At 45.6% G+C, this 116650-nt stretch overlaps 5 protein-coding genes across 7 annotated transcripts; 2 read left to right on the top strand and 3 right to left on the bottom strand.

Annotated features, from left to right (window-relative positions):
• Positions 1-2951: 2951 nt before the first annotated feature.
• On the bottom strand, positions 2952-26316 carry HSF4 (heat shock transcription factor 4). Its single transcript, XM_032998886.2, has 13 exons — positions 26194-26316; positions 22018-22126; positions 20710-20837; positions 19084-19208; positions 16686-16761; positions 15143-15207; positions 12171-12270; positions 11265-11389; positions 9180-9404; positions 7511-7616; positions 6021-6086; positions 4497-4584; positions 2952-3282 (listed from the first exon to the last, which is right to left on the bottom strand). The coding sequence occupies exons 1-13, from the start codon at positions 26314-26316 to the stop codon at positions 3086-3088; spliced, it is 1533 nt and encodes a 510-aa protein (XP_032854777.2). The 3' UTR covers positions 2952-3085.
• Positions 26317-26907: 591 nt separating this feature from the next.
• FBXL8 (F-box and leucine rich repeat protein 8) lies at positions 26908-31640 on the bottom strand. The gene is made up of 3 exons (XM_042797828.1): positions 31552-31640; positions 29484-29714; positions 26908-28958 (listed from the first exon to the last, which is right to left on the bottom strand). The coding sequence occupies exons 2-3, from the start codon at positions 29645-29647 to the stop codon at positions 27983-27985; spliced, it is 1140 nt and encodes a 379-aa protein (XP_042653762.1). The 5' UTR covers positions 29648-29714; positions 31552-31640; the 3' UTR covers positions 26908-27982.
• A 2087-nt stretch (positions 31641-33727) lies between these two features.
• Positions 33728-46454, top strand: TRADD (TNFRSF1A associated via death domain). The gene is made up of 5 exons (XM_042797770.1): positions 33728-33752; positions 36092-36243; positions 38831-39108; positions 40796-40988; positions 42237-46454. Exons 2-5 carry the CDS (start codon positions 36102-36104, stop codon positions 42542-42544), a joined length of 921 nt encoding a protein of 306 aa, XP_042653704.1. The 5' UTR covers positions 33728-33752; positions 36092-36101; the 3' UTR covers positions 42545-46454.
• A 3636-nt stretch (positions 46455-50090) lies between these two features.
• Positions 50091-62472, top strand: B3GNT9 (UDP-GlcNAc:betaGal beta-1,3-N-acetylglucosaminyltransferase 9). The gene is made up of 4 exons (XM_032999005.2): positions 50091-50171; positions 50340-50807; positions 58137-58179; positions 59049-62472. The coding sequence occupies exon 4, from the start codon at positions 59113-59115 to the stop codon at positions 60358-60360; it is 1248 nt and encodes a 415-aa protein (XP_032854896.1). The 5' UTR covers positions 50091-50171; positions 50340-50807; positions 58137-58179; positions 59049-59112; the 3' UTR covers positions 60361-62472.
• A 5680-nt stretch (positions 62473-68152) lies between these two features.
• Positions 68153-104604, bottom strand: PHAF1 (phagosome assembly factor 1). Of its 3 annotated transcripts, none has more exons than XR_006165748.1 (17): positions 104116-104358; positions 98419-98501; positions 94453-94536; positions 89656-89699; positions 89205-89284; positions 84845-84939; positions 82024-82121; positions 80208-80320; positions 78037-78170; positions 77261-77344; positions 76473-76555; positions 75655-75698; positions 73671-73714; positions 72244-72302; positions 70661-70733; positions 69733-70198; positions 68153-68392 (listed from the first exon to the last, which is right to left on the bottom strand). XR_006165748.1 is itself a non-coding variant. In XM_042797710.1 (17 exons), exons 2-17 carry the CDS (start codon positions 104177-104179, stop codon positions 70109-70111), a joined length of 1272 nt encoding a protein of 423 aa, XP_042653644.1. In that variant the 5' UTR covers positions 104180-104241; positions 104536-104604; the 3' UTR covers positions 68153-70108. The 3 variants fall into 3 exon arrangements, 2 of the variants coding, with proteins under 2 accessions (XP_042653644.1, XP_042653643.1); XM_042797710.1 differs by adding an exon at positions 104536-104604 and having other exon boundaries at positions 68153-70198; positions 104116-104241; XM_042797709.1 differs by having other exon boundaries at positions 68153-70198.
• Between the last annotated feature and the right edge of the window lie 12046 nt (positions 104605-116650).

The raw sequence follows: 116650 nt of genomic DNA, 5'->3' as shown, positions 1-116650 counted from the left end.
CTGGTACTCCCTTACTACACTAAGAACAAATGAGCAGGAAGGACTGCATTGTCACATCACACTTAAAGAAAATGTTTATAAACAAATGAATTTATAAAATAATTCCAAGAGTGACATTCGCCCTCTATTATCACTGAAAGCAAGACAAAAAAAAAGGATAAAAAAATGCAAGTAATTTCAAGAACTATAGATTCCTTTACTCTGATCCTGATTTTACCAGATATACCTACCCTGACCAGCATTTTAGTTTGAAGAATGCCACGGCTTTCTGAGGTGTGCCTACCATGCCATATTTTGCGTGCCAGATCTCTCCAGCTCCTGTTTTTTGCACACAGATGATCACAACCCATCAGTGGGCCCTGTGCTACCTCACAGATGAATCTCCTGAATTCCTGGAAGCTGTTAGCACTTGTCGATGAGGACTTGGGAATGAGGAAAGGAGTAAGGGGTAGGCGAAAGTACTGACAGAAATGCCAGAGCAGGACGAAATGAGAAAAAGGAAACATGTTTAATTAGTGTTTTCTGTAAAACTTTACAAATGTACAGCATAGTGCAAAAACGCAGTCTCAGCACATCACCTTCAAGTAAAATTAACAATGTAAAAAGCCAAGGAACACAAGCTTGCTTCTTCACAGGAGAGGCTCTGGAGTACTGTTCCTGGAGGTTCCTCTCTCACCATCAAGCTCCAATCTCATGTTTATAGTCGAGCAAAAAGCCTAAAGAAAAACCCAAGAACCACCCCAAGTGGCTGCTCGCAGCGAGTGCGATCTGCCGCTTGGCACCGCAACAAACGCTGCAGCCCGAGATGGTGTCGGGCAGCCTTGCTGGCTGAGCTGCACCTTTGTCTGCTCGCAAGTAGCCCTCCCAAGATGGTTCATTTCTCAACCCCAACTAGGCAAGCCAGTAAGACACTGCAGCGTCTGTCTAACGACAAGCATGTGACAGGCTTCATAAAAATATGGGAAAACTACTCAGGAGCTCGAAGTTAAGCACGTGCTTAAATACCTTATTGGATCAATACATTCAGTGTTAACATTAAGGCAATCTAGCGTGTGAAAGATTCAAGAGAAGGATGTAAATCTTGAATGGGGATAACATGCACTGTCAGGTGATATGAGACACCAGGCAGTTTCCAATTACCAATGAGAAAAGAAGTAAACAGTGCAACTCAACGACTCTCCATCACTGGAAATGACAAAATACAGTGGTTTAAATGGGCTGATCTAGGTGAGCTTTCCAAGCACAAAGCTGTCAAAAAGGAAAACCTTGTCCATGATACACTCAAGTACATTATCTAAATACCAGGCCAATGGGGGCTGCCAGAATTTTCCCTTAGTCCTGAACACAAAAAAAAAAAAAAGTGGCTGGAATTAATTCAGAAGCTTTCACAACCTTGCTTCTGCAAAGACTGCACCACCAAGGTGGTGACAGAGCTCCCAGCACACAGTAATCAGCTGGGGGGGAAATGTGCTCAAAAGTTAATGTTTCCGAACTAACACATCTGTTCACATACTGCTGAATAGATGGAGGAAAGGGCTGTGACAGGAAGGTCCATTTAGAACATGCTCATCTTATTAAGGAGAATTTGAGCCTGCAATCATCTGACTGATTGACAACACTTTGGAGTGGATGCTGCTTGACCAAGATGCACAGAAATGTGGCTTAGAACCAAGAATCGTTATGGCAACAAAAGTGGGCCGAGCATTTCTTCAAATGATACTGGCATGGCTTCTACCTCCCTGTCTAGGCCCTCAGGAGGCCTGAGTTAGTTGAATTTCCTGGGTCTGTTTTACTGCATTTGGTTAGGTTTCCTAAGGAAAAGCAACTCAGTTAGAGGATAGTGAGATAAATAGTATGTTCTCATTAGAACTACAGCATAAAAAACAAAGCTCTGCTTTGTTGAGAAACTCAGTTGTCAGAAACCACATGGAAGAGGAAGATTAATTCAACCTTTGGGGGCTGGTCTCAGATGCACAAAGGACAGAAGAAAAGTTAGTGGGACATGGTGGACTAACCCTTCTATCTCTCTCCTACACTGAGCAGCTGAGAGTCCTTCTAAAAAGGGGATCCAATCAATTAAACTGGTTCTTCAGATTTTATACGTCAATAAACCAACAGGCACAGCTTCAGGGGAAATAGAACAGGTCAAGGCCAAAGAAAAAAATCGTTGGACTGGACATGGAATACTTAGCCAGCACCAAAACCCAGAGTGTGCTCCCTCAGTCCTCTTTGCACATGGAAAATTACAAGTGCAGAAGAGTCTATCCCTTTTTTTTTGGTTTTGTTTTGGTGTTTTTTTTTTTTTTTTTTTTTTTAAAGTATGGTGTGCCCTGTCTTTATGTTAGAGAAAATAAATTTGGGGAAAAAAAAAAAAAAACCAAACAGCAAACCCTCTCAACTAAGCATGGGATGGTTTGGGGTCTGTGATGGTCTGCAGCTCCTTTAGCAGACAGAGACACATTCTTGGAGTGGTCACTCAGAAAATGATCTTCTGCACACCCCAAGACATCTTCATTTTCCTACTCACCCTAGGAGAATAAGGGAGAGGCAGAAGTACATCCCATCAAAACCAGAAAATGGATAAAATAATATTTTTAGAGCATTGGACTGGCATATAGAACTATTTTCCTATTTAAAAAACAGCATCCAGAAGGATCAGGCACCTTAGCTAATCTGTGCTGCCCCAATAAAACCCAACAGTTTGCTGTTGCAGACACTAGTCAGGATCACTTTATTTAATGAAGACCCTGATGTACTTTCAAGCTACTCTCCACTTTAAATTTTATTAGAAGATTTGAAATTTCTAAAAGCATTTTCAAGAAAAATAATCCTGCCAAGTTCTCACTCCCTATAGGAGCAAGCACCAGAAGCAGTATTTTGTTTTAAAATTGTTACCCTGGGCAAACACTGAAATCCAGGTGCAAGGAGGGTAATGCAACAGCTACTGATCACTTCCATCTACTCAAAAAGAAGGGGCACAAAAAGAAACTTTCTTGTGCGTTTCTGAGTCACTTTTGTTTCTTTACATTCAAACCTGCGGACGCTTGGATGGGTGGGAGGGAGATGTCGTTTCTTGGAAGCTAAATCACTGGTTGTTGTCGGTTGAAGAGCTCAGGTTTAATGGGATATCCCCTTGGACACCCACAGAGGACAGGTAGGAAGCCATATTTTCAGGTGGAACATAAAGTGATGAACTTTCAGGCAAGCTGATGAGGTCGTTTCCAAAGATGGACTGACGATCAATGAGGAACTGTTGGGTGCTTTCTAGAATGACATCTTTCCCTAGGAATGCAGACAGACAACAGAAAACTCAGTTTCTGGAAGGCACGTTACCAGACTTCACGTACGTAGAACTGAAAAGTGGCAAATCCCCACTGCAACAGGAGGTGAGGGGCCTCAATCCGGGCAAAAACCGCTTGGAAACACTTGAGTCAAACTTGGACTCACTCAAAAGCCCACTGAAATCGATTGGAACCCCTGCAGGTTGCCGCGCTAGCTTCTGCCTGAATGCTGAGAAGCCTCACAAGAAGTGAAAGAGATGACCAAAGGGTTGGAGGCACTGAGAAGTTGATAAGAGCAGCTTCTCTTCTCCTTCACTCAAGAACTGTCTGTTTTTCTTCATCTTTGCAGGAGGAGACATCTATCATTTGCCCCATTATTCTCGCAACATGCCACTGCGTGGACCAGAAAGGCTTTACATAAACAGGGGGTGTTCCTCTTGTGCAGTTCAGCTCCCACCCGCTTAAGAATGCTCTCCAGCCTAGCTGGGCTTTTGATGCTTTTGATGCTCATGCAAGATGCTGAGCTTAAGTTGGGGATGGAAAGTCCCTGAAGGACACACAATACATCAAAAGTCTGGGGTGGGGTCAGGTGGCTACAGCACCACACTAAGGCTCACAAAAGCTTCTCTTTCAGGTCTATCCCAGATGAATACACGTGAAAATAACAGTGTATCACTATTCCAAGACCAGGAAAACACTTCTAGATTCATATCTAAAGTCAATGACAAACTTTATCAGTCAGTGAGTGGGAGAAAATCAGCTGGACAGTTCCTGTGAGGTCTGGTAAAAGGTCTGGAGAAACTGAGACATAACCTTTGCCTCTGGCTGCTAGCAGCCACCTGGTCACCTCCTCTGCAGCAGGAGCTGGAGGAAACACAGGACCCATACAGCTCATACCACCCCTACTCACTTAGATCACCACATTGCTCTTAGGTGGCGATGAACTGGGAGAGAGAACAGTGGAGACACTGACAGATGTGATGTGGACTCAAGCAGAAACAGAGGTAGATCAATGACATTTAAAACTCAGTTTATCCTCCATACTCTTCCCACTGCTCAGTAACTAGTTTAGCACTTGTTGCAAAACATTGCTGACTGACAATCAGGAAAGTAAGGCAAACAGTCAGTGCTGGACTTTGCACCCAGCTGCTGACATGTTTAACACCTTGATTACATCTCCACTCCCGAGTCTGCAAGAGCTGCTAATGCTCCTACCTGGGCAGGCGTTGTTAAATGGTGGGTTGAACACTTTTGAGGACAGCTCAGTTGCATTCTTCTCCAGATCCACTGTGAGTCGCTGCATCTTGATGCAAAAATATAAACTACAATGTACAATTATACAAAGACAGGGGAGCTTGTTAGAACTAGGCCATTTCTGAAAATCAGTGCTTCATCAATGCTGCACAACATCCACCAGTAATGCAAGCTATCTTCCTGCCCTGTCTCTCCTCCCAGCCCCACCTGCTCTTTGCTAAAATAGCCAAAAGCATGTGCTCAAGGGCAGATATGCCTGAAGGAGAAGGCTAAGGGAGACATAATCCCATTAGCACTGGCTGATATGGTGTGAAGCTCATGTCACACGGGGAGGCCAGGCTAGCGTCACTGTGGTATGTCCCTGCCATACAAAGCAATCCCATAGTCCTCTGCAGCCAGCAACAAATATGAAAAGAATTTCCTTTCCATTTGCCTGTGACTGCCTTTAAAGTAAAACTAGCTTTTGCTTGCAGTGCTTCGAGTTGCAGAGTTGCTACAGGTATTACTTCCAGGCTTCTCTATGCTCATGACTTTCTATAGGATGAGCAAGCCTAAGGGTAGGCTGCATCAGATGCTGGGAAATTCAGTGGACTGAACTATTGAACATCGCCGCCTCCCTCTTCACAATCCTTTTTAAAAGAGACTGTCCCTTGCTTCCAAAACTTGCTAATATTAACTATCTCTTCAGAGACTCTCCTTCCTAACACTCAGGAAGTGGAATTATCTAGTATATTAAAAATCATTAAATCAAAACCTAAAAAGTATCGTGATGTCATAAGGAAGGCTTAGAAACCTTCCACACTTCATTAGAATAGATTATACTTTCCTTGCACTTTTGTAGAGATGGCAGAACCATCCAAGTCTTTATGTGACCTGGCTGGCAGTGAGGGCTCTAAATATTCACCCTCCATCAAGCAAGAAAAAGAACGAAGCCATGAAATACCTATTTCCTTCACTGTTTATTAAATCATGATATGGACTTCAGAAACGTCTGTGTCAATGTCAGTTCCAAACAAATAGTGCCAAACAATTTTTCCCTGGTTCTTCTGTATGGGTATGCATGAACCTCTATCCTAATTGCACATGGGTTCACGGCTCCTGAAATGTACAGGGATGGCTGAACTTTATAAAGGCATATTTTGTCAAAAGCTCTGGCATAAAGGCACTTTTTGAATCTATGGTATTAGTAGGACATGACATTCACTCTAAGAGAAAATTTAGAGTGGCCAGTTTCAATTAAAGACTCCAGGACACCAACACGTGTCTAAACAAGCTCTGGCAGCCTGGGAAAGACAGAGTATATCAAGAGTATTAGATAACTGTCAGCCTACCCCTAGGAGATGCAACTTGCTGTGCTTTACCACACTCTCCCCTCTGGCTATAAAATAAGTAAGCGTTCGTCAGTTATGCACAAGCTCTGCTTCATAATTACATTACTATTAATATGATTATCATCATCATACCTCAGAAATACACATCTCTTACCGGGGACAGACTGGCTTCCATTTCAGTCAAATTCCACTCACTCATAGATAAATTGGGATTAAAGACCTGTTGGGAGAAAAATACAATTAGGGCTCTGAAAGGTGCAATGCTTCGAGATACCCGTAGCCTCAGCTGCCCGCCTCGGCTGTCTGCTGGAGGCTGTAGCCCTGCTGGCAGAGATGCCAGAATGCACCTTCTGCCTGTGCCCCGGCTGCTCTGACCTATTAACCGAAGCTACAGGCACAGGCTCATGTGTGGTGATTTGTAGCACGGCCGGAACAGCGCGGGCTGGGCCGTGGAGGGGCAGCGCAGACACCCGGTGCCGCAGTCGTGTGGAGCCGGGACAGCCGTCTGTGGCACTGCACACGCAAGTCAAAGCCCTTTTTTGCTGCTCTTGGGTCCTAGGACACTTCCAGGTTCATATGGCTTTTTAAAAGCATTCCAAAACACAGTGGCAGAGGGCAGACTACCGCGGCACCAGTGCCTCAGTGGCAATCTCTTGAGAAGTCTGAGCAATGTGGGAAAGGAGCTGTTGATCTGGGGTACGGTTTTATGATTCATTCTCACTCGTGTGACGTTCAGTTGCACAGAGAGAGAAAAGTGTGTCAGTAACAGGAAAACACCTCCTAATGAGAAATAAGAGAAACCAATGGGGTTAGTGTTAGAGCAGGCCACTAGAAAAGCTTTCTGTAAAGTCAAAATCAATTGCAGACACTTGGGAAATGGCTTTAACAGAATAAGATTGATTTTTAAAATTATTTTTCATTCTTGTTTATCATGCAAGCTTATCACGTGCCTGTATCTGAAGCACCTCCTCAAGGGAGCATATCTTTGACATACAGATTCTTTTCTTATGTACAGAGTTATTTGATTATTGGCAAAAACCTTTCATACACTAACTATATGTACGAGGAGAGAGGGAGTGAAAGAGAGAAGTAAACAAAGCTTCATATTTCTGCATATATACTTCAGGAAAAAGCCACCCTCATTTTCTATAGAAAAGTGACCTGAGAACTGCAGACAGATAAATACCTCAGCAGAAATCTCAACATTGGCTACACTTCCCAGAATGTGAGGAAAAGGGGAAGGTAGTAGAGCTAAACACAATCTAGGAGAATCTAAGATGCAGAATATGCAGAAAAGAAACTAACCCACCCAAAGCAATTATCAAATTAGCTAGAGAGTCATGTTGAACCTATTTTACATAAACATATTAGGTCTATGATGATGTCTTTACCTAATGCACTGTGTTTGGTGCACCTAGAAGTTCAAATATGTATATTTTCAGAAGAAATGCAAAAAAAATCATCGCTTAAAGTCTGAAATTCTGCCAGTTCTTATAAGCAGGTCAAACCAGAGCTGTGACCCTACTGGCAGCATGCGACAGATGATGTGCCACACAAGAACAAGCAGCATGGTCTCTCTGACCCACAGCCCAGAGGTGCTGTGGGGAACTTCACAACCACCCGGGCTGGGAGCCTGACACTCACATCCAAGAGGCTGGCGGGCTCCAGGCCGTACTGCTGGCTCCTCAGCAGCAGCTGCAGCCCTTCCAAGCTCCAGTCGGCGCCCTCCAATGGGTCTGAAATATCTGCTCTGAGAAAAGACAAGGGGAAATATTGCCACGAATGAGACTTGCATAGATACATGTAGAAAGCAGGAGGACTGAGCAGCCTCCCAACATGAGGTTTATGCTTAAATCTCATTTTGAAAAATCAGGGTCCCTTTGTCAACCTGGGTTTACGCCATCTAGTTTGGTTTAATCCCAGAAGTACAACCCAGCAGAGCACACAGGGGACTGGGCTGATGGTAAAACAAGTGAGACCACTCCTCTCCTGGGTGATGCATGTGGCTTGAGGATGGATATTCTGTGCACATCTCCTCAAGACTGGGAAAATTAAAGCTTTCCTTAGAAGAAATCCTTCTAGATAGGCACTTGGAATCCAGAACAGGCTGCATTTCCATCCTCCTGGGTCCAAGATAGCTGAATTACTGTTAACTAATGGCTTTTAATGGAGTGACTTTTACCTGCAGACATTCAGCTAAAGGAGTAATTGTGTGGCCTTGACCGTCACATGCAGGATACTTGCATGTCCTGGTTTCAAAATAATGAAACCTTCATCCCTTTGTGTCAGACTTCTGCATTCAATGAGCACAGACTCCCAATTCTCCATCCCTGTGAGTGACCTCACTTGCTATTTCATCATCTTAAGGCATGACTTTATATCCTTTTATAAAGCCTTGCTTTGGACTGCCTAGCATTTTACTGAGCCCCTCCAGGCCAAGGAGAAAGGCACAGCAGTGCAGCTAAGTTTTGTGGGTTTTCGCTCTCAGTCAGAGATGGGGAAGCTGAGATCTATTTCAGCGTCAGCTCCCCAGTACCTCCCCAGAAGCATGCGGCCCACGTGATGGTGCCAAAGTGACTGGCTGCCACCTGAAGACAGATCTAGCACCAACTCAGGAAAGTCACCTTGGAAAAGTGACAGGAGGAGATGCAAAGGGACAACAGCCTAAAGAGAAAAGTCTATTTGACTTCACAGAACAGGAGGGGAAAAGAAAGGGGATAAATTATTTCCTTCTCAAGCCCAAGACTGCACCTGATAAATGCTTTGATGCCTTATCAGATATGTGCCCTACTTAGTGCAGAGGTTACGACGATGATTGATTGCCACCTTTCATCACTGTCTGTGTATTGGCACACAAGTGACACCTTATTTGCTGCACAGAAACAAATATTTCCTTATGACTTTATGTAACTGAAGACTCAGCAAAACAAATGACAGAGGGCACGCAAGCTACTGGAGGTGTAGTGTGGTCCAAGCCTCCAGGCATGGATTCTGGCCCAGGCTCCAGCTTTCGCTTGGACCTCAGGCAAACCCCTCTCACTGCAGAAAGCCTCTTCCTGCTCCCACGGCTCTGATGCACGTGTTCTGACAGCTCTTCCTCTGTTGGGTCCTTCAAGCAAGTCATCCACAGGCCCCCTACCTCTGTGAACTGTGCCCTGGGCTTCAAGGGTCCTCTAAGCAGGTGCCACAGGTACAGGATGGAGCTCACCAGGCTGCATTAGGTGACTTAAAGTCAGCCTCCCTTTCCGCCCCGCTAATGGGAAGAGAGGGCCATGAAACACACAGGGCCACAGCTCTGCCTTGCTCCCCTCACCTGTCCAGCAATGCCCTTCTGCCTCTTCTCTCAGATGGTTGTGAGGTGCCTGGTGGAGCTGCACCACAACTCCCTTTGCCTTCCAAAACAGACTGAACCATGGCGACTGGGAGCACAGGGGGCTCAGAGCAAGCCCGGCAGCCGGGCAGGGGGACATCAGGCTCAGTGGTGGCTTTCACTCCAGGGCTGACTGGCTCTTCCTTGATCAGCATGAGGCACTTCTCTCTGTAGCAGAGACAAGACTTAGCACCACACACACACACATCTGCTCCACAAAGGCTTCATGCTACTGGGAAGGGCAACAGCATGAGGCCTTGCTTCCACTTCCCATCAAAGTGCCCCACAGGGTCTTTCCATTCCCCTAGGTAGGCAAAAGAAACCAACAACCTTGTTTTCTTTTCAGCAAGCTTCAGAAACACGCTCAGCTGGAATATCTTCAGTCACTTCATCAGTCATACCTATAACGAATTTGCCTCATTCGATTGTGTTGCAAATATGGAAAATATACTTCCATGTGTTGAACCTTCCTCAGCTGAGTGTTAGGCTCAAGACAGGTTGAAGGGTCACTAGGCTAGGGAGATTCCCCTGAAAAAGTCTCCACCCTAGAGATAGGAATGGGATCAGTAAGACCTTCCCATCCAGGAGTCAGGACTGGACCAGCAAGCACTCTAGAGATCCCAGTGACATGGGTCAGGATCTTTTGGCCCTGCAGGATTTGGCACTGAAACTACCAAGATCTGACAGTCCCAGTCAGATGTTTTACTTGTTTGAAAGCAGAGGTTTGCCTTTTTCCAGTGGAAGAGGCACTCCACGTTATTCCTAGACATATGACATTGAAGCTTTGAATAGTAGCATTTTGTATCTAAAAATCTACTCTCTACTAATAGGAGATTTTACAGCTCTCTGTGAACATGCACAACTGGAGCCAAAGTGACAAAGGTATGTAGATCAAGAGGCACAGGGCATGGAAAGCCGTACTGAAAAAATATTATAACACTTACAGACTAGCTTTGCTGCAAGACAGCACACGAGCATGTCACATACGGGATGGTATGTGACACTACAAAGCCTCCCTCAGTATTCCTTTCAGATCCTATTCTCATCTCGTGAATCCTAAACTCCCACCAGAAGCTCATGTTGATTTAGGAAGTGCCCAACTCCTGAACACATTAGGGCTGTGGCTGGCCCAGATTCTTGAGTCATGCAGACATAGCATGGCTGAGAGGCCACCAGATGGCACTCAGTAATTAGTAGAAATAAGCAACTTGAAGGTTATATTAAGATTTTTCTCCTTTAGAAATGGCTTCTAGGCTGTGGGGTTTTTTTTTAACCTGGAGCTCTTTACATGCTTCTAGCTAATTTTATGGCTATGGTGTCAATTATGAGGCAGATTTACAGGCAATTTCTAGAGTCTAAGTGCCTTGCCTCTATGCCTGAGAAACTGTTTCCATGATTCATCTGTCTACTTACTTTCCACTGACATAGTTGTAGCTATTCTGCTACTAGCCCTAAATACACTGCATGTCTGTGGCAGGAAGAGATAAGCATTAAAATACATCTGCATTCAGTTCTTAAGTTACTGAGACCTTTTCACAGAAAAGTTGTCGAACATCGGAAGTTGTTGTGATGCAACCTTTCTGTTCTCATTAGCAGAAAGATGCACAGTTTGATTCTGTTTCTTCTTTGTCGAAGCCAAAAGGAAACTTCCTCTCTCTCTCTCTCTCTCTCTCTCTCAACAAACCCAACAAGCGTTAGTATCTCATTGTTTGATAAAGTCTGAGACAGCCCCTGTCTTGAGAATAATATATAAAGAAACATGGAATACTTCTCAAAGAGGTAAGTGGAAATTCTCAGCATGAAACTCGTGGCTTTGTTTTGAACATGATGCTGGTATTATTCCTCCCTAATTCCGAAAATCTGACCCACATAGCAAACTGGAAAAAAAATATTCCAGCCCACCACCTTCTCTATAGAGATTTGCCAATCAGACAGAAACTTTGGTAGAATTACAGCCAGGAAAAACTCTTTTGAAGTTATGCATGTCCATATCCAACTCTCCCTGTTCTTAATCACAAACATATTTACCTGTCATTTTCAGGAGGAGATTGTATATTTATTATGTTGGGTGGCGATGTTTCAGTAACATCAGATATAATGGGTCCCCCAGCAATTGCAGGACTGCTTAAGCAAGAGGCAGGTTCTGTCGATGGCTAAAAGAAAACCAAAAATCATACAGATTTATCCTTCTGAGGCCCAGAACAAGTCCGAGGCCCTATCTGAGACAGGGTTTATTCACTGTGCCCTTGACTCCTCCTTGTATGGAAATCAGAAAAGCTTTTACCTACTATGCAACATTATAATTTCCTCTGGTCTTTCCTCCAACCACACAGAGGTGCAGGTATAAAATAAGCACTGTGACTGAAGTGTCAGCTACTGAGAGGTTTTACCATGTCTGACATTTTGCCTAGACTGCTCAGCTTCCTCTGGAGGGAAAGATGCAGCACAGCCCAACAGGGGAGTATGGGTCTCTCATGCCAGCTCAAGTATTTTAACTGCATGACGTAAGCGTCATGTGTCTGGTGTCTGCTTTGGTGGGTTAGGGTGGTGGGGATCCCTCAGCGACTGCAAAAATCTGGCTCTGGTCAGGAAGATCATAGCACCCACTTCTAGAATACACTTCTTCCTCTCTGCCCTTGAGGTGAGCTGGGCTGGGGTAACACCACGAAGAGTTTGGTGTGTGGGGTCTGCCTTTCCCTCCCACAACCCATGGCCTCCCACAGGAACACGGCAGCACAAGCGCATGCAAGCATGCACCCCTCCCTGAAGCAGGGCAGCTGAAGAAATAATAAATGTCACTCAGCTTTGCAAACCTCTTCTCCACTGCCAAACTCTTGCCAAACTACTTACTCTTCAACCCGTATTATTGCGTCAAACATTTTTCCACCCTGGCCAAAGAAATCCCACAAAGCTCAGAGGGTGGCATAAACCTACCGACTGTATGAAATAGGGGTCATGGAGGGGCTCTGTAGACAAATGCCGGCTGAACTTGGACACTTGAGGAGCTGAGATCCCGTTGTCAAGCATCAGAGGTCTGTGAAAAGAAACACGTTTGTTTTCCCAGCACGTAGTGACTGATTCCTGGTCACTCATACAAGGAATGTCCCTCAGACAAGGGTTGTTTTCCCCTGGATACTTGGGTTTTCCTCAGCTGTAAGGTACTTTCTTGTCCAGCGTTATGGATAAGGAAGGCAAAAAACAGTTTTGGAGGAGGTCAGCATTAAAAAATTGCATTAGCCATATAGAGAAGGGATGATCTAGGTTTTCTAGATTTCATTTGAAAGATGTAAGTAAAATAACAAATTCAATTTCTATTTTGAATTGAACAAATTCAATTCATACTTTCTTCCAGTTCCTAGTGGTTTCAAGCTCTAGGCTGGATCCTCAGCTTGTTCAACTGGAGGTAGCTATGCTGAAATTATTGGTGCAATACTGGGAATCTGGCCTTGTTACCAGCTCCATTGTACTCAGGGCCTCTTTGGCAAAACCTCATCTCCGTTCACAGCACTGCATAAAAGGAGCCTATGCCACCCTCTAACTAAGTAATAAAACAGAAGGAGACACAAAGGAGAGCAGAGCCTAAATTAATTGCATACAGGCTTTTAAAAAATGACTGACAGGCTTTTACAGATCATAGAATGGTTTGGGCTGGAAGGGACATTAAACATCATCCAGACCCACCCCCCTGCCCCGGGCAGGGCCCCCTTCCCCCAGCCCAGGGTGCTCCCAGCCCCGTCCAACCTGGCCTTGAACCCTTCCAGGGAGGGGGCAGCCACAGCTGCTCTGGGCACCCTGGGCCAGCGTCTCACCACCCGCACAATAAAGAATTATCTAAATCTGCCCTCTTCCAATTTAGAACTGACAAGCGGGTCTGCGTGCTGGGTCCTGTAGCAGGAGTGCTTTGTGTTTAGCACATGATTGAAACCAAGAGAAAATTAGGAGCCTCAAAATGGCACTGCCTTTCCATCATGAAACTTGCTGGGTGGCAGTCCTTGGTTTTGTGATACAGTCCCAGAGAAGCTGGGAACTGGTATGTTTTGCTGAACATCACTGTTGTTACTGCTATGATGATCCTATAAAACTGCCCAGCAAACCCCTCTTTTCCTACTGTCCCCCAGTCAGGAAAAGCATCTTCACTGTTCATTTAAAAGACACTGATTTGACCCAGAAAAGCCAACAGTTTTTTCCACAGTAATGTCTAACAGGCTTGACAGAAGATAATTCCTAGCTCCCTTGATCCTACAGCCACTATATTATTATATGTATTAGATAGATATATAGGGTGTATATATATGTCATATATATATATAGTATTATATGTATTATATATATGTACATCCAACATTTCTTGTCAAAGTAACTTTGGTGTCTAACCCATCTAACAGCCTCCCAGGTCAGACATGCCCGTGGGACCTACAGATGTGCCCATCCTGTCCAAACCCACCCAGAGACCCCAGTCAGCATCTGGTCTGCGCCACCAGCTGCTCCAGGCTGTACGTTATGCTTTCCTGCAGTCATTTAAAGGAGAGGCAGGAAAACAAAACCGTGAAAGGTAAAACATTGGAGGTGCAAATACAGACACAAGAGCTGAGGTTCCTTGAAGACAGACCTTTGTGTTTCCAAGGAAGCAGAAACTCAAATTAACGTGCACAACACTGTGCGAACTGCAGCTGAGTTGTATCAGTGTGGTCCCTCTTCATAAGGAGGTCAATACAGTTGCTCTGCAGATAAGTTCTGTGCTCTTCTGCCCCTTTCAGCACAGTTTCTCATTAATTATTTGTTTTTTTTCAAAAAGCAGTGGTCTAAGACAACATTTCTTGGGCTGCAAAGCTTTTACAGGGAGGGCACGACCCCGACTGGAAATTAGAGATCAGATCTGGCATCTCATTTCTCTGCTTCCCCACTCCACTAGAGGAAAATTTCCCTATTCATGAACCTCAGCATCTCAGAGCAGCTGATATCCTCCCCTTGAGACCTCTTCTTTGTTACCATTCTTCTTGCAGTGTTTCTCCTTTCCAAGAGGCTCAGTAGAGGGGGTAAGCAAAGGTAAGTGTACCCAGATTGCTCGTACAGATTATGGGCTCCTTCATTTAATCCCGTGTTTCCTTTACAATCCTCACAACAAGGACACTGACTTAAAGAAGATCGACTCCCTTGAGCAGCCATTCTTGGGAAGTCTGTCTCCTTTCTCTGAGGCATGAAGAAGTTTCTGAGTTGCCAAAGGCCACAAGGTAATAAAGGTGGGAACTGGAAGCATGTCCCTGTCCTCAGCCTGAGCAATAAAGGCAAATTCCTCTTAGCAGCCCCTTTCCCCTCTTTAGATCACAAGCACCACAGAGCAAGAGATGCATGGCTGCTCTCCTGGTAGGCACTAAGCTTCTTAATTCAAGCTCCTCTATTCACTTGCCTTGAAGAGCTTATTTATGACTCTAAAGAAACCCCTTAGCTGAAATCTTTCTCCACCTTCCTCTCTGCAAGGCCTGCGGGTCACGTGCCACCAAAGCTGTGTTGGATACACACTTCATTCAGTGACTGTGGGTCAAACTGAAGGTGTCTGTGGGCTGGCTGGGCCCAGCCCTGCTCCCACGGATGACAAGTGGCAAAACTGGAACCTGTAAGACCAGCAGTGGGGTCCTGCCCTTTACCCTGCCACTAGCTAGTGTTCCCATCTCCCATCACGCTCTGTGTTCCCCAAATAAAGGTCATGAGCTGACACGGTGCTTCTCTAAAGACCACTGAATGGGGCATGTCAGCAGGTCTGACTCGGCAGTTCAGCCCATTCATTTCCCATCACCATGGTGCCCTGGTCCGGTGACCGCCTGCCTGGGCGAGCTGAGCTTGTGCTTTTAGTGAGGGGGCAGCATTATGCACCCGTGAGCGTGTGCGCACCACACAAGGGTACTTACAGCTTCCTCTTTATCCCAGTGCTGCTAGGGCTTGATTGGAGCTGGCCAAACAGAAACTGAATCAGCTGTCAGGAGAGATCAAAATCCGGTGTTAATCAGCAGAGTGATTCAGCACTCCCTGCTCTCACAGCCATTCTTATCTCACACATTTCTCCCTCCCGACACCACCCCAAAGCTGGGAGCAGCCATGAAATACGGGAGCCAAACTGCATGAGACATTGGAGCCCGAAACGGGACTAAGCTTTCCAAGAACTCAAATGACCTGCCTGGCTTTCAGGCAACACAGCCAGGTGCCTGCTTTGTGCAAAGACTGCTAGATGCATGTGCTCAGTGCTTTCTCTCTCCACTTCTGTGCATGCAGAACTCCAGCTAGCCCTCTCATACTTGGGAATCTCCCTGCAAAGTACACATGCAAACGTTCCTGGGCCCGGAGTTAGACTTGGCCTCCATAAAAGTCTTTTAGAGACCTTTATCAGAGGCTTGATAAAAGTCTGACAAAGACTTTGCAAGTGAAAGAGGCAATGCCCTAGGGGAGACCCTGGATGGAGGTCTGAGCTCTTTCAATTGAGTTTTTCAGCCCTGTGAAATTCAGTGTTGATATAACAGGCCACTAAAAAGGATGCAGAATGCCTTTGGAGAGGAATCACTTAGCAACATATTCCCAGGTCAGCTTGAACCCAATGCTCTGCTTTGACCTCCAAACAAAGAGAGCATTATTATTATTATTATTATTATTATTATTATTATTATATATCACAGCTGTCTCTTATTGCTCAGTATAACAAAATAGAGTTGCACAAATGCCTCTTTAATGAGTGGTGTGGCTGGTCCAGACTCAGAGCTGGAGGAAGATTTGATAGCCTCGTGCATTTCTATCCGGTCCTATGACTCTGTGATGCCACGTGATGGTCAGAACGTGGCTCTCAGGGGAACTGGGAAATGTGACGTGCTCAGTCACATCAGCACCATCTGGGAATCACTGCAGAGGCCTTTTCTAGCACTGGTCATGCCAGATTTCAAGGGAGATGGCTCCGCAGTGCTCCTTCAGTCTAAAAAGTTGTACAATTCCTCATCTATACCAATAACACCAGAAAAAGTAACAGTTGCCAGAGGTCCCCACTGGGGGAACGGCTAGCCAGTTCTGCTGCCTGCAGCTTTAGTGCTGGCAGGAGGGGGAGGCTCCTCTCTGGTACAGAGGAAAGATTTGGGAAGCCCAAAGGCATCGGTACAGCGACAACACAGCCAATACAGAGCAATTAGTGAGAGTTGTGCTCTCTTGCTCAGGACAACAGAAAAGTGGTTTCTAACATCACAGCAAGGACTGACAGGGAAATTAAAATCTTTTGCTCAAGGGCATAATCTATGCTTTGTTAATGACCACTTTCCATGGGACACGTAAGAGCATCACACAACTTTAAAGAGAGGGAAAATAAATACACTATGATATCAGAGTGTGGAGAAGATTATAGGACAAAGTGAAAAAAAAAAAAATCAGGGGAGGACATGCATCATGCAGTACAAGTGGAGTTTATACGACCACTACCTTGTTGATCACTTTCTGTTGCTGTGAGTGGTTCTGCCGTAGAGAAACAACTTCCCGCCAAAGAACTTCATTTTGCCTGAAAGTGAAACAGAGACTTTCCATGAACACAGAAGCATCCCAACAGCCCACTGTGCTGCCATGACACACAGTAGATCCAACTGTGCAAAGTGTGTCTCATTTTGGGGCTCTTGAAGTGCTTTGCTCTTTTCAGGTGTCCCAAACAGGGCCACACAATTGCTTCCCTTGTTTTTCCTTGACCCCAAAAGAACTACAGACCAAAGCACGGAGGAAACCCAAAGAAACAGAACCTAACATTTAGGGAGGAATGGGGGGTGGGGAGGTGTAACAAGGGGACATGCATATTTAGTTTTCATGGAACATTTGGGCCAAACTCAGAATTTCAGCAAGGCATGATTTGTGACTGGATTATTTGGATCACCCAGACTGTTCTTCCTGTGGGAGCCAAGGAAGCCCAACCTCTCCACAACTGCCCCCTCAGTGCCCCCAAAGACCAAGAGATCCTATGGATAGAGATTCTATGTATTCTGCCTTCTGACACCTTGTACGCGTGGTGGTACAAACGCATGTTTGGGAGTGACTGGAGCAGCGAAAAGGATGCTTCTGCATCTGAGAGCCATGAGCTAGGAGGATTGTAATGATTTTATTAGTGGGAGTCACTGCTTTCACCCAGCAGAGACCTGTGTCTAGCTTGCAATTGCATAAAGCATATTTATTTTCTGTCTGCAAATGCAGCACACGGGAGTTTACAGGCTTCCTTGAACAGTCAGCCCCAGGAAGTGGAATGGGGAGATGCAGAGTTTATTTACTGTGTCGCCTCCAAATCTGGATGCCAGTCAGGTCCATGCTGCAAAAGGTTTTGCCAGTGAACTTATCTCGAGAGTATATGGATGGATCAAAACTGACAGGCCAGAAAAACCCATCGTACAAGTGAACTTTATAAACCTTTTTGCCTTTTTCTAGTGTGGATTGATCCTAGAACTAGGAAGATAAGGTCCAGAGCTCGAAAGAGCACCACAGGAGCTTGTACGGCAACAATCTCTGCAGTGAACTTTCTGTGCTGGTACTGACAGGCTTTTCAGCAAAGCATCTTTCCTTAGTCTGACAGCTTCTACTGGAGTTATGGCCTAATGGTCCTTCAGTGGTGTAAATTTCTGAACAGGGTTTCAGCCTGGGATTTCTGGTCTGTCCTAGGTTATAAAAAATGTATTGCTTTCATCAGTTGAATGCAACTTTGCCTTTTGCCAGATGGAAGAAGGGACCAAGCAAATCAAAGGAGAGAATAAACTAAAAGCAAGGCCAAATCATCAACTCTGGAATTTATTAAAAAATAAATAAGGTACTAGCCTAGAAACACTTCCATAGCTACTGTTCCTGGATTTCAGTGTGTGGTTTAATGCATGTGCTAACTGTGGGAGTCAGTAAAAATTGAGGTAGGATAAAGATATTTATCCATTGCACATAAGGTACTGGGGGGCTGGAATGAAGTTTCACAGCACATAGTGTTCTCTCAAGGCCCAGGATGTCAGTGTCATCTGGTGATGTACGAATATCAGTTTTCATTACAAAAAAAGGGTTTGGGCTCTTTTTAATTATTCAAGTGCTTTTTAAACAAAGTTCTCTGTAAGGATTCAAATTCAGGAGGCCAATAAAAACCTCTCCAAGTACATGATTTATAAAGCCATATCTATTTACTAAATTCCCAGTGACCACATCTGACTCAAAATCCCTGAGTCTCAGACATCTGGAGGTCAGGCAGACACAGACAAGCAGCATTGCATTTGCTTGTTTTTCTCTTATACAACAATTTTGGCCAGGTCAGAAGACACAGTCTTCAGAGAGCCAGGTCCATGGACTAAACACATCTTGTGTTCTTATATATTTCAGCCCAGCCATATATTTTGGAGGTGGAAGATGACAGAGTGGTTCTTTTTTAAATTATTTTTTCAATAGCTGGAGTGGACACCACCACATTTCTGCCAAGGACTCTTCTACGTGTGAGAAAGAGTTCCGTCTTTACCATCATTTCTATCTGGAGGAAATACAGTTATCTGAGCTAAGTCCCCAGGTTATACACATATTCCTACACAGCCTCCTCTGTGCTTTCCTCATCTGTAAAGGGAAAACATAGATGAAAAGAATATGTCTACCTTTCACAAAAGACAGAGCATTAACTCCTATTTTGTAGATCATCAGGTCTGCATAGAAATCTTACATGTTATTTGCTCAACAGATCTACTCCCTGTGATTAGTCCCTGGGTCAGTACATGCTCCCTGGGAAGGACGTAGGTAAGGCTCCTCCTTTGAGACATTCCCCAAGATCAACAACTCTATAGAAGCAAATTCCCGTAAGAAGCAGCCTGAGTAGGATTCAACTCACTGCTTCATGTCCTGCACTTGACACTCCATGTTCTCCTGCTGACTTCTCAGTATCTGTACCTCGTATAGCAACCTGCTGAGGTCCTCCTGGCGCATCTTGGTCTCCTCACTTTTCACTACTGACACCTGAGGAGGAAAAATCAAAGGTGGATTTTACCAACGCAAGAATGGCCATGGCCAGACAGAGTCATTGCTGTGGGTCGGGTACAGGACTTCCACCAGCCAGTCTGAAATACTGAAATGTGCTGAAATACCAGGACAGGCAACATGTACAAGAGTCTGAACTATACTTAGGGTATTATTGTAAGGGCCAAAGGGACAAAATAGAGCAAAGAGCAGGACAAATCCTTTTGTACAGAGGGTCTGTTGTCAGCAGAACATTCCCCACCAGAATGGGGACTTATTTCAAAGCAGCTTGGGTAGGAAAAAAAGGAAAAAAAAGGAAGAAAGGAAGAAAGGAAGGAAAAAAAGGAAAAAAGGAAGAAAGGAAGAAAGAAGGAAAGAAAGAAGGAAAGAAACAAAGAAAAAAAAAAAGGTATTTTGAGGGTTAGGGAAGAATTGAACTTGGTTGTTTAATTAAATCTTTCTACTTTAACTACAGAGAAACCAAATCCAGTTTTGTGTTTTACAGGGATTAGCCTGAGGTAATGTTTCAAATTGACATATTACACTTGAATTTTCAGAAGACTTTTGCTGAAGTCCCTTTTCTGAATTTGCTACACTAATACAGTAAGAGAAGAGCCTTTCTGGGGCATCAATAACAGGTTAAAAGACAGCAAACAGAGGGCAGGAGTAAGTTATTTCTTCTATCATAACAGGAGATGGCTGGTGGGAGACCTTGCAGGAGTTATTTTGTACTTATCCAGAAAAGCAGGTAACAACCCAAAAGCTGAGTGGTGGGAAGCAAGCCTGGCCGTGCAGCACTACACGAAGGTCTCGTGAAACTGAGCGATGGAGCAAGAAAACACAGACAAAACTCTGATGAAAGCCAAGCCCTGCACCCTGAGGACCCCTGCCCCAGCCATACAAATATATGGAGAGGACAGAAAACAGACCACAGGGTGATCTTGGAGTTATGCTGAGCGGTCTATAGCATGGGGGCCTGTGGGCTGAAAGCAAACAAGCATTGGGGGAGTTATCAAGAGAGGAATGCAGCTGTGGTGGAAACCCTCACAATGACCACGGAGTGCTGTTCTGGTCAATACAACCCAAAAAAGGGACGTGGGAGGGTTAGAAGGACCCAGGGCAGTGAGTCATGACAGCAGGTACAGGGAGCTCCTGCGCAGGGAGAAACGAGGCATTTCCCACTCGAGGCGCATGAGGGACGGAAAACAAGTATTCACTCCTTCTCTCCAAGCAAAAGGCCCAGAGGAAACAAATTAAATAAAGAGACAACAGGCTTAAAACAATCCAAGGGATCTACGTCTCCACACATAACATTAGTTAAGTTGTGGGGCATATGGCTGAGGGAGGCTTTGAAAAAGCACCACGCAGCCTCTCCACCGCAGTGGTGTGGAACCTTCTGGAACAGGCGCCTGCCGCGCCTCCGCCTTCCCGCCTCGAAGGGGCTCTCCGGGGGGGCCCGCCGAGGCCCGGCTGTGTGTCCCCCCGCCCGGCACCCCCTCACCTTCCTCCTGATGTGCTCCAGGAGGTGCTCGTGGCCCTGCAGGAAGCAGAGGTGCTGGAACTCGGTGTCGTCCCGCTCGGGCTTGACGAGCCCCCCCTGCTCGATGTTCACCACCTTCCTGAAGCCGTCTGCGTGGAGAGGGTGCAGGTGAAGGGCTGGCAGGCCCAGGCCCTCCTCCTTTCCTCCCACCCCGCCATTTCTGAGGACATTTCTTTTCACTCCCCGCCACTTTTTGAGCTGTTCTGGTGCTCAAGGCACAGCCGTGCCGCCTCCCCACAGCTGGGTATGCTTTTGGGCCCTATCTACAAAAAATCCAGTGCAAGGGAGGGGGAACCCCGTGTACCCCGCTGGACATCCTGCAGCTCTGAGGACACGCTGCCGCTGGCCGACACCATGAAAGCCTCGCCGGCAATCCCTTGGGCATGTCAGTCTGTCTGCCAGGAGTGGAGATGCCTGTCCTTACAAAATCTCTAGTTTGATTTGCAAGCCAAAAGGGATTCTGGGGATGGTGGTTTTTCAAAGCTGTAGACAAGCATCAGGTGCCACTTTTGGAAAACAAGGTCACATGCACCTTTAGAAATCTACTTTGGGCACTTCTCTGAAGTCCTAGAAAGGTTTCTAAACATATCTAAAGACCGGCCTAAAAATTACAGTAGGGCCACTGTATAGTTAAACAGCAAAATTAAAACTCTACTGAGGAACTTTGTGAGCTAGTCACTGAACACCTTCCAAAAACTATCAGAAAAGAACCATATTTAACACAGTCATGGTCTAGATGTGGCTGAAAATGACACCTAAACCTCCATTAAGGGGTGAAAATGTCTGATCAGCAAGGCAGGGAGAAGTACTGTCCATAATTAGTTCAGCAATAGTTCAGCTGGGAAAATGGATAAGCTCTGGACATGCTACCTTCAAAAGAAGCAGTTTCTGTGGAAGGTGTCACAGTATCAGTCTGCTGGAAAAAGCCCCATATATAATAAAATGGAAAAGAAATAATAATAGGTCATCAAATTGATGTAAGAGAAGCAGAAAAACTGGTAGCTGAAATTTCTTAGCTCACATCTTATGATTTAATTCAACAGAAATTCCGTGCTGGAATCTAAGGTCAATACAAGGAAATCATCCCCACAGCATCTCAGAGGCAGGTCCTCTTTGGCAAAATCAGTAGTGCCACAATAAAGTGTATACTTGAGAGCTCAACTTTTCTAGCCATGGTTGCTTTCATGCCTCCTGTCCCACCCCCACTTTCTGTCACTCCCCCACTGTCTGTAGGTCCCACAAAGCCTGGGCTCCGGAGGTTGAACTTACACATGTTCAGCTGCCGGACGAAGCTGGCCATGTTGTTGTGTTTGAAATACTTAGGCAGCACCTCTTTGGCAAAGCGTCCTTGGTCGAACACATGGAAACTGGTGCCATTCTGCAGAGGAAACAAGGACAAAGGCAAAGTCAGAGAGGCATCCCTGACCATGAGAGGTGCCCAGGGGGAGATGATCTCCTCAAGTCCTACAGTGAGAGAAGTCATGCTCTCTGAATTGTGACCTTGAAGCTGAGAAGAGTGGCAACAGCCTTCAATGACAGATGTGCTCCTTTCAGTTCTGGTACAGTCAGTCCTCTATGACCAGTTTTGATCTTTTTCTACTAACCTTTGCTACCACTTAATTCAGAGCCTTGGAGGTGAGAGAGAAGCTACAGACTTTTACACACAATAGCTGATAGCTTTGTGATCATCCACCCTTGCGTGGATCTCACAGAAAGACTCTGGTGTCTGAAGAAGGTCCCGGAAAGTGGGAACTGCCATTATAACCCCTTGACCTTCTTGTATAGGTCTAACTCTGACCCATCTGCGCCAGAGCACAGAAGTCCTGGAGGGAGCACTGCCTGGAGACATGCTACAAGAAACACAGCAAGGCAAGAAAGTAAATCATCCCTGGAGACACTACACTGATCCAGAAGCTCTACGCACTTCTCCTGACTAGTTTTGATATTACACAGCCACAAAGGCAACCGCAAAATGTTAACAGTCATGCTTTACCGTCCAAACTAGCAACATGCATGTTAACCAGATAAAATATCCGTTCCTGAGGTTGCATTGCCAGGATCCGTGACTGCAAAACAAGGCAAACTGCCTGGGATTGCTGGCAGAGACTGACACACTGCAGCCATGTGCTTCCCCTGCCTGGCCTTCTACCTGCTGGCAGTTAAGCTGTTGCAGAGAGAGCTTGTAAGACACATTGCACTGCAGCTGCCTTGAAACTTTTTGCAAACAGCAATCCACATGATCTTTTTAAGGGACAGAAAAAAATAGCAATTAATTTTCATCTGTAGCTAACACTTAGAAACAACATTTTCTAAATCTCTGACCTCAACAGATCAGTGTCTCCAGGATATGGTGGATGGCAGACCATCTCAAATCTTATCTCTGCTCCAGATGGCAGGGGCAGTACTGAGAATTTGGAGGAATGAAGAATCACAATTTCACATGGGAGTTTGGGGCACACATGGCATTTTTGTAAACTTGAAGAGAATGGTATCGTCCAGAGGCTTACATTGGCTTTGCTTGTGGAGAGAGAAAGAGCTGCAAAGACCTACCTGGGGAACCACCCAACTGTGCAGCCTAAGCTCTCCACAGCTTTATGGGAGGACAGGCAAGATGCAGAGACCTATGCCAGTGCAAAGACATCAGCAGATATTAGGGACTTAGCAACCCAGCTGCAGATGAGTTTGGAGAGACAGGTAGCTAAAGACACCAGCGCCTGTACGATTTTGGCAGGGATGGGTCTGAGACCAGCACGGCCACAGTCATCCTCTTGCTGTGTTCAGCGTTATTACCAGCAGTCCAGTGGTGTGTCAGCTTGGGGGGTAATCGCACAGCGGAGTGGGTTCTGACAGAGGAGGACAGCGTTTCGTAAGGGTGAGCACCCAGGCCCTGCATGCAGGAGGAGTGTACCAGCAGCGTGTGGGTCCCACCATGCACCCATCACAGGGTCCACAGCTGTATGGGTGCTCTCAGGGCTGCCTGGATGTTTCTAAAACAGGGAGCATAATCAGGACCACGAGAAAGTTCAGCAACTGAAGAGGTGCCACTGTGTGCCTGTAGCCTTCCCACAGCCACTGCAGAACGGCCAGCTGGCAAACCCTGCTGCCTTACTCATTGCCACTACGTTTCCAACACCAAATGGTGCCAATTCCCTCTGTGCCCTGGCTCGTCTGTCAACACCCCTGCACGCCCACAAACAAAAGACTCTGGGTCAGCTTACTTCTTGCTCCATGTTCACTGCTGCAAATACTTGAATGTGACTGTTTGCCTTGACAGTGTCCTTTGACCATCACCAGGGTCTTTCCTATCATTCTTTACCCCATGCAACAGAAGCAAAGGCTGGCCAAGTGGTTAAGAGATTCACTAGTAATCTGTAGGCTGAGATTATCCCCAGGGGCTGAGTTTGCAAACATGGCAGCAGGGACCAGAGTTTCCCAACACTGCAAAGGCTGTTCTGGGGAGAGAGCTGGTTTCTCCTACCTCCCTTGTGCTTCTGCCCACTCACTATCTCTGGGATACACCAGTGTGTCCCAGGCTGGGCAGGATGATGTAAAATAAGAAATGGGAGGGGTTTGTGAACCTGAACACCTTCTTATGGCCTCCCTTGAGAGGTCGTTCCTTTGAATTCAGGGCTGCAATGTTCTCAGAAGCTGGTGAACCCAGAAGGGTTCCTACAGACACAAGAGACTTTGGAGTTACTGTGTGCTCATGGATGAAACATGCATGTGCCAGCTTGTTCCCACACAGCAGCTCTGCCTCACTCTACATCATGGGAGCACAAGCTGGGAGACACCTTCTCTGCCCAAGGCAAAATTCAACCTGCAGCATATCAGTTTTAGCAGATGCTTATCTTAACTGGTTTTGACAGATCCATGATGACAGACACCCTGTGCCCTGCCCAGGCAAGCTACTCCAGAAGTTTGCTACGAGTTCCTCCTAACTGCATTTTCCATTTCAGAAATTCATTTAATTACTTCTTGACCAATCTACCATGGACACATACAGCAGACTTTTCCTTTCCATCTTACAACAGCCTTCAGTGTGTATAGAAACCATTACCATGTTTCCTGTCATCCTCTTCTCCTTCATGTTAACAAACAGTTCACAGGTCCTTATAGGTCCTATTTTCTAAGAGTTCTGATTACATCCAGAAATCTTAGGCATGCACACAATTTCTCAGCTTCAACAACACTGATGGATAGAAGAGGAAGAACATGGGAAACATGGGAACATGCAACATGAGAAACTTAAACATCTAAAGGCCTTAAGAAAACCTCTCAAGAATGTAGCTGTAGCCTATGTTAGGTTGCAAGAAAGCAGAGCATTCAGGTGGTGGTGGTGGGCAGTCAAAAATAACAGTAAGTGTAACAGAGAGGGGACTATTAATATATGTTAGAGAATCCTTCCTAGCTTGAAAGTCCTTATTTAAAATGGGCGATACCAAAACTTGGTGGTTCTCAAAGGTATGGCCACGTAATACCACCATCAGAAAGCAACCATTGCCTTGGCTAACAATGCAGCTCAAATCCTATCTCAAGTTTTGAATAAAAACTCTACTGGACACAAACACATGACAGAAAGGCTGCTTCAGACCTTTTTCCCTTTAAATCTGCTCTTGTTATAGATTCCTGATTTTGGAGAGCAAAGTTTATGCACACAGCTTATCTGATAACTCCCTGTTGAAGACAAATCACATTGTTTGCAGCAAGTCTTAGTTAGGTCAAAAGCACAATGTAGTATCAAAATGCTATATGGGGGGACAAATAAACCTTTTTCATTCTCTGATTTCACTTGGTATATTAATGCCTCAGTGATAAATAAGAAGCTGAAGCAAAACAATCTATCCCTATGCGGCTGTACGGACAATACACACATACATCATGATGATCATCACAGACTTGTTGAAAAAATCAAGTAAAGCTCTTCCAAAATGTGAGTGATTTAGGGTGCCAGACCTAGATTTGTTTAAACTACAGGTTTTAGTGTGAGGTCTGAATGCTGTTTATCTGCTGCCTTCTCCCAAGGCATTTGTGAAAGGCTGATAAGAAAGACATCTGAAATAATACAAACAGCAGTGGAATGTTTTAAGGGCTTTGCACCTTTTCTAGAAAATTTTAGGGAACCGCAGATCGAAGCAAGGTGAAAAACCTCTCTCTTAAAGAGTCTAGATTTTTACAAGATTCAGTGTGAGACACCCTTTAAGATGCTTCAAGTGTAAATATTATTAAAACACTCCCCCAAAAAAGTTGTCCCTTTGAAACAGAAAAGCCACAATATTACAGATAAATATTCCCTAACGAGCTATCATTCCTTTCACTCTCCCAGTTAGCTGGCCAACACCTGTAAAGCAATGGGAAGTTGCTGTGCAATGCAGTACTTAGGCCTTGCACCTGGGTTTTTCCAGGTGTTGCAGGCACTCAGCGACACCCGATATTCGCTGTACTTACAGTACTCCAGCAGATGAGATGGTTCGTTTCAGGATCTTCCACCAGCGTCCAGAGTTTGGTTAGGAAAGCTGGCACATTGCTGGAGTATCCATCCATCACCAGAGAGCTGGGTGAATCCTGCATAGTTTTTCAGTGCCCCAGCTACACTAACCCCATTGCTCTCAGCGTGCCTGCCTCCCTGCACGCGCCTGCACCCGACAGAGAATGAACCACTGAATTTTATCCCAGGCCAGTGGAAAGTAGGCTCCCAGGGAGTCACATCAGCAGTGCTGCTCGCACTCTTAAAAACTCAGCACAATACGATGGCATCACCAGCCCCAGAGAACAATACACAGAATGAAAATGCACTGCAGCCGATCTCACAGAGCCATGAATAAATACGCAGTGTCATGCAAAGGGAACACGTGCTGAGCACCTTATGCTGGGAGGTTAGCAAGTCACTGCCGTGAGCCCACCTGCCGAGAGCCTGTGGCACAGCAGTGCCACGTTTGTGGAGGCACCTGAATTGTTATTTTGGAATTTTCTTGTCCTAAGTGTTGGCTGGCACAGGTGAACAACGGCTGGCCAGATCTCAGGGCAGCACATCTTTGGCAAGGTTTTCAAAAGTCAAAATTGTAAGCTGGTTTGGCTACAGAGCCCATGTTATTTGTCAAGAGAAATGATTTGGCTCTTGGAAGAGAAGAGAGGGTGATAAAAACAGCTATACACTGAATCTAGATTACAATATGCTTTATTATTAACATTTAGATATCTCCGAATAGGTGTTCAAAGCGTAGCTTTATGTCAGGATCGTTTCAACTCAGAAACTGCTCTTCAAATAAGGTTCACCAAAACCTTTGGTACAGCAGACCAACACACACATATCGTAATTCAGATGCAAGATAACTTGCATCTGAATGCAGATACCAGATGCAAAAACTGTCAACACTCTTGATTCTCCCAAGGAACACTAACAATGTAATAAAGCAAAGGTCTTTGCAAAAGGCATTCAAATTACATCCTGGAAATCTGCATTCCTGAGCAAAAGAAAGACAAGATGGACAAGAGAATTCGCAGGCCATATGTCTTTTATTACTGCCTTGTGAATGATTTTCCTTAAGTGCTTTTTCTCCTGCTTGTATTTCCTAACATAATTCAGCTCCTGTTATATCACTCCAAGCTGGAAATTACCTGTCAACTGGATAATGGGTGAGCTCACCCTCAATGAAATGCCAAAAGAGGAATTATCAAGGTTAGAGTAGATTTTCCATCAGATGACCACTGTTTGTTGCCATAGCTCACTGAATCTGCATGGTACCCCACTGGGCAGAAAATGGCTGCACTGAAGCTACCACTTCCTTAGCTATTTTAGTTGTTGCTGGGCACCTGACACAATGTGGTTGACTTTGAGATTCTTTTAAAATGTAAAATCAAAATCAAATTGCGCTGAAGTCCTCAGGAAAAACCTGCGAAGGGTAAACTTGACATTCCTGCTAAATAATGAAGCAGAGGAGAAAGAGACCCACCCTACATACCCACGTAAGGAAGAAAAAAAAAAAAAAAAAAAAAAAGGAAAAGGGACAGGGTGGTGCAATTCTATTTCTCTGTATACCCTTTCTCTATCACATTTGAGTGCAAATGCTTGGTCTGCAGAACAGGTGTGCATCGTATGTAACAGCCAGTGCTGGTGAAACAGAGTATTCTCAGTGAGTGCAGAAGGCATTTTGCAGCATTTTCCTTATAGCCCTAAATCTTCTTTCCCCGTCCTCTTGCAGATCCCTACGATTCCCTGGAAATCTGTAGGAGCTAGTCACTGAACTGTTACTGGTTTCCAGGGGTGCCGTTCCTTGGTGACCTTCAGAGTGTATTGTTTCAGAGCAGGGCAGTGCGTGAGGAACGCTTCTACCACCTCCTGGCTGACCACACAGTAGCAGTGGATCTCCAACAGGTTTCTGCACTGCTTAGCCAGATCTACTAGCGAGGAATTTAAGTCCTCTGAGGACGTGGTCTGCAGCATCAGCTTCTTTAAAGTACTGCTGTAGCTCTGGGTGACAAACCTAATCTGATTTACCATGTAATTATAGGTGTTAAGTTGCAGTGTTCTCATTGGTATATTCAGCTTTAGGATCCGTGGTATTTTGCAGGCAGGGACGGTATGATCAAACTCTAGGTCTACACAGAGTTGAGGATGCTTTTGACTTACAGCAGCCCAGAGCTCTTCTGAGATCACGGGTATATATTTGTCCAGACGCTCACAGAAAATGTCTAAATGGGTGAAAGCTGCTCTTTCGGGCGTGAGCAGTTCCTGAAATACAACGTCAGACAAACTGGCATAGTAAACCCCCAAGGCTGAGAGTTTGGGACATTCTTGGAGAACTCTTCTAATGGTGCTTGGTGCCACGTTGCATACCAGGGTGCGGTTGTTGATAAATAAACTGTGCAAGTTTGGGTTGGTGGTAGCTAAGAGTTCAACAAGCTCATCATCGAGAGTGAAGGGCATTTTTCGAAAATCAATATGCTGAAGATCAATCCGGTTTTTAGTGCCACATATATTCCGTATGCCCTGTAGGATGTCCTGGCCAGAGTAGAAATAGGGGTTCTCCCCGTGGCACACAATGCACAGCTGCTGCAGTTTGTGGTTCTGTTTTGCCAACACATCCAAGATGCGTGTCACATTCTTCCGATTGACCTCCTTGGACTGGTCAAACACAATCTTCAGGTGTTTGATTTGGCCAAGGAACTGAAGCAGGCTCTGCAGCATGCCTTCCTCATCCTCTGAATCACAGCTGGAAGGGTAAAACAAACTTTTAGTCACTGTGAGCACTGAGCTGAGCATGCACAGGGCAATTACTCTCCTTTACTACTGTTTCTGCAAACAGCAACAGATTCCCCAGACGTTTCTTCTCACTTGATGCCTGGACAGTCACAGTAAGGCCAAACACTGAAGGAGTCAGGAGATGAGAAGAGTCAGTTCCCAGAAAGTCCCATCAGAGAAGTGTCACGATGAAGCTGACTAGTTAGTAACTGTGTTGTGACATTTTCAAATGGCAACTTAGAGCAAGGTACTAAGACTGTAATACTTCCTGTAAAACCCAAATCATCATCATCAATTAAAAAACCCCAGCACATAACACAATTTCCTCTATTATATAAAAAGGTGCTAGTCATGTAAGATACTATCATCACACACAGAAATCACAATTAATGTCAGTAATGTCACAGTAGAGTGGTGTGTTTGACAGACACTGAAAACAAAATGATCTAGTTATGCCTGCTGAGATAATCGGACATTAGAAACCCACCCCTCTTACCTGATCTCTGTGAAATGCCAAACAGAGTTAGAAGAAACAGCTGTAGCCCACTGCCTGCATACCTGGAAGACCATGTATCTATCTCGAAGAGAAAGATAATAGAAAATTTGGATGAGGATTTCTTCTGGGATGTAGTTCCACAGTTCTGGAACTGGTGCAGGCATTTTGCTGTTTCAGTCAGGTTTAAAAATGAGAAAAACTTCCAAAACCGCAGTTAATTCTCAAAAGTCCCTGTTCAGGAAAAAGAATAATAAAAAAAAAAAAAAAAAAGTCACACATACATTATGAGTTATTTAGCAATCAAACCAATGCAACTGGATCATAGAGGAAGTAAAAAATTTTTTTAAAGCTTGAAATTTCACCACATTTTGAAATTGAACACAAAAACGATGAAGACCTGCTGGGCAGTTGTTTTGCACATTTTTTTTCAATCAATCCTAAGAAGCTGGGTGATACTTTTCAAAAGTTAAAGATGTCAGATAAAAGCTTTGGGGAAAAAAAGTGTCTTTTTTCCTGCAGTGAGGTTTTGCTACTCTGAGTAATAAAAATGCAAGGAAATTTTCTAGTACTGTTGCACTGGTATTCAAAAAGCTGAGACAGATTTCTCAAACTGTGGGGAAAAAAAAAAAAACAAACCAACAACAACAACAAAAAAAACAAAACAAAACAAAACAAAAAACACAACAAAAAAACAACCAAACTTTTTGCAAGCAGAAGCTCTGGACAGAAAACAGCCCCATATATCCATTTTTTCAAAGATAGTGAAACAGAAGGCCTATACTAGAATCTGGTACCTTAACTACAGTGGTTCTTACCTGTGATGAGATGTGACAGCTTGAAAAAAAATGTTTTATTACCATGACTCCAGTTCTCAGAAACTGCATTTATACATATTTGACTTAGAAATGGAAAAGCGTATTTTGGTTAGTGCTTTATGTCAACTATAATGCAAAAGAATAAACGCCTCTGAAGAAGGCTGAGGTTCGTAGCACCAGCCCATTCCCTAACTTTTTCATTCATCATCTTCCAAAATGTGTTTTAACCATCTTCTAGCTTTCTGCACAAATAAAACTACCAACATGACATATTTTTTCAACCCTCTCGTAAACAGGAGATGGGATTTTTAAATGCAAATGTTCCCCTTCCTAGGCTAGCACTAGAGCATGGGCCAAGTCTCACAACCCCACTCAGAATTCCATGGCATGCCCTCTTGCTTTTGAAGCCCCAGGTCCTGCAATCACAGCATTATCTCAGCATCTCAGGTCTCATTTCAAAGAAAACCCGTGCTTCTAGATCTCCTCGAAGTAGGGAACAAGTTGAAAAACATGAAGCAAGTATGGAGTAGCGATGTGAAAGGCATTAAGGCAGAGAGGAACACAATTGCACATTTTTCTAGAATACGCTGCTTTCAAGTGTGACTCATTATTTTGAGTTCGAGGTGGCAGTAGCATAGCAGCTATACTATCTTATCTACCATCTTAATCGCTGACAACCCCCTTTCCACCCACTGCTGATCTAGAAGAGCCAAGCAGTGCAGTCCTGCTTCCTTCCTGGGAACTCACAGTCCTTTGTCATTTTCTCTGGCAATCACCTTGACAGCTCAGACCCGGCTTTTCTACTTTTAGCTGCTTTTAATACCGTCTCTAATACATGTTTGCCCAAGCGCTTAACTGCTCTTTGCCCTACGTGAATTCTCACACGTTCTGCTCTGCTCATTTTTGTGATGATATTCTCCCTTGAAGCCGTGTAAAAAGAACCTTGAATCTTTTAGAAAGTAAGAGTGCACTCCTAGCCGCTCGGAAAAGCTTACAAAGACGGCCTGAGAGCAGGAAGGCGGGCAGAAAGGCAACGTTACTAGCAGGAACCGAACGGCTCTGAGTCAGCACGGCCCTCGGGCCCACCAGCCGGGCTGGGAGCGGCTCCGCGGGCCGCCAGGGATCCCCGGGCTTTCGTAACCCCCGCGGCCGAGGGCCGGGGCCGGCTGCCCGCCGGGCAGGGGCGGCCCGCAGGCCCGGAGCAGGCCGCCCCTCGCCCTCCCCGCACCCCGCCGGGCCGCGGCGCCCCGTACCTCAGGGAGCCGAGCCCGCCTGTCGCCGCGCTCCCCGCACCGGCTGCGCGCCGGAGGGAGGAGCGGGGGAGGAGATGCCGAAAATAGCAGCGGGGAGGGAGAGAGAGAGAGAGAGGAGAGACGCCTTCCCTGCCCGGGTGGGAAACGACAGGGCGAAGCTCCCAACCACTTCGGTTTTGCCACGCAGGATGCTCCCTGAGAGCACGCACGCAGCAAGGGACACTCAGGTCTCAGCTACCCTCTCCTTTTTTACCCCCTCAGATGTACAAAGAACAGATTAGCTTCAAGGAGGAAACGTTTATGGGACACAGGTGGGTGATGCCTCTACAGCAACCCACCCCCTGGCTCCGGGAGCCAGCCCTGCTTCAGGTTTGTTTTTCCGAGGGGAAGGTTGGGATGTTTGGGCTCATTTAACCCCATTATCCCTTAAATGCATTAACTCTGGAGTCGCTTCTTAAACTGTCAGCAAGTAAATGCCTGGTTTCCAGAAGTATGCTGGTACCACCAGGCTTGCTGACCCTGAAGGGGACTGGGGGTGCTGCCCTGACCCTGTAACCCTGAGCACTCAGGGGAGCCATCCTGGATTAACCCCTTCAGGGCTTTACTTCAATTACATTTTTCCTTTGTCAAACAAATTATATTATTAAAATACCATTGCTGTAAAATGGCATTAAATATATACATATTTCAATATATATGTATATATTAAAAATCTTTTATAACGCTTTCCACTTTTGCTTGAAGTTCAGTTCCCCAGAGAGTTTGCACAAACCAACTGCCCAGCCAAAATTACAGCAGCTAGCACACGGGCACAAAGCCTGGCCCTGGGCCTACACCAGATTCTTGCCAGCTGGGACAAACAAGGGAGCTGCTGTTACCCCTCTGCTTGCGGGAGGGCATCTGTGCAAGACAAATGCAGCCTGGGCAGGAGACTGCTTCCCAAGGGTGACCCAAGTCCAGATCCTTGCTTTGCTTGCCAGAGAACCTCTCCCGCACTCAGGAAAAGCTGCTTTACTCTCTCTACCTGTCTGTTCAGTTCGTCAGTGGAGTTAACAGCCTCACCTGGCTCAGAAAGAGGTAGGAGATCATTCAGGTATCACTGCAGGTAGGACTAAACCAGAAACCAGCAGAATTCAGCAGCTATACTGACACCATCATCTTCCCCCTCGGGCAGGAGATGCAAGGACCAGCCCAGGTATTCCTACCTGCCTGCAGAGCTCAGCATCGCGCTGCTCTGCGTTTGCTAAGCAGAGTCCCAGAGGTCCCCTCCATCAGCACTGCTCTCACAAATGGTGCCAGACTCCCTGCTCGTTCCTTTTGGGAGCTTTCCTCCTTCGCCCACTATGATCTTGGACAGCAGCATCCTGTCAAGCCTGCTGGATTTGCCTGGAGAAGGAAACTCCACATCATTAATCCCTCTCCCCTCCCGGGCAGGGGGACAGCCCTGGATGCTGTTACAGATGCTGCAGAGTTACTGCGTTCCTCAAGTTATCCTAGGACACCTTTTCAAAATGAGCTCCAGGGAAGGGAGGGTGTAAGAACTAAACTTCCTGGGCTGCTCAGTAATTACTACCCCAACCAGTCTTCATTTTCACGGTTCGCTCTCGTTAGCAGCGTCATGGGGGAAAGCTGATGAGTGCTGGCCGGGACCCGCCAGCCTTGTGGTGCTGTCTACCCCACTTTCCTCCATCCCTAAGGGATCAGGGGCACGCACCCAGTCCCAGCTGGTGGGCAGCTCTTAAGCTATCTGAACTGAAGAATTTCTGATCATCTTACATATCCTCACCCAGCTGAGTGACCAAGTGGCCAAAGCCGGGTGGGCACTCAGCTGCCGCCGGAGCCACCAGCCACCTCAAGGCATGGAGAGCTGGCGGCATCAAGGCCCGGCGAGCTCCTCAAGCATCAGCACCCTTCCCTTGGCAGCTTGGCCGTGCTGCCCGCTCCGGATGGCAGCAACGTGGGCTGCAGTGCTGCTTTTTTTTGGGGGGGGGGGGGGCAATGCAAGAAAAACGTTAGCTATCCACCGAAAGCGGACTACCACTTGCATTTCCATGGGGTTGGTGTTGTGTAGGTTGTTGTGGGGTTTTTTTGTTTTTTTGGGGTTTTTTTCCGCTTTTCCGTTAACCCCCGCCCGCACGCAGCGGCGGGCGGCGCCGCGCAGGGGCGGAAGCGGCGGCGCTGAGGCCGGGCGGCGGCTGGAGGTAAATCCGCCCGGAGCCGCCGGGGGGGGTGCCGGGGGGGCCGGGGAGCGGTCCGGACCCACCCACCCACCCCACGGCGGGGCCCGGGGATGGGGAGGGGGGGGGGGGGTTCACGGGACCGTCGAGCGGGCCCCGGTGTGGGACATCAGGCAGCGGGGAGGGACCGGGCTCCCGGCGCTGCCAGGGCTGGTGGGTGCCCCGGACGCGCTCTTTTGCCTTAAAATAAACACAGCCCCTTCCCAGCAAGGCTTGGAGGGGAATTAAGAAGTAGCAGCCCTGACGCGTGGCAAAGGTCGGCGAAAAAGGGAGTAACGATGGTCGTGGACGCTGCTTGCTGCCCGCGGTTGGGTTTTGTAAAGCAGCCCACAACGGGTTGACGGCCGCTGCTAAACCCGCAGCGTGGGGTTCCCACTGCCCCGCGGGGACTGGGATGGGACAGCGCTCACTGGGCTGGAAAACTCACCCGCTGGGGTAACCGCTGCAGCAGCACAACACCCAAGGGCTCCTCGCCTGAGTTTTCGCGAGCTTGGTGTAATTTCGAGGCTCGCCAGCATTGATAGGATGAACTAGGGGGTTGCTGAGGAGCAGGAGCCTGGTCTGTGTGTGTGGGGGCTGTGGGAGCAGGATGGAGCAGGGTACTTGTACTTTGTGTGCCTCTGGGCTGGTAGGGAGCTCTCAGGCAGTCACGCTGCAAAAGAGAAACTGTTTTTTGGGTTAAACCATTGAAATATTTCACGTCTGTAGTTTTCTAAGATGGTGCTCAGATTTCTGTTACCCTCCTGCAAGACACCAGGAGGTAGGTCCCCAGATCCCAACCTTCCTGGTGTTTGGGGGCTCAGACCAGACCTGGACTGCAGCAGCAGTGCATCCTCCTCTTTCTTCTTTACAAGATGCTTTTCTAAGAGGCCCCTGTGGTGTGGGAGCCCAGAGCCTGGAAACGCTCACTCCTGCATCCCACAGGCACTGCTTGAACTCCCAAGTTCAGTGTGAATTTTTTGATTTGCTGGTTATTTCCTTCATTTTCTGAACAAGTAAAAGGTGCCCGTGCTGGGCACAGTTCAAGGTTGTAGTAAGGGAACAGGGTGGGCTCCATGTTCCATGTTGGACATACTGCAAGGGCTGGAAATGGTTCCCAGCCCCAGCTACCAGCCTGTCCCCAGGAGGTCATCCTTCTGGGTCTGGAAGCCCCTGGTGACAAGAGACCTTCACATCCACGGTCTAAAGGACATCTGAAGAGAGGGACAGTGTCGAGGCCAGCAGTTATACTGTCAGGCCAGTGCCTGGCAGCCGAGGGAAAGCTGTTGGGGTTGAGCAACAGGGGAGAAAGCAGGAAGGAAGAGTTGCCCACAGGGAAGCAGCTGATGGTGTGACAGAGATGCAAACAAGTAGTCAGAGATGGGGCAGGACTTGGGACTGAGGCTGAGTCAAAAGCCCCACATGACTTATCACATTGATGTGATGGAAGGGCTGGCTCCCAGCGCTGCTCTCTGTGGGAGCAGTTTCGGGGGGCTTGTGGTGACCAGCTTGTGGACACGCTCCGTTTGTGTACACAGCAGAGAGGAGAGGTGGCCATGCCTGTCTCCCGGGCTGTCAGGCGCTCTCCAGCCACCACAGCCTCAGCCCAGCATTGCCCAATCTAGCACAGCCTTTCTGTTCTGAGTATCTGTAGCCTGGGAGGTGTTTTGGTTCATCTTTGCCTTGGGAGCAGAGCTGGGTGCTGCTGCGGTAGATGTAAGCATTGCATGAGCTGGCTGGTGAGGAACAGGCATGATGAGAACAGAGAGGGGTGTGCTGTCTTCCAAGTGCATTGCTGCAAGAGGCAAATGGTGGGAGAGGAATAATAAATGAGCTGGTACGTAAAGCAGAGGGATAGCCTTGAGTGTCCTGCTACGTGAGCCCCGGACTCTGTAACTTATCCTTTAGTGAGGACAACCAGGGGACTGGGACCTTGGCCAAAACACCTCTGCTTGCAATAGGGCTTCAGTCCTTGTGAGTGTGCCAGAACCAGGACTGCTGGGTCCTCCCTGGAGCGCCCCAAATGTGCATCTTCAGGCTTTGCCAGCTTGGTTGAGCAGTCAGAGGCACAAGGACTGACACTCTTTGCTTCAGAGCCTCTTTGGACTATAAAATGGACTCCAGTGGAAAATGAAAGCAGAGCTTTGTGAGCTGCTGACTTCTCAAAGGTTACACTTGCTTTAACATCATCACCACCACCTCTAGCAAATAAGGGTAAATCCCCATAATCCTGTCGTACTTGTGCTTAGTGTTTGCTGTAAGCACTCACCAGGCATCGGGCCATTTTCTCTACGGTCTCTCAGCTCACCTGTGTGATTTTTTAGGGTACTGAAGATGGCAGGCAGCTCTGCTCCTTGGATCGGCAGTGCTTATCTCTTCCTCCAGTCGACGTGCAAGACCATCGTTCTGCCGTCTCTCTACGAAAGCTCCCAGAAGAAACCTAGTGTGTTCAAGGCACTGAAGCTGGCATTAGCAGGTACCCATCCTCTCTGATATTTTGGCATGCTGTCTCATCTCTTCATGCAATCCTGTGCCTTTCTTTAATCTCAGCACTCATGGGTAAGGAAAGCTGGTGCCCACTGTATTTAGGAAAGACAAGAAAGTGGAGCAAGTTCCGCAGAGGTCCACCAAGGTGGTTGGGGGCTGGAGCACTTGTCCTATGAGGAGAGGCTGAGGAGTTGGACCTGTTCAGCCCGGGGAAGAGAAGGCTTTGGAGGACATACCAGTCAGTACCTACAGGGAGGGGAAGATGGAGCCACACTCTTCACAGTGGTGCATGGGGAATGAGAGGCAACGGGTACAAAATGAAAGAAGAAAGGTAGACACCATAGAGAAGGACAAACGTTTTCCCCATGAGGACAGTCAAGAAGTTGCCCAGAGCCAATGTGTGTTCTCCATCTTCAGGGATTTTCGAAACGGGACTGGATAAAGCCCTGAGCAACTTGGTCTGACCTCAGAGCTGCCCCTGTTTTGCATGGGAGGTTGGGCTAGAAACTTTCTGGGCTTCCTTCCAACTTGAACTGTCCTGTGAGTTATCCTACTTTATGAATGTTTGTTTAAACCCATTTATGTAAGAGGGGAAACGATTGCAATTGCTATGAAAGAAGATTTAATTTCTGTATTTATACCACCACAGAAGCAAGATTTCTGCTTTGAAAAGACAGTTTTTAAACTTAGCAATAGCCAGTATAAGTTCTTTTCTGGTACAAACAGACATAATTACATTAGCTTCAACTGTATGTAGCTGTATTTATATCAGAAAAGGACTTGAGATGCAAATGGCCATAAAACTATGTTTCTCTATCCAGCCCTGCACCAAGCTGACTGCAGAATAATAGTAATTTGAAGAGCTTATCATACTTACCTAGAATGACACTCATGGTGTTCTTTACCTGTTATACAACTGAGCCTATGGTGTTTAACTGGGTTTGTGTAACTGTTCTGTAATTTCTTCTGGCAACCATGAGTCTAGACAAGTCAGCTAGTTTATCCAATACAGGCCTGCTCATCCTGCAGCTCGATCTGAAGATGTGAAGCAGCAGGAAGCCCGACACAGTTGTCCAGTTAGACTTGATTTATGGCTGCTTTGTGTCACTGGAATGTGAATCTGCTCACACATTTAGAGGAAGGCCCACAAAACCGCTAAATCCTACCATGCTTATTCAGACCTAAAAAGGACATGAAATCTGAAGCCGTCTGAAGTTTTTGTGAAGGAACGCGTGCAAAGTCCTCTCTTTCGAGGTAGCTTTACAGCTGTCTTGTACACCATTCATAAAGGTTTCCATGTCTGTGCAGCTTTTCTCTCTCCAGCCCTCTTGCCCCGTTATGGAAGCTTTTGTTTAACCAGCATGCACGAAAAACAAAGCATGAAGGAAGTGATAAAAAGATGTTTCTGGTCAGCCACAGTGAATTAAAGTGCCTCTCCTAGGTGCCTAGCCCCATGTCCCAGTTATACATCTGGTCCAAACTAGACTTTCTGATGCAGCCAGGACTCAGTAAACCCTGTAAAGCCACTGTTAGATCATGTAGTTTTAAATGCCAGGTCTCTTGTCCTGCCTAATGTGGAGCACACAAGTCTGCTTTGCCTTGGGATTTTCCTCCAAGCATGTCTAAATAATGCCATGACACGTGGTTTAGAAATACCTGATGTAGTGCCAGTCTGAGCTGGCCCTTCTGTACAGCTCTGTGCAACGATTAAGAGGTTAATTTGGATCTGGAAGCAGTACAGCCAGCCTCCCACAGGCCTCTGCTTCAAAAGAGAAAAACATGTACTTTAAACGGTCATCATCATCACATAAAATCCCTGTGGAGACAAGGCCAATGTGTACAGCTAATCAGAATTAAATTTTGCTGGGAGAAGGAAGAACGAAGGCCTGACCAATTTCTGTTGTCCATGTCACTCATGCTCCCCCTGCACTAATGTTAAAGGATACATCCCTGGCTTCTCCTTGCTTGGATTTTAGCATGAATTAATTCTCTGTGCAAAAGAGCGTAACAATTCAAGGCCCAGTCTCAAGCAGCCTAAATTCCTGTGGCTAGATCTATCATTTGCCACGTGTGAGATGAGTTGAAGGCTCAGAGCCAGCCAAGAGTTACCTCTAGGCACGGGGTGAAGAGGAAACACTGGGTCTCTTTCCAGGACCTTCATCACTGCCCAAAACTCCAGTCACAAGGACTGAAGTCTGACTGAGCTGAACTGTGCGTTTTCATCTATAAAACTTTGCTGTGCTACCAGCTTGATGTAACCATTTCTGTCCTGAAAATGGAACCTCAAATGCAAAATCTCCTCTAATAAACATTTTTGAGATAATTACCTGGAGTGTAGTACCATACGGCTTCAGTTGGACACCATACTTCATGGGGACTGATGGTGGCAGGGCAGCAAAAATTTAATCCTTTCCTCTTGGTTTTACATACAGGTTTTTCGTCCCAGAGGACTTTATCCCAGAGAGAAGAGAATTCAAAGCTACTCCATTGCAGGCTTGGTGGTGGATGGGAGTGGGTTGAGTCTGGGTTGTCTGTCTCATGCCTGGATAGTGACTCTGCTCACTTCTCCCTGCCAGACTCCACCGGCAGCGTGAACGGTGTGGACATGCTCAAAGTGCACTGCAGCCACCCCCACCTGATAGTCCAGCTCAAGTTCTGCAGGCGGGAGAACTGCCGCCGGTTCCTGCAGAGTTACCGGGAAGGGGCGCTCCAGAAGTCCCTCCAGAATCACCTCCAGCTCTCCTTGGCCATGACCACAGTGCCCCTTGAAATGGAGCTGAAGGCTGGCAGCGAGCACCTCGACAATATGCTGAAGGATGAGGATCGCTGCCTGGAGTGCATCTACAGAGAGAAGGTGAATGGGGGGAGGGAGGGAGGCCAGGCAGCAATGAGGAGCAGTAGCACAGGACTCGGGAAGGTGGGTGCAGATCTTGCTCTGCTGCAGCATGCTGGGTTGTTGACTTCTCCGTCCTTCAGTTCTCAGCTGTGGTATGGAGAAACAGCTCTGCCCATACCTAGAAAAGAGCCATGCACTTTTCTGGAAGAGCAGTAAGGTTACTTAAAACAGCCTACAGAGATCCTGCTAAATCGCTGTGGTTTCTGTGTATAACAATTACTGTGGCTGTTACCACCACTATGACGAGGAATTATAGAAGGTGCAGTTGAGAGCACAAGCAAGCGTGCCTCGATGCACCTGTGAGGCAGGTGGAGAGGGCAGCAGCTCTGGGTGGAACAATTGCCGCTCAGCACCTTCCTCCCCAGCCTCACACACCACCTCCTCCGAGAGCAGCGATGGGCAACTGCACTTAGAAGAGAGCATGGATGCAAATGTTACCCCAACAACTTGTAACAGACACACAGCATCTGCTGCCAGCAGAGAAAAGCTGCCCTCCTGAAGGCAAAATCTCTCTCTCAGAGGAGATTACCTAATGTCTAGCTCATCGCACACTTTGGCACCGGCGCCCTAATCCTGCTAGCAAGAACAGTGACATCTTGTCATCTCACCACGAAACCAAGGCACTTGACATGATTAAACTCATTGCCTTTCAACTCCTTTTTTTCCACCTGGAACTAGCAATACCCTATAGCTCTGGTTCCCTTTAGATGGTCCTGAGAAATAGGTAGTCACCATCTACTTGGAAAGATAAGGTACAAGAGCATGTTTTGACAGGTTGCTTTTCTACAAGCAGAGAATGAAATGCCCTGGACCAAACAACATGTGATAGCCCATACTCTCAACTTCTGTTTGCTGCTCCCTCCCTCTGCTGAACTAGCTGACTGGACAAGGGAGATGGGCTCATTCTCAGTTCCCCAAAACTGATTCTGTCTGACCTCTACCTAGCAGTGCAGCCGTTCAAAGATGACACTGCGGCACAGCCGTCAGCGGCTGAGGGCAGCACAGGGTACCTGCTGTACCTGAGCTAAACACTAGACTGAGTCAGAGCACTTGCCAGGTTTGACGCTTCCCACGTGCTTTGCCTTCTTTACTCCTTTTCTCATTACCTGCCTTTTGGAGGTCAGACTAGTTTTCTCTTAGAAAAACTGGCTTGGAGAGGGTCCAGGAATGACAACACTTAGGTAATGGAGGGGCAGAGAGAGAGAAGGGGGGTAGCAGGAGCTGCCTGCTTTGGTGGCCATGAGCTGTTGGATCAGGTCACCCTATTCTGTGCGTCTGACCCTCACATGGAGTAAGTCCCAGAAGCCACGCTGCCTATGGTGCACCCTAATTCTTGCAGAGGGCTGCTGAAAATAAACGTGGACTAGCAGCAGTTTTGTGTAACTTGTAAGCACTCGCTGCTGCTTGTGAGTAACCCAGGAAGGGGAGATTGCCTGTTTCATATCACGTTGCAGGTACAAATTGACACATTTACAGCCAGAACTCCATTAGACTATCTCATTTGATCTGTTTACAACTCAGGCTATAGCTGTCTCATTGCTCCTCTCTTGACATGATCATCTTGAGCTGCACCTTCCAGCTAAGCATCAGCAGCTTTGCAAGATGGTGAACCTGGCAGGAATCACTGGTGCTGTTTGTGTTACAGCCTGATCGCCTGCGGGATGAGGAGATCACGGAGCTGGAGGAGTGCCTCAAGAGCCTCATCGTTCACCAGAGCATCAACAACAATATGGCTGTAAAAGACTGCGCGTCTCTCAACTCCCCATCTCTACCTTATCCTTCTCAAGGCAGCTCCCTTTCCTCTCAAGTCACCTTCATCTTTCAGGGACAAGAGTTTGGTGAGTAGCTAGAACTGACCAAGAGAGCCCTCAGTCTTCCTCGCCTCAGAGCCCAAGAGGGAGGATTAACATGACTACATATTGGGGTCTACCTCAGATAAATCAAGTATTTCCCAGCATCCCATAAGGAAGGAATTACAATAGTCCTGAGATACTGCCACACTGCTTCAGATCAGGCCTCAACCTGTTTTCTGGGGTGGCACAGAACCAGATGCTTCAAGTCTATGTCCCTTCCAGGTTCCTCACATTTTAAAACTCCTTAATACCGAAAGGAAGAATACAGAGTAGTTTGCTCTTCCTCCATGTCGTTTGGTTGTGGTGAGTTAATAGCATAGGTCGCATCAGAGTGGGAAGGTTACTACAGACACCATCAGCCCTGCTTTCAGCCAGGACTGCTTTGTCCAGGCTCCCTGCAGCACACCAGCTGTCTTTGGGGTCTGTCCCCTACAACGAACTTTGAGACAGTCTCGCACAGCGAGTTTAGCTCGAGATCAGCTAGATCATTTCTGAGCATGCTTAAGCTCTGTATACAGTCTCTAGTGCTAAACAGCCAAGGAGAGAGCTCCTGTCTGCGTTTCAGTATTTTGAGGATGCTTAGGTAGGGAAGAGGGGACTTGGTCAGAAAGGCCTTGCCGAGTTGCTTTTGAAAGGGCAGTCCCATCCTGGGGGAGAGAAGAAAGAAAAAAGGACAATAGTCATTACCAAGCTTTCAGGGTGCGGGCAAGCCCAGATACTCTGATGTTGTGGGAGGATTTTAGTAAGGGAACAGCCTGAGCAAGGCAGGGAGCTCAGATGTGCCAGGGCAGATGGCTGTGAGCAGGTAAGTGTGTCACCACGTGCTGCAGTTTGCCACTTGAGGCTCCAGCAGTGCCCTGGGGCATGGCAGACTACGTGGAGAGCAGACACATCCAGCTCACACAGAGAGAGCAGACACTAAGCAGTGAGGCTTACTCCAGCTGATTTTTCCCTTTCCAGTGGTGGAGGAATGCCGTTGGAGCACACGGACCCATGACAGGGCATTGCCTTTAGCTTCACTGCTCTTGCACTTCTGCTCCAAACTCGCAGTGCTGCCCTGCTGCTAAAACACCACAGGACAAGCAGAGAAGCTCCACAGCAGTTTAATAACGTGCTGTGGACATGGAACAGGCTCCCTGCCCCACAGAATATTGAGCAAACATTGGACGGGCCCAAACTGCATCACATCAGCCACAAAACCTTTATGTTTCATCTGCCGTTTGTCCCTTTCAGCCAACAGAACGCTCACACCGGACGACCACCAGAAATTTGCCAAGCTCGTGTCCAAGAAATGGAAACAAGTGGGTCGCTCTTTGCAGAAGAACTGCCGGGCCCTGCGTGATCCTGTCATTGATAACCTGGCCCTCGAATATGACCGAGAAGGACTATATGAACAAGCCTATCAGCTGCTTCTCAGATTTATCCAGTCAGAGGGAAAGAAGGCCACAATAGCGCGGCTGATAGCAGCCCTGGAAGAAAATGGTCTCATCAGCTTGGCTGAGGAGCTCTTGGGCCTCCATTCCAATGAGGACTGCTCCTAGAGCCTCCAGGAGAGTGGCATTGCTAAGGGCTTTCTTGCTTTAGCTAGCGTATGGGACTGCTGCCAGCATCTGGGAATGTAAAGTCCTGAAAATGACCACAGGTTTCCATGTAGGTGGGAATGCCCAGGGGAGAGGTTTTGTGCTTGCAAAAGCCAGCACGGACCTCTAACGTTCCTTATTTCATTCTGTTTCCAGAAGTCAACGTTACCTTCCCAAGAACTGGTGAGATTTCATGCTGTGGTCAGGTTTCAGCCTGACTCCCTTTGGGACTGAAATGTCACAGGGAAGCAGCCAGACAGTTGCAGAGCCCTAGGGGAGGGTGGGGGAGAGGAGAAAAGCAAGGAAGGCATCTCAGAGAATTTCTCTGGGAAGCAAACAATGACGCTGTTTCTCAGGCTGTGGCCCAGGGCCATCACCTGGAGAGCTGCAATATATTTTTTTTATATTGAAGACGTTTATGCCCTCAGGCATGATATCAAGGAAAGACAGAGGGGAAATGAAGGAAAAGTCAATTTTATATTATTTTCCTTCTTCGTTCTTCAAACGAGGAACATCTGTGGCAAGTGTATCTGTCCTGCCTTATTCTAGTACAGCTCCTTCCCACCTCTCGCCACCCGAAGGTTTTCCGTTTACCTGGGCCAGTCAAAATCTTCCACGGGGTACAAGATTGCTGCTGTAGAACAAATCCCAGGCACTGAACAAGCAATATGGACAAACATAAGTTCAGAGAATGATTCCCAACTTTTTCTGGACCGTGATGGATGAAAATATATCGACTACATCGCGCTTAGCTCTTTCCCACCAACCTGAGGGAGCCCGCATCTAAGCAAAACACAATGCTGGAAGGAAAACAGTCTCCTAGTCGGCAAGTTACCCGTGGGGCGTAGATGGGAACTGCTGCTGTAAGGTGTGTGGCAGCATGGAATACCGTCCTGACCCCAGCCCGCAGAGCTGAGCCATCGCTCTGACCGGCGGGCTGCTAGTGCCTTCCCTCGCTTCTTCACCCCCGGCCCTCGGCCTGCGGAGGTCACCGCAGAGGGCAGCTGGCGCCAGCGTGTCTCACAGGAGTCGGGATTTGCACGGAGCTTTTCCCTGGCAGCGTTGTCACTGTGTGACAGTTGGGCATCAGCCGCTGTGCCTGGATTTACCTGCCCTGATTTTGAGGGTTAAAAATGGCTTAAAGGACAAAGCAGCCACACCCCAGGGCTGAGTTGTGCTTTCAGTTCTGGTGGGAGAAGCTGGCTCTCTCCTGGTATGGTTGATGCAGACTGCAACAGAGCAGTGATTACTCCTCTGTAACAAAAAAGCAACAAGTATTTGGCATGACATGGGTCCCGTGAAGCACAACAACAGCTTGATTACCTTTGACATACTCCCTATGCTTTCCCGATATGTTTTTACTTATCCTTTTTCATTAATTGCATCCCTCTTTGCCCTTCCCATCCACGGGAATAGCCACTGGGCCTTAGAAATTATTTCAGAGGTAGAGGGTGGCTCTGCCAGCACACGTAAAGCCTGTGTGTGCACGCAAGCATTGGGCCACTGGCAGTCACGGCAGGACCAGCTCTCAGACAGGCAAGCCCTGATGGCCTTTTAAACCACAACTCACAGCTTAATCCTTCCTGGAGTCAGATCTGTAATTCAGTAAGGAGGGACACAACGTGGGGTTCAGGTGTGGGCTCCAGTCCGAGCTCCTGGGGCTGGTGCTGCTCCCTTAGCTTCTGCTAAAATGTATGCTGTGAGCATCAGGTAGCCAAAGGCCGGGATGAGGAGGATTTCGATGGCCAGCTGGGGCCCACGTGCCTCAGATGAGTTGAGCATCACTCATCTGAGTGTAAGTCTCAGCATAAGCCTGAGGAACGTGGCAATTTTTCTGCAGATTTTGAATCCTCAAGGTTACATACACAATTTGGAAAGGAAATAGAGGGGGTTAAGGGTGGGGATAATGTTTTCAGGGTGTGAGTGAATCTCTTTCCATCTTGCCCTTAGTTTCAAAGGAAGCAGGCACCATCTCTACAAAGATGTGGCTCCGTGACCTTTTATTAAGCCATTCTGCATCAGTGCTGTTACAGTCTCATCTCCCCCCTTCCTGCTCCATGTCCTACCCTCTCCCTTACAGTAGTACCAGTGCTCTTCCCAAAATGAAGCAATTATCTCTCTGACAGTTTTGCTTTGGGGACCAGCACAGCAACACTGATCTTAGTTTAGGCTGCTGTGGAGCCATACCTCAAAGCATTTACCTTTCCTGCCAGACCCCAGCTGGGGAACTCTCTCTGGCAGCAACCCACCTGGCAAATGGTATTTTTTAAAAAAGAATAAAAAGTCAGAAACTTGAAAATTACTCCAACAGCAAAAGGGTTTGCTCTTGATTTTGCAAAAATGATTTTTTAGAAAACGAGGTCATAGTATAGCCTGCTGTCTCATTGGTAATGAATATTTCTAAGCTCTCAGACTAGCTATTCATGTGCACAGCTTCCATATACAGCCACTGAGTAGTGAGAACTGCTAACTTTTATAGAATCTATTAATGCTCAAAATGAGAAGGGCTTATTATTCAGCATCTACTTCAAATCCAAAAAACTTATTTGCTGCTATTACTGTATTACAGAGGACTATGCATGAATGCTTTTTTTCTTAATGCAAACCTTGTGCATTTTATTCCTCTGCCAGAAACTGGCATATGGGTTTCCTCTTACTCACAGATTCCTTCTCAAAAGTGCCATTAAGTGCTGGAGCTCCTGGCAACCTTTCTGGAATATCATCATCTTTAACAGCATTCACAGGTGCCTTCACTGCAGAGACTCGGAGGAAAAGGGTTTTCCAGTGATATTCCATGGTGGAATTGTCTTGAGCACATGGCAGTGGCTGTTTCATACCTTCTTTTCTGTGCTCGGTCATCATCATCATTAGATGCAATGACAACTCAATTCTGGTCTCAGGCAGGCTCTTTCCTGCTAAAAGAGTAGGGTTTTTTTAGTATTATCTGGCAGAAACATAGATGGAGACAGTTTTCACAGAAGCCTTAGAATTAAATAGATCAATTGGATCATGAGTACATGATGTCATTTGCATTGATTTGGCACTTGGCTGGGGTTTGACTCTGAATTTACTTGTGTTTTACCCAGTGGATTTTACAGTGGTTTTACACCAGCGTGCAAAGACAAGGGAACTCACATCACACAGGGAAGAAAGAAGCACTCACAAAGGAAGGAACATTAGCAGAGATTTGTTGAATAAACCAGAGGCATGTCTTTGCCTTGGATGGTAACGCAGTGAGTGGAACCGAAGGAGGAGCTCGATGTTGAGGGTGCTTGCTGATACACCAGAAACTCGGTGCCGTACGCTAGACCAAGGGCTACAGTGAGCACCCCCGGTGACCGCCTGGCTGCCACGCTGTTGGAGGAGGAGCCCACTCGTGAGTTCTTCCTTGCCTGCACAAAGTTAGTTGCACACATACTGTACCTACTCAAGATGCCAGACGTGCAAGCGACACTCCCTTTCTACTATTCGTACCGATTGGCTAATGTCTAGTGTGTGAGAGAAGCCACGGGCAGTGGGGCTGCTGCTGAATTTGGCCTTAGCCCATAACAGCTCTTCTCTATGTACTGAGATATGTCTGGGGGGAAAAAAAAAAACTTTGGGGGGGTGGTGGTGTTTCAGAATCAAACATGCAGCAAACCAGCACATGATATTAAAAGCAAATAAAGATGCTAATCAGTTGCACATAAAAGAATGCAATAGACAAAGTATAAAACAAACAGCAGAAATCAGGCCAAAATGCGCTTAGAAGGAAGGGATCCAAGAGGTCTTTTTTTGTGGTACAGGTTGTTTTTGTATTTTTAGCAATGTTTCACATTTGTAGGAGGCTCCTTTCAGTCTGCCAGAAAGAATAAAAGATCCATCCAAAGGAGAATTTGAGTGATTTGTTTTGGCATAGCTGAGCTACAGTGTTCAAATGGATAGTAACAAAGAGGAGAGTGAAAGGTAAAATGCTCACCAGATACACTTGGACACGAGGCATCCGGTAGAAGTAAACCCGAGAGTATTCCCTGATATAAAATTGTCACAAAGGAAAAATAGTAAACTGTCCTGGAGGGCAGAGTCAGTGAAAGGCCGACATTAACCCTCTTAGATGTTTGTTAAAAATACACCGTAGATTAATTAATCTGCTGAAGATGACCGCGCACCATCACGGCAGATAGGGAAGTTGCTCTCTTCCAGCAGCTTCAGTTCTCACATGCCACAGCTGCTTACAGTTTGCCAGCTGAAAACAGTACTTGACTCATAAGGAAAGGGTTCAGCACTACCGATCGGAAGCCCTTCAAAATCATGAGCCAGGCCTTAAGAAATCATCAAATTGTCTTCTGGATTTTCATAGCAAGTCAAATGAAAAATGAATATTGACAGCGTGCAGCAACGCTTCCCAGGTTTCCATTTTCAGCTTCAGCCCTACCGTGGAAGGGATGGACACCTGGATTATTTTTAATGCAAAATGGGGTACTAATATCACAGCACTGCAGGTTACAGAGCTTTAGGAAAAAATGAGAGCCTCCAGGTAAAACGGCTTGCTGGAATTTCATAGCTGGGAAGTGTCTGAACTGTAGCCGTTTCAAAATTTGGGGGAAGCTGAGGCAGAAAAGAGAATATACTTTGTACCACTGTCAAGATAGGGAAAGTGTAAGGCCAAAAAAAGCGTGTAGGCTTAGAGTTGAGGAAAAATACTTGTCCAGAGGAGGCATAGGTGCTTGGTGCAGACACTGCCCCAGAAAAAGGTCTTTTCCCAGTGTGAGGAAGCTGTGGGGTTTTTCCTTACCTGTTAATTTTGCCATTCATTTCAAAATCCGCTTCAGCACTGGGAAGCTGTCCTGCTGCCTGGGTCACCGTGTCGCCTCCCCTCTGCGGTTTCAAAAGGTACCTTAGGGCCACATCTGAGGCCCACACCACAGCTGCCCACAGACTCTGAAACCAAAAGTGAGCATGTACAGCGATGAGGAGCCTTGAATGCACTTAAGCTGCTGGTTAAGTGAAAATTCTGCTATAGCCATGAACCTCTATACACCTTAAACCAAGGTGATACTAGAATGGGAGGCAAGAGGGTTTCTTCAGTCTAACCCACATATTAGGGTGTGAACGTGAAATTGGTGAGATACAGGGCTTTACACCAGAGGTGGAGCTGGCCATTTGTCTTCTGTAGAGAGATGGGCTCAAACAGTGAGGCAGTTTAAGGCCTAGAGTCAAAAATTATACTCCTTTTCTTCTCTGGATTGAATTTTAAAGTCACTGGAGGGATTAGGCCATACATCTCTGATTGGAGTCTGTAGAAGATGTGTGGTTAAGTCCCTTAGTCATCAGTGGAAAAATCTCTTGCTGACCTGATTCCAAATTTCCATGATATTCAGCATCAGATGTGGATCAGCCATCTACAGCTATGGACTGCAGTGCCATGTATACTCAGGTCTAAGATGTTCAACCTCCAGTGAATTGTCTTTTATGATAAAAAGCACTTTGGTCTATTTTTTTTCTCCATTCTTTTTTATAAATAAATATATACTTTTGATGAAAAGTGCCTCAGAGACTTTCATTAAACATTGAATGCAGTAGTAAGAAGGGGGTTCACCAAAGTGTTGGCCACGTTGGCTATCACCAGCTCTCAGAGGAGCATCAAGCTGAAGTGTCTGGGTGCACAGCAGGGTCCTGCCCCACGTCACACGTTTCTACTGACACACCAAGGCTGGTGCCCCACCTGCAAGTCAGTGGCTCTGATTTCAAGTCGAAACCAAGCAAAGCCACCACACTTGTTCCATTTCCAGTTGCTGCTTTGGTGAGCCTTTTTTAGCAAACGTGGCCAGAAGGGGAGGTTTGTCCCGAGCCTGGCACCCGGCAGAACTCCCCGTGTTTCGGTGCCACTAATATCTGGGGCTCCTCCAAGGCCACAGCATCGCTGTAATCCCAAAGCGCCTCGCTGTTAGTGAGCGTTCTCCCAAGGCTGCCTGCCCCGTAGGTGGGGAGCCAAGGAGCTTGGGCATTAAATCTTCTCCAGCAGCTTTGCACAGGAAGCCACTGGCTGACCTGACAGCTGCCCCCCGGGGAAATTCCTATTGCCATGAACTCCGAGCAGAGCATTACTTCACCCTGAATCACTTAAATCTCAGACAGTGCTCGGAAAAAAGCACAAGATCAGCCCTTCTTTATTTACCACAAAGCTGTATTCCCAACCGCACGGCTCAAGGCCTGCAGGAGTACAGCGACGGGGCGCAGGGCTCAGCGGGTGGAAGGACGGTCGGCCCGTGGCCAAGTTTGAGCCGTGTGCCATCACACTAACCCGGGGCCAACGGGGTTGACCTACTGGTGAGGGTCGGTGAGACCACCGGCCCAATCTTGCGAGACTGAGCAACGTGCCACGGGACAGACCGAGGGCACCTTTGCTGGCGGTGAGAAGAATGAATCAGCCGTGCGTCGGCGCCCAGGGAGCCAGGTACAGGTGAGACGGTGAGACAGCCACCGAGCTGGAGCACCCACGGGGGAACTCCTCCATCTCCCAAGCTCCCTGCGTGACTCTCCAAGCCGCCGCAGCCACGGAGGCACCGCGGCCTCTGTTTTCACTGTCACCCCGTGGGAGCAAGCAAAAAGGGGAGTAGGTCCCAAAACCTGGGAGGGGCGGGAGGAACACGGTGGAAATACCTGCTGTGAGTCCACAGTGGTTTCGGGGAGCTGACCCCCTCACTCCACAGCCCCCCCCCCCTCCCCGAGCAGAGGTGGGCACACACCGGGCTGCTGTTCGCCTCTGAGACCATCACCTGCCTCCTTACAGAGGAGAGATGAAAAATAGCCTGGGAGAAAAAAGATGAAGTTTCCCTGTGCCAACACAAGGTAAGCGCAACACTGAGGAACATTTACGGCCGAGGTTTCCAATCAGCAAGGAACTGCTGTGTTTCAGAGTTGCAGATCATGAGGAAAAGGCTTTCCCAGCCTGGAGCACCTGAACGCAGGGCCTGAGGGTTGTTCATCAGGAACGCACCCACGAGACAGCTTTTCATGGTGACATTGTTCAATAAAGCGAAAAGGTTGAGCTGAAATTAAAAATACAACAAAAAAGCACAGACAGTTGTAAAAAAGCATTTTTACATTATGTTTAGAAAACAGTTGGGTGTTTGCGAAAACAACAGAGTAGATCAAAACATGCTTTTATGACAAGCTCACTGTAAATGAAAATTTTGCATACTGGAGGGACCATGGTCTGGGCACTCCCCAGACTCTTGGCCTCTGTTAGAGGAATCAGGGTCATCGCTTCCCTCGTAGAGACAAAGAAACAGCCACAGAGATAGGAAGTGCTGTGGCCACAGTCAGCTGGCAGACCGGTAGTGATGGCAATTTAGATTTGGCTCCAAATAAAAATGTTTTGTTTTGAAGTAATTCAAATTAAATGGAAAAAAAAAAAATGGGTGGGGTGTACTTTTTGTTCAGTGTTTTGGGAGGGACCCTCGCATCTGTCTTCAGCCTCCACACTGCTCAGCCCCCGCCTCCTCCCATCATTTCCCTACTAGAAAAAAAACAAAAGCAACCCCCAAGTGGATATTCCTTCTGAGGTGAACCCAACCTCAATTTCTAATTTTGAGCCTTTGCCAAGGTAAGGTAAATGATCACAAGGGGATTTCAAAAAAAAGAAAAACCCAAAAAACAGATTGGGGAGGGGGGGAAAGACAGAAAAATTAGTATTCTTCCTTACTGAAAAAAGTTAAAGAAGAAAACGGTCTCTTTTTTTTTTTTTTCTTTTTGTGGTTGTTACTTTTAACAGGTGGAAGAGCAGAACTGCTGGGAGTCCCCAGCCTGGCTCTGCGCTCGGTCCCTCGCCACCCTCGCCACCCTCGCCGCGGTGCCGGCGGCCGGCCGCCCTCCCCAGCCCGCCGATCACGTGTCGGGCGCTTGGAACCGGACCCGGCTCCTTCCCCTGGTGCGGTTGTTCCTTCCACCACGCCGCAGCCGGCCGAGCCTCTGCGAGGAGGGAGCCCCGCATCTCGCCCCTCGGCCCCCGCCGGCCCCCGCACCCCTCCCCGGGAGGCAGCCGAGCGCGGCGGAGCTTCGCCGGCACGAAAGCGGCCCAGAGCGCAGGGGACCCGGCGCTGCTTTGCTGGGCGAGGGTTTCCTCGGTTTCTCTTAAAGGCTGAGGAATGTCTAACGCTAACCATATCCAGATGTGCCTGCTTGGCAGCCCGCTGCCGAGACGTTACCGAGGGGACGCAGGAGCAGCGCTATCAAACGGGATGTAAGTATCTGTTATCTATGCTTGGGCCGGGTGGGCTGGGGGGAGTTATGCAGCAAGCGGTGTGAGCTGCAGACCGCCCTTGCTGCTCTCCTTCTCCTCCAGCCTGTGGCTTCTCTTTTTTGCCTTGTTGCTCTTGCAACGCTGTCGCATGCGGCAGCCTGAACCGCGATGGTTAACAGGCAGCAGGGTCGGCTACAGGCTCGCAACACGCAGGCTCCAGCTACCTCTGCTTTACGCTTCACTTTCCAAAGCGCCTTCTTTTGGGTGTTTTAGGTTGTTTTTACAGAAGAAAGTTTGGGGCTGCTTTAGACATTGCCTCCAGTGGTCCGAGACGGGGCTTCCCCCCAACAGTGAACATGTCCCAGTGGTGGCACGTTACATTTACAAGCCACTCCTTGTCAGTAAAAGGACATGAATCTTCCCCCTGTGTTACACTATTGCATGCTTTGGGGAAAACATGGGAATTTTCAAGCTCCCTAGCGTTGTGAAGAAAGACAAAAATTCAGTCCCGGTGAAACGGGCAGTTACCGATCGCACTTTTTAACAGCTTTTGGGCGGATTCTGATAAATTTATGCATTGGGTATCATCTTGAAATTAGTGGGGCAATCCAGAACTTACTCCCTCTCCCATTCGTGTCTGGGTGTAACAAGACATCCATGCTAATGCACTGTAATTGCTGCGTTTTGGGGCACATCAGGCAAATTATTTACTGGATCAGAAGAGGATCTGGCAGAGAGCACTGCAGCCTGGGGAGGGCTGGGAAAGGAGGGGACTTGTTTCGGAGGGGCTGTTTCTTACCCCTTCATGAGCCTGCTGGGTTTTATTCTCCTCCTGGGGCCGGGGGAAATGAATGTTTGCAAGAGCGAGGGCAGGTTCCTCACCCTGCGCTTGGCTGCTCCAGGAGGGGCCTGTCTCCCCAAGGCACTCGGGGTGTGAGCTGAGCTGCTGAGCTCGCCGGAATTCTGAAAATCAGACTGCCTACACTCAAGACTGCATCTGGATTTAGGAGCGTACCTCTCGAGGCTGGCGAGCCCGTGGAAGATAATTGCTCCTTAACTTCTCCTGCCTTGCAGGCAGCTGGATGCTCTCGTTAGAGACGTGGCGTTGAGCTTCGGAGGAGCTGGAGTTCTCCCTGTTTTTTGGGGCCGGTCGCGGCGCGCCTGGCAGCCGCGCGGTCCTGCCCGGGCACCGCCCCAAAAGGGCCGGGGAAACCTCCGGCACTGCTTAAATGTGGCAGGGCTGCTGGCCCCAAACTGTGCCATGCGGATGCGAGTGGCTTCCCCCGGGTCAGCCGGGCGTCACGGGGATGGCCATCGGGCTCCCGAAGGAGCGCAGACATCTTAGCGCCCGTCTCCAGCCTCCGCACAGCCGCTCTGCACTTCCTCGGCCTCTCAGTTTGCACGCTTCATAAAAGCTTCACCGGCTGGGGAGAAAGCTAAAAGGAGGCAACTGCAGCAGCCGTTTGCAAGCAGTTGGCTGAGGTGTGACTGGCATTGCGAAGGCAAGGCTGGCAGTGCCAACCGACCGTAATAAAATGGGACCAGCCAGCTGGGAAGCTGATGGAACCACGTATTTCCAGACTGGGGCGAGCAGAGAGGTAAATAAGGCACCTTGTCCTGTAACAGCACGGATCTCATCTGTTTGTGTGCGTTGGCCTGAAAAGAAGCTCCAACGGGGAAGCTGGAAACTGTCTTTGGAGTGGGGCCTGCGTTTTTGTTACCTGCTTGCTCAACCAGCAGAGCTTTCGCCTCCAGGTGCTGCGACGCGAGTCACGGCAGCGGTGGTGCCGCGCCGGCGGACGCGGGGCCGGAGCGCGGCGGGGGCCGCGAGCCTACCCCCCGCTGCACGGTGCTCGGCTGGCTCACCATCCCGACCCCGGGGTAAAGCTCTCTTAAGACATTCAGCTAATTAAACCCTACAGCCTGCTCTCAGTTTGTTTATAGACTAAAACTTCTAAGCAGCCGAACAAGATGGGCTCTTCTTTCTGGTAAGGCAGCTCAGCGACTGTTTTGGTTACATCATTTCTCTAGGGTCTTGCGCTTACAACATGCCGAAGGGTGTCTTTTATATTTCAGCCTGCCCTGTCTTCTAGGCAAGGAGATCAGATTGTTCAAGCATCGCTTTGTAATCCTATAGCTCCAAACGAGACCTCTTCACAGGCACCCTGTAATGCAGGGAGAAGTAGTCTGGCACCAAAGCCGCGTGAAGCATCAACTTTGATGAGGTTATTGACTTTGCCTGGAGGTGAGGCAGAAAACCAAGAACAAAAACCAACCAACCAAAACAAAAAAGCAACCATACAGGAATAAAACTCGTTAAATGACACCTGAACGTAGAAAGGAAATATAGCTTCTTCCCCTGCTCCAACACAAAGAGCTATTTTTCCTCCTTAAACACTCCAAAACCAGCTCAAACCATTAAACCCGAGTTGTTTCATGAACATTTTTGTACGTGGGGCAGAACAAACCCAGCGCTGGAAGCTGACGCATTTCCCTGTGGGTACCCCCAAGAGCCCAGACACGCATGCGATGCAAAATGAAGGCGAGTTTTTGCCTGCACAAGACCCATACCGAGATAACTCCACTGAGAGTTTGAAACATTTGCCTTTAGCGCTTCACTCCAGGTTTCTGTACAAGGGTAAGAGAAGGACGGCGGCCCAAGGTGACTTGAAGGGAGCGAAACAAGTGATCCCCACGCAAAGCAGAGAGCTACCCGTGCTTGCACGTTCAGGAAGGCATTTAAACTCACCTGGTGCTGACACAGAAGTCAAACACTCTCCTGACCCTCGGGGGCTTGGAGGATGGACCAAGCAGGAGTCGGTAGGAAGATGTAGTCACCAGAGCTTCAGGCGGTGCAGACTTCTTGACTCCTGGTCTGGTGGGATACAACTAATCTGTGCACACCCATTCGACGCAGTCCCGGCTGCAGGACGGGCACAGGGTGTGTTGCTGCTGTTGCTGGTGGGTTCTTGAACAGCGTCAGGAGGTGGTGACAGAGGAGGAGCAGCACAAGGTGAGGAAGGGCCTGGGAGCTTCATTTGCTCTTGCTGAGTGAATCAGGATGGAAAAACTGCTGGAAATGAGGCAGGAAAGGGACGCGTGTGCAGACCTCCCTGCTGCAGGCCAGAGCCCCTGCGTCTCAGCTATATCAGCACTGAGTGTTACAACCCAACTTTGTTCTCGGGAAATGTGTTCAATCGACATGAAATGAAAACAAATAACCAAAACCCCAAGCGTTGCCTCACAGCACCCCTACCACCCAGAATTTTCCAAGTTTCCCCGAAGACTGCAAAAAACCCTCATTGAACCTACTGGTGCTGAGTCCCCAACCCTTTCTTTAGCTCATTTTAGAGAGAAAAAGGTAAGACATCTCCACCAGCAACCACAGCCCCACGTATCGCATGGCTCACACAACATATGCAGCCCCTCCATTGCCCAACCCAAACCTACCAGTGGCAGCTCCAGCCCCAGGAGCGAGAAGGGGAGCCAGGAGGGAGCTGGAAACTCTGCGCCTGCAGCGGGGCAGCAGGTTGATCTGGGGACAACTCACAGCCACGCTTGGTGCGGATGGCTGCTCCCGTGAGCCGGGCTGGGACGAGATTGCAGCAGAACTTGTTGCTGTGTTTCGTTCACTCGTGCTCGGTGTACCACATTTTCAGCTTGTCTTGCTATCACAGCTGCTTTTCCCGAGGCTGTGTGGGTTGAATAACCACTCTTCAAGGCACAAAGCTACGTGCCAGAATCACCAAGCCTTCCTGACTGAATTCGGGGACAGGATCCAGAGGCTTTTCCCCACCTGGGCCCATGCGAGAACTGCCAAGGGATGGAGATGTGACAGCTGCTGCAAAAGGACGTTTCCAGGATGAGCTCAAGGCTTCACGTCATTCAACTGGGAATGAAAGACTAGCAACTTTAAAAAAAAAAAAATTAAAAAATCATAATTCAACTGCTTTTATTGCAGCACTCCTTGGCCATATTTCTAAATCCTCCTCTCAAATAAATGAAAACCAGGCGGAGGACTGGGCCCTCTGCCCGAGCATGCAACAGCGCCGGTCAGACTCCCTGCCTGGATGCTCACCAGGGAGCCGTGTCCGGCTCCAACCACTTCTAGCTTTCGAGCATTTTGTTGCCTCTCGGGCCAAGCAGGCTGTGGACCCCTCGGTCCTTCCAGCACGTTCCCTACGTACGGACTCCTCACGTTCCACCCCGTGGGTACGGCCCCTCTCAGCCTCTCCCCGCAGCCGGCGCAGCCCTCCAGCATCGCCGGCGCCCGCAGCCCAGCACGGGACAGCCCCGACCTTCCCCGGGACCCGCCTTGTCCCGCTGCCGGGGCAAACGGCACCCTTCAGACCTGCTCCAGCTGGACTCTAGATCCCTCCTGTAGCCATCCCTGGGCAGCCAACACAAAGAGGGACAACCGCCCGTTTTTCCAAGCTGGGGGGGACACGGGCAGCAGCGTTCCCCGCGGCACTGGGTGATGTGGCAGCTTTGTGGCCCAGCTCCGTTTCACCGGTTGGACGGAGATCCCTCCAGCAGAGGCGAGCCGGCCGTGGCCGTGGACACCCGGTGAGATGCTGTGCATCAGGTATTTTCTGCTCACTCTGATACCCCGGTAATTTTTTTTTTTTTTTTTTTTTCCCCTCCTCTCCTGGTGACGAGGCGGATGAATAATCTTTTTGGCTCTAGGATGTAGCGGAGCGCCTGCCAGAATCATCAATCCCTCTGAATTCAGGAACAAGACAGCTTTTCCCACACTAACATCCACAGACAGAGCACACACCTGTGTAATAATCGGGGATACTTCCTTCAAAAGAAGATGACAAGTGGAAAATCCATATAGTTTGATCAAGGATTCACTTCAAGGGCTGGCAAATTCTTCTGAAAACTAGCTGTCTATATTCAGCACAGAACTGTTGTTTCAGCATGAAAATCACTATTTCAGATTATTTTCTTTCAATAAATGAAAACACAGAAGAAAACCCAGGATAACAGCCCAGGCTTGTGACAATTCAGGGTTTTTCTTGGCTTTTTCAAGGGCGCTTATTGCCAGATTCTGAGATGCTGGCAAGATAAATCTGTAAGTCATGGAAATTATGAGTTTCATGACACGAACATTTTATTCCAAACCCTCGCCGATAAAATTAAACACAGGAAAGAGCCAGGACTTTCATCCAGCTCCTTAATTACCATCTGGAGCCTGACAGCTGAAATAAGATCAGAATTTTGCATAGAAAAGGAAAAAAAAAAAATGCTATTACAGTGGGAGAGAGACACACCAACACCCCAGCGCTACCAGGGGCTGCACATCTCCCCCTCGCTTCGGAGACGGCGTGCACAGACCTTTGTAGCACCTCAATAAATCTTCCCATCACAGCAGAAGGAGCAAAAATACCTCAACTTCAGTTCTCATGAACTTTTTGAGACAGGATCTCTATTTTAGGTAACTCAACATCACTCAGCAAATATTCTTGCTCGTGATGGGCAGAAGAGGGGCAGACTCTTTCCTCCTTAGCGGATCCGGTTCGGTGGCATGTCCTGGGTGTAGTAGGACCATCCTTTCATAGCCCTGGAGCTTCTGGAAAATTATTGAAGGCAGCGTGAGGGAAAGCCTGCTGGGAACTGTGTCTTGACAGTGAAGGGATGATTTAGCACAGATCCGAAACACAGTGGGTCGCTGCAGAGCACTGCAGTCAGGACTTGCCGAGGGTAATTTGCACACGACAGACGTGAAATGCAAACTAACATCCTATATGAGTTAGAAGGCACTGCTTCACGAGGCTGAAAATAGTTATGAGCCAAGTCATGTAGCAGAAAACATAAACAGAAAACAGCTTCTGATTATTATAAGCATTTTACTAACCATTTATGAGAGATCAGAGAAAATTCTACAATCCTGTTATTAGTATCAAACCTATGCTGGTTAAAACATCTGCCTAGCCTAGGAGAGAAGCGAAAGGCACAGTAAAATAAGCCATCAAATGGAGAAAACCCCAGTAATCTCTATTAGAGGCCAGAAAACGGCAAGGAAGAAGGCCTGAGGAAAAAACTATGGTCATCAGGATAAGAAGGAAGTGATTTTAAATCCACTGGGATTGCAAAAAGCCTTACACCAAGGCACAGATAAGCCATTTGCTAAAATAAAGTTTTCCGAAATACTGGAGACAAAGCAGACTAGGTCAGTAAATATTTTGGAGCTGCACTGGTGAAAAAGATTCGTGATACCATATAATGATGAAATACTCTCCAATTCAACAGTAACTTGGAGATGCAGTTAACCAGTAATGAAAAAGCAAAGTATTTTTAAATTATGAGGACCAGGTAATGTGCATCTAAGACTTTTAAAGGGAGGGGCTGGCCAAGAAACCAACTGTTTCAAAAATTTTGCTTTTTCATGAGTCTTGAAATATTGCCTAGATCCCACAGGGTCTGGAGGTAATGTTGTGCCACTATTTTAATACTTCAGAATTACAGACCCGTCAGTCTAATTTTGCGCTTCAAAAAAAATAACGTTATGGACAATACAAAATCGATGGTTAACAAACAATTAGCAGGCCACACAAGCCACGGCGGCGCAAAAAGCTTTGCTGAAAATGGATGCCACTGAAGAAAAGAGGGTCCTGCTTTAGGTCACACTCACGCCGAGCAGCGATGTCCCTGCCAAGCCCTTCGCTGCCCCGTTGGATATTGGGGTCGGTAACGTGACTGCTGGGCTCGACTCGGGGCTGAGCATCCACCCGGGTGCTCCGTGGGCTAACGGGGCTGAAAACGGTGAGCTGTGGGGATAAATCGTGTAGGAAGCTGCCAGGCCTGGCTCCCCCACCCTTTTCAGTCCTTCGTAAGGAGCGAGCGTTCCTTAAGCGAAGGCAGGCAGCCGTACAACCAGGCAGCTCTCCATCAAGAAGCTTCTGGATATGATCTCAGCTAATTCCAGACAGACAGACAACTGTAATACCTTCAAAGGTAGCTTCTACTAACGCAGCGCGGGCAAGATAGAGCTGTGAATCACATACGAGCGTTAAAACATTATCAGTGGACGTACAGAACATCTACGTGCATTTGTGGGCACGTTTTTGGGTGGAGCTAAACTTTTAGAACCACGCTCCTTGCTAACGACCGTAGGGATTGCAATTGTCACCTGCCTTCTCGGGGAGCTGGGGGCAAGTGCCGCGTCCCCTCTGTTCCGAACAGCGTGACTGCACGTGGGGTGGTGATGAGGACCTGCCTTTGCTGCAGACACTTAGCCAGCTCTTTCCCTGAACTATGGCTACATGCTGCTTTCTGGCTTCTTACTACTCTTTCATTTACTTTTGTTTGTTTGTTTGTTTGCAGTTGAAGAACTGATTAAATGAGACAGAAGATCTCTGGGAAAAGTGTAAGTGCGGAACCGAATCTTGTATTTCAAAAGGCAGCTTCATCTATCACACGTGAATAAAACATTTCTACCACCAGGCTCTGCCTTGCTTCTGCATATTGGGATTTAATTGCCCACCTCTTGCTTACTGGTTCGGGCGATTTGTCACAGGCAAAACACCCGTGGCCCCTTGTAACCTTGTTAATGGCAGTTATTTATAAAGGTTTAATATTTTATAGAGATTACTGGCAGCAAAAAGGCCCTATGTGCATTCGAGAGTGTGCCTAATGTATTCATTCTGAAAGCACAAATCATAGTTGGCTTACAGGAGCTGGCTCTACGTGCAGGGAAACGCCAGCGACACTCTGCTGCTGCAAAGTCTGCCCTTCAGCAGCCAGCTCTGCACCGCCCCGTTTTGACAGAAAAAGGGTAAATGGAGCAAGAAACAGTTATCGAGTTAGGGGGAAAAAAAAAAGGGGGGGGGGGGGGTGGGGGGTGTGTGCGGGAAATCATCTAATGATTTATGGGAGAATGGCATTGTTCATAATTTTCCACCTTGTTTTTCCCAAAGCAGTGAAACCTCTGAAATGGCAAAACGTGTTTGGCAGAGGGATGTAGGAGGAAGGGCTGATTTCGTGTTGTGCTTAGGCAGTGCTTTTCTGGATGATGGATGACTGCTTGGTGACTTAACTAACCAAGTCACAGAGCCAGAGCACTAGGATCAGCCTCTGGTTTGCAACCCGTGTGCCTTTTGGCAAGTTCCTCAGCACGTCTCAGTGTTTGTCCGAGTAAAATGCACTTTGCTGCTAGTTGGTGTTTCAGTTAGTCTTGCCTGCATGCTTCAAAGCTGCCGAATCCTCATTGCTGACACACCGTGTGCTTATTTACAGATGGACATTGGTGCCAGGCAGCTCAGACACAGCTTTTAACAGTCCCAGAAACACCGCAGAGACAATGAGAGTTCGTCTCAAAGGGGATGCGATCTGTACCCTCTTCCTGCTGGTAGCGCTTTGCTCTTTACTTTACACCCAGCTGGAACATTTGGTCCCGGCAGGAAACAAGGAGCCGACACAGAAGAAGCCTTCAGTAACACCAGAAATATTCTCTGACCCCAGAGCACCTTGGAGACTGATGCCAGCAGAGGCAACGGTACCCAGACCCCAAGTAACTCCTACCGTTAGACGAACAGAAGAGGCCAACAACAGGGCACAAACTACAACTCCACCTCCCTTGGCTGATTCTGCTTTCAACTTCAAGCACTATCTCCTGAACAAGGATAACAGGAACTTCAATCTCCTCATTAACCAGCCCAAGAAATGCAGGAAGACACCTAGAGGTCCCTTTCTGCTCATCGCTATCAAATCAGTAGTTGAAGACTTTGACAGACGTGAGATTGTCCGGAAAACTTGGGGCAGGGAGGGTTTGGTGAATGGGGAGCAGATCCAGCGAGTGTTCCTCCTGGGAACACCAAAGAATAGGACAGTGCTGGCGACGTGGGAGACCCTGATCCACCAGGAGAGTCAGACCTACCGGGACATTTTACTCTGGGACTTCATGGATACTTTCTTTAATCTGACCCTGAAGGAGATCCACTTCCTGAACTGGGCTGCTGAATTCTGTCACAATGTGAAATTTATTTTTAAAGGTGACGCCGATGTTTTTGTCAACGTTGAGAACATTGTTGACTTCCTTGAGAGGCATGACCCCACTGAGGACCTCTTCGTTGGGGACATCATCTACAATGCCCGCCCCATCCGCGTCCGGAAGAGCAAATACTATATCCCAGAGACCATGTATGGGCTAAGCATCTATCCAGCCTATGCAGGAGGAGGAGGGTTTTTGCTGTCCAGCCGTACCATGAGGAAGCTCTCTAGGGCCTGCAGGGAGGTGGAACTCTTCCCCATCGACGATGTCTTTCTGGGCATGTGCTTACAGAGAATCAACCTCAAACCCATTTTGCATGAAGGATTCAAGACCTTTGGCATTGTCAAGCCTTCTGCTGCCCCACACCTACAAACATTTGACCCTTGCTTTTACAAAGATCTCATGGTAGTTCACAGTCTGAAAGTTGCAGAGATCTGGCTAATGTGGAACCTGCTCCACAGCCCACGCCTTTCCTGTACTCAGAAGAAGCAAGTGAAGAAGCCTTTCCAATGGAAAAAGAAAGCTCAAACAACAACACAGGCATCACCCCTCAGATAATGCAGGCAGACTGCAGCAGAAACACGTAGAAAACCAGCTGAGAAAGGGAACCTGGAACTGCTGCAACCAAATGAACCTACTTCAGAAGCAAAGTATTTTAGCACATCTTATTTACAATGTTAAGAGAAGGCGACAAACTATTTCAGGAATTTACCCAAATTCCACATTTGCACACACATACCGTGTAGGTCCTTCTCCATTAATGAGTCCAAATAATCGTAACAGTGTATTTAATTTATTATTATTTATTAGAATTATAGTAGCGCTTAGTGGGTCAGTGCGTAAAAGCACATTGCAAGAGGCAGTCCTTGGAGATTTTTCGTTGTTAAAAATGTGAGAAATAAAAGAAGATAGAGGCTAAGAGATGACGCCAAGGAGCGCAGGGATCGTTGTCAACTTGTTACCTTGACTCAGACTCATTGAGAAATGACCAAACTACACAGTAACTAGACTAAAGGAATTCAAGGCACCTACTGTACGCTCAAATCAAATCACTGCTGCCTGGTGTGCTTTCTGTAGGCCTCGTAAGAAGAAAAGAACAACTAACAGCTATTGCAATGGGATCCGATGCGTTGCAGATAGGGTAGACTACAAGAAAACAAACTGGATGCTGAGGCTGGCGTGGCTGGTTGAGCAAAGGACAGGTAAGTAGGTAAACTGGGAAGGGGAAGACTTCCAAAGGGCCTTTAAAGAAAGGACAAGAACGTTGAATTGATCCCTCTGAGTCTTGATTTTTCATTATTCATAGCAACTCCTCAGTTCATACATCTGCTCCGTTAACACACTCAGGACTCAGAGGACCAGTTTTTGGCACTCCCATGAGCTCAGGCTCTCTACACTGTGCTGACTGACATTCAGTGAAAACTCAGTCATCCAACAGTATCTGATCTCTCTCACCATTGAATCCAGATCTTCAGAAGGCTTGCATCTGGAGACATCCTTTGGCCTTCGCTTGCGAGGGTAAAACCACAGAGCTGCTGCTTGCGTCACATTTGGGAGCTTCTTCAAACCAAAAGAAAACTTGTCAATGGACTGGGCTGGTTTCTATAGGCCTCAGTGCTCTTGCCTGGCATACAGTCAACTGCAAAGAGCAGCCAAGACTTTTCATATTGCTGCGGGTGTCATGTGAAGGGAGAAAGTAGTCTTCAGACAAAAGGGCTTCAGAATAAAAGCCTTTAAATTTACTGCCAGGAAGCAAAAAGCACACAGCAATCTTTCTGTTGGGCTTTCCAAGTTTCAGTCGGTCTGTAACTTCATATGTATTTTAAGCATCGGATAAGAACACTGGATTGCTTAGTCTTTCAAAGGACAGTCAATGCTTTGAAGTATTTTGTTTTTTTTTCCAGCAGCAGATTAACTTAAAAGAACATCTTTTTCTTGGACATCAAAGAGGAAGTAAATTCCTCTAAATCAGGGTTAAAGCACTATGAAATTCATGGGGCAAAGAGCCTGAATTCACTGCTGATACCGTGTGTGTTAATTCTTTTGCAATTTCTTCCCCCTCAACAAAACTCCTATCCCTCAGAGAATCCCTGATGTCATCCCTCTTCAGGAGGGCACACACACACAGCTTCAAAGGAAACTACAGTCAGTCATAACTATCCAGGAAGCTGCTCTCCCTTGAACAGAGCCTGCAGCACAGCTGCATTTCATATCTGGGTATGACCTTCCTCCCAACCCCAGCAGCCCAGGCTCAGTACTCACATAAGCTACTCCCAACACGGAGGAAAGCAGCCTGGTACTACCTACTGGTAAACTGTTAACAACAGTCTAACGTGTTACCTTCATCATAGGAGTTTAAGCCTCACAATAACGTATTTCCAAGGAAAGGTCAGCTATATAGAAATCAAAAGACTACGTGTTGATTTGGGATATTTTCAGGATGCAATCCTGAAATACAAAAATGCTCATTGTGAGCTTCACAAGGAGCTCTGTAGAGTGTGGAAATAAGCCAGAGCCTTGCTGGTGGGAGAAAGCCAGTCACGCCCCTGTCTGCTGATATGTGTGATACTTACGTATTTATGAACTTGTACAGAAATGTATTACCTCTGATTAGTTTACGGTTTGGGAAATTATTTATACCATAATTAAAAGACAGCATGCAGAAGTGCCTCTAGTTGTCAGAGTGAGTCCGTCAAGTACATCTGCACACACGCTGTATGACTAACACCACAGGTGTTTTTTGTGAAGACAGTAACATGAAAAATACATTATTCGTTATTTTGGATAACTTGGCAAATCCTTCCTTATGCTGGACTTAATGGTAATGACAGAAAGATAAACATGGCTTACCTTACGATTTCCTACAAGGCAGCTAGTCAGGTTCAGCAGTCCTTACTAAGATCTTCCCTTTAAGCTGGGAGATGAACAGAGATTGGCTCTATAATGCCTTCAGATCTGCAATCTACCCACAACACGGCATTAACGAGTGCATTTTGTCCCAGATCACACTTGCTGTTCAACACCCACCTGTGCCAGCACAGACCCCAACAGCTGGCACAAACAGAACTAGAGCAAACTGTTGACTCTCTTGTCTTAGTCTACGGAATAGCTCATTTCTTTTATTCAATGAATACTAAATCTAGTATCTACTAATGAAAGATACATCTGCTTTTGTTCTCCAGCCTCTGCTGCATGGCCCATTTCACCTGGTTTTAAAAGTTTCCATTTGCTTCTGCAGTTGAGCTGGAAGTTCACAGACCTCATACATGAGCATAATGCACTGGGGAAATGCTGGAGGGCAGTGCTGCACCCTCTGCAGTTTTTTAAATTCTACTTACTGCTACAGCAGACAAAAAGTCTTTGACTTCACCCAAGCTGGAGACTGTTTCCTAAAAGATGGGGGTCTTTTCAGAAAACCTCAAAGCCTCAGGTGTGTATGAGGCCTGTCAGGAAGGACTCTCTACCAACCTTTCTGATGCATCTCAGAAAAATCAAAACCATCCATTTCAGAACGACACTCTGAGCAGCTTTTATTAACTGGCTAATTCTGTGCACCAGTCGGGGTTTTGCTGCAAAGCCTTGCTTGGCAATTTTTTCATGACTAAGCTATGATGAGAAATCAAAACACAAACACATCCTAAGTGGGTTCCACCAGTAGCAAGGAACGCAAACAGACTTCCTCAAGACAGACGTAAACATCTGAAGCTAATACAGTATAGTAGGGTTTATTGAATCCCAGGGATCCACACACAGTCCATTTTTGTTCCTACTGTACAGAAGTAGCCAGATTTGGTCACTATAACGAGCAGCGCTGGCTTGAACCTCACATTCAGCACCTCCAAATGCAGCTCTGAACACATAAACCGGTAGCAAATGCCAAGATCCATTATTTGGTCAGGCCACTGCTGACTTAGACATCATAAAAAAGAAAGCCAAAGATGGCTCTGAAGCAGCCGAGTGCTAAAATATTGTGCTTCCTGTCTGCAGTTTAATTATACATCTTTCTACAGCAGGTTCTCAGAAGCAAACCCCAACTGCAAAAATCAAACAGTACAAAATCCCCCGGCTCAGAGAATCCTAAATACTAGCATTGAGAACATTCCCCGGAGAGCGCTGAAAGACAATCAGATTGGGGGGAAGGAGTCTGCCCCAAAGTACAATCTGAAGCTGGAGCTGCAGGTCTCAGCAGCCCACCGCATTTCACTAACAGTGCTACTAACTCTACTGATGCTTGTCAAAACAGGCAAAACTCTTAAATCCAACTTTTCATTATTTTCTAGGCTTATGGTCAGTAAGAAAACCATACCGAGAAATAAGAGAAGAAACTAAATTGCAAAGGACGAGCGCATCCCAGTCCCTCCAGGAGCAGCAAACAGCTCCCCCACCAGCCCAACTCTCGCTCCAATTCATCCAAACCCAGCTCACGGGCCTTCTCCCCCTCCCTCCCTTTCCCAGCCTGCCCGTTGACAGGCCGAGTGCCAAGACCAGGCTAAAAACCATAAAATAACACAGGTCTGGGGTGACTGCCTCGTCCCCAGGGGACTGACTGAGCTGGCTGGGAATGAAGGCGTGATATTGAGGCAAACGCTTTCTCTGGCCATAGAAGCAGAAGAAATAACCTTAGCAGTCTCTGTTATTGTGGATGCAAGAGAGCTACCCAGCGAAGAACAGGGTGAACTTGGGGTTTCAGGGCTTCAGTTTTTCTGAGAGACCAGCAGAGGTGAAAAGGGAATACAGTGATTCAGGCTGTTTTGATTACTTAGTTGATTAGACTGCACATTGCATAATCATGCAGGTTTGTTTGGGTTTTTTTGTTGTGGTTTTTTTTTTTTTTTTTTTTTTTTTTTTGCATGATTGGTATTTAAACTAAATGTCTCTCTGAAGGATATTAATACTGGAATGAAACTTATGCACTAAGTGTAATATATACTGTAGGTGTGAAACATTAAGGCACTTAAAACCAGTTTCCAAAAGTGCAATATGCAGTACTTTAACGTGACCAAACTAGTAATGTTTAAAGGGGAATTAATTAGGGTAGGAAACAGAAAAGGTTACATTAAATCATTACAGCCTAGTCCAGAACAAAAGCTAGGGTTGTAACAATATCTTATACCACAGTAAATGACCTGCTCTGCAAGCCCCAACTTACCTTTCCCGCCATTTCAAGCAGCCAGCGCTCCCAGATCATGAAAATGAATGCTTTCGCCTGCTGGAAAAATACACATCCCCACAAAGAAAACAAAAGCCTTTGATATAATGTTTGGCAGATAAAACATTTAAACAGTGACTTTATTAGTTACGGCTAAAATTCACATAGGTAGATAATATGTTATTTAAGTTCCACCTGAACCCTCCAAGTAACACACATGCCCCTGCAAAAACAAATCCCTTTGTAGATGCAGTTTTCACCCACCTGGACTGGTTACACCCTGGCCTCGAGCAAAGCCCCTGCTTCAGCAACTCCCAATCCTATTTCAGTGCTCCAGAGTATCTTCAGTTACTCCATTTTTAATTTCCCCTTATTTTGCCTCAACCTTACCGTATCTCTGCAACGTCCTGGGCCATATCTTACACAAAATATAAATTAGTTGTGGTTGGCTCTTTTCAACTCCCCAAACACACACCATGATGTATTTATTTGGTTACACGTGCTGTGCCAGGTTATGTCTGACAGATTCAGCAAGAGGTGACCGCTTTGTGTTGGTGTAATCAAGATAAAGGAGGTAAATAAAAAAAAAAAAAAGTTAGTGGGGCAAAAGTTGACATGGAACAATTGTATCTGCAGAGCTAGCACCAAGTAATGTTTTTTGCATCACGACACCAAAAATTATTCTGAACTCAAAGACCTATCAACCAACAACCAGCCCATGTGAAATTCTTTCATATGGGACACCATGGTCTGTGTCCAAACATGCTGAAGCAAATACCTACAGCTTGGACATGGCATTTACTTTCAAAGCAAGAGTCACACAGCTTCCCACAGACAGATGGACTCTCTTAACTACATTTGGAGCCATCAGACACAAAGCCTAACAGAGGTCCAGCTTAGTAAAGTTGCTAAATGGCTGTAACAAGACAAAGTCACTGGGAAGTGGGCACCACCACCCCCCGTTTCCCTTTGAGAATTGCCAGCTGGGCTCTAACCTCCAGCCAGCCCCTGACAAGGGTGAACCACCGTCTTGCTGCAATGCTGAACCGTGGGAAAGGTTTTGTTTTAAACAGACTTGATGAGAATTCTGGAATATGAACGATCATGAGCGCGTGAATCGGTTCTCACACACCACCCGATTACTATTTTGGCAAAAAGATCTGTTCAGAATTACAAGTGTGATGTTTCCTGGCAACAGAAAATCAGATTTTCTTGACAGGAACTGCATTTTGGGGAACAGAGGGTTCTAGCATTACACAGCAGCACTGATCTATATAGTACTGCCTGTAGCAGTCACAGGAGCCCAGGGAAGAAATATCAGCTTCACCTCCAAAAAGAAGAGCACAACCACTGGTTTTATTAAGTGTGAACAAATTAAATACTGTGGAAAATATTGCAATGTTCAAGTTAAGTAGACACACACACAGACTCTTAATTTCTACACAAAGGAAAAAGGCACACATCTAAATGGGATCATATGCACAAAGCGTTTTATTAGAAATGCAAATTGTACTTAATGTTATATCAAACAGTTTTATCCTATGAAACCAAAACGACGGACCAACACCCACGTTGCCAACACGCAGGATCTGTATGGATCAATATGTGACTCCAACAAGAGCACCGGCTGAGATGGGATCTGACACAGCCCAAATCTCTGGGTTCCTTTGGGAGGGGAAGGTGATGCCCCTGCCCAGCCGGCCCGGCAGAGCTCGAGCTGGCACGCTGCTGCGCCCCGAGCACCCCTCGGCAGGGAGCAGCCCTGTCCCAGCCCCTCCCTCCCGTCACACTGCCACCCTCACCCTCGCCCCCAGAGCACCTCTATTCCCTATTTCCTCCTCTCTTTGTTATGGTGATTCAAAACTGCCACCAGTCCCCCCCCACCCAGTCAAAATTTTTAACATCACCAAGTCCTTAACGCTCCACACCAGCTCCCCTAAAACGCATCAGCACAGCAACCGCCTGCTTGGCTCAGTCCAAAGAACAGCAAATCAAAACATCTCAGAGAAGCGAGCTATGAACAGCTGCAATCACAAGGGAAGGGCAAGGAAACCCAGAAGAGCTGCTTCGCATTATAGCTCTGCCTCTCCCAGAAGTCCAAGGCTTTGTGCTCAGCCCACCTGCAGCGGCCAAGATGCAAAGTTACCTTTCATTTTTGTCTGTTAGAGGAACTTCTAAAGATGAAGGGGCTGACCTAGAGAAGTACCCGGGCTGTTAAGAGAGCATGTTTCATTATCTACCCTGAGTTGCTTCGGGTCACCAGAGCATTACAAGCAGAGATGGCAGCCACTGAAGCTGTTCGGTGCCTTGGCTGCTGACCTCCCGCGGCGCGTGCTACAGCAGCAGTCCTGGCCTCACACTTCTACAGAATTTCAGCTGAATGTGCCTGAGAACAGGATATTGGTAGCATCTGCGCAGCCATTACTCAAATCATCCCATCAAGAATTTAACACCTCCTGCAGCTAATCTGGAGCCTTTACTGGAATGGGATTAATTAATTAAAGTTACTAGCGGGATTGCTGTCATGTTTTAGTAACAAGCATAAGCATGCACACCGTCTCAATTCAGAGATCGTAAAATTCTCCAAGAGCAGGCTGAGCCAAGCACTAGGCAAGGCCATTTTATAGTCCAGAACTGTGGGATGCGAGAGGAGGGAGAGCCAAGTGCTCTACCCTGCGCCGCAGAGCCAGCGCAGGAGACGCGTGACTGGAAACAGGAGGCACGTTCCCTGCGCCCTGCGTCAGCCTCCGCGCTACGCCAGGGTGAGCAGGCTTCCACTGCTTCCCTGCTGAGGTACCTCAGGGCACAGGAAAGCACCACGAGAATTCACACTCGCTCCTTTCACTGCAGACATTTCCTCCCTTCTGGTGTGCAATACTCAAACGTCGAAGCTTGAGCGATTTTAACGATACACTCATGTCAGCCTTTGGGTAGCAACTGCATTTTTGACCAAGGTATTATTTACCATAATTTAAAGACCTTCCCTCTCCACTTCAGGGCAAAAATTTATCACACACTTTCATGTATCTGCTAGGAAACGGACTGCAAGTTACGTTAATTTTTATACAGTTTCTTTGGAGAACAGACCATACCGGCTGTAAAGGAGGAACACTAGTCAGGTACTTCAAATATAATGTCTGAAAGACAGTAAAATAAAAAGAACTAATTGATAAGAAAAAAAAAAAGCAAGAACACCCATTATTTTATTACAAAAACACCCAGCAACTGTATTTAACACAAAAACAGTAACTGAGAGTCTCTTTTTATTTTTCTTTCAGTGTACATGCTCATTATTATTCCATTTAATTTACAGAAGGGCTATGTAAAATGAAATTAAAATTAAAGAGGAAACAAAAGGAAGGTTGAGGCATAGAATTTTCTTAGCAAGCAATGATCACAGGAGACAGCACAGATTGAACAGGGATTCAACAGGAGTGACACCTAGGGATAAAGGTAAACAGTAACTTTTTCCTTATCCGTTAGATTCTCCATGGGGCTTTTTTGTTTGTTTTAGCAAAACAGTTCAGAATATCACAGTATACAGGAAGACTAAATGGCAAAGAACGTCTCACACACACACACACCATATTTATCCCTGCTACTGGTCCAGGATCCAAAACTTCAGTTAACATTCGATTATTTCCTATCTCTCATTCATTGATAAACTATACAGGATTACACTGTACATGGAGTTAAAATTACAAAAATGTCATATTTACAAAATCTGTACACACATTGTAAAACTCACAAAATTGTCATCTATGTATCACAAGTTGCTACACCAAAATATTAAAAATGGGATAAAATTATACATTTCTCTTGTCCATTTTTAAAAAGGGTTCAATATCTCAAAGACAGACCACCTATTTCCCCCAAATAAGACTGGTAAGAGAACTAGAAACCTAAAGTATCCTCCTGGGATAAAATGTCGCGAGCAGCATCTCCCAACTAGAAAGAAGCCTATATCCTGTCTGCTGGGGTGGGGTGTGCAGTTAGCATGTATCTACAGAAATGGTGAAACTACAGGAAGGATGTCTTTGGCTAAACCTTTGGCATAAATTAAAATCATACATCAAAAGTTACAGAAAAGGTTTTCTTGGTGATGGCAGAGCTTGGGAATTCCTTTCCGAGATACCATTATATACAGCCTTTCTTTCTTCAAGGAAACAGAATAGGAATAAAGGATTTTGGAACAGAGGCAAATGAGGCAACGCTATTTCTTCGTTAAATTTTTCTGTAGTATGAAAAATCGTATCAAACCGTTTCACTAGCACATAATTCAATCATAAAAACAACCTCTTCCAAAACTCCTTTTTGTTTGAAAATGCATGTGAAAAAAAAAATTAGTAAACCAGCCATGGCAGAAGAAAAAAAAAAATGTTTCAGCATATCAAGTACATATTAGTGCAGAAAGGTGGATAAATTTGATCCACTGTATAAATAAGCTTTTTGCGCAGCGTACATTAAATAACCATCACACCCCACTCACACCCAGTACACAGATGCTCCTCAGTGAAGATAAACATTTATCAAGTAATTAAAGTGTATGTAGTGCAAATGTTACAACCAAGTATTATGCACATGCTACTTGCTTGGTTTAAAGTTACACAAAGATGTGGTGCCTGAAATCATGGACATATATACATCCTCGTCACACTTGGTACAATGTCCTAAGCCACAGAAATACCGATGTGTTTATATCTATATATATACACACACACGTTTTCTTAAAATGTGACCACCACATCAATACAGTAACACAAACAGACTAAAATCAATACCTGCTTCCAGATGCTCCAAGGCTCAGAAAGTTTGTGCTTCTAACTCTTGCAGTCATTATGTGCCCCTCTTCCATTTCCCCCTTCTGCCGGCTGAGAAGGGGGGACAGTCTCTTCGGGTCTGTGCTGCATAGGATGAGGGCAACGGAGAGGAATAAACGACGGCACAGGCACCTAAGCTGCTTTCCTCCATCAACAGTTCCATGCCCCATGATGAAGGGTTGAGAGAATTTCCCCTCCACACCGCTCCTGGGTGGAAAGGCTTATTGAAAAAAAAAAAAAAAATCATAACGTGCTTTCCATATTATAAGTGGCAGCAAATCAAGGCACGCTGTACTAATTTTGTAGCATTGAGATTAGTTGACTCTGCAGGGGATGCTCACTGGGGAAGGTCCGATGGTCTCAACTGGCTGCTGGGCCGCGTCGGGCCATACAGAGTAACAGAAGCTATGTGATTATTCTGCATCACCTGCAAAAGGACGGCAGGGAAAGAGGGAAATTAAAAGAACTGCACACCAAACAGGAACTCAGAAGAGTGAAAGTCGCGAATATGGAACCAATCTGCCTGAAAAAAAGAAATCCCCACAACAAAAGAAAGCAATAAGCTCTTGGCTAGGTCCTAAAAACAGTCCCTAGATCTCCCATGGCACATCTGAACACCAGCATGCTCCACCACTACTCTGAGCCCAGCGCATGCATCTCCTGCTAGTACACATTCCAGGTGACAAACTTTCAGTTCCAGCTTTATCATGCAAATGTAGAGCCTCAGAGAAAAGACTGGAGAGTTGCCTGGTTTTGCCAATAAGCTCTAAAAATATAGCTACTCCCAAGCACTGACTTTTATCAAAATGGGAAATGAGAAGCCGGTCATAATAGTAGCAAACTCCTCATCTTCTCTTGCTCAAACAAATATAAAAGCTTTTTTCCTAACCTCAAAGATCATTCGTTGCAGTCCAAAGCAAAAGGTTGACCCAAACGGGTTAGTATTGTTTGGAGATGACGACCTGAAAAGAAAAGAAGGGAAGAAAAAAAAAGTGGATGTGTGAGGAACAGGAACTTCTTAGGGAAGAATAACCACTCAGTAATGTAAGGTAACTCATGGCATCTTTATCATGGCTTTCATCAGAAGAAAGAAAGTCTACATTATACACCACCACTGCTAGTCTTCAAGCGAGCCAGAGGATACCTCTGCTTAATGTCACAGGGCCATTATTAATACTCAGGGAGAAAGTAATCCCAAAGGTACTGACAACCTCTACAAGAAAACTCTCTTTCACTTAACTTGAACAGAAGAACCCTGGAAATAAACATACAGAGCATGTAACTTATTACAAATTATTTTTGTGCAAGGCCCTTTCCCACTCCAATCTACCTGATGGCTCAGACTCTACCATACATATTTATTACATGCTGTCTATTAACGCACTGGATTTATGATGTTAAAAAAAACTACCACGTAAGATGCTGACCTAGAATAAACCAAATTTTATTAAACAGTATTTTTCAAGATTAATGTATCGCTTGTCCTTCAGTTATTTCCAATATTTTTGGATTATATATATGGCAATGGCAGATTCCTGCTGACTACAATGGATTTTAGTAATAGCCAAAAACAACCCCAAGAAAACATTTACCTTTTGGCCTTTCTTGTAACTGGTCACTTTCTCAGATCACGTCTGAGACATTTGAGACTAGTTCAAGCATAGTTTGCTTTACTGAGCACACCACAGATGGAAAATAAAAGGACTATGCCATCACTGTTTCACCTCAGCTTTACGTTACATTACTTCTGCTCTAATGATCTCACTGGCATAGAACAGGAATACAGGGGAGCAAAGGGCACAATAATTTAGGGGAAAAAGGAAGAAAAAAAAAAAAAAAAAAAAAATCAAACTCAAAATCATATGAAAGCCCGATGAAAATACCTTGTTTGGTATATCTGAAATTGCTGCAGTATATTCACAGTACCCATGACTTACACTTGTCCCGAGATAAATCATCACTTCAAATCATGATAACTCTGCAAACAGATAATGCCTATTTAACCCAACACCCCGCTCAGTCCCTGTAGAAACACAGAAAATGTAACGACCACTCTATCTTCAGTCAGCCTAGAAGAACTGTAGAACAACTATCTGTGTTCATAAAAGCAAAGCTTCTTCAGACAGACTGCTATGATACATACTACACACTATGCTGTATGATGGCACATGGCTGAAATGCTTGTGACTAGTATAAAAAAAAAAATCTACACTTTATTACACAGAGAAAGACTTCTATATGCTGCTTAACTCTGCTCTGGATTTTACAGTTCAAGGAATTTTGGAAATGTTTTCATTCTGCATGTCAGTATTTCCTCTGAGTGCAGCTATCTAGTCTTGTTAGTGGCCAAAAAGCCTGAAACTTTAACAGCAAAGCAGCCCCCAAATAACTACTGGAATAACTCTTCCTCTGCCCAAACTTGTCCTGTTATCAGCTCAATCCCTGCCAAGTAAAATAAAGAGAGCTCTTTACCTGTGAAGTACCACTGGCTTCTCTACAGGGTGCCCCAGAAGATCCTGAATACCGTCCCACTGTAAATATATCAAAGACTTTGTGTTAAAACGAGGCACAGGAAAGCTTTTCTTTTTATTTAGGAAAAGAGTTGTGTACATTTTTTTTTTTTTGGTGATATGCTCATTTGCCAAATAACATAGAGGCTGTATTTACAGGAGTATTTTGTGACTGGAGCCATACTCAGTAATGGAAACTATCCGTTACTAGGGCCAGGAAACCCTCTCAGAGTTTATTCTCATTTTTGTCTCAAAGTAGCTTTGAATTAGAATTATTAATATTAAAAATTTCTATGGGTAAAATGTAGCTGGAAAGTCTTATAGCATTTCAGGGACACCTCAGAAAATAAAGCAGCTGTGGTAAACTTCAACAAGATATCCTGTTACACACCTTTGCAGAGGGAGAAATAGTATCACAGCTACCTCTCCCAAAAGCATTTCCTGGATTTAAGCGACAAGTTTGGAAAAGAAGAGGAAAGCTGCACTATTTAATGACTGGGAATGTCCAGCAGTTTTCATCACTCCAAGCAGACTTCATGAGAAGCTGCACTTTCACACACAAGACTGAAGTAAGTCAAAGCACTGAAGGATGTCAGTCATTCAAATCAAAAAGCAAAGATGGCAGCCTCCAGGTCGCTGACTCCAATTTTTTCTTCCCAGTATGGGCCCCAAAATTCCGCAAGGAAAGCCTTCATTTGGCACCCCCGGAGCCAAGAGAGCAGCACTGACCCTGGCTGAATGTTAACTGTAGAGACACTGCTGAACACGGGTTTTAAGTTTTTCTACTTAATGTAGCTCTCAAACACACAGCAGCAACTGCCCAGTTGGGAACTTCATTTAGGTGGTAAGGCCATGCGGTCTTCAAGAAGTCTGCTGTCCTCAGGTGGTGTCACACTGGCAGTGACATTTTTGTGAGGCCTGCTGCTGCCTGAGAAACGTCCCATTCCTGGCATCCTTCAGAAGAAGGTGGAAGGGAACTGGACCCTCTTGGTTAAATACTACATGATTTCAAGAGCTACATCAAGTAGAAAAGCTCTGTCAAAATTTTGTTTAGAAATATTTCTTCCAGCTAACATTCAGCCACCATTGCTTTCCCATATCACTTATTTTACTGTTCTATTTCTACCTGCAGCTACCTTAAAATGCAAAACATGCAATAATGCAGTAATTTAGTTTACTTGAAGTGTGCTATTACGAATGCCTTTAATCCTTAACATGACAAAATGTTTAAACCACAACACACACGTTAACTTTTGGCCTTCAGCTTTTCCACTCTAAAACAACATGATACAACCACTATTATTTCTTCAAAGTGTATTGCAAATTCAGCATGGATCATTTAGATGGTTTAAGAAAAGAAGGAAAACGTACAGTTCTGCACAGGCTTACCTTGCTGTATGTCGTACACGTTTCCGTCTGTGAATCAGCACTATCTATGAAAGAAAAACAGAAAAGCCTTTGTAGTTTATGCTTGAACGGTCTCCTATATAATCCTTTATTTTGGGAGGTTAGTTCAGATAGCAGGAGACATACAAGCATTGGATCAGTTCATATACAAATTTACCACCACCACTTCCTAGCAACCAGAATTGCCAACAACGTTGATTAAATGCCAGTAAAGGTGACTGAACAAACCTGCCTGTTTGCAGCAAGTTCCAAGTTCTAACTCTATATATGTTTAAGCCGTACATAGAAGAACGCCAGTGTAAAAGAAATTACATCTCTTTGCAGCAAGCTGACTTGCCTAGCACAGCCACTCACTGAGGTAACATGATGTGCCACTCCTCAAGTCCAAGCACTCTGTTGTGCTTGGAGAGGATGCTGGCTCAAACTGACCGCTTGAGACTCGGGAGCTAAAATGACACTTTCAAAAATAAAGATAGAAGAGAGCTTGGGAATTGCAGTCTACCTATTAAATAATAAAAAAGCTGCAAGTGAGGACAGCATTGCATTTATGCCTACAGCCTTGAAGAGAAAATGTTTGCTGGTGGTTTCAAGCACTGTTCCATACATACATGTGGTGATTTCCAAATACTGAAAGCACCTTCCTGAAGCAGTGGGAACCTACCTAGACACTGAAGTCAAACATGGCTAATGGTCTTCAATTTGATTGAAAGCTCCTCTGCGTTTTCCACCTGCTAAATACACACACTTTCTCTATGTTAAAAGAGTTCAGTGGCTGTGCACTTTGAACTCTGGCTGCCAATTTATCTTCTGAAGTTAAACTACAGAAGGGAGTTAATAAAGCTGCATCAGGTACCACCACCAGATGGAAGATGAGCGCCTCAAATTTTATATTTGTTTACAACTTGTTGCATGTCCTGAACATAAGCTAGAGACCAGAAAGGTGAGTTGAAAAAAACCAACCAAACAAACAAAACCCAGACACATTCAGAGGAGATTCAGGGGACTACTTGAGGTGAGTAAAATAATCAGAAATTAATGTCTTTGAAGTACTGCACAGTAACCTAAAGGAAAATAATTTAAGAAGTAAGAACTTTCATGTTTACTCTCCTGGCTGAAGTACAAATCAACTTTCATATAAACTTGTATATACAGCCATTGTTTTTCCAGGTTTTTATTCTTCTACATGCTCAAACTGCTGTGACAGCCACAGGAGAATTGCACTTTACACTGGGAAGTGGTTTCAGTGAAAACCAATCTGAATGAAGAAAGCAATTCCTGGCCAAAACCTAGGCAGCATCCAGTATTCCCCGGATAATCAAAATAAACACTTTCCCAGTACACCTGTTAATTTTTACATCAAAGAAGTCTACCTCGATCCCTATGGTCTTCAACCAAAGAAGGTTCCCCACGCTTTGTTGAGATTGCAGAGCTGGGCACATCTTAGTATCTTGCAGAATCAGCACTACTGATTATATACTTTTTTTTTTTTTCAAGAGGAGATTTTCTAGTGAACATAACAGACTTACTCTGTCCATAGCACATAGAGCCAACATATTCCAGATGTTTGTTCTCATTCCCAGCTAAACCAGTTTATATCAAATATCATTAATAAGCCTTTCAAGAATGAGCTCAGCATTGAGAAGTTCAACAGTGGATTGGACAGACCAGTGCAGACTAACAGTGCCTTACAGATTTTGAGCCTCCAGCTACAAGGTAATGGATTTTAGCTGAGTGGCAGCATTACAGAATATTAGTGATGTTGCAGCTACATATTAGTATGATTCAAGTGAACAATGTAGCATAAGTAGAATCAGAGAACTATACCTAGCCTCAAAATTCCTCCTCTGTCTTAACGACTTCCACTGTTAGCATCCTCTGATAATGAAGGATACATCAGAAATGAAAACTCATCATACCTCCCCTTTGAGCATTCCCCCTGAAGCAGGGCAACAGATGAACTACTCACCTCGTTTAATGACTAGTGGAATCTTGAATTCACAGCGATGGTAACTAGAAAGTGCAAATCGTAAAGCTATTAGAAAACAGAAAAGCCAACATAAACTGCATAGCACAAACTTAAGTTTCTTAAATAGCCAGTTTAATGAAGTTACATGAATAATAAAATGAAAATGGAGTCTCAATGCTAACAGATTAAGAGAAGTTCACATTTCTATTTTCTACATCAAAGAAGGTGGCACCCTGGGAACATCCTAACACAATTTTCTTCCTTTCAGCACAAAGGACTCTGCTTTTACACAGAGTGGATGGAGAAATATACAGCTTAGAAACAGTACCAAAGATTTCTGTCACTAACTGCTTTCATCAGACAATCACTTATTCTTTAACTCATCCCTCCTCTAAGGAGTTTACATTTAATAAGTAACGTAAATATGTTCAGAAGCACAAGAGGTTTTTTTTTTTTTTTTTTTAATCGCTAGCTGAAATAACATTAGGAAAAAAAACAGCAGTCTACCTGCCAGTAAATGGACACTCTTGCCAATATGAAGTTTGCCTCTAGCAAGAGAGTTTGAATGTTATAGCTGGACCAAGAACTACCTTACCTCATTTACTGCTTAAAGATATACTTGACAATATAAAGTCATTTAAAAGTAAAAAGAAAATAATAAGGAAAAAATGTGCCAATAATGATAGCTAAAACCTCCACAGGTTACCAGATACATCAAAGACATTTGGAAAAAATACTGGAATTCTATAAAGGGAACATAAGATTTCCTTTTCAGATGTTTTAAAATACTCTTTAGGAGATCAATTCTTTACACTCACATATTAAAGTTGTAATGACCAGGATAATTTGTGTGCAGGACAAATTTCTTCACCTTGTGAGTGTTTGCATCGAAGAGAATATCCTGTTGAAGAAAACAAACAGACATGAAGCAAATCGGACAGAGGAAGGTGGCTTTCCCCAGACTAACCTGAGATTAGTTATAATAGTACCTGCATATAGTTGTATGTATCTATCTCATTGGAACCCAATGGAACTATGAAAATTAGTATTTTAAAATAAGACTACTTGTAAATTCACATAAATGCACATTTCCTCCAGCACTCAATCACAACTGCAATTTGATTTCCTAACATTAGCAAGTTTTCTAAGGAGGGCTTGTTTTTCCTGCATATCATACACCGTATCATAGACTAAAGCAAAACAGCTGTAAGGAGGGACATGAAGGTTGCACTACACGGCACAGCTCGGCAAGCTTTCACAACTAATGTTATGGCACACCTATCTCAGTTCTGCGGGACAGGAGCGTGTGTTTCAGAAACAAGAACTAGTATACCTACGCACCAGGCATGGCAGAGGGAGAAAACCTAAGAAAACACAAATGCACAGAGCGCCCTCCATCCACTGGTGGAGATGACAAAATGTTACTGATTGAATTTGCAAGTGCTAGAGAAAAGTCAGCATTGGTTTTCCTGTCCAGAGATTCCTAAAGCAGCAATCAGGAGTTTTGCAGACTCTCATTTCCCACAGCCTCTAGCCTTCTGAAAGGACTGCTGTGTAACTAAATCAAAACTTTACATGAATTTGTTTATGGAAGCTTCCCACTCACCACTCCAAGTGTAAAATAATTGAAGAAGTAGTCATTGCACTTTGATGGGACCTGCTTATGGGGCGAGGGTGAATGGATTTTCATCTGCAAGAAACACATTTTTCAGATATATTTAATAATGCTCACAAAGATGAATGCCATTAACATCACCACATTCAAACAAATTGCCATAATCTCATTTAAAGCCCTTGTTCAAATACGTAAGATACTGTGCTTCATGACAGGACCATCAGCTGCTCGCAGTGGCACAATGACACATCAGCTTTTTTCTCTTTTAGTGATCTGAAGTAAAAAGTTTACTCATATACTGCTATGTAAATACATTAGGAAAGGACCAAAGTATATGCTGAGGCTATTTTACATAAAATAAAATTTAAAAAAATAGGCAATATACACTTGCTAAGGCTTATTTGGATTCAAAAGTGCTCCCATTTTTATAATTTTTAAAACAGTTAAAATGATGGTTTGGGTTTTGGGTTTTTTTTTGGTTGGTTTGTTGTGTGGGGTTTTTTTTCGTTTTTGTTTGTTTGTTTGTTTTGTTTTTTGTTTGTTTGTTTTTTAATTTAAACAGATTTGCATCTATTTAGCTTAAAAAAGCTTCTTAAAAAAACAAATTATATAACAGCTCATCCTGGTCTATTATATGTCAAATGAAGCACTCAATCTGCACTACACGGCAGTTTAACTTCACTGGCCTTGCAAAATGCAGGCCCTGGGATTAAGCCGAGACAGCACTGAACAGGGACAAAGTCCTGTGCCCAAATCAATTCCCTCACCTTATCTTCGGACTTGTAGAAGACTTTGTGCGGAGACCCCAAGGTGCTCAGCACATCCTGGCACGAATCACCAAAGTACACGCAACGCTCAAATACCCGCATCTTGGCATCGGCTAAAACACCCGGGCCACAACCTGAGGAATGGAAAACAACTCAAAATTCATCCTTCCTGATCAGAGAATACATCAGGAAATCAACACCAAAAGCTTAGCATTCCTCTATTTATCACAAACCAAGCAGCTGCATTCTTTAGACAACAGTGCCAAACTAAATTTAACCATTTATTTTGCAACAGTTTAAACATTTCTTATCCAAGTGATGTATGTGCTGACTGTTGCACAGACCCCCACCTTAACCCCCAACTTCAGCAAACACTATCTTCACTTCCTCGCCATTCACGTGGACCTGACTTGTTTTCCTAACCCGTCTCAATTTGATCAGCTGGTTATTAGCAGTAAGTACCAGGAATTATTTTTATCCCTAAAAAATTCTACTTTAGCAGCTAGAGATGTATCTCCAGCTAAAAAAGTAAAGCCCATAAAGTGAAATTCCTCATCCATATTAACTCTATCAGCAAACATACATTCTTTACTCAAGATTCCCATAGCTTCTTAAATCAATAGCAAGTATGTTCCTACGCAAGCAATGTTAAAAATGGATCTTATTGGATAGCCATTACACAGATGAATTGCTGACATACGTTACCAGATGATAAAAAATGGAAAGACCTTACAGTCTGTGACCCCATTTGCTTTCAGGAATACGGCGTCTTACATTTACGAGAATGCACATACACATATGCAGCAGTTACTGCAAAATACAGGATGTGCTCTAAATACACACTTAGCTTTTCTCACTATGCATTATTTATGTAGCTAGCTACCCAATGAAATAAATCAGAAAAATCCAATTGAGTCATCCTTGATTTCTTAAGCAAGAGTTACTTCAAATGCAGCTGCAAAGAAACTTGTGCTAGAACAGGTATATAGTATGTTCTACAGGGGAGTTTCTGCAAACCTGAGCAAGACAAGAACAGCACATGTCCAGATTGCCTCTCTGCAAGTTTTAGTCCGAACATTAGTGATATATTTTAACAATTATTTTATTCATTGACAACATCCCCTTTAAACTGCAAATATATATACATATTTAACTAAACTTGACACTCTGCTTAGAGGTGTTCAATTTCTCAAAATCATTTATATTACTATAATGTTATAGCTAACTCCTTCCCTAGTACACAAGGACATACGTTCCCTCTTCTAGGCAGCTCACCATTATCTTCCTCTGTAAAGACAGAAGCAAAGTAACTTGAAAACATCTGCTCCGTTTTTATTAATAATTTTTTATTCTTCATCTTAAATTTTCTCCTTTTCACTTTTGCATATTGTGAATGTATTTTCTCAACGTACATACAGCTAGTAACCAGAACAGGTCAAAAGCCGAGCCTGCTAATGAAAATTGTTAAAAACATCTCAGCATTTTTTCTTAACAACACGGTCAGGTCAAGTTCTGGTGACTGAACAAGGCTCCTTGGCAGTCACTGTATCTTTCCCGAACTTGTAAGCACCCCCCGCCTCTGAAGGTGCACACAAGGTGGTACTCATCAGCCCATTGCTTTCACTGCTGCCTTCTACAGCAAATGAAAACAGAACTGAATTTAAAGTGCAGCCTAAGGCTGCAGCATTGATGTAGTCTCTCGCTGGCATTTTTAACAGCCTTCCAGAATTAATCACAAAAATTTCATTATCATACAGCTCATTGGAATCTCAGAAAACGCACATATACATAAGGTTTCTTGATTTCTTGTGGGTTTTTTTTTTGTTTGTTTGTTTGTTTTCAGTGATGCACTTGTATCTGGTTTATTCTACATATATACCTGGAGATAAATTCCACTTCTGCAAACAGTCCTTAAGGACTCAGAACTACCGAGGACAGGACTACAGTCCTCTGATTCCTCCAGGGCCAGGGAAATGCAGTAGCAGGCCAACTCACCTTCACAGTTTTTTTTTTTTGTTTTGTTTTGTTTCCAACAGATCAAGATAAGGGATATAGAACACTTTGAAACCATCTGTAAAAGCACCACAAATAACCTGTGCTTAATTTATACAGGTTTACCCCTCTTTCCCCAAGGAAAGCAACCAGTTCCATGTTCTGAGTGCCACTAATACCTGCGGTGAGTAGGCGAAGCCGTAAACCTGAGGGTCCAGTTCCATCTCTCAGTACATCAACGTTCTCGGCATACACATTACCAAGGAAACAGCTGAGAGGCATCAAGGGAGCCCTGAAACCAATCATACAAAAATGTGCACAGGATTCGCTTAATCTTCAAATTTTCCATTAACAAGCCGACGCCCGTTCACTGGAACAGAGCACATTAATTTTGACAAAGCTGCATCTAACTCAGACTGAAGAGTAAAAGTTATATTAAAAACAAGGAACTGAAAGTCTGGGGAAAAAAAGAACAAGGCAGCACTCACATGCAGGACTTTTACTATTAATGAAACAAACAGCAAGTTTCAAATACTCCAGGAATTACAGAAACTATATCTAAACTTTGGATACCTTTGAAAACATGTTATCTCAGACTTCTCTCAGGGAAAATGGAAGTTGTACTGTTCTTAAAAGATACCTACTCCTTGACCTGGGCATATCACCCACATGAAGCAGAAAAGCCTTCTCTGTGAAGCTGTCTCTGCTTTTAGGAAAGTACTCCGCAGTCCAGAACATGAGATCAGCTTGTGCAGGTACACCACAAACAATTGTGCTGCTTTACTGAGAAAGTTCCCATTTTAATTTTAATTAATTACAGTGATATTTGAGAAAATAACAGCAGCCCCAACTAAGATATTTTCAATGGAAGGGCTGCTTTTTTGTGTATTAGTTTGTATATGCTCTGTAAAATTCACTGCTCTTATGTGAATTTCTCCTCTGTGTGAATGACTTGAGCTAAAAGTCAGGCTCTGAGCTCTCACACACACACAAAGCCCCATGTGACAAGTGGTGCTTTCACTAAAGCACACCATGTCAGAGATGAGCACAGGCAACAACAGTTTTCTGAAGTGCACTCATTTCTAATTAGGAGACAACAAACAAGCTTCCCTCCCTTCTGAGCAGTAATCCAAGGATGTGCTAATCTTCTCCTGGCATTAAAACACAACTGTCTCTACAAAAGCTAACATGTTATCAGTTTAGCTATTTATACGGTGGAAGGAAGAGTTTATAGAAGTCTTTTCAATTTTTCCTTGAAAAAGGAACCCCAGGAACAATGGTTTTAGAAAGAGCAAAGTGTCAGATGTTGTACAATAAATTACTGCTTAAAAGAAGACAGAAGACAATACCATAGAAAACATTAACCATATTAAAATGTAACTATCCCATTAGTATTAAGGCATGAAGATTAGTTTCCTTAGAACAGTAAATTCAGTCAGGTAACTACAAATATATTGAATATATGGTAAATTATACATATGACTTAAGCCTGAAAATACATATTTTATTATTTTTGTATAGCAAGGGAGTTTAAGACCCTTGGTAGGACCCCGCCATAACATAAGTAGTACAAACACACTACAAAATTACTGACTGCCTATACCAAGTTTGATTTGTCTAGGGAGGTCATTTAGCATGCAAACAAAATCTACAGCAAGAACAGCCTAACTGCATCTCTTACTAGATTCACTGAATTTCCTTCTTTATTTAATGAATTCATTTTCAGGTCAATTGAATTAGTCTATTACAGCTGAGCCATGCTGATTTTATAACAACATAAATCAAACCAACATTTGACTATAAGGTCTGAGGACGATGTCTATGGAAATCTGAAAGAGGTTGGTATCTAAAGGCATTCTGCACACTACCAAATTCATAGAAGACCTAAGCTGAACTACAAAAGTATATGATTATATCTAGCGTTTGCAAAACCCTAAATAAATGAGGAAGAAGTATATTCTCAACGATCAAAACAGCACGACCAGCTGTACGTACTTGGTATCCTGCAGACTGTTTCCATTGTAGATGTACATACGTTTCACAGTCGCACCATGGGGAATTTGCAGAGAGGCTAGACCATGGGCAAAGTTAGGCTGTGGACACACAAAATCATTCTTGTTACATGACACAGTAAACACTTCAGGTCAAAATTATAAATTACATTAGAAATACAGTATATGCTTACCAATTCAGATAAATCTCTAGCCAAAGACAAGGGGAAAAAACAACAGCAAATCCCCCTTCTAGATGCTGTTTCTTTCCATTACACCACCCCTGGATGCCCAAGCTGGGGTGAAATGCTCACTATGTTTATCCACCACAAGATGGCACGAGTCTAACAATTAGCTGTGGCGTGTACTGGGAATTCACATTTTCTTGGTTTGAGCACTGGCAGCTAGCAATATAAAAGTATTGGTACTGATACACCATATTTAAGCTCTAAAAAACTGACTACCTTAAAGGTTGAACATCTTTTTTGTGTTCCACTGCATTAATCTCAGTCTTTTAACATTTTTGCTAGTTTGTAAAATGCCTTTATCTGATAAACACTCATTCTGTTCTCCTTAGCACCACATTCTTACACATAGTTTTGATAGGGATTTTGAGCATTATCAAATTGAAAGCATGCTAAGGAAGTCAGATTCATTCTCCTAGTGCAGTAAGAGCCTGTTTCTTTCAACTCTGAAGATGACAGGATCTTCTTCAACACTGTCAACACTGGACAGAAAAGAAACTAACTTTGTCACAAGCTGTCAACAAAAACAAGGTGCACAGTATGGAAACTATTATCCTGGTCTACTTTAGCAGGATATCACATAAGGTAAACACAAAAAGTTATTCTTTGGGGGAAAAAGCAAAAAAAAAAAAGCCAAACCCGAGAGCAATGACTTGCATTGCTGTAGGCATTTAGAAGGGAACCTCCACTCAGCAAACCTAGAGATGCCCTGATTTCAATCTTCTTTCTGACTTTGTCCAGAACATGAATACCTCAAAACACAGCTTTCTAAAGCAGTCAGACTTTAGATTACTTTTTAACATACTTCTGTCTTAGCACCAGAGAAATCTTCTCTAAAGCCACAGAAGTGCCTAGGCCATATATGCCTCGGTTCTTCACAGAAACAGCCTGAGTAGGTTTTCATGTTCCTTTCACCTGCAGTCTGTTATCAGCTATACAAAAACTCCAAGTTTTCTTCAGAGTTTTTAGTTTCTATAAGCAGAGATTACACTGCCTTGATAACTAGTTTAGCAGTCCTGTATGATCCTTTCTGAACTTGAAAGATTTTGACATCTTGATTTCATTTCACTTTTCAGATTTTCCTAATGTTGCTCCCTGAAAGGCTCCACAAATAGTCATATTACCTGTAGACTGTTTCATACTACTCCGTTTTCTAAACTATCATATTTCTACCTATTTACAATCCTGGGAAGAATTTCACCTTTTGCTTAGTGCAAACAACATTTTACTAACCTCAACTGGACTTTGAGAATGCAAAATTGTTTTCTCCACTGTTCTAGCAGCTATGAAGCAGTGTATCATTCCCAAGAACCACACTATGTCCTTCTGAAAGCATATTAGCAGCAAGCATTCTGTAACCATCCCCAAATACTTTCTTAGTTAGATGAACCACACATCAAGACACACAGATGCAAATGGCTAAAATTGATTCTAACAACTTTATTTTAACATCTTTTAGTTTTAAGTAGCTCTGCGAGGAGCAGGGACTTGTACCTGAGGATCCCTATAGGTCCCTTCCAACTTGAGATATTCTATGATCCTATGATCTTTTCAAATCCTCAGCATAACAATTGACTTTCTTAGCAGCTCAGCCATTTCATTCATAAATGCCCTGGGAACTGTTGCATGAAAAGGAACTACTATCTGTTGGGACATTCCTTCTGTTTGGCTTATTAGGTTCCTATTTACCTTCCAGTATTTCTGAAAACCAAGTGACCTTGGCTACTGCAAAATAGCAACTTCCCCCAGCTACCCCCTGTTTTCTCACATGTCAAAACACAACTATTAAAGTACTAAGCCATGACATAAAAACATGTGTCATCACGTTGGTTGATTTCTCCCACTTCGTTTTGGCTCTTCAGATGCTCCTTTTTACTTTAATACCATGCAGCATGCATTCTTTTTAACTGATAAGCCTAGATAATACAACTGAGAGCTTTTCCATTCTCACACAAAACAAGTTATACATACATTTTTGTCAGTATTGGTGGAAATCACAGAAGACCTGATCACGTTTCCACTATAGACAGTGATTTCCATAAATTTCAGAAAACGTGGTAATACGTTCAATCATTCTTTAACTTGTCTGAACATTTGGTGAATATGCAAACAGGCATTACAAATAAAGCTCATTCATTTGGCTTTCTAAAAGCACTCATACTGAAGGACAGTTATGATGAAAATGTATTTTATGAACTCTAGCCTAGTTTAGTTGCATAATCACTTTGATGAGATTCAAAAATATCTGATAAGAGAACAGCCTTCCAGTAGATTGCTTAATATTTACGTATTTGCATAGACAGAGCTCTTATTTTTAGAAGACTCCTTTCAACAACAGAATTGCTAGTCCCAGTTCATGATGCAAGCAAAACCTCTAAGCATATGTCTTCTGCTAAAAGGAAGAAAATTTTTAACTTCAGAATGATTACATAGCATGAATAAGAACACAACAACTGAGGAGTTAAATTCCTTCCAAATTACTGGTTTCTTTTGCTTGCAGGCAAGACATGCTGTAGGTGATATTTTGCAAGTACTGTAGAGGCAGAAAAGACTATCCATTAACTAAGAATGATTGCTGACCTCGTACTTCGGAGTTTCAGTCCAGGAGTCTAACTGAAAAGAAAACGACAATCCTCTGAAATTGAGGTGAAAGAGTTGCTCAGCTGAATTATACACTAAAAGGGAAAAGAAAGTAAAAACAGAGTTACCAAAGTAAACTAAGATTTCTCCGCTTCAGATCTAACGGGACCTTCATTACCTCAATTAATTTACTACATCTCAAGATGTGGGAGGAACACAGTTACACAGGACAGTAACAATTTTCCTTTTAATTTGCTGCAGTAAAAACATAGCAATAAGAGAAACCTTAGGTTCATTAAAGTAAGAGTTGCCTATGCAAGCCTTTAGGCACTAACTTATCCCTAATGATAAAATTATACAATATTACACAATCTGTTATACCTCAGTGTCCCTAAAGTAGCTTAAACAGCTACTGTTAGTACAAAACAATTCTGTTCATTGTTATGTGAAACATTTGTACAATATTAACCAGAAAGTCTTTCAGCACAAACATGGATAAATTCCCTATTTCACACCCCCAGGAAGCATGTTCCTGAGCAGGAGCTCGCAGGTACCTCCCTGCCACTTCCAGCTCTCTTCCCCTAGAGGAGCTCCTGCCTGCGTGCCCCTGTGCAGCTGCCTGTGCCCCTGAGTAACAGGGCACAAGAAGGAAATGCTTCAGTCACGCAGGTCCTAGGCCAGTTACAATAGAAATTAAAAACAGCATCACCAGAAACACCAGCTGATCGGTCAGCTTTTACAAAGAGCAGTAATAAATTAGAACATGCACTGACTTCCAGCTGTCATCACGTCACGAGATGTCCTGATTTATTGCAGTGAATTGCACAACGTCAACTATAAACAGCAATAAGTCATCCCAGTACTTACTCAAGCAAGACATGCTGTTTTGGGAGACTGTGGAAAGCTTAAGAACAATCCCAGGAGACTGGGAGCTTGGGAACAGTTTTGGGATTGATGCTACCAGACTTCAACCTGTGCCTGGTAGCTGCTGTGGGGGAACACAGAGCTCTTGTAACACAGAGAAGCTGGTTCACTTGCAAAACAGTTTGAAAAAAGCAGAGGCAAAAAACAATAAAGAAACACTCCAAAACAAGAGAAGCTGCTTTATTCCACTTTACCAAAAGGAAATTAGTTCAATATTCCCTTTTTTTCTTACGATTTTATATTTAAGATGACCTAGCATAGAGAGAAAATTCACATAAATACATATTTCTCTCCCCCCAGTGCATTTCAAATGTTCAACTTGAGACACATGTCACAAGATATCTGGACAATGCCAGACCGCCCAGGATAGAAAAATAATAGTTGAGCAATAAGCACTACGCTTTCAAAAGTCATCATTCGCCTTTTCTGCAGAATGTGCTGGTTAAGAGCATTTTCCCTGCTTATCACTCAAAGGAAAACTTGTGGGGAGAGGGAAATGTTTTGATCTGCAGGAAAATTACACAAATCTCGCTCATGTGATAAATTATGATGCATCTTTTCCAAAGCCCACAGCCAGCTGGAGAAGTGTTTTTCCCCTAGTCATGCCAAGTGTGATATCTGATTATATAAATCGCATCAGTTCCCATCCCCTGCAATGTTTGTTGATGTTTAGGCTTAAAGGGCAAGGAATATTTCTATCCTTACAAAGTTCTCTCATATCTCCCTCAAGACCATATGTCACAACCACGTGCCTGGACAAGGTAAGCCTTTTTTTTTATTATTATTTCTTAAAATTTATTTACTACACAGGTACCCTGCAGAATGATTCAATTCTAAATTGCTGACAGAAGCAGAAAGACTGCTTCTTTGCCGCTGCACTCTGGGTGAAGGAAGGGAAAAGAGTCTGCCACCCAGGAAAGCAGCAGAGCGTGACCAGCTGGGAAATGTTTCTGTAGAGCAGGGCAGGACAAAGCCACCAACACCAGCAAGCCTGCAGAACAGGCACAGTCCTGATAAAGCAGAGGCAGATCCAAGTCAAGTCTTACTGGTAACAAGCACAAGACTTTTCTGGCACCCCAGGGGAGCCTGGGCAACCTCTGAAGTCTCTCAGAATTACAGAGCTAGAAGAGAGGAGCCCCTCCATCCTCGCAAGGGCACTGTGGCAGGAGGGAAGGACGGCTATTTTTCCTTCTACCTTATGACTTCAGTTCAATCCCACAGCCCTTATCCACGCTGAATGGCACTTCGGCAAACAGCCACAGCGGCTCGAACAGGATGTGATTTCAACAGAACCACTGGCAAGAGCGAGCACTTCCCAGCAGGAGGTCAGGTCAGAAAATCGTGGAAATGTGGGATAAAATCTTGGCTTTGACGAAGTTATTGACCTCCAACGTGGTCACATTTCAGTCAGCCCCATGACAAAGATACTACAACATTTCAAACTAACTTTAGCCAAAAAGTAAGGAAGCTGGTTGCAATTTTCCTGATGGCTTCTTTTTTAAAACCACTGATTTGGCAAAACCAAAACTGCTCAATGAATGTTGGTTTCAACACAAAACCGTTGCTAACCTTTTGGAATATGTTTTGAAACTATTGCTGTATCCTGTTGTGGGAAGGTTCTGCTGCAATCACCTTGGGTTTAAGTGAAAGACAACATTTTGTTTTAAATTCTAGTGGAGATTAACAACAAAATCCTTTTAAAACTTAACCGACTTGCACTGGAGTTTTGGAAGAGTATGGGTACAGAGAAGAAAAAGGATAGTTCTCTCACACTTTCATTCATGAAAGCTGGCACTTGGTACTTTGGTCACATTAAGAGGAAGGTTTCTCTTCCCACCTTTCCCCACCCCAGCTCAAATTTTTGTGGGACATGAAAACACTGTCATCATCCCTCCCACATACTGAAAACTATTCTGGTTTTTGCCTTTTCTGTTTCAAAAAAGATAAAGTTATCGAAAACTTGCATTGCATGATGCAGTTCAAACTGTTTATGACAGGCCACTTAGCAGAAGTATATGCTCTGTATTAAGTAGGCTGTTAATGGAAGGTACCAAATTTCCAGTGAGGAAACTGAATACACAAATGCACTAGTGAAATGGTAACAGAAGCCAACGTTTTAATAAATACATTTTCATATCTACATGTCACTGGATGAAAAGATGTTATGAAAAACTATCAGATGAAGCAAGTGCTCAAGTTTTCTTAATTGAAAATAACTGGCACTTCTGTCTGGCAAATTCAACACAAGGACATGTGGTGCCAAACTGTTTTTAAGTGCTTGCATACAATTTTATGCAGTATTAAAACATGCTATTTCTATCAGAATCAATGCTTACAGCTGGGTACGTATTGTTATGGTTCATAATATCACAATTTTGCAAGCACTCCACCTCTAAATATTTGCAAATAAATTACCAACACAGAACACGTAAAAGTTATACTATCAAGGATATAGAACTACTTTCACCCTTCCTAAATTCTACCTAGTCTCTTCTAGATACTATTTCCATAATAGATCTAACTATAGATCTCAGAGTTTCTGCCTAAGAGGAAACATTAAGATCATGACCAAAGTGAAGTTTAAAAAGGCCAATTCTGGTCCTTGGAGTATTATGGCTAGAAATCCTCCAAGCTTCATTTATCTCAATCTGATATTCATCTAGTACAGCAAGCTTTTATGCAATGATATTACTTTAGCCACATGACCCTCCACAGTTAATAAATCCTGTTCTGTAATGTGCAAGGGATTGTTTGCAGAGAACGGGGACAAAGTCTGGATATGCAATTGCCATCAATCACGCAGAGCACTAGCCTATTTGGGATCAGCTTGACTACTGCAAATGGACTGGGCTAAGATAGAAATAGAAAATGATGCTCTAAAAAGGGTATATTTTTTTTGTCCTCCCCAGTGCTCCCAGTAACAGGGAGGAGGTGCAAGCCAGTTATACCCAGGCTCAGACTTGATCCTGCCATAGCAGGGGTATAACCCCACTCTCAGAGCATGGAGCCTGAGCAAACGGTCCTGGCTGACTCTGCACTGAGATTAGCTCAAATGCCTGCAGGTTCATGGTATAGTTAATCCCTAAGGACGTGAGACAGCTGACCACGCATGAGAATGTGTAAAGACAACAGCATCAACAAAGCTTACAATTTTACGGTACTGGCAGTTCAAACCAGATCATTAATGACACCTGAACACGCCATTCTGTGCCAACAACTCTCCACCTCACTATTTCACTTGAAGAGAGTCACAAATGAATTTACAGTACATTTTATATGATATCCCAGCTATAAGAATACAACAGTTCTGGAACACAACTTCAAATCATTTGACAACAGAAGCGTCTATGCATTTCTCTGGGCAGACATACAGGAAAGACCCCCTAGAAACAAGTCTGTCAATCTAGGTGTGCTTCTCAGAAATGCTCTGGCTTACCTCCTGGATGTGTTGCTCCAAATGACTGATCAATTTGTTCTATGGTTGGAGCAATTGCCTGAGAGTTAAAATGGACACCACTGAAAAAGAAAACAAAATTAATCTGCCTTAAGAATACTGAATGGATGCTACAAACGTTTACTAATGGCAATACCCCGTTTAAACTGGAAGAAGCCTCAGAAGACTAAAGAAAAGAGTACATTGGTAATTTAACCAAGTGCTACGTTCAAGAAAGGATAATTATCTACATTCTTTTTTGACAGTTATTATGTTTTTTAACAAGAATGACTGGAAAAAAAATTATGTTTTTTAACAAGAATGACTGGAAAAAAAATTATGTTTTTTAACAAGAATGACTGGAAAAAAAATTAATTCAGAATTAAAAAAAAAAAAAGAGAGAAACCAGTCACCGTAATCAAGAAGAAATCATGGCAGGTCTTAAATCACTTACCAATATTTTAACTTCACCTTAGTCAAGTCATAAACTTCAATCACCTGAAACACAGGAAACAAGCATTACCATACTTCACACATTTGTGAATCACTACAGAGGCAAATTCTTGCCAAAAAGCAAGACTAGCTAGTGCTGCTCACTCCCCTCCTTAACAGAACTGTGCTAGAACAAATCACGCTGACAGAGACGGAACTCCGAAAACTGACTCCACACCTGCGCATCGGAAGCAAGTACTGCAGAACAACTGCGGGTTCGGTACGCTACCTCCCGATCCCCGATACATCAGCACTGACCTGCAGAAAGTAATCTTTTCACTAATACACCAGCATTTTAATTTCTGCAAAGATTACGCTTAAGCAAGTTCAGAGAAAGTGACAGCAAAACCCAGCTAATTAGGGAATCCTCTAATGAATGTCAAACAGTCGGCCGTTCCTTGGGTTGCTCTTACAACCCTGAAGAATGCCTGTGCAGTGTACTAAGCCTTAGCACTGACTGCACTGTGCTAACTTTCCCACTCCTAAAGCAAAAGAAGAACGCAGTAAGACTAAGTAGTAGCATTCCATTTCAATACTACATAAAAAGACATCAAGCAATCTCTCCAAGCATTACACAGGATAATCTGAAAAGCAGCCCACAAAGAATCAGATCAAGCCATAATACCCAGTTCTGATATTTATCAAATGCTTTAGACCTTACTGAATATTCCAAGGAGCTCCCCTCTCTGCAGATATTAGGTATAGATCCTTTGTTCTGAATACATTACTGCAAATGTGCTTCCGGGATTGATTTCATACAATTTTTATGTGACTGTTACTGAGTCTCGAGGCTAGACTGGGCTTTAAGCAGATCATTTTTGGTGACTAACACAAGCTTCTACCCTACATACGTGTTCCTGTGTCAGCAGGAAGAAGAAAATACGTAGAGCACATCATAACTGCTGTGAAGAAAAGGTAAAGTATTTTTTATTGCTTTGTATAATCCTCCAACAAATCACTGGCAGACTTAGAAAGGACCTACTCTTCAGCTAGAGAATAAAGCAGAATTCCCCAGGGAGCTTGCTACCAAATGTGGCTTTAAAACCTAAAAATATCAACAGCTAAGAAGGAAGTCTCGGGTTTGGGAGATGCCTGGCAAATAACCCTAAATAGAACAACTTGCAGTGCTTCAACCACTACATTAAAAAAAAAAATTTAAAAATCAACATTTAATCGTATGCTGTTGACTCACAGAAAGTTGGAAGAGTTCTCTGAAGCACTTTGTTTGCTTGGGAAGCCCACACATTTCAGGATAAGCAAGAAGTACAACACAAAGCAAGTAACAAATGAACATTCTGGCAGAACCAACATAAAGAAGACCAGATTTTTCTTCTTAATAAATATACTTTGATTTATGCTTTTTGGAAAAATCTGGTTATCCAGTATTTTAATTCAAATTCAATTTGGCATGTCCAGGTTTTCTTTACTGCACAGCTTGTTAAAAACAAAGGCTACTCTTATGAAAAGCTAGGAATGATTTTACATTTTTTTTTAGTGACCTTGCACATCATCTCTCCCCACAGAAAATGTTTCTGAAAATAGAGAAAACCACCCCACACACAGATCTAGTTTTGCAGCAACTACCAGAAAGCACTGGGCACTCCCCTGAAGTTCTGTTGAAACACACTGCGGTGGTGGAAGACAAAAGGATGAGTTGAACAACAAAAAGGAGCAGCACACGAGGAACAGCACATTGCACAAACAAGGTCCCCCGTGAGAGAAACACCCTGACATCAGCCAGCAGGCACCAGTTTGCCATCAGCCCTCTTCCCACGACTCACAGACCTATTCATGTCAACATTTCTTTTTACTAACGCCAGAGGAAGAAACAAGCACAATTTAGCCAAATGTAAAGGTAGTCAAAAGATCTCCTAACAGTCATGAAAGACATATATTGAAGAAACACTGCAACAGGCCATCCCTCTTCACACTAAAAAAGGATTTATTTTTTGAACTGCAGAAGCTACACTGACAAAAGGATTCACATGATTCTGTCCATGTGCAGAGGAACAAAAACTGAGAGAACCAAGGGCTATTCGGTTATGGGTTTACTACACAGCCAGAAGGCAGCTGGTTGAAATCAGGAAAACCTGATGTTTTGTCACACTCAGTTTTAATAATTACTACCAAGACTCATAAAGTGTTCAGGTATCTACTAACCAGCACTAACAGACCAACGCTGTGAAATTTAACTCATTCTCCACCTCAGAGGGAACATGTGCGAGAGACCCTGTTGCTAAAATCTATAGCAATGCTCTCAGAACCTGGTCCTGGATCTGCTCTTTCATGTCAGCTCAGGTTAGTAACACCTCCTGCAGGGCTCTGGCTGCAGGGGGTGAGTAGAGAGACTATGCACAAGCCTTCCTCCCCTCCCTAAAAAAGGGAGGCAACTTTCTAGGAATATTGCTATGGCTTTATGCCTGCATCAGCTCCTTTGGGTCTGTCAAGACTTTCCATTTTAGTAGCCTGTATTATAATCTCTTTTTCATAACCAAATCTAATAGTAAGTGTGTAGTAAAAAGAAAAAAAACACACAGAGCAAAGAAAGAAGGCATCCTGATTTTTCCAGTTTTGCTGCTGCTGAGCAACACTGAACACAGAGTCATAACATCTTAAAAACTGGCATCACTTATTCTACACCTACACCATTCTTTAACCAGTCCACTTGCTCACTTCTGAGGTGATCCCACAGAATTTCTTCTATAAAGCTTTCTGAATACTTTTACAAGTAGAAGTTTTCATAGCACTGCATGTGTTTACACAACTCTGCTTTTCATAGTTAAAACAAACAAAAGGTATCACTAGACCACTGAACCATAACACACCAGAAGAGATTAGGGTTTTTTCTATTTTTTTTTTTTAAAACCTAAAAACACATACCAGAAGAGAGGGTTTTTACTATTTTCTCTTTAAAACAAATTTTAAAACACATTGTGGAAAAAGGTGAGTAGAAAAACTCTTGCACAGTTCTTAGAACACTGGGTGTTGAAATGACAAAATCAGACCCGCAAAAACTGAAGGTGAAGAGTCATGACATACACTAGGTTACAGCACTTCAAAAACACAAGATTGTGACACTCCAAAAAACATCAGTAAGCCAGCCATGCACTTGAAGTGATTATGTCAGTTCTGAGCTCAGTCTCATTAGGAATTAGATATATTTCAGAAAGTTTCGTACATCCACGGCTGTAAGTACGGGTTACACTGATAAATCTGACAGAATTTTCAAGATATTCTCTTAAAAATTCACATACACAATCTGAATAATTAAGTTCTAAATCTTGACAAAAATAAAAATCCCATTATTACAAAATGACTTAAACAACAAACTACCGTAATGCAATCAGAAACTAATCTGACAAAAAACTGCTCAGTTGTTCCCCATATGAGCTCAATTTGAACTGAAAATTGTTCTTCAAAATGTGTATTTTTATAGTTAGTATGAAAGAGATTTTGAAGAAGAAAAATACAAACGTACCACGCTGTTACAGGTTACTACTAGAGAAAAAAGTACTTTCAACAACTACTAATTTGGGTTGCTACTCAACAATTTTATATATACATTCAAAGTATACAAAGAGCTCCAGTTTCCGCTGACAGCACACCGCTACACTTTTACAGTCATTTTGGGGATAAAGCACTATGCTGACATTTTGATGCTGGTTTTACTGGAGACGTGAGTTAAGGGGAACGAGGCTCCACCCACCACTGTTCCAAAGCTTGGAAGTACGGATGGAGCACCATATTCCAGACTTACCTAAAAGGTAAGCATTCCACTTTCTAGCATCACGTTTAACCCCACACTGCTCCTTTCAAAGCAGTTGGAGCAGTACACCCTAACCCCATCACTCAAATCAACACCTGGAGGGCACTTCGGTCGGGGAGAAATTTATGCACACAGGGTAAGAATCACACTGACAATGGTTTGACACAAAAGGACCACCCCAAATAACTGAGAAGCTACATACCAATATTTTAAATGCTTCAGTTAAAGCTTTTCAAAATTTTGTAATGATCTAATCATATCTCTTCGGTCCCACAGTTGCCCATTTTGTATGGATACCACTTCCATCACAGATTTTTTGCAAACATAAATGCCATGGGAGGTTAGTGACCAGCCTGCCCTTTCTTTTGCATCTTAACTACAGAAAGCATCCTAGAAAGAAGCAGATCACCTAAAAGCAAAGATGCAGAATTGCTGACCCGAGGACTTCAACTGCAAGAATAAAATCTCATCCAGAACAAAGTGAAGTCAGTGCAGCAGACAGCTGCTCACAAGAGGCCTGAATGTGGCTTTCTGGGGGGAAATCATGCACTCACAGCCACACAAGCACTCTGTGAACATAGCTCCACTGAAAACTAAGAATAGGAACAACTACGTTTAGTTTCAAAAATAAGATGGCAGGACAGATAAAGGAACAACCTGGGCAAAAAACAACACTGTCTGTTTTGCATTAACTGATGATCTGATTTCAGATCCTAGGCTTAGCTTTAGTAATGGCCTTTCGCAGGTTCTGCTACAACTGGAGACAAGACGGGCAAGTGAGACCACACTGGACCACCACACTACAGTCCCCAAGACAATGTTAAAGTGTCTTAATCCTAGAAACAGAGATTTAACGCCCAAACAGAAGAAATGCAGTTCATTATCACAAGAGAGCGTTATATATGGCAAATTAAATGTCTAAAAGAACCACATACTTATGTTAAGTGTCAATATATCCTAGGGTTTTGGTTTGCAGGAAGGGTGTTTTATTACCTTAAGTCTCTGATTGAAAGCATCAAACAGCAGTTTGATTCCATCCTGAGTCAGGTTAAGGATGAGGTCATGGCTAAGAGGTGACTGTAAAACAAAAAAAGCTGTTAGGCTTTTAATTTCAAGGCTTCTTCATTAAGATATGTATCATTGCATAAGCATAAATTGCTTCCTTGAGGAAAAAAAAAAAAAAAAAACAAAACAAACCTGCCTCAGAAAACCACCACTTTTTCAACAAAAAAGCATAACAAAAATGCATTTGGCCAAACCTCTCAACCCCTTCAGTTTCCTTATGAGAAGGAACAGAAGAGCCTGTGTAAGAGCTGCACCCTGCAAGAACTCCCCAAAGGGTAGGTGTCCATTACTTTAAGTGGGGGGGTGCTAGTGGGGAACCACCTTGAAAATTAACATTCCACAGTTAGCATCGGAGACATCATGCAGGGACAGTCTGTTGCTTTCTTGGCACACAAAAACAATAGCCCATCTCACCAAGTCTCACATGAGAACCAAGCATACGCTTGACAAAAAGATGGTAAGAAGGCTTTCCACCTCAAAAATCAAAGTGTGTCACAGTCTTCTTCAGGAAGGCTTCAGACTCTTATGTTGTGAATTTAGGTTTCCTTAGTTACTGTGAATCATAACTAAAGGCTTAATTTGCAGTCTGCCGGAGTCAAGAGGAGACATTCCACTGGCTTCACTGGTGTCTGTATAGGCTCTATGCCATCTCAGCCTGCTGGGACACTGGAAGCTGCTCACTCCTGTACTGGTACAATCCACACATACACAGTCAGTTGGCCCCGATTCAGCTATTTGATCATCTACCATCTAAAGCACATTTCCTTCAAAAAGTCCTACCCTCCACAACTGTCACCCCAGAGAAGAAAACAGGCTGAACAACTGGCAGGCAGCAATATTCATGTCCTAGAATCGCACTGAGCAGTTACCTAGCAAAAGGCAGAACAGGGATGGGGCATCTGGGGCATATACAGGCTTCTACTGTACACAGTCACACCATACAGCCCTTTTTATGAATTAAGCATAAGCCATCTTAAAAACTGTTACTCTCCCCTTCGCTCTACTGGGAAAAGGTCTGTGTTTCGACTTTCAGAAGTCGAATTTTCATCCTAAATTTTCTCCCCTCTTTATTCTCACATCAGCACTGTCTTCTAGCTTGGACACTTTTTGTGCATTCTCACGTGCATCTCCCACCCCTTCCCAAACCACATATTTAAGTAATCAGATCCTAAACCTCACGTCACTAGGTCCAAACAAGCCACGGGGCTTTCAATCCCCTGTCATGCAGACTTCCCATTCCCCTTGATCACTCCAGTAGCTTTTCCTGAAGCAGGTTCAGTTTAAGATCATCCTTCTTGAACACTGGTGATGTGGTGTGTAAGCTGTCTTCTAAATTAAATCTTCACAGCGCCTTGCACAATGGCATCAATACTTCACTACTGCTGGCAAACTTTTATGATACTGTGTAGGATTGAAGCAGCACTGCAATTCAGCCATGAGACTGAGATAAAAAGGTCTAGTGGCGATCCTGACAGTCTTTTTCTAAATGCCCTATGAATTTAATTTAGAAAGTCTACAGACAGAAAAAAAAAACATGTGTCATGTTGTATTTAAACATACCAACAGAGTCGTTCTGATACAGGATATGCTCTGCATTTCACTGGTTTCTGAGCAGAATTTTCATAAGGTTATTTCAAAATTAATGAGAGCATTACAAGTACTTTTGAGTGGGTGGAAAAAAAAACAACCAAACAAACACCTGAAGAAAAGCTTGATAACTAGTACAGCAAATAGCTTCTGTTCTATGCTGGCATATTTTCTAATAGAAGAAAAGTTTCCAGGGCACAAATTTAGTTCATGTGACTTTTAATACACAAAATAGAACCTCAAATACAAAAGATGATGCCAGGAAGCAACAGGAGAGTCCTCCCTGAAGGAAGCAACTCAGATGTGCGGTTACACTGCTAACCTACACAAAGCTGCAGGGAAAACCATTATCACTAAACAATCCCATCAACACAAATCCAGAGAAGGAGTTTTAGGAAAACATACAAGGACAATTAAGTACCCCACTTAAACTGACCAAAAAGGAGTTAAAATTCTTTAGTCACAGAAAATGGTTCATCAAGCTTTTTCTGGCACAGTTTGGGCATCCCATTTTTTATGTCAAGTTAACAAGAGAGCTGCGGGCAGATCTAATTGCATTTAATTGTCATATAAATTTTTGAAAGGAAATACTCTCTGCTAGAGTTCCAGGATCAGAAATTCAGTGCTTTAGACGCAACAGCTTGAAACAACATTTGATCACTATGCTCACAGACATTCTTTTAGAAAGCAAAGGGGAAAGACATGAAGGCTATTCAAGTATAGTTTAGCTAGAGGAAAGTTGTGCGTGACAAAGTTTATTTAAAGCTTTGAATCTCTAAGAACTGCAGCAGCAGCTCTTTGTGATCAGCTGCTAATGAAGTGCATGATGTTCTGCAGAGGGCGAGGATTATAGCCAGTCAGCTGCAGGCCCTGAGTGGCATGTGGACAGAATTGCACCGATATCAGGCACTGAATTGGAATAACAGACAGAAAAAATATCATCAGCACAACTATTCCAAAAAGTTGAGAACCACTATTTTGTTGGACTATGCAGATGTTAAAATCATCTTTACATTTATTACGGTTTGGGGAGAAAACCCCTGACACATCCCCCACCCCCACAGATAGAATAAAAATTCAGTGTACATGGTCAAGCACAATGTAGCTTTGCAAGAGGCGTAAAAAGCCAAGCAGCAGTATACCTTCCTTTCTAGCACTGGACCACTAATCCTTCTGAGATTCTACAAACCTGAGAGGAACGGGAATCTCATATTTATCTAAACAAACCTAGAAATAATTCTGGAATGCACTGTGGTAAGAAAAACTAAAAAAACCTTCAAAGCACACAAAACCCAAGGAATGCATTCACTGCCAGACGGATGCTCCCCTGCATTAAGTACAAGAAGCTAGATTTTCAATTTGCAAATCAGTCATCATAAAACCCATAAATCTACATAATATGAAACAAAAAAAGAGAGTTCATTTAATTACACGAAATGTATCCAGCAGTAAACGCCAGTTGAGCTCGTTCCTTAGCCATTCAGGATTCACTGCGAATGCATGAGGCCTCAGTCACTATTTTGATATAAACTGATATTCTATCAGATTTTGCCTTTTTCCTGGCCTAAAGCTCTAATCTGCAACATGTGAATATCGTCTTCTGATTCAGGTGCATTTCACATAATATACATCTGGAGAGTCACAGTTCTCCTTTGTCCCAGCTCTTCTTCCCTTCCCCTTCCTTCAAAGTGGGTATACAACACATTTTATTTGATCTAGCACAAACGTTTCACTTCCAGTCCCCTTTTTGATGGATGTCAAACGTATTAGGAACTTAATGCTTAGCTATGAAGAATGATTAAAACATCCATAGCTAGTTTAAATTATTGCATCCACTTTCTGCAGACAAAATTCCAGATCCAGAGAGAAAGTGTGGAAGCCTTTTCAGGGGGTTCATCACCACTGAATCAAACACTAAAGCAGAAAGTAATACGTGGTTCAGTACTTCAAAAATACTGCAGTGCCTGAGAATGATCATGTAAAAAGATTAAAATTAAATCATCCAGCTAATTACAGAACATTTCCCTTCTTAAAGGAAAAGCAATAATACCCCACAACCACATATACAAAACTGACACCTGTTAAATCACTGCACTGCAGTAATGATTATTACACTTGGTGTGTAATATCTGTTATGAAAGCTACACCTCTGATATCACGGCAATAATTTGGTGCAATTCAACATCAAGCAGCTCCACCATTCATGGTGTGTCATGCTAACGTACATATTGTATCAGTACAACCCTTAACGCCTTAATTCTGGGACACAATTAAGGGAGTGACCCGGCCAGACCATGCCCTACTCACCTGTTCACTGTAGAGAACCTGGACATTTTTGATAATTCGACAGTGTTTCTGAAGAATTGCTACAGCCTGAGCCAATGGCATTCCTGTAAAATAAAACAGTTGCATTTTTTCAGTTTGGAGACCAGCTAACAGTGTTTTTCAACAGAAAGGTTACAGATGAGGTAACAGAGCTGTCATCAGCAAACAGTACATTACAACAGAAAGGCATGCAATCAACAAATAAACCTACTTGACTCATGGTATCAGCACAGCCCTGGTTTTTTGAAACAGAAAAGTCATTGTTTACCTACCAGTTTGTTAGGCATATATGAAAGAGAAGTATCTCTAGCCACAGAATTAAACAGCAAAGTTCAGGCAGAAAAAGTGCAGACCTTTCTACAGTCCATGCACAAAATGTTCTGCTTTTTGGGGTCATCATAGAATTGTTTAGGTTGGAAAAGACCTTTAAGATCATCAAGTCCAACACTAAACGATGTCCCTAAGTGTCACATCTACATGTCTTTTAAATACCTCCAGGGTTGGTGACTCCACAGCCTCCCTGGGCAGCCTGTTCCAACACTTGACAACCCTTTTGGTGAAGAAATTTTTCCTAATACCCAAGCTAAACCTCCCCTGGTACAACCTGAGGCCATTTCCTCTTGTCCCATCACTTGTTACTGGGAAGAAGACCCCGACAGCCCACCTCACCACAATCTCCTTTCAGGTAGTTGTGGAGAGTGATAAGGGCTCCACTCAGCCTCCAGCTAAATCACCCCAGTTCCCTCAGCTGCTTCTCAAAGGACTCATGCTCCAGACCCTTCACCAGCTTCGTTGCCCTTCTCTGGATGTGCTCCAGCACCTCAATGTCTTTCTTGTAGTGAGAACTGAACCCAGTATTCGAGGTGTGGCCTCCCCAGTGCCGAGTACAGGGGGTCAATCGCTTCCCTAGTGCTGCTGGCCACACTGTTGCTGATACGAGCCAGGATGACATGGGCCTTCCTGGCCACCTGGCCACACCGCTGGCTCACATTCAGCCACCTGTTGACCAACACCCCCAGGTCCTTTTCTGCCGGGCAGCTTTCCAGCCGCCCTTCCCCAAGCCTGGGGTTGTTGTGACCCAAGCGCAGGACCCAGCACTGAGCCTTGTTGAGCCTCGTACCATTGGCCTTGGCCCACAGACCCAGCCTGTCCACTTCCCTCTAACTGATAAAATAACCTACACCAAACTCAGCTAGAGCTGGCAGGAGCACACATTCAGTAGGCTGCTGGACTGCATTTTATGGCATATTCTTTATCATGTTTGATAAACTACTGAGTAGTTGTAGAAGACAGAAATATTAAAATGGAGCAATGATTCTCCTCAGACCCAACAGGCCACATTAGCTCCTGATACAGCTACATTCGTGTCAGGGAAGAAACTTTATCTTCTCAGTTTACAGACAAGATAAACATACTAAACAATTTGGTTCAATTGAAGTAATACACTTAATAGTCATTCACCCTCTAACACCATTTCAAGAGATTATTTTTTTTTGTTGTTTTTTTTTTCTTCAGTGTATATCTTATCTTTACAGCTATAAATTTTTGCAAGTGGAATGAAACAGCTGATTCTGCAGAAAGAATAGCACCACACCATCTCATCCTTTATCACACTTAAAACCTTTGTTGCCTTTCCAAATGAAATGTGATCATGTTCCTGGACTCAAAGCAGGCATTTGTAAAGAGAGGTTATGAGCTCATAATGGTGAAGTTTTATTTCCCTACTAATTGCTGCAAGTCAATTTAGATTAGTTATCTGACATTTTATTTACATTCCTTGCTCCGTTCTTCTCTATTTCTAGTTTTTAAATATTAAGAAAGTTGCCCTGATTAGGGAAAATTTACCACAAGACCTACACTTTAGTTAACAGTTCAGGCATTCAGATTTTTAGTTGCTAGTTACACCTCTCAAACTCAGACCACGCATCATGTTCCAAAGCACCTTTTACACATTATCTACAGTACCAAAGTGAGAAAACTCCCTCTCCATATATATCTCACAGACAAGCCTAGATCACCATAGGTACTACTTTAACATAATACTAATGTAACACTAGGAAAAAAAAATAATTTTCACTGTTGCACCTAACTATGCGCCTGTCGTGCCCATACACCACCATTTTTCTGCAATTATGAAATCAAGTTTGGCCAAAACAGGCTTATAGATTAGAACAACAGTGATTCAGTTTGTAAATATCATATACAATTGTTTCTCTGAAATTGTTCTTCATATTAGTCTGGAAATTTTTTTCTTTTGCAGCTAGAAATTATACACCAGAAGATGATATAAAAATCAAAAAGAATAGCTGTTATTTTAATAATGGTAATAAAGTTAAAATGCACAGAGCCACACAATAAAGCAGCACTGTTTCCTATTATCTAGGAAATAGCAGCTGCCTTGTAGTCTAAGCAGCTGAGTTTTTAAAAGACAGTTATTATGCATTAGATAATATTTTCAAAATGGAACAGAAACTTAACAGCAAGAAGCTAAGATCAAAAATGCTACTGTGAAAGTTTCATGTTTCTTAACCTAGTAGAAGCTATAATTCTAAAGAAAGTGAAGATGATTTAAAAGTATAAAACCCACTTTCAAAGTCAGTATTTCGAGGAGACTTGAAGAGGTAAGACCATGAGCTCTTAAAAAAAAAAAAAACAAAACAAAACAAAAAACAAAACACAAAACACCAAAAAAGAAGTGGCAAAGGCTCAAGCAAAGCCAGCGAACAAGCTGACAGAATCTATACACCGATGGCAAGCATCAGAAGTAGGTAATGTTTCAGTAAAAAAGCATGTGGTTAAAAAAAGTGCGCAAACACGAAGTTCAGTTTGTAGTCCGATGTAAACTGATGCAATCTTGGGTTAGTAAGTGTGCAAACAGATGGCTCATGTGACTCTCTTACTCAGAGCTTTCTCAAGCTGCAAGCAAATGGACATGGACTGATTTTGTTCAGTTTTCAGCAAGTGAGAATCAAGCAGATTTTGCCATGCAGCTGCTTAGCAAAGCTACAGTGAGCAACTTAAGTTCTCCAAGAACAGTTTGCAGAATGTAAAACATGCGTGGAGGAGCCAATATCCTCCCTTTGCCTCCATTAGCACAGAGCCAAAGGAGGAGGAAAGAAACTGGGTTATTTTTCTCCACCCTTCTCACGCACACACACAACACCCCCTTTTCCTCAACATTCGTCAGCCTTTGCAGTCAAAGAGGAAAACAAAGAATTCTTTTTCCCCTGCTCACCAGTCAGGGGGAACGGGGAAGCAAACATGGTTTCCAGCACATCAGACAGTCAACCAAACTGAACTATGGCAAATAACGCCCACAAAGACCAGTGCTAGGACTCTCATATCACAAAGTTGTCCCGTTTCTAAACGCTGGAGTGATACAAGCAACAAGACACTCCTCTCATACGCTGGTCATGAACAACATGGCTTGAAGCATTAGTCTGTGGTAAGACTACGTCTCTTGAAGGGGAGAGGGTAGAGGAGTGAGTAGAGATCAGAAGAGAAGAATACAAGAAGATCCAAGAAAAGGTGAATCGTAACACATGGAAGAGAGTGAAACTTAGGAGAAGAAGAAAGTATAAAAAGCAAGAGAAATGCAAGTATGCCTTAGAAATTATACATCTCAGATGCTAATAATACAGCTATAGGCACTACAAAATAAGTATTTAATTGTTCTCCTTTAAAACGGCAGGAATGAAGCCCGAGAGGTGCAGTGACACAGGTATCTAATTGAACACAAAACTCAGCCTTGGTTAAATTTTTTATGCTCTGGTCACATAATGAGTCACCACTGGAGCCAAAAACAGAATCCAAAAACTCACGTAAAAAATTTTCCTGGCATTTCCCCTCAGTCATCTCCATTGTGGGCACAATGCTGGAAGCCAGAGTCAGCAGCAGTTCAGGAATACTGCCATTAGTTCTGCTAAGAGCAGATCTAAACAAACAACGAGTGGAATACCGCTGGCAGCGAGAATCCCATTTTCACCCGCGCTTCCAACCTCGCTACCACAGCTGAACCAGCTTTATCAGCAGAGACAATTTTCATACAATATCCCTAGTGCAGGACAAAGTTAAGTACCTTAGGACCTAGTCAGCCTCCTGCTCTATACCAGCAGGTCATGCTAATTATATATTAGACACATCACGTGGTGGCTATGTTTACTCCAAGAATTACAGGCAAGTTTCCTCCCTCTCTATGCATATGTGTGTGTGTGTACACACAGACAGAGACACGGTACATAATTTTAACCATGAGATTGCATTAACGGGCTTCTTTGGAAAATAAAAATAATCTTCTCTCTTCCCTGTTTTCTCTTTGTGTAAGGAGAACGGGTGGAAGCTGGTACTACTTATTTATGAAGATTGTCAGGGTATCTAATTTGAGATTGCACTTCTTTTCAGGTGAACTAAGGGATCACGGCAGGTCGCGCCGTGCTAGGAGCGCACAGTAACGCATTAGCGGTATACAGAGATCACCAAGAGCTCCCAGGGTGGGACCTGAGGTGCTATAATTAGCCTCCAAAAGCCATTCTAACTCTCCCCGTAACCATCAAGCTGTAAGTGACTCTCAAGTCACGGCGGCATAAACAGCCCTTTGTGTCTGATGGGTTTCACATCAACGGCTCCGTGTCACAGCACCACACCGCGCTTCGGTGCGACCCAGGTTCACGGCAGCTGTGTAACAGTGTTTTTCAGAAACAGCCTGTCCCCCTGCTGCCACAGGTGACAGCAGCAGAAGCTTAACTCAAGCACTGGCAGATACAGACGGCTGCCCTGTTTGCATGAGCCAAACTACTACTACCAGTAACTGTGCTTTAGACAGAACAACAGCAAAGTCGGAAAACTGAGAGGAAGAGTCCAACGTCGGTATCCCAAACAATCACTTGGAAAATGGGACAGCTGGAGTATTTTCTGAGAGCTTTAAGGACTACCAACATCTGCTTTGAAAACACAGGTCATCTGAAGAATCCATACCATCTGACTTTCAACTGCACGTTTAAGGAAGCACCAGCCAAATTTCCATCAGCTGGGAGAAAAGTTCTTTCTCATCACAGTAAATAGAGGAATGGCTGGTAGGGGAGGGATGAAAAAGTAAGAATCGCTTTGGGGAGAAACACTTGTTGTCTAACTCTGTGAAAACCTCCCAAAAGTTTACTTTCTCCACTATAATGTCACAACCCAGCAACAACACAAGCAAACAGTGGACTCAACTTGTATTTACAAAGAGTTTGTACAGAGAAGCACAGTATTTATGCCAACTATTAGCACACAGTTGAAGATGCTGCTATTATCTGACATATTCAGGTGACAATCAGTACATCCACATCTACTCTTTTAGGAGTTATTTCGAAATATTACTAGTCTAAGAGGGCAAGGCAAGGCAAAACAAGGTAGAGGAGTAGAGGAGAACATACAGGCTGTTAAACAAAGCACAACTCGGCGTGCAGAAGCTGCAAGGTGAGGCTCTGCGCTGCGAGGGAATCCTGAAAGCTCGTGGGTTGGTACTTTTAGCGGCAGAGCAAGGTGAGCTTTGACTCCGTCTTCCTTTGACGGTGCAACTGTCTGAAAGCGTCGGGATAAACCTCACGAATCGTGAGGGGACCCGAATCACCGCGCTCACGCACAGGGGGGGGGGGTGGGTGTTGGGGGGGGGTGGGGGAAAGGACGACACACACTTACCCAAGGTGAACTCCCATTGCTCGTTCCCCAGAGACCGCTCGGGCACCACCTCCAGATCTAGCATTGGCTCGGGGAGCGCGGGGGCCGCGGGCTGGCACGGCAGGTCACCCGGTGGCTGCGCCGGACCTCGGAGGGAAGCAGGAGGGAAACTGGAGGGAGGCTGGCAACCGCCCCCCGCAACCCCCCGCCCCGGGCTGAGGGGGGAGCGCGGCCGCGGAGAGCGGCCCCCCCCTCACCGCCTCCCCCCCCCGCCCCGCCCAGCCCGGCCCGGCCCCCGAGCCCCGGGGAAGGGCGGCGGCAGCCCCACCGCTCGGCCCGGACCCACTGGGGTGGGGTGTGGGGGGGCGGGGGAGGGGAGTGGGGGGGTGTCACGGCCCACGGGACCCCCCCCCCCCCCCGCGCCGCGGGGCCGCCACTCACCTCACTTGCGGCTGCTGAAAAAGTGCTTTGCAGCTGTCGTCAGGCGAGCCCGCGCGCGGGGCGGGGCGCGCCTCCCCTAGCCCCGCCCCTCCGCGCCCCGCCCCCGCCGGCCGTGGGGGAGGGGGGAAGGCGGCGGCTCGGGGAAGGTGAGGTCGTGGGTTCGAGTCCCGCCGCGGGAAGCTGGGCGGGGCAGCCCGGGGGGTGGAGGGGGGAGAGTGGTGGGTGCAGCCCCACCGCCACCTCCTGTCCTTGTCGCCAAGCGAGTGCCAGACCTACGGCGCAAGCTCTAGTGACCCACGTCGCAGCCTGCCACGGTAAGCTCAGAATTAAAAAAAAACCAAACAAACAAAACAAAAAAAAAAAACAACAAACAAACCAAACCCAAACCAATCCAGTTGCATCCAGTTTTTCCGGTTGAAAGGCCAGGGTGGGGGAAAGAGTTAAGGAGAAATTAGTCAGTGGCACGAGCAAAGTTACCAGAACAAGCTCAGGAATGACTCAGTAAGGAAGAAAGTAGTAACGAGGTCACTGGCTTGCAATGCAATTTGAGAAAAGAAGGGTACTGCCACCCAAGTGTTTTGTCCCTCAAGAAGTCCACTTTTCCCCCAGGGTGGTGGTCATGGTGTATGAACCTCCTTCGCTCAGACCCAGACGATGCCGGGTGCAAGCAGTCAGCATCCACACGGTTAACGAGGATAACAGAGCCCTTGCAGATGCTGCCACCACCTTCCACACCCCGTGTCAGACCATCGCCCAGGCTCACGGCAGAAACTTGATCCCAGATGAATGGCACCAGGTCGAGCATTGCCCAACATAAGCGGAGAACTAAAAATAAATGAGAAAAACCAAGGGTTACGGACTTGTGCCAGCCTCACGTGAAGCGACGCGTGAGCTGGAGTAGGGCTGCACAAGTGATGGACAGTCAGGAGGGTCCAGAGGGTTTGGAAGTGGCTCTAAGTCCTTCTGCTGCCAGATTGAGGCTCCAGGAGCGGCAAGGAGAGAGGGGAGAAGCATTTTTTCCACGTTTCTTTGAGGGCGGTAGCAGAAACACCTCTCCTTGAGCAATGCCCATCTCCCATCCCCTCTCTTCTGCTGTGTCCCTCAGGGTGGTGCCGCTCGGTCCTGGCTCGACTCCACCATTTGAGTGCTGCCCATGTGCCCCATCCCACGTGCCCACCACGTCCCACCCCACATGCCCACCACGTCCCACCCCACGTGCCCACCATGCCGCAGCAAAGGCCTGGAGCAGGCCAGCACCATCGCACAGAATATCCCTCACACAGAACACCTCGCGGCAGGGTGGCAAACACCGGTTAACAAAACCCTTCGTGGAGCTAATCGCAGAAGTTTGAGTTTCTCATACTAAAAAAGAAAAACAAAAAAAGAGAGAAAAACAGAATTCCTGCTAGGTTTTCCATTGCATGTTCATGTCATGCTCCGTGTGCTCCTGTGTCACCAGCAATCATACGATCTGCATAAAGCCCAGAGCAAACCGGTCTGCTCCAGAGGCCCCGGCGCTTGGGTGGAAAAGAGGTAATTTGCTTTTCCCTCGCGCCTGAGCTGATGCCTGCTGGTGAGCTGCCTGCTGCACTGACACGGCCTTTGCATGGCAAAGCATCACACTTTGCTCTCTAAAACCCACGGTACGCAGGCTGTGCACGCACCGCTTCCAAGCCAGCTGCAAGGAAAAACTGTCTGCTATAGTTTCAAACAACTCTTTTAACATCCAGTATATATTAATACCAACAGGCATAGCCACACCTCTTTTTCCACAGGCAGACCAAGCCATCGCTGGCAGGGGGAACCCAAGCATTAAAAAAGAAATCCCAGTCACATTTGGGAGCAGGACCTCAGCCAGGCTCTGCTCTAACCACTGTGTCTCTCAGCATCTCTCTTCAGGTCACAGAGCTGTCAAAGCAGGCAAGATTTTTAATGTATACGGTGTGGGGAGACCTCCAGGGAAATTAACTTTTCTTTGAAGTCAGCTGCATGTTGCTCTATTTATTATTCATGCCTTCCTTGCCTTTTTTTTTTTTTTTAATCCAACCATGGTGACATCTTAATATGCTGAAAAGCGCAGAGGTGCTGCCAATTTTTCCCCTTCCTTCCAACCCTCTGACATGTCTTTATTGGCTCAAAAAGACAAATTAACCTTTCCTCTCCCAGGAGCACAGGCTGATCCTTCATCACGAGCCACCCGCGGCACTTCAACTCACCATGTATGTATATATGTATACATACATAGAGATATCCATAAGGAACGTACCTGAGAGAAGAAATGCCTAGCTAGAAACCTTGTGTACCTAATTTATATAATGGGGCACGAAGCACACCCCAGCACCCAACTTTTAACCAAGAGCAGGGTGCATGCACCCCTTGGGTAGGGATGCTGGATGGATGCAGATCAGCTGGGCTTTGCAAAAACTCTTCACTTCACTCCTGCGTGGAGCAATGCCCTTTGTATGCCCAGCATTGCAAACTGGGGAATGCAACAGGCTGGGCTTTCATTAAAAGAAAATTCAGTATCCTTTGAAAAAGAATATTGGAAGTATGAGCTGAATTCCCTGGGTAGGTTTGGAGATTAGAAAGCAAGGAGAAAGAAGGCCAAATACAACCGGCGAAAAAATAAATCCTGAGCTAACTGATTTCTGGATGCACCTTCTACCATCTGTTTTCACACATCACCCCAAACCCCAGCCTGAGGCGGAGGAGGGCTCGGTGCTGCCGGGGCCGGTGCCTGAGCCACCGCCACCTCCTGACCCTGACACCCCGGGGCTTTGCTCTTTAACATAATAACCAGTGTCTTGACAGGGGGCTCTGATCCGAGGAGCGTGCCAGCCCCTTCCACGTCTCTGAGCTTAAAATACACCCTTTAAATAGCTGGGAGGGCAGAGCAAAGCTGCCAGGGGGTGCGGGCGAGGGCAGCGGCCGCGTTGGGTGCTTTTTGGCCGACTGCAGTGACTGCCCCGGGGTGAGGAGGGAGGCCCCGGGCGCAGACACGATGCCCAGCTGGCTGAAAATCCCCCCGTGGCATCCTGAAGGAGAGCAAGCGTCCATGCCCACCATCGAGCTTGAGCCCTCTCCTTCCCCAGGTGCAGGAAAATACCCCCCCACCCACCCCCCCATGCACCTAAGGCATCCTCCCTGGATTCCCAGGAGGGCTGGTTTTCCTTTCAGACCACAGCTCTCATTCCCCTGGCCAAAGTACATAAAGAAACAACAACAACAACAAAAATCCCAAGTTGCTAGAAGGCAGAAAACCCACCCAAAGCTTCGTTTGCATAGATGGTGGTTGCAGGGCTGAAGGCAAGCAGATTGAAGGTTGCTTTTGAGCCACTTGCTTTGAAGGCAGCGGGCAGGAGGGGTTTGCACAGGGGACCATCAGCTCTGCAGAGAGGCTAGAAACCCACCGGGGTCACCTCCATCTCCTCTGGGCACGTCCTTTCCTTGGCTTTCTCCTCATCTGAAGAGGCCATCTGAGGTGGAGGTGCAGCTGCAGGCTGGGCTGGGGTTTTTTTTTGCCCAGCTGAGAGAGCAGCTATGAAAATTCCCAGCTCCCCCCTTGCATGAATTCTGCTCTGAACACAGCCAGCACCAGCACGCTGTTCCCTTTGAACACCTCTGTGCTGTGGGTTGTGTTTGGGGCAGGAGCAGCTGGAACCTGGGGGGGTGCCAGGGCTGGAGCTGCCCTGTGTATCCCCACCACGGACCGGGCCAGGGATGGCGAAGGTCACCAGCAGAAACTGATTTGGGCAGCTGAAACAAAAAACCCTGAGAATGACTGGAGGGAACCCTCCTGTGCACCCCCAGTGACACCAGGCAGGATGGCATAATCATTTTAGGAGCCACCAGCTCCAACAACCAGAGGAGAAACAGGTAAAAATTTAATTAAAAAAAATAAATAAAATCATTTTGACTCTCCAGATTATGGAGCAATTCCTGGAAAATACCTGACTCCGGTCCCAGGGCTCAGAAAGCAATGCACAGCTTTCTGAAAATTATAATCACTTTTGTTTTTTAAGACTGGCTCAGTTGTTAATGTTTCAGACTGAAGGAAGGGCAGCGGGTGCTTCCACCGGAGGCTATCCAGCTTCCCAGATACCAAAGGCTTGTGATGGCATCACATTTTGGGGTGGGATCAGCAGCTGTAGGGAATTACTGGGTTTTTACTCGATTTTCCTAAATTCCACACATCTGCGAGGAGATGTTAGCAGAGGAGAGCTGCACTTTGCAATCCAGCCAGTCAAAAGAAAGGGGAAAAAAATGCAAGAGCTACTAGGAGGGATCAAAAATGCACCAGGGCTTGCAGGGCACGGGGAAAAGCACCGGCGGCTCACGATGAAGGCGAGCTGCCCTCTCCCGATGAGATTTAATAACGACGCCGAGAGCAGCACAAATCAGGTCTGTAAGGAAATCTGTCCCGTGGCTGCCCAGAAAAAATGTGCTGGAAACAGACCCCAAACTTGGCAGCGCTGTTTTGGTTGGGGGAAAGATATTTGCTGTAAAGCTCTGACGTTGCTCTTATTTTTTTTTTTGGAGGTGCATTTCCTGCTGAAAAGCTTTGGCTCTGCAGTTAGAAATGTTTCCAGAGAGCATTTGCAGCTCCCCTGGCTGCAGAGCAAGGAGGGGCTCTGCTTGTGCTCCCGGGGGAAGTGCTGGGAATCCGGAGGGGATTTCTCCCAACTCTCCGGAGGAATTTACCCCACCTCTTCAGGAAGATTTATCCCCCCAAGCAAAAGCTTCGATGCCCTGGGTCCCACTGAGGTGGGCAGCACCCATGGACCCAGCTTGGGCAGAGCAAGGCTGCACCCTGCACCCCAGCAGTGCCAGGGTGGGGGTCCCAGGCCGGGCAGCGCCGAGCCTGGCCCTTCCCGGGGGAGGCTCCCGGCTCCAGTTATCCCTGGCTCAGCACCTCTCCTCTGTGCTCAGCACGCCCCGCCGGGACGTTTTCAAAAAGCCAGAAACCCGCTGGAGCGGCAGCCAGGGTTAACATGGGCAGAACGGGCAGCGTCAGCACCCGGCTGGGGTGTGAGGAGCTGCCCCGCTGCTCCGCCGAGGGCCGGCGGGGCAGAAAATGCCTTTTTTCAACAGGCAGGTTACTTACACACCGCAGCATCTCATCCAGAGAGCTTCTGCGGGCTGGGGCTTGCATGCTCCGGGAGAGCACCCTCCTCCTCTTCTGCCGGGCTCACGGCCGTGCAGCCCATCGAGAATAAACATTTTCAAGGTATTTGGCCAGGGGTAAGAAGGTGGTGTGCACCCGGCATGGGCTGAAGAGCCCAGCGAGGCTTTGGCACATGCTTTGCTCACTCAGGACCACGATGGACGCCAACACCGGTTCCCACAGCCCACGTCTGGGCACTGGGAGCTACAAAACCTCCCCTGCAATTTTTGCACCATGCTGGGTGCCTAGAGATGGGCAGAAATGGGAGGCTCCCCGCGCTCGCCCAAAGATGCCAGGATGTTTCGTTAAACATGGACCAAGAAGAGCAGCAGCCGGCACAACCCCTGCCCCTTGCAGGGCATTTCTTGGGGTGCCCACCACCCCCCTCAGGGCTGGGGTGAGGGCAGGGGCTGGGAAGGAGGGCTGGATGGATGAAGATGAAGCATTTCCAAGAAGGAAAGGGAGCAGCAGTAAAAGCCAGCGTCACCCGAGCGCGACGGCAGCGTTGCCCACTCAATGGCTGGTGTGGTTACGTGCGTTTCACAGAACTCGTCCCTTCCAGACATACTTAAAAAGCTCCAATTCACACAGGGCTAGATTTAAATTGGCTTTGGCTTCATTAGAAAGAGATGTGCCTGTTTCTCTTTCCTTCTCGGGGTGGTTTAGCCTGGGAGAGGCTGCCAGGCACAGGCAGGGTGCGAAGTCCCGCTCCCCGCGGGGCCGGGCAGGGGGCCGGGGGTGCAGCGGGGCGAGGGGCAGCCGGGGGGGGGGGGGGTGTGACGGTTGTTGAGCCCTTCCCGGGTCTGTCTGCAGCTGGTGCGAGGGGACCGTCCCTCCAGTGAGCTGCTGGTCCGCGAGGTGCTTGGGGTTTTTGAGCATGCATCAAAAACTCATGGGAAAATTCACCCTGGGGCAGAGCATGGGGTTTCTATAAAAAAAAAAAAAAAAAAAAAAAAAGAAAAAACAAAAAACAAACAAAACACACAAAAAACAAACCAAAACAAAAAACAAACAAACAAACAAAAACAAACAAACAAAAAACCCCCCAACAACAACAAAATTAAAGCATTATTTTTATAAAAAATCAAAGGATGGGTTTCTATAGAATCCCGCAAACCTCTTTCGCCCAGGGCTTACGGAGCCAGGAGTGCTGGGTGGGTGACCTGGCTTTCACCTGGGCTGAGTTTTGCCTCCAGAGACATTTCCAAAAGGGGTGTTTGAGCTTCAGTGCAGACGATGAGGAAAGCTCTCAGGGCAAAGCCGTGGGGCAAAGCGCATGAGGAGGGAGCAGCAGGGGCTGCCACGCCAGCCTGCCCCAGCCCCGGCGCTCGGGGTTGCATCATTTAACGGGAAATGAGTCCGAGCAGAGGGTTGGGGTGGCAGAACCCCTGGAGATCTCTGGCCCCCTTTGTCACTGACTTCTGGCAAACGAGCAGCGTGGGGGTGACTCGAATCTTACTCACAGCCTGCGACAGACAAAACAAACAGAAGAGATGCTCACTGAGCCTTGCTCCCAGCTCCCAGCCCCCTTTGCAGCCTGTTGCATCGCTGCAAATTCCTCCCCGAGGCCGAGCTTTGTTAAATGACATTTGAGAGCAACGCCCGGTCCCTGCAGCGCTGGGTTTCGCTGGGTTTTAGGGAGCAGCACATGAAACTTCCCAGGTGCTCGCTCAGGCCAGCGCCGGCTGCGCTCCCCACAGCCATAGCTACTTTTCTGTCCGGTTTTTGGTTTTCCATGGTTGTGGGACACCAGCCCTGCAACCCTTTGGGGAGCTGGGAGGAGCACGTGCTGCTGCCGGCACGGCTGGCAGGGACTTTGCTGCACAGATCCCCACCTCCAGCAAGAAAGCATCTTGCACCCAAAGGATCAGTTTTGCACCCAAGACAACATCTGTGTGTGCTGCTGCTGTCTTGTGGCATCCAGCCTGTGTGTGGGAAAGCTGTAAAACACCAAAAATCCACTCTGCAGGGAGCTGAGCAGTCACAGAGCCATGGAGGGTTTGCAGGGGGGACTCTGCTTTTCCACCCCACTCCTTTTCCCTTTGCAGCCATCTCTCCTGGACCACAGGGTCTCATTTTCCAGTTTATCCCCTCTTTCGTTCTGGTCCTGCTTTGCAGCGTGATGCCCCATGGTGCCACCAGCACACCCTGCCCTGGATGCAGAAGCAGGGGGCAAGACGCCAAGAGGGTTTGAAAGGAGCCGGTGACTAAGGCACCTTGGTGGGGTTGGTGGTTTTGGGGAGTCACGCGCCCCCCCCCGGGCCCACCGACACCAGGTCCTGGTGCTCCTACGCCAGATGCGCTCTGCAGAGCAGAACCGAAAGCAGAACCAAAAAGAGGATCTGTCCTCTCCTCTGTGTGGGAGCATCCACCGAGCGGCTCCGGGCTGGGGCCGGCGCTGCTGGGAAGGGGCTCAGGGGCTTCTCAGCAGCAGCAGCAGCAGCTCTGACCCAAGCAGAAGGCAAGTGCTGGGCAGCTCAGGAGCTTTCTTGGCGCGCAACACCACCTAGCCCTCCTTTCCCTGGCCCCCAGTCCTCACACACAGCCGGAGCAAATGACCTGGAGCTGGGCTACAGCCGGCCCGCGTGCAGGGCTGAGCACCCCCAAACATCCTCTCACTCTGGGCTGAGGCAGCTGTGGGCACAGGCTCCCGGCCCCAGGGATGGGCTACCTGGGTGGCTTCAGGCTGGCGGGGAGGCAGAGGCGGTGGCCAGGGGCCCTGGGCGAAGGGCACCGAGGAGCAGGATGGTGCTGGGAAGGGGGCTGCCGCCTCCCACCGCTGGAGTGGGTGTCCCACTGCGGTGCTGCCCCCGAGCTGGGGCTGCCAGGGGGAAGGGGCCACCGTGCTGTGAAGCTCAGGGCTGCTCCGCTCTTGGGGGGTTGGAGGGGACCTGGTGCTCTTTTTAGGTAGGTGACATATTCTGGGAAGCGAGATGCTCAGCAGCCTTCCCGGCTCAGAGGCAGTGGTGAGGCTTGTGTTTCTGAATGGAGCCACCTGTTTCTTAAGAACTGCCTGCTGATGAGTTAACAGTTGTTCCCCCCACGGCTGTGTTTGCAATCTATCAGCAAATCCATGCTCCCCCCACCAACCTTTCTGCTCTCCTCCAAGCTTTTTGCTCCAGGGGTTTTACCAGGTCACTCCCCTCCTGCAGCTCCATGTGCTCAGAAACAGGGGGGGGGCTGCAGAGAAGTAGCTTGCCACGGGAGAGGACTGCTGCTGCGGCAGTGGAGATGCAGACCAAGGCCCTTGTTGGGGGGCAGTTTCAACATCAAGATGGGCAGGATTTTAGAAAAGGCATCGGCAGGCACTGTAGAAGAAAGCAAAATGCACAGAAGCAAAATGAGCAGCTGTACATCGAGCTGCGACCAACCTTTCCTGCCCTGGTGCATTCAGGGGCCGGGAAGAGCAGCCTGCTGCACCAAGACTGTACGAAACATGAACCAGGTGTTGCACCGTTGAGTTAAAATGATCAAATCAACTGAAGAAGCCAGGAATGAGTCTTGGCAATTCATTCAATAATCCTGGCCACTGAATGCCACTGAACTCCCAACCACCCCAGAGGATTTTGGGCAGCAAGGTGCCTCCAAGGAGGGACACGGTCCCCATCCAGCAGCGTTCGCCCGAGCACCGCTCACCTCTCAGGCCTGCCCCCTGCAAGGCTTTATGATATATGATTACAAACAAGACCTAAATATAGCTCTGCAAAAGGGCTCAACTCCACCGCAGCAGGAAGAGGGGGACAGGGACTTAAGGTTGTATCTCCAGCTGAAGGCAGAGGAGGCAGGTGGGCCAGAAAGCGGGCTCATGCAGGATGCAGAGGGTTCAGATGCCAGCATCCTTGCTTGTACAGAGGGACATCACCAAATCCATAGACTAGAACAAATCCAGTGATTAGCAGCCAGAACTGCTGCACTGATTATGAGCCCTCAGTACTGCACGTCCCCTCTTCTACTCAAGACTCAAGCCAAGAGCCACAACCATTTTGGCCAGCCTAAAGCACGGGCAAACACAATGGTGCCTGCTAGACTTGAGGGGAAGTCGATGCCAGTAGCACCTGCCCCAGCGGGTCCCCCCTTCCCTACCACTCACCCCCCATTTTCTCTTCCAACCTGATGTGGTTGGGTACCTGCTTGCTTCCCAAAGGCAAAGCCTTCCCGCCCAACCTCGGTGGTTAAATCCACCTTCACGTGGCTTCTTCCGTGAACCGGCTTGCTTCCCCCGGTGCAGACCTCAGCTCTTCGCGTCCGACATCTCCCCAGGGAGCATGGCCTGAAGAGCCACGATCTGCGTCAGCGCTGCAAAGAACCAAAACCCTAAAATACTCCTGAAATATCCCAGCAGCAGCACTATCACCCCCCCAGCCGTGTGCTTCGATAGCAGCGTATCCACAGCAGAAGCCATCAAGGCCAAGTGCATCCAGCAACCAGAAAGTTTTAGTTCTTCTACACTGCTTGCTTTTCTAGGCCTATACTTGGCGTGATTTTTGCACAGTACAAATAGCAAAAGCAGAACAGGTTGGGGGACACAACTGGGCAAAGCTCACCGGGACAGTGTCTTTCAGCAAACCAGTGGGTAACAGCTGGAAAAAACAGGAGCTTTCAGGTGCAAACTTTTCTCCTGTTCTATGGTTGTTTTTTTTTTGTTTTCAAGCTAACCCATCACCTGCTACAGGGAAGAGAGGATTGCAAAGGGTGAAAGGTGAAAAGACCACCAGTTCCTGTGAAAAACAGAATTACAACCTGTGGAATGAGGGAAAGTGGAGCACCGGGAAAACCCACGTCCCCCAAGACGGGCTGGAAAGCACCAAGCTGCTCATCAGAAGAGCTGTGAGGAGCAACAAAGACTTAGCAAAAGTCTCACCAGCTGTGGTAAACGGTGGACCAGGCCAAGTAAGAAACATCCCTGTTTCCCACTCCTTCCCTTTCTGCAGGTACCCGGTTTTCCCACAGCCGCCCAGTGCAGGGTGGCAGCAGCAGCCGAGGCAGCGCTCAGCTCTTGTGTGTTACTTTTTTTCCCCCTCTCACTCCTGAGCTTTAAGAAATTAGCCCAAGGCTCAATTCTGGAAATTCACTTATCTCCACCTGTAATTGAGAAAGCTATTTAATAAAGTTACTTAAACCCTGAGCCTGAGCAGCTCCGAGCCGTGCAGCAGCTGATGAATATGCATGTACTGGGATTTACATTTCGTGGCAGTGTGAAGACAGGATGTCAGGCAAATGAGTTATGAGAAATGTTGCCTATGCAAATGTTCGCTCTGCTGTAACTTCTCACTGTAATTCTTGTCCTCGAAGCCATTTTTGACATTCTCTTATTTGCATTGGAAGTGTAGTAACAAAATATTGTAACTTTACAGCAATTGGTCCTATTTCTACGCAGACAGGACGGATTCCTAAATACATCTGTAATAGTGTGGAGTCCTGAACTAATGGCAGATAAGCAAAATGCAGAAGTCCTGCCAAGATCCTGTCGGGCCATGCAGTTTTGGAGTTCTCCAAAACCACATTGCCTTCATTTAACTTCCCAGCCCTTACCTGAACAAGGCTTATTATTAGACAAAACACCATAGATCTGCAGGAACAGAAAAGCTGCTGTTTTCACCCACGGTTTCACTTCCATAGTTTCCTGCTTTCAAAAGGGGAGCCGGAGCTCAGACAGGACAGCAGATAGCTGCTGTTTCCTTACGGAGAGACTAGGAAGCCTGTTTGTTCAGGTTTTGAAAACTTCTGTAAAATGGACCAGGCAGTTATTACTCTGGATTCTCTCTAGTTAGAAAGAGGCCACATGACTGCAAGAGGTTAAAGCAGCAGGCCAGGGGTGGCCATACCTCACCTGCTCCGCTTGGGCCCCAGGTCACTGACATCCTTCTCCGTTCCAGTAAGCTCCAGCAAGCTCCAGCATTCCCAGTGGCCTTTCACTCCCAGAGTGAACACAGCCATCCCCAAGCCATGCTAATTGAGAGGAAGGATGGTAAGGTTTTAAAAAATCCTCTTCTGATGCAGGTGCCTCATGCAGGGAGACCTGCCTGCAGATTCCCTCTGCTACTGATGCACGCGAGAGGAAAACTCCGCTTAAGAGGAGTTGGGGACACGGTGGCTCTGGCCTCTGGACCCCCCTGCCCCAGAAAGGGCTTTCCGAGCAAGGTGCTCACCCTCTTGGGAGGCGCCTCGGGCGCGAAACTTGCAGGTAAACCCAGGAGTTATCCAACAGATTTACTAACTGCTCTTTAAAGATGCCTTTGGGAACGAGCTGCTTTGATGGCAGAGCCTACAGCAGCTAACAAAGACACCGTCTGCCAGCGGGAACACAGAATCCGAGGAACAGGGTTTGTCATTTATGGCTGCTTTAAAAGCGACCTCCCTTCCAAACTACAGAGCGTCTTCAGAAGAACCAGAGGGCACAGTCAATGCCGTTTTTATTAGGCACTCTCTGATCTGTTTACAGTCAGATTTTAAAAGTATGAAATAAGGTTATACTTCGCCCTTTGGCACGTGAACACTTCCAAAGCAGACTGCAGGCCTCAGGATATTAAGCAAGCAATCCCCTACATGGTTTCCGTACATAACCACCATTGTCATTAAATGCGAGACACCCAAAGTTACGCCACCTAAAAGTTTAGCAGATTCGGAAGAGGTTTTCAGGTATACCATGTGTACCTCCTCCGTGGTACTTTACCGCGTTTCTGCATTTCCTCAAAGTGCAAGCTGCCCTGCTCTCCTCGACCAAAGCAGGACCACTAGCAAGGTTTAACGGCTGCTATAAAAATGGACCCATCAACATCACTCTTTAAGCACACACAACCATCACAACCCAGCGAGACATTTCCTAGGGTTGCTTATGCAGATACATGCTTTCGGAGCAAGCAGGGCGTATCAGCTATAAAAACCCACAAGACGTTTAGGGCAGAAAAAAAAAAATGCGTTTTCCCCAGTGTATGTGCTTATTGGAAAGGT

This window comes from Tyto alba, unplaced genomic scaffold (assembly GCF_018691265.1).
Source record: "Tyto alba isolate M040663 unplaced genomic scaffold, T.alba_DEE_v4.0 Super-Scaffold_26, whole genome shotgun sequence".
Taxonomy (NCBI): Eukaryota; Metazoa; Chordata; class Aves; order Strigiformes; family Tytonidae; genus Tyto; species Tyto alba.
Note: the sequence above shows the minus strand (reverse complement) of the source record. Positions and strands in the feature narration are given on the sequence as shown.

What these genes read in the sequence shown, in the direction of transcription:
- HSF4 (XM_032998886.2), bottom strand. Translation starts at nt 26,316, where the DNA reads ATGCAGGATTCACCCAGCTCTCTGGTGATGGATGGATACTCCAGCAAT. An exon ending in ATCTCATCTGCTGGAGTACT is followed by an intron (nt 22,127 to 26,193) that starts GTAAGTACAGCG and finishes TTTCCTCTGCAG; the next exon opens with AATGGCACCAGTTTCCATGT. An exon ending in CGTCCGGCAGCTGAACATGT is followed by an intron (nt 20,838 to 22,017) that starts GTAAGTTCAACC and finishes CTCTCCACGCAG; the next exon opens with ACGGCTTCAGGAAGGTGGTG.
- FBXL8 (XM_042797828.1), bottom strand. Translation starts at nt 29,647, where the DNA reads ATGCCTGCACCAGTTCCAGAACTGTGGAACTACATCCCAGAAGAAATC. An exon ending in TGGCATTTCACAGAGATCAG is followed by an intron (nt 28,959 to 29,483) that starts GTAAGAGGGGTG and finishes TTACCCTTCCAG; the next exon opens with CTGTGATTCAGAGGATGAGG.
- TRADD (XM_042797770.1), top strand. Translation starts at nt 36,102, where the DNA reads ATGGCAGGCAGCTCTGCTCCTTGGATCGGCAGTGCTTATCTCTTCCTC. An exon ending in ACTGAAGCTGGCATTAGCAG is followed by an intron (nt 36,244 to 38,830) that starts GTACCCATCCTC and finishes TCTCCCTGCCAG; the next exon opens with ACTCCACCGGCAGCGTGAAC. An exon ending in CTTTCAGGGACAAGAGTTTG is followed by an intron (nt 40,989 to 42,236) that starts GTGAGTAGCTAG and finishes TGTCCCTTTCAG; the next exon opens with CCAACAGAACGCTCACACCG.
- B3GNT9 (XM_032999005.2), top strand. Translation starts at nt 59,113, where the DNA reads ATGAGAGTTCGTCTCAAAGGGGATGCGATCTGTACCCTCTTCCTGCTG.
- PHAF1 (XM_042797710.1), bottom strand. Translation starts at nt 104,179, where the DNA reads ATGCTAGATCTGGAGGTGGTGCCCGAGCGGTCTCTGGGGAACGAGCAA. An exon ending in AGGTTCTCTACAGTGAACAG is followed by an intron (nt 94,537 to 98,418) that starts GTGAGTAGGGCA and finishes TTTGTTTTACAG; the next exon opens with TCACCTCTTAGCCATGACCT. An exon ending in GGTCATTACAACTTTAATAT is followed by an intron (nt 75,699 to 76,472) that starts GTGAGTGTAAAG and finishes TGCACTTTCTAG; the next exon opens with TTACCATCGCTGTGAATTCA.